This window comes from Polistes dominula, unplaced genomic scaffold (assembly GCF_049000335.1).
Source record: "Polistes dominula isolate Pdom_NZ unplaced genomic scaffold, Pdom_raw_medaka contig_12, whole genome shotgun sequence".
Taxonomy (NCBI): Eukaryota; Metazoa; Arthropoda; class Insecta; order Hymenoptera; family Vespidae; genus Polistes; species Polistes dominula.
The window spans coordinates 1,224,308-1,342,308 of NW_028301116.1; the positions used below are offsets into that span (position 1 = coordinate 1,224,308).

The window sequence follows — 118,001 nt, forward strand, 5'->3', positions numbered from 1 at the left end:
ACTATCCACGCTTCTCACAAGCAAAGCTGCTTTTTTTTATAATAAATAAATTGTAGAATTATCTTACTCTTTATACTTTGCATTCGTCTCATTCTCTCGAAATTTAGTTTTTTGAAGGTTTCACTTCTAACACATGTGATCTGCACACATGTTTTTTCTCTATGAACAATTTTACATAAAAAATAAATATTTGATATTTTTCAAATCCCTTAAATAAACTAACTATAAGTTAACTTATTCACGATCAAAATAATATAATTATCAAACTGATTTACATAAATTGTAGTATGATATAATACTATATGTTAAGCAACTAAAACAATTCTCAAAAAAAAAATAGAAAAAAAAACTGATTTTGTAAAGATACCCAGTTTCAAAAATATTTTATATTTCAATGTAAAAAAAAAAATAATAAAAAAAACAACAATGTAAAAACATCACGCGAATCTAACTCGTTCGAATATCGAGTTCCAAGATATAGTTACCAGCTCTATTTTTTATAGAGCAAATACCTATCCCTTTTTTTTATTCTTTTTTTATTTTATTTGCAATATAACAGCATATAATACATACATCCACCCATCAATACAAAACAAATAAAATAAACAAAGTATAATGAAAAGAAAACTATTAAAATGAAGAAAATAATTTGAATGAAAACCAATTAGATAGATCAGTCATTGATTTAAACAAATAAAAAAAAATTGAAATGCAGTCGTGCTTTAATTTGCATCATCATGGTCAATGAACATTACATTGAATATATATATATATATTGCATTCTATGCAACATATTCGCTTTGTTCATAGCTACGTCAAATATATTTGGGACAATACCGTAATTGCGATAAATCATTGACAGTTCAAAGAGTACCTCTTACGATTAGCAATCGGATTATATCGGGCATCCATTTAGATAAATCTTTTGAAACGATCGTAGGGATGAAAACGCGTTTCAAATTGAAAACGTTTTTTCTTTTTTTCGATGAATTTTAGTTCTTTTTTTTTTCAATGGCAACGATCGCGAGATAGCGTAAAATCTAGTTATATTGACGTTAACAAGAAATGGAATTCCAGAATAAAAAAAAAATAAAAAAGAGAGAGAGAAGCATTAATATTCACTCGCATCGACTGTCGATACAGTACCGAGTGCGATCTCGTTCGTTAAATTGGTCCTAGCAGTCATTTGGAAACAAAAAAAATAAAACTAGAAAGAAAAAAAACAATGAGAGGAAGAAAATTTCAAGTCGTTTTAAGGCTAAATCAATTTAAGCATCAAACAAGAATCTCGGCTTAACGATTCCGACACTTATGCAAATCGTACGATTTTTTTCTTGAACAAACCCCACCTTAAATCTTCCTAATCGCATCAGTTAGTAGTTTTAAATATCTGTTTGATAATACACTTATCTATAATCAATTATCTAAACAACACGAACACTAATGGAATCCAAACTTATACTCTATCCCATAAAACAGCAGTAAAACCAAGAATCAAATTAATTTATGATAACATTAGAAAGATGAAGTTAATTACCCTTAAAATTTACATTAACCCTTTGACTGATAAAGGCGCATATATACGCTCTCACAAATCCATCAATATATACGAAAGGCGTATATATACGCCCTCTGCATTTTTTTACTATAACACTTTTATTGCTGTTTTACCGATTAATTTAACATGGAATTTATTGTGATATGTAACATAGCAACTAAATAAGTACTGGCAATTATTTCAATATCGTTTAATCCATGGAGACTACACAAGGAGCACGAACTCAAACGTATTAATTGCCAAAATCTGTCCACTCAAATCGTATATTTAAGTTTTCTTGGTTCACCACTAGTGTCGCTAATGTTCCTTTTGTACTGTTTTGAATATAGTAACATATCGATGCGTGAAGTGAGTAAATAGTTCTTAACCCTAATACTTGTATGTAAACAAAAATAATAAAAATAAAATATTAAAAATAAGATTAATAAAAAATTATAATTATAAAAATGGGCAGGATGTGTGCAGTTAAAAATTGCAATAGTGGGAGTGCAACTGATCTCATACGAAGACGGGAATTAAATTTAAAATACCTATGTTTTTTAAAGTACCAAAGGTATTAGTTCGTGCTCCTTATGTAGTTTCCATGACTATTAGTATTAGTATTTTACTTATATTTTTAACTTTGTATTGTAAATAATTATTGAAAAAATACAATAACCATTACTTTTATCTGATTAAATTTTATTATCAATAAAATTTACATGTAATACCATTTTTTTCTAAATGATTAGGATTTAATCTAAATTTATTATTATTATTATTACTATTTACTCATTTTTTACGATTATTATATAATTATTTATTTAATTTCAATTTTTTATACTTGAACAACCTAAATGATTACCCTTTGTTTCGTATTATAATTTTTTTTTAAACTGCCGCCTTATTCCCCTTCCATTTTGGTAAAAAAAGAACACGGGCGTCCTCTTATTTTTATATCCGATTTGTATACATGGAGTTCGTGCTCCTTGTGTAGTCTCCATGGTTTAATCAATTGCTTTCATATTTGACTGCTCTTTTACATACGGTCTCGTATAATCGCTTCGTGCTTTGATTCCTGTAAACTGGTTCCTTTTCTGCATATGTAAGTATTTCTTTATTTCATTTTGTGATTAGTTGTTGAATTTATTCATTCGGATAAAAATAAATATTAAAATTGATATTTTTATTTTATTTGCCATTATTATCTGTTTTGGTCAGTAGTCAGCAGAAAAATAGTCGCAGCGACTGACATGCGAAACTCGCGCCATTCATATTAACGGATTCGTTCGAGAGCGCACCGCAGTCAAAGGGTTAATTGTTACGAAATAAGGGAAGTTTTTTAATAAAAAAAAAAAAATAAATAACGAATCATTTAATAATATACTAGGAGTGAAGGCAATAAAAAAATGAATAAAAAAAAAATAAAATAAATATCGAAGCCCCATTGGCCGCAATGAGACTTCTCAAGATAATTTAAATAAATATAAGAGTAAGGCCTCCTCCGAAGAAAATTGGAAATTCTCTTACATGTATATACAAATAACGTGTTATTCGAGGATGAAGGAAAAAAACATTCGAGAAGGGTTTCTAACACATAACTATGTTCGGATGTGTAGATGTATGCAGGACTGTGGGAAGGATTCACCTATTGGGCTGGTACTTCAAAATCAACGGCTTGTTTATCCCACGAGGGTTCGTAAAACTGATCCAATCATCGGACCTCGCGCCACCAGGATAAGAAGAACCAAGGATGAAGTGTCTGCAAATGGCTACCCAACGAATCCTTCGAACGTAAGGGTAGGAAAACGATGTATACGTGGTCGGTAAGATCGGTCAGTCGAAAGCCATAAGTCGAACCAACCCAATTTTACGAAAAGGAAAGGAAAAGAAAACTTTCTGTAAAGCCGATCTCAAGCAACCCTCCTAACGATCCCCTTCTTTTCAAGAACCATACACGAAGAATTTTTCTTTTTATTTTTTTTTTTTTTTTTTTACCAATGTAATATGTCATTTGTGTTACGAAGAAAAAGTTCTTTTTTAAAAATAATCTTATGTTTTCAAGTTACAATGGAATGAAAATTAAAGATTTCGTTAACTACACACATGCATACATACATATCTCGTTTTCATAATAGTCAAAGGAAACCTAATATAATTCTTTAAATCAATAAAGAAATTCTATCTCGAGATTAGATTACCTTAAAACGAAGAAACAGGTATTTTCTATCTCTGGATTTATAAAATTACAATATATGCAAGTATTGAAACGAAATCGATGAATATTTTGTTTATACTTCAGATCATATTTCAATCCCTTACTGCACGCTTCTTGTGAATTCATGTATAACCTCTAAAAGTAAGATTACTATTTTTTATTATATAATAAAATTCTTTTTATACATTTACCAAAAAACCTCCTAGTTAGTTCAGGTAAAATCAAGGATTTTCGTAGTAAAAGCTGTACTGCAGTTCAGGTATGGTAAATAAATAATAAATTAAACGTTTAATACGTAGGAAAATAAAAAGAGAGGTTAGGTTATTCGTGCGTGTCAATTAGGTGTAGAAAAATGTTTTAAAAATAATAATTTATTCGCGTATGTTGTAAAAAAAAAAAAAAAGAAAGTGACCAAAAATTGTGAAAATATTCACTAAAATACACAGGAAAGTGTAGGAATTATTATTTTGTTTTTGTTGCTGGGGATTGAGCTTCCAAAATCATCTCACCGAGGAATGGAATTTTACAATAATATTTCAGGAATTTATGTTTATGTATATTCATACTAAATATCAAATTTTATCAATTAAAATAAGCATGTTTATGGTATGATCATTAAAATTAAATTATGATAAAATATAAAATAAAATATAAAATTTACAGAGAATGGAACTTTAATATTTGAAATAAATATGTGTATATATGTTACACTTTTTTAACATATTGTATAAACAAATATTTTTTTTGAAAAAGAAATTCATAAAATCGGTTTGTTTGGTCCTGTCAAAAGATTTTACTATAACTTCACATCACATATTTGTAACCATTGGTATGGCATAATATTTAATTAAAGAAAATAAAGAATCGATAAACTCCGTTGAACTGTCGTTCTATAAAAAGATGGTTAACCTAAATTTTAAAATATTGCGACATATTTTGAATGTCTGGAAAAAGAACAAAAATATATTAAATGTTAATTTAATTTACTATATATTCGAAATAAATTGATAGATCAATAAAAAAAATATGTGTTGGGGAAAAAATAGCTTCTAAAAATAAAATATTAAAATATGAAAGAGATAGAAAAGATTTGAACTAGATCCCCTCTCGAAAAAATGTGTAATTCATTTTTTATACTAACAAAGAACCTTGAGAGAATTTTCAATGAAAATTTACGAATATTAAATAAATATCTGTGAAAAAAAATCTCAAATATAACAGGTGTTTAAAAAAAAAAAAAAAGAAAATACCCTCGTCAAAATTACTATCGACAAGACGTAAATTTTCATTAAATTTCATTCGTCTACTACCACCATCACCATGTACTAAAATACGAATGAACTTTTGGTCGAAGTCGTATGAAACGTTGTAGCGGTGAAAAATAAGAAGAGAAGTAATTTCTAAGCTTCGTTTCTACTCTTCTATCCCCCTCACCGTTTTACTAAAGAAGAGTACGAAGTAACTCAAGTAAACTACGCTTCATTTTGGCAGTAAAGCAAACGTAATCACGCTTCTTGCAGGGGTAGTTTCCACCTTTGCCAACGACAATAAATGATACAAAGTCTTATTTACCAAAAGATATGAAGGATTTACAAGAAGAAGAAGAAGAAGAAGATGATGCTTCTCTTACCTCTCAAACCCTCTCGTATTACCTAAGAAACCTCCGTTTCTAGCAGCCAGCACCCGTTTAAATATTTATGCTTCCGCGTAGCCACGTTCACGACGGCTCACTTCGAGCAACTACCTCTCGAAAAATGAGTTTTTTCATTAACCATACTAACTTCCTCCTCCTCCTCCTCTTCCTTTAGGTTATATATAGTGATATCGTATTTTTACCTCGATAATATCGTGCTGCTACTTTATCGAACGAGAACAAGTTCCACCATTGTTCAAGAATTTTTGTATCAAGTATTATTAACAATTTTTATTCGTGTTTTTATAAGATACAAATTGTTATTATTTCTTTTTACGATTATTATAAAATTCTAACAAAACTCGTTCCTCTGTTAATACGAAAATATAAAAAATATAATTTAGTTTTAAAAAAAAAATCTGTAAAAAGTACTATTTAGTTTTTAAAAAAATCTCTGAAAATATTATTTAATTTTTTTAAAGAAACTCTAGAAAAATACTATGTAGTTTTAAAAAAAATCTGTGAAAAATACTATTTAGTTTTAAAAAAAAAATCTGTAAAAAATACCATTTAGTTTTTAAAAAAATTTGTAAAAAATATTTAGTTTAGAAAATAATCTTTTAAAAATACTAATTAGTTTTTTTAAAAAATCTATAAAAAATACTATTTGGTTTAAAAAAAAAAAATCTGTAAAAAAATACTATTTAGTTCTAAAAAAAAATCTTTAAAAAATACTTTCGCAGTAAAAAAAAAATAATAAATTAATTTAATTATAATATAATCCGCGAATTATCTAATAAAAAAATTATGACTTTATCGGATTGAAATTCTATGAAACAAAAAAAAGGAAACGTCAAGAAAGTAATTGACTCAATTATAAATCTGATAAGTCATCACGATTAATAATGGTACCTTTTTTTAAATCAGAAAATATGCTTACGCGCAAAAATACTTACCTTTCAAATTAAATCGATAATTGGCTAATATGAAGTATAATAATAAAAGAAATGGACTAATTTTTTTTTTTATAAAATTGAATAGATCGTCTTGAATGATTAATCGACGCCTATTCGATCATGAAAATGATTGGACTCCAAAAGGTTTGGATCCCTTCCCTATGAGATAGGTGGATGAAAACGTTGGCTGTGTTCACCTTGCTCTTCGCGTGTTATCAGCACAGACAATGTAGATTAGCGGAATTGCTTTACCTTAATGCACCTAGCCTGTATTAGCAGATGCGGTTTGGCACGTTTACCACCCTCCTTTTGCCATCCACCACCCCCCTTTTCCTCCTTCATTCCTTGCCTATTTCACTTCTACCCACTTCTCTTTGCCATCTTGCATTCGTTCCTTATCAGAAAAGGTTTGAAAGCGAGAGACCTACAAAAGTTTACCTAATGAAAGATGAGAGAAAGAGAAAGAAAAGAAAAAAAAAAGAAAAAAAATTCAACCAGAGAACTTCTAAGTCGCACTTTACTCGAATCGACCCTGCTAGATCGTCGATTTACTTTATTACAAGGAAAGTAAAATAGAACGTAAAACGGGGGATGAAATGAGATAAAATTTTTTTTTGTGTCGACAATTTAACACGAGATAATCAAATCGTTTATCAAGGGTAATAATATAATCGTATTTGTTTTACAATAACATAGATTAATTTTTAATCGATTTCATTCGTTTAACAATCGACGATATTTATCCATCATTGATGAAAACCAATCTTATACGTAATAAACGTTTTTATACGATTTATGAATTTTTTAATAACACGAACATTTCATATGCCAATAATATAGATACAACAACGCAGTATATTATGAATCATGTTTTTCTTATAAAAGATGTAACCATTTTTTTTTTTTTTTTTGATGAAATTATTAAATATAGAAATGAATATGTTTTTTTCGTTCGGTTTACCAAAATATATTCTCCGGTAGAGTTACTTGACACTAGAACGAATCATGTTGTTTCTCGTAGCACCCAACAGTGTGACGTAAAATTTTTATATTGCTCTTACGCTTTATACAACGAACGTTCCCTTGATCAGGTATCCTCTGACGTTATTCTTTGTACCAGGTAGGATGCATATAAAACCACGCGATGTCGAAGCATCAATATCCAGATCATATATTTTACTTTCTTCCTTTCGTTACTTTCTCTCACTTATTCTCTTTTATCTTACTCCATGGTAAACTCGTGTTTCTTTATTCTTATTCGCTTTTCTAACAAAAATACAAATTGTTCTGTCATCGCGTATGTATATCCAATATACATGCATATACCTACATGAATATTATTTCTACAATTCTCTACGTTTCTCTACGTTTTAAAATGAGAAATAAAAATAAAAAGAAAAAGAAAAAGAAAACTAATCAAGAAATTAAATATTAACTCTGATAAGCATTGAAAAACAATATACGTACGTGTATTATACTACGTACGGTTTCTAATTAAGACAACTTCTCTTTCTACAAATGATGCCTCAATTATTAATTCCGATCAATCCCCGATCGTTGTGACTGTGTAATCGGAAATCGTATTACCAATTCCACCATTGATATAATACGTATTAATTATGAGTATCTGGGTACTAATTTTGCAATTAGCGCGAGATTAAGTCGTAGAAGAGCAATAGTATATCGATCGTTGGAAATTTATGTGTGTAAAGCGCAAGCGTGCATGATTCAAAGAATTAAATCAAAATGCATATTAGGTGGTTTGGAAAGTCGTTTCGTTTTTCTTTTGTAAAAATGAAGACAATTTTTGCCGCAATTTTGCAATTTTTATTCATAAATAGTTGAATTTGATAAATTTAACCTCTCATCGATCTCATGTGTTACTATTTGTCGGTTTGCATCAACTAATGCCATTATTGCGTCAGCAAAAAACGAAACGACTTTTCGAATCACCTAATATATATATACATCTTGTTGGAGAAAAATTTTAATAAAATCAAGAAAGATATACTTTTAACGTAAGTTGAAAAACGATGAAGAATATCAAATATTTTTTCCGTAGATTCGAATTCGCTCCAATAAATTTCTTCAACGAGTAGAAAACCGTTCGTTCGTTCGTTCGTTCGTTCGTTCGTTCGTTCGTTCGTTCGGCATCGAGAATTATTTGAGAGATGACCGCGCAAGCAGAAAATTGCAGTTACAAAATCGACCTTTTTAACGAACATTTAAAAAAGGAGAAAGTAAAGTCAGTATTTTATCCTCATTTCAATTGACTTCTCTTATTTTTATTTTATTTTATTTTTTCTTTGTTTTTTTTTTGTCAATGATAAAACGTTTGCCGGGAAATTTAAAACTTACGTTAAAAAACAAATGATTTTGATATTTAAACCCATAAGAAAAAAGTACTCGAAGTTTCGTTACGATGTTCTTCACCCTCTTTGACGCTTTTTAATATTATTTCGGTGAATATTTTCTTCTTCTTTTTTTTTAGTTTTTTTTTTTCAAAAACCTATCCAGAAGAGTTAAAAAGTTCATAAACACCGTTAAAGCAAAGAGAAGTTCGGGGGAACGGGTTCTAAAAGCTCGGTGATTCCCTGGCAACTATATGAACTCGCTTTGGTTTCGCGTATTTGGAAAAGTCACTTGACTTTGACGGTGAAAATCAGTTGTGGGTCAAACACGGCAAATATGGGAAGTGGCGAAACGAGGTACCATGCAAATACATTATCGCCAATTATCGCTAACTCCCGAGCTTTTGCTTATTTCACGAATATACCGTGTAAACGTGCTAAGCTTTTTACACTTCTATTACATACACACACATACACAAAACAACCCTACTTCACGAGACCATTGGATATCCCAAAAGGTGTTATATATACTTCGATATCTTTTTCTCTTTTCGAAATATTACCTTGTAACGATTTAAATTAAACGATTTTAAGTACCCTACTTACGATATGCACACAATTATGGTACATATATGTGTACAATATGTGTGTCTACATTGTTATACGTATTAACTCAATTTCTTCTCTCCCAAAAGTCATATCGCAAAAATAAAACAATCATAATTGTAAAGATTATCACTTTTGATTATATCTGTTAATGATAAAATGTACATCAACGATAATCATTTGTAATGATATATGTACCCATAATTATGAAAGTGGTCTAAGTCAAAATTAAAAAAAAATGAATTTATTAGTTATTACGCACCGCATTATTTTAAACTAAATAAATTCAATGTAATTTTCACGATATTGTCAAAAATGAATCGTTAAATAATGTTTATTTTTTCAATATTACATAGAATTCATATTGTGTTCAGATAAAAATCTTTAAATATCTCGAAACAAGAGATACATGACTTAGACCACTTTCATAATTATGGGCACATGTATATGTCTGTTGAAACTATTGAACCAAAAAAGAAAACGGAAAATATATTTAGAAACGTGAATCCGTATTATTATACACGAGATGGCCTTACATTGAAAAATTGATTACGCTTTAACTTGAAATGAAAGTACACACTGTCAAAGGACCTACGGAGTTTTATTAAAAATTTTCATAGGAAGAGAAAAAGATTTAAAAATATATTCTCTCATTTCTGTGAAAACACCCGAAAAGAAAAAAACAAAGAAAAAAAAATAGAAATAAAAGAAAGATACAAATTTAACATTTTGACGTAAATAGACAAGTAGGTACGTGAATATATTATTTACGGTAACGTCGCGTGCAATACTTGACACATAAAATGAACGCCTAGGAAGAGTAGAGATATTGTAGAAGATATAGTCTGTCTGTCTGTCTCTCTCTCTCTCTCTCTCTCTCTCTCTCTCTCTCTCTCTCTCTTACTCACTCTACGCCGATATTAACTTTTCTTTCGTCCATTAACATAATTCAGTAACGTCTCGCGTCAGTGTTGAACGAGCGGTTTTCTACGTGTAAAAAAAAAAAATTAAGAGGAGTGTGTGTGTCTGTGAGCGTGTGCGCACGCGTTCGCATAACGCACCTGTTGTGTGTAAAGAGACAAGGCGGATGTTCAATTTTTTGCACGAATGAAATTTCACCTTCGTTAGAAGCACCGTCATTTAACGAAAATTCTACTCTCCGGAGTCTTACACTGGAATGCACCATGTTGCAAAACGATAACGTGAGTCTTCTTCTTCTTCCTACTTTAATCAAAGGTAAAAAAAAAAAGCAATTATAGTTTGTATAGATGAAACAATATATATATATATATAGACAACAGTAACAGTAGTAGCAATAGCAGCTGGTTTGGTTAGAAGTTTGAGAATCATCATTTTCGTTAAATGCCAAACGTGTATCGGAGGGAACTTTTGCATATGGCATTTTCGAACGATTAAAATCGCTCTTCAACCGCTGTTTAAACACGAACGATCTCGCAATAATATTTTGGTGAAAAATAAAATAGCAAAAAAAACACCCCCTGCGGGGAGGATTCGATTCGGACCTTTCGATATAAAAAAAAAAGATTTTTTTTTTCGCCTGCAGTAGTAGTGGCGAATCTCGTAAATCTCGTCGAAATATATATATATATTTATTTATAAATAGAAAAGCAAGCCATGTATCGATATTTACGTAAAAGAATCAAAAGAAAAAATATTTAAAAAAAAATAAAAAAATCTTTCATCCTATTCTCAAATTTTTCGATAAATCGCTAAAATAGTTTTTTCTTTCTTTTTTTTTTTTTTTGTTGTCGAACTAATTTCTTTTAACAAAATTATTTCGAGAACGTTATCAATTTGTACTAGGTTTTTTATATTTCATTTTTATTATTATTATTCTCTCTTTTTTATTTTATTTTTTTTTTTTTTTGAAAGGAAGAAGAATTTACTTGTATTTTATTATTATTTATTATTTATTATTTATTATTTATTATTTATTATTTATTATTTATTATAAAATGCATCTTTGTTTATCTTCAATGAAATAATTTTTGACTCAATTATGATTTCGCGAAATAATCGAGGGAAAAAGGGGAGGATTGCAAGAGAAATAGGAATTGAAAATGGGGGGGGGGGGAGGTGGTAGGTTTATGCCACCGCAAGATTTGAATATCCGCAAGTTCGCGGTAAGCAAAAGCGGCAGTGATATCGATCGTAGAAAAGCTAAAGGGACGAACGAACGAACCTGACGATGCACGCGATCGAATTGCCCGTAACACCGTTCGTTCGTTCGTTCCTTCGTTCTTGTGTTCCCTTACCCTTAAAACCAAGTCATTCTTTTAAGTGAATTTTCTAACTAACTTGATCATTCTTCATCTTCAATTTTTCTTGTCTTTTTTGTCTATTTTTTTTTTTTTTTATAAAACAAAGATGATGATAACCCGTTGAATCTTATTATAACTGATGTAATAACACAACACATACTAGAAGAACGAACGAAATATGAGAAAATCTATTAAAACGCGGGGAAAAATAAAAAAGGAAAACTTTTTTACCACCAGAGTCCGAACTAAAAAGCTGAAGATTAACGAGATAAGAAAAAAAAGAAAAAAAAAGAAAAGAATCTCAAACGCGGCAACGGGATAAGCTTGCACCGGGAAAACACATTAACGAAAAAAATGAGGGACAGAAAGAAACAGACAGATGGATAGAAAGAGAGAGAGAGAGAGAGAGAGAGAGAGAGAGAGGGTTGTTTCAAGGTGATGTACTGCAAGATCCACGAAAATTCATTCGGAAGACTAACTTTAATCCCCGTTCACATTGAGCTTCTTCTCTCAAGCTCAAGATCTTTAGCCCTCTCCCCTACCACCCCTCCTCTTTATCGTAGATCTTTCACTTTTCTTTTCACTTTTTCACGTTTGTTTATTTTTTCTATTTATTTTAATTTTATTTATTCCATTTCATCAACAGTTATGCATTGTTGATATTTTTTTTTTTTAAATAAAACGAAAAAAAACATCATTTTCTATACACTTCGTTGTGTGCATCCACACTCATGGTTGTGATGCAATTTACAAAGACACATTGGGTACAAAAACAGTTGGAATGTCGGATTAACTAGTGTGAACGTGGCATTATCCATTTGTTCCTATACGTTCACGAATTCATTAAACTTGTAACATCAGCGTAAACTACCACTACTACTCTCGACGGGACAGAGATTGTTTCACTAATCTGTCCCGAATTATGCGTCATTTCTCGTAAACGTCTCTTAGAATCTTTTATGTATATTGTAGCCATTAAAATATCAGAATTAATCTAATAGGTTATTGCTCAAATCTATTATATTTATAGATACGAAAATTAATATATATATATATTATAGACGAAAAACCAGTACTCAATTCTTTTCTTTATATTTTATTTTCTCGAAAAGGAAAACTCTATTCAGAGACTAAAAGAAAAGATTAGGAATGCCATAAAACCATAAACAAACCTAAGAATTATCGAGATATATTGATGCGATGAAAACCCTTTGTGCAGTGTCGGGACCTTTGAAGAGTTTCACATTCCTATCTAAGCACGTACGATATCATAAAAATAAATAACATTCCGATATTCTAGATCAAGTTTCTTTATGCATAGTATCCACTACCAAAAACTATAGGCTGTACCCATTGGTGGACTATGGGGTGGATCCTTATGTTATTGGTCAATAAGATTCATAATCTCCTTCCCTCTCCAAAAGGGTGTAGCTCATTTCTAATATAAATATGTGGAAAGAAGTAAGAAAGTGTCCTTAGTTAGTCAGTCCTTAGTCAGTCATTAGTGCTCAGTCTGTATCTGTCTGTGTATTCTTTATTTTTGTAACCACACAACTTTGTGTAAGCTTATTTAAATACCGCTCGACATCATAATTAATTAAATAAACTATCATACACATATATTTCATCATCAGTTTATTATATTACTTCTTTCTGTCTGAACCCCACAATATATAGGCTTTTAATCAAACCTGCAGCACACGGTGGTGCAACAACGAACCTTCTCACATGTATTGACTATATATATGTATATATATTCACATATATATATATATATATGGGAACCTCTTCGAATAGGTTAATCAAGTCGAATAGCTCCTCGTGTCCGCGAAAATGCGCAGTTAATTGAATCGTTGTTCGAATCGTATATAGATAAGTTCGTAGGTCGGTTGATTAGAACGGTTTCTCTTAACTCGGACAACTTCCTTTCCATCTAAAATAACATTGAATTAATGAAGAACTCATTAATCACGAATGAATTTAAGAGTGTTACTTGCATTATACTTACAATTAGAATCGCTTAAGTATGAATACTCTTATCCGATGTTTACTCTCTATCTTTTTCTTCTTCTCTTTTAGTTTAAAATTGTATTATAATCGATAATGGTTATTGAATCGATCTTTAAAATATTCAAGTAGATCGATGTTTAGATAAATAAAAAGAAATAGATTAAGTATTCGTATGTATGTGTATATATATTCGTCTACGTTGTTGGAAAAATAAAAAAGAGAAAAAGAAACGAACAGACAAGACATGGAACGATTTTGTAACACAATTGCATCAATAGGGTTGAGACTTTTTCAATGCAACTTTAGTAAATGAAATGTCAGCAACAGCTGAGAGTAACTGAATTATTTAGTAGAGAAAACTCTTTCTTCGTAACTTCGTTGGTAACTAACCAAATTCTAGTAATAACTTTTGATATAGGTGAATATACTTACTTAAAACCATTTTGATTATTACATGTATAAACAATTTCTATCAAAAACTAATTAAAATATGAGATCAAATGTATTCTTCTGAATTTATATACAACGTGAAAGTAATAATACTCTTTACACGTATATTGTTAATCTCGTTATGTCACTTTTAACGAATGGAACGTTCAAATAATGTAATTATTTTACTTTTTTCCATTTCACTTTATTTTTGTTTTGTTTTGCTTTGTTTTGTTTTGTTTTTTTTTTCATCTTTTATTTGCCGATAAAATATAATGCTTATTTGCAGATAAATTATCAATATAAAAGCCGCAATATTATAGAATATTTAAAACTATGTTCAGTAAAAAAGAAGAATACAATTTTCAGAGAAATATTCATATTTATTATTACTCCTATACGAGATATTGTTTCGACAATTACTCGTACCAAAACAAAAAAAATATTCTCTCGTGTACTTTTTTTCTGTTTATTCAATTATTTCATTATATAACAAATCAAATTTGTGGGAATACTTTTTTTTCTTTTAATAAATAGAAAAATAAATTCGTACGATTCAATTGATCTGTGTTAAATAATTAAAATAGTCTATTATATATTCCCCTCACTACTTAACCTCAAAAAAAAAATAGAAGTTGATTTAAAAAATTTTCTAAGCGTTAAAATTTGCGCGAATACTTTGTTTTTCATTTAATAAATAAATAAAAAATTGTGTACGATTCAATTGATTCATGTTAAATAAATAAATTAGTCTATTATAGACTCCCTTCACTACCTAACCTCAAAAAAAAACTAGTAGTTGACTTAAAAAATGTTCTAAGCACTAAAGTAGTCTGCCCGATTGGAGTTTCTTTTTAAAGGATATCCAATTTAGGAGAAGACAAACGTCGCGACACTTTCAACGGTAATGAAAGTGGAAGAAGAAGTAAAAGTAGAAGTAGAAGAAGAAGAAGAAGTCTCGGCGCGCCCTTTTGTTTTCTTCTGGTGCTCCTCATACAAGGAATATACACATAGCAAGAGTACTCCCTCGGTCGTCCTAGAATTCAATCAAACCGTGTTTACAGCTCAGTACACTTAATCCTCTTTATTGGATTCAAAGCATTTGCTGGTTCCGTATCTCAGAATTTGATCAATTTTATGGCCGAAGGATTTGAACGATACTCGGTTGAAAGCCATCTGTCTACTTCCACTTCTAAACGAAATTATATCGTAGCACGTACCCAGATCATTTTCATCCAACGTTTAACCCGTTCTCCTTGGATCTCTTTCACAACCCTCACAACCCTCTCATCCTTCTTTTACGTTTATTCTTTTTCCTGTTAACTCATCAAGTTCCTATTTAGTTTATGCGCAAACCCATCATTATGAAATAGAAGAGGAAGAAACAAACGTTAAATACAAACTGGTTACATTCAAAGGGTTTCTTCATATTTCGAGTAATATAACATAGAATCTAGTTAGAACCCTTCTAACTATTTACTAATACTACTACTGATCGAATATTACCACGACAAATTACTCGACATTTTATTCTGATACTATCATTACATAATAATTACATCTGATTGATGTATATGTATTCTGTTCACGTTCAATATTTAACACAAATTGATATTTATTATAATATGACTTTTGTTCGTCATTATATTTGTATTATGAAGAAATATCGATGACTATGGAAAAATCATCCCCTTCTTGTTTTTTATTTCTCTTTTTGTCTACTACTATTGTAATTCCTCTTTCTAACAGTTCTTCTTCCTCGTTAGATTTGGTCGTTACGATTATTTTAAATATACCACGACACGCTATATGATTTATGATTTTACTAACAATATTTAGCATCACGTATCACGTTGCCAACATTATGGTCTATTAAGTTGACGCGTGAGAAGTGCGAAGAACTACGTTTCAAAACTAATGAACTTTATTGTAACGAAGATAATCATACCCACTCAATTTGAACTAACTTAAAAGAAAAAAAATGGATAAGTAAGCGTTGTTCTTTAAACAAAAAGTGTCAGTATAATATCTTTAGTTATCTTTTATCTATTTTAAAGATGTCTCAAATTATGTAACTTATATAATTATAGTCAAAATTAACGACTGAAACATGAGACCTTAACAATTAGATAATAAACTGAGACACACATATACACACACACATACATTATATTTTGGAAGAAACTTGAAATCTTCTTCTCATTATCGTAACATGAAGATATTACGAAAATGATAAAGATAATAAAGTATAGAAATTGATAAGGAAAGTTTGTAAGGTGATCCGGATCATCCATCGATCGACGTCTAAATGTAAAATAAGAAAATTTCACGTATGGGGAAATTGGATTTCTTTTACGGGTGGGAAAGGGGGTATCTAACTCTTCAGCCAGCAAACTTCACGGACCACTTGCTACCGCATGCTTTTAGAAAAGGATAACTTTATCGAGATGCGATCACACTGTCGTAAGAAAAACTAGAACGAATAACTATACTTCTGACATATTTTTAACAACAAATGAAATTACAAATAACTAACTGTGCATTAAAGAAAATATTTTGAAATATTTTAGTTGTTAAGATTGGTTGCGTTAGGTTTCATCTGTACAATGTTGTTTTTTATAAACGAACGAAATTACAAATGACTAACCGTGTATTATAGAAAATATTTTGAAATATTTTAGGATGAGTTGTTTGTGTAAAGAACAAAAAATTAATATTATTTAAATTATAAATTAAATAATTAAAAAAATTAATACTATTAATACTAATATTACTCATATAAATTAAAACTAGTAATACTATTATTAATACTATTATAAATTAATACTTATTATTAATATTAATACTATTAATACTATTTAATAAATTAAATAATTAATAATTTAAAATTATATTTAAATTATAAATTATAAATTTCATCGCTACGATTTTTTAATATTATACAAAAAAATTCTAAATGCAGCTAATATTTTGAAATATTTTAGTTGTAAAGACTAGTTGTATGCATAAAGAAAAACAAAATTAATATCAATATAAAAAATATTAAATTTCATCTCTACGATTTTTTAATATTATAAGAAAAAAAGAAAATTTCTAAATAAAGCTACGATAATTGGTGAGAAAGAAAAGATCGTGTACTCGTCGTTCACGGTCAATAAACAAAACGCTAAAAAGTTAATTACATGCTGGAAAAGCTTGACCATTTTCTTCTGAAAATGACCACCATGAATGAAGGAAGAAAGGAAAAGGGACGAGAAGGGTAATCGCACGTTTTAGACCATCCTGTTAATGCTTCTTTTTCTTTTAACTTTTACCAAGTTTTCTCTGAAGTTTTTTTTAACGATCCACCAAGTTTCTTAATACTTTACGTCTTACTCGTGTTCTGTGCAAACGTTTTCTCATAAATTCATGCTACTTCAATTCTTTCATATTCCCATTTAAATCTCTCCCCCCCCCACCCTCCTCTCCCCTCAACTACATAAAAAAATATTTTAACCATTAGAAAATATCTAATTCTCTAAATTAAACACGCAAATTGAAACACTATCAAAAATGGTATTAAAAAGCAACAATCTCTTTATTTTTTTTTTTTGTATCTCTGTTATATACAAAAGTTATATATGTGTACATGTGTGAAATATACAAAAATCCGATGAAAAGATCGGCAGACTTCACGGAACGAAGTCACGTGTTAGGATAACAAGGATTTTCCCGAAAATAACAAGCGCAAATCCGATAGGCCGGCAGCGGCGGCGGCTTGCAAACTTCGACTAAAAGTTAGTAGTATAAAAAAAAAAAATTAAAAAAACATAAAACGAATTGGTCGAAACAGAAGTATGGGGGTCCGATTATTATTGATGACTTAACAAAAAAAAAAACAACACTCCTTTTTATAGTAATAATCTTCCTTTTTGTTAATCTAATACACATCACGAGAGAGAGAGAGAGAGAGAGAGAGAAAGAAAGAAATAAAATACTGCAAAATACTTCAAAAATTTATTTATAAATATAAATGAAACACTAGAAAATGGATCGTATTAATCGATTGGGAACAAAAAAAAACATTAGTGTTGTTGTTTTTTTTTTTTAGGATAAGGATCAATTAATATAGCAACGTGTATATCGAACAACATCAAAAGTTTTTGCTATCTCTCTCTTTCTCGTTTAATATAAAAATTCGATTAGATCGCGGTAAATGTTTTATTTTATGCATATATATATAGAGCGTACTTTTACAATATAAAGAAAGTAAGTTTGCATTATCTTTCACATATATCAAGGACCGAAATACCTCGATACTTCGATCCCCATTCTCCTATCACAAGGTTTTCTAGTAACTAAAGGGGGAAGAAAGGATGGAAGGTAAGTAGGAAGAAACGTCGAACGTCGAAGGCGTCACTTTTCGCAGGATAACACACGATAATCCCTCTTGCACGGGCTTTCGATCCTAACTTACGCTTCGCGTCAATCACACGTGACACTTCACCGTAGTAAATGCGACCCATCCTCCGTCACGAAAATAAAAATCAAGTCAATCGTTTCATATTTTCTTTTTTTTTTCTTCAAATATAAAAATAGGAAATAGAAAAAATAAATAAAAATAAATAGAAGGTATGATGTGTGAAATAAAAAGGATGGTGTACACACGTATGTGTGTGTTTATGTGATTAATTATAAGATAAAAAAGGACAACAGGACCAAAACAATATTTTTACCTGTCAAACTTCCTTATGATACAAAGTTTTTTTTATAAAAAAAAATAACAATTAGTATAATGAAGTGTTATTATACTAAGAGAAGATGAACAACGCGTTTTTTTTTTTTGGCACATGTTTTTCCACACCAAAACTCACCGACAAGCTCCGTTCTTACGCCAACGAGAAAAGCAGCTAGTATCAGTAGAGGTTGCACCTGTCTATGTAGTAGTCGTTGTCGTCTTGGTTGTATGGTGCACGAACACATATCACGTTTTTCAAGCATGATAAATAATCACGCGTTAATACGAACGAAAAGCACCACGTCTCGTGTCGTATCGTTCTGTAGAAACCTACGACGAAGGGTAGCGCACGTCGCTTTCTAGACTGAAGTTCCGAGCTCGTGCGTCGGTTCGTATATCCTCGAGGCCAACACACGAGGAAACACCCTCCTCCTACCGTTCCACACGCCCCACTCCGTTCTCGTCAACTCCAAGGGGTTGCTCGAACGTGCTACACCATTGCTCCCCCACCACTTCGGGGTACTCGGCGCGAGCGCGAACCTTTACTGGCGCGCGTGCTATCCTTCCTGAAAAATCTTTTTTCCACCCTTCCCCCCGTTTTTTCTTTTCTTTTCTTTTCTTAATCCACCATTTAGTTCTTTTTATTAATTCTACTTAACAAAATAAAAAAATACAATTAATATGTAAAGTTTTAGGTGGATGATTATAATAATTAAAATTTTATATTTACGTACATTTTTTTCTATTTTTTGTTCTTAGTTCTTTTAGTTAATACCATTCAAAAAATAAAAAATACAATTATATGTAAAGTTTCAGGGAGGGGGATGATTGTAATAATTAAATTTATATATTTACTATTTTATTATTTTATTTATTATTTCAAGTTTTGTTTTTCTTCTCTTTCCCTTTTTTTCTTAGTTCTTTTCATTAATTTCATTTATTAAAATTATTTCAATATAAAAGTTGCAGGGAGAAAATTATAATAATTAAATTTATACATTCACTTAAATTTTGCTTTTATTTTTGTCCCCAAATATCAATTTTTTGCATCACATTCATTTGAACTACTACATTACTACGAATGTTAAATAATCCTTTGAATAAAATATCCGAGACAGAAATAAATATGTAATGGTACTTACCTATGTTAGATATCTACACGAGGTACCTAACGCTAAAAGGATTAAATATCTCCTGCAATTTCCGAATTGGTAAGGGTTGGTAAGTTACAAAATACTATTTTGGAAATGTAATTTATGGAAAAAATATAAAGTTAGCTGGTGATTGATTGGTCGATTGGTTGGAATTGGACACTCGCTAAAGTCTCTTTCGTTGAAAAGATACGCGAAGGTTGTTAGCAAACAGGGAAAGGGACTTTGTATACTTTTCAAATCGCTTACGTTCGAACGAACTTATCGAACAGGTACATACAAACATGTTTTGTACATATATTTGTTAGTGACGTGTTAAAACGTATTTTAGTGTTGGTAACATTGTTCAAAAAGGACAGAGAATGACAGAGAAATTTGTTTCTATGGGTGTTCATCGAATGTATCGAAACAAGATTTGTTTACGATTACTGGTTTAAATATGAGTAATTGCTAGTAATTGAGAAGTAATGGAATTACAATTTTATTCAACGTATATAACCGGTCATCCGAAAATTCTCCAATTTCGCGTGATGCGGTCTCGCGCAGATTTGTTGAAAGAGAAATAGATAGATAGACAGATATATATATATATATAGTTGAATAGAAAATGAAAGAGAAATAGAAAATGGTAGAAGAGTATAAATATGCTTCCCCTTTTTGTCTAATCCAAGTTAAATCTAAATACAATTTGTATGATCAAACGAAACAAGTTTGGGAACAATACAACGCAACGTCATATTTTTATTTGCCTAACTCGTAAATCATGTCACATATGAGGAACAAAAAATATCTAAAAGAATAAAAAGAAGACATAAAAAACACCCCTACCATTTATGGAAATCTTTTTAGTTTGTGAAATAAAAAATACTTTGTTTCTTAGGAAACATTTGTCGATTTGTGCAATATGAAAATTTACTTGTTTATTAATAGGTGCTAATTACAAAATAAAAATAAAAATATACGGGAACGAGGTATTTGATAAAAATAAAATTGTTGATTTAGTTCGAAATCGAAAATCCTATCTGATGTCTAACAACCAACCATGGGAGTTTTTGCAGAAAGCGAGCCGATTTATATTAATCTAGAAAAACGTTAATGAAAACAAAAAAATAAATAAATAAATAAAAAAAAAAGAAAAGAAAAGAAGGAAAAAAAAGAAACCTATTTAAAATATATATAACTTGGTAAAAAATAAAATGGACGAAACCGTTGTCCAATTCATTTAAATACCGCAATAAACGAACGAACGGAGCACGTTCTCTACGTCGCGAAATAGACAATATCGTCAGGATAAATTTATCGAATGTGACCGGCGCTCAATATTCTCACGCACACACATATATATATACACACACATATACAAATATACACAAATATACATAGTATGCTATACGAAATATACGATCGATATATTCCAAAAATTAATTTTCGCGGCGCGTGATTAAAGCCGTATATGTGTACATATTTACCACTTAATAATATCGAATTTCCGCCACGAAATGAATGAATGAATGAACGAAACGAAACGAAACGAAACGAATCAACGCTAAGAGAAAAAGGGATTCCCGAATTTAACGGTAGACTCGTTCAATGATTTTCACAATTACCGATAAAGATAAAAATAAATAGAGGGTGAAAATATTACGTGAAAGATACGAAAGATGATATATGGAACAAAAGTAAAACAAAACAAATAATAATAATAATGTAATTACGATTTATAATAATGTATGTATGTGTGTGGTATAAAATCAAATAGAATTTCTAATATAAAGTAGAAACGATTCGATATTTGATGGTGCCAGGTGTCGTTCCTGGTACCATAATGTCGTCAGTAGTGATGGTTGTGATGGTGGTGGTGGTGGTGGTGAGCAGCTTGCTAACGACAGGAATTCTTATAAGGCGTGCTCTTGCTCGTTTTATTTCACTCGTCTTACACACGGGGACTAATACTTGTAACCGACGGCCCGCACGCAATAATAAAACAAAAAAGAAGCCCCCCTACCCCATGAGAAATAAAAGGAAAGAGAAAGAAAAAGTAACGTCGTTAGAATTTCGCATTGTATGTTTGTGTTGAAACCTCTTCTTCTTGGTAAGGTAGAAACGAGTAATTTGTTTCAATGGGTACTAACACAATTAAGATTTTATTATGAATCTTCGTTCATGAAAAAGAAACATTAACGTTAGGTTCACGGTCAAAGTTAAAAGTGCTGGGAATGATCGATGATCTATGATTTTATGATCTACAATTCTTACTTATTATCCAAACACCTATCTTTTATTATTGGCGCTTGTATTATTAATTTTATTAATTTATTAGTTTATAATAAATTTTTTATATATTATATATTTATTATTATTAATTTATTTTTGTATTAAAGTTGTTTAGTTATTTTGTCGTTGAAATTGGCAAATATTTTCAATTGATAAAAATAAAGAAAGATACTCGAACAAATTATGTAATAAATTTTTTTTTTTAAGAATTTATACATTATTTAATATATAATTATATAAATTTTTAATTTATTATATAATTTATATATAAAACAAAATAACGATTTGTGATTTACAATTCTTGCTTATTATCCAAACACTTCTCTTCTATTATTGTTTTTTGTATTATTAATTTTATTAATTTAATAATAAAATTATTTATAATTAATTTATTACAAATTATATATTTATTATAATTAATTAATTTTTGTATTAAAGTTGTACAGTTATTTCGTCATTTAATAAATTAACAAATATTTTCAATCGAATAAATAAAGAAAGAAAGATACTCAAACAAATTATGTAATAAATTAAGAATTTAGTCAACAACAAAAAAATATACTATAAATTATTCTCTTTTTAATCTTTTAAACTATTGTCCAAGAAGTACATATATACTTACAGTAATTTCAACGTACATAGATATACCTAATGTCGTGTCCGAATGCATTAGAGTCGAAGAATTTTGTTGAAATGTATGCTCGAGTATGGTAGGTAGGTAGGTAGGTAGGTAAAAAAAAGAAAAAGAAAAAAAAAGTAGGTAATGCTTAAAGAGTGGAGAAGTAAAAAAAAAAAAAAAAGAAATCGAGAAAGTACAAAGGCGAAAACGACGAGGAAAATCGCAGCAGTAGCAGCAGCAGCAGAAACAGCAGCAGTAGCAGTAGCAGTAGCAGCGACTCTGGAAAAAGGGGGTGTCTTTTGTCGTCGCTTAAAAATGATCTTCGCGAAAGGAAAGAGTAGGAGGAAGAAGAAGATATATATATAGTATATACGGTAGTGAGAGTTTCTAGTTAGTCCACGGCAAGCCAGACAAATGGTTCCTTTCCCTTCACAAGAGTAGGAAGGGAAAAAGGGTAGTGGGGGAGAATACGACACGTGTGTGTCGTGTAAGTAAGAATAAGTGAAGCCACCCAAGTTGAGTACTGGCCGCATTCGGTTTAAATCCTTCCAAACAATACGACTGGGAAGACGTCGTCTTTACCTAAGTAGGATTCAACTGGGTCGTGGTAGCATTCGGCATTTCATGGACAACGCGAATAAGAAGAATTACTCTTTTACCTACGCGTATCTTCTCCCACCCCCTCCCTCCTATGTTAGTAGAGGGTGGTAGTCCCCCTTCTTTCACGAAAATGAAGAGAAACATCTCTACGAGAAGAAATCTCGAAAGAAAGAAATGCACACGATTGTACCCAAGATACTCGGAAAAACCTCCTCTCACTACCCACACCCCATTTTACAACTGTAAGATATCCATCCTGGGCCATTTCTAAGTTCGTTCTTCAAAGGTACCGATCGTCGTCGTCCTATGGAAATTTCTAACTGCTATTTCGATGTCAGCTAGAGCGAGCATCCGTGTGATTTGGAAAAAGCGATCTTATTGAATTCCTTTACCCTTCCATCTTCCCTTTTTTTTCTCCCCTTCCCCCTTTCTCTTTCTAACTTCTTACAGAACTCTTATTTTCTTCTTCCTCCTCCTCCTTCTCTTGCTTGCCTTATTGGCTCTCCATGAAACGAAGCTTCCTTCCATCCCTCGTAAACTGTATCGTTCCTTTGACAGAGAATCGCCATGTTAGACAAGAAACATACGTAGAAAATTCTTTTTCGATTGCAAAGTCATACACGAACTCTCTTTCTCTCTCTTTTTGCAATATGTGCAGCGACTATTACTATTTTCTTTATCGATGTTACTGTCATTCTCAATTTGTCATATAGAAAACGTTTATTCGAATTTATGTCAATTCTAACACATTCGAAAATATGGTAGAACGAAATCTCACACGAATTCAAAATTTCACAATTCCCTTCTTCTACCCTTATCTCTTCCCTATTCGTACCGCTATCATCAGAACTTAGGAAACGAATCAATTCAGGCAATGTCAATAAATTACTCAGTTCGTGGTTGCTGTTGAGGTGCTTCAAAATCAGGATATACATCACAATCATCCTACCTGTAGTCCTTTATGGTAGCAAAACATGGTCACTTACATTACGGGACGCGATGAGGAAACGGGTGAATGGAAAAAACACCATAACGTAGAAGTACACCGACTGTACAACTAAATCGGACATCTTTAACGTCGTAAAATCACGCCGATTAAAATGGACAGTTGACGTGGCGCGCATGGGGGTGGATCGAACGGTGCATAAAATACTGATCGGTATATCGAACGGGAAAAGACCACTGGGTAGACCAAGACGTAAATGGGAGGACAATATTATTTCGGGATCTTAAAGAAATGGGCTATGAAGACAGCGAATGGATGGGTCAAGCTCAGGGACAAGAACACTGACGGGATTTGGTATTTGTGACAATAAATTTTCCAGTTCCTAATGACAATTAATAATAATAATAATAATCATAATTATGGTGTTAGAGATTTTCAAGATTTTTATTGGGAAATGAAAGTTTAGGTTGAAAATATTTTACAACCATTGCTAATAAGAAAGTGGTCTACGCGTCTCCGATGATAGGTAGCTAGCAAACAAGCCCACTTCGTTACTGTAACTTCTTCTTTTTCTTCTTCTTCTTCTTCTTCTTCTTCTTCTTCTTTCGTGTTCTTCGGACAGTCGGTTAGAACGAGTACTAGAAATTCCAACAAAGTTTAATAACCTTGCATTTCGCCATTCGTGTTATCGAAGCAGTCGTTATATACTCCCCCCAACCCTACCTTCAACTTTACTTAACCTTCCCCCTACCCTTCCCTTCTACGACTATCGACTAGAGCTTCATTCGCAATTTCATCAACAGTTATTATCATGATCGATTATTTTACGTAAATTATTCTTTTGTTTGTTTGTATTCTCGTTTATTAACCCTAAATAAAAAACAGAAACTAAAGTAAATTCAATTTACAATTAGTCTACAACATATATGCCCATAATTATGAAAGTGGTCTAAGTCATATATCTCTTGTTTCGAGATATTTAAAGATTTATACTTGAACACTATATGAATTCTACACAATATTGAAATAACAAACATTATCTAACGATTCATGTTTGATAATATCGTAAAAATTACATTGAATTTATTTAGTTTATAATAATGTAGTGCGTAATAACTAATAAACTCATTTTTTATTAATTTTAACTTAAACCACTTTCATAATTATTGGCACATATCAAGCTATGACTTTACTTTTAATATGCATTTATCTTTTATTTTATAATATGTGAATATGATTTTTCAATTGAAATTGTTTTGTGAATTGTTAATAATATATGAAATGAAAAACAAAACTTTTTTAGTTCAAAGGGTTAATAATTTCTTTGTTCTTTTCGTTCTTCAATCCTATCTTAAAACATTTGTATACGAGTTTAACTACGATTAAATAATCCGAAATAGAGAGAATGAACATTCTCACATACATATATATGTTCTCATGTATACTTCTCTTAGTTAGTGCATTTAATTATACATATATACAGAGTGATCTGGAAAACAAAATTTCATAAAAAATTACATCACGAAAATATTTATTTATTTTATTCTTTTTTTCCATGACTTTATGAATTTTGAAATCAATAAAAGTGTGTTCATATCATTTAAAAAAAAAGTAAAAAAAATTATTTAAATAATTTCTTTCAACTGGTAACACCCTGTATACTCGAAACGTTATTCCTCACCAAAATTTTCTGGCTTGGCCAAGTAACTTCAGACGAATGCTGAGAGAAATATACGGAGGAAAACGACGACTCTTTTAGTTAACGAAAAAGTACCGCCTTTCTGTCGGCTTGTTTCACCGACTATAACCTCGAGCGTGCACGCACGCGTCCCGTATAAACGTGAAGAAAAAAAAGGAAAATTTAAAATAATTTGTCAGTAGACTATAACCAAAAGATAAATATCAAATTGTTAAGAATTATTTTATTTAAAAAAATATATATAAATATATATAACAGCACGTGTTGCATCGAGGGGGTGGGTGGAAACGTATTATTAAATAAAATAATAAATAAAAAATAAATTAATAATTAAATAAAAGAGAAATTTATTTTAATAGTAATAGAAAATTATTTTATTAAATAATTAAATAAAATAATTAAGGAAAGTCATTTAATAATGTAATATATAAAAAACTCAATATATGTATATATGTATGCACGCGCGCGTGTGTGTGTGTGTGTGTGTGTGTGTGTGTGTGTGTGTGTGTGTGTGTGTGTGTGTGTGTGTGTGTGTGTGTGTGTGTGTGTGTGTGTGTGTGCGTTCTTTTTTAAATAAAAATAATAATACAAAATATCGATATAGAAATGTTTCAGATTAAACTGAGGGAGAAACACCGTAAATACGCATTAATCTCTTTGACTTGCTAAACGGGTTAATTTAAATGTTTAAATTTTAGATCTGATGCAACTCAATTTACGAGTGAGCATTGGTGGTCCTTCTCTACGTTTAATTCCTTTCCTTCCTCGAGAATTTCACCAGGTTTCCTCCATGTCAGTACAGTTCTTCGCCGACATTCCCACCAGTAACAGCATCGTTGGCTACTTCTAATGCAAAACGAATGTCCGATTTACGGGAATATATGTGGGTGATTTCAACAAATTTTCATTTCGTTTTATTTCGTTACGTTATATTTGCAAAATAAAAAAAAATAATAATAATAATAAAAGTAGCTCTAACATTACGAAATTATTTGATTTCCAAGCATTAAAATCTTTTTTTCGCTCGTCTCTTTTGTAGTTGCAACCACAAAGAGAATTTTCTCTGCATTATTTTTATTTGGTATTTTTTTTTTTTTTTAATATTAACAAATATTATATGAGATTTCAATTGCGGTTTAAACAAGAAATACCCAATTTATTTCATAAATATAAATGTTCATAAAAAATATTGGTTAAAAGCGACAAAAATCAATTATTCCTTTTTAATATTTTTTTTTCCTTTTTTTTAATGGAAACAATCAAAAATGGCGATAAAAATTTATATTGACTTCATAATATATCTTTTAAATGTTTTACTATCCAAAATTTATATTTTATTTTTTGTAATTTTACCTAATGTATAAGTGAAAATATTACACACCTATTTCCCAATTGCACAAAATGCATTTTTCTAGCATGCAACATATAGTATTTAAAAGTCAAAAATTATTAGGTACAAATAAAAAAGAGTTGCTTCTTTTCTCCACCAATAATATTCAACAAGTAAAAAATACATTTTACAGTTAAAAATATTAATTAAAAAAACATAAAGATCAAAATTACATAGCAATATTTAAAAAATCATATTGAAATTTTACAACAACTTTTATAAAAACAAATTCGAATTCTAATTACAAACTAATATACAATTAAATTCTTTTTACATAACCAGGTGTGTTGCGTGGATGGGTTTATTTTACTGTATAGTTTGATCAAAAGGAGTTAGAGTTAATGTTTTATAAGGGAAAATACTTATTGAAGGGAAAAATTTAAGGGATTTATGATTAATTTAGTTTATCCGGGATAGCGCGAACGCAGTCCCGACTACCAAAAATTATACGCCCGAGATATCCACATTAGGGATATTCGCAAGGGTCAGCTCAACCGAAGTGCAATGGAAGAGCCTCGCCCTGGAGGAACCGCCTTCATGATCACGGTATCCCCTGCGCCAGGTAAGTATGCTTTCCCTCGTTCTTTCAGGGTATTTCAATACTCCCAGTCATTCTTTTACTTTCGAGAAAGGACCCTACTCATGCGCACCATAGCGACGAGTTCTCAAACTAAACCTGAACAACGTGTTCGATCCAGCCAACAACCCCTCTCTAAATTTTGGTAATATTCCAACTTAACCCTCCATGATCTATAAAAAAGACTAATTAAAGTCTTTTTCAATGAATTACAATATTGAACTCTTTATCGTTCATTTATTTTAGCTTCGTTTATTTCCAAATTCTTCACTTCCTATTTCTGTTAATAACTTATCCAATATTGATATGTTCAATGCTGTGAAAATTAACACAATTACCATTATAGTATTTATTCTTGTGTTTAAATCAAGGGTCAGGAATTTTTCAATAACAAAATAAACCATTTCAAAGAAAAAAAAAAATAAAACAAAATTTAAAAAAAGCCACAATTTTAATCCGATTTATTTTGTTCTACTTATTTCAGTAATTGCAAACATATATGCTATAGAAGTATTTGTTTTTTAGTATCATTTCTAACATTTTGAAAAGAAAACACATATACTTTTTTAATATATTTCAAATCTAATATAAAATATATAAAAATAATTTCTTTTTTTTTTTACTTTCATCTAAAAAAACATTTATATGTATTTATATTATATTAGATAAATACATTCGATTTGTATAAAACCGGTTCTAGCTTTTTCTGTGGGGCACACGGATATTCCCCTCTGGTCGGAATTATTTTCACTTGCACAACGGGTGACGTATGCTCAATCAATTATTGCTGGGAAACTCTAATCCAAAGGATTCAGGGTTTGAGCTCATCTTTTGTTTATATTTCATATTCACGGCATTATTATGGTATGAAAATATATATATATGATATGAATACAATATGATAAGATAAGCTGCATAAAGTTTCATTTCCTAAACAGTAATAATAAATAGTTAAAAGTACATATTGCAAGGAATAAATAAATTATTATCATTATTTTTATAAGATAAGTAAACTGTATTTTTCTATTTCTGTAAAAAGATTTTAATTTCATTTTTCAATGTTATTCCTTAAAATTTTACAATCATAAAAGTTTGTAATAGAAATACTTACACTATATATATTTCTCTTCTCTCTCTTGTACACTTAACACTTTGTTGACCGGTTCCGAGTTAACTCGTGTTTCTGTGTAGCCGAACGTTGCTGACCGGTCACGAGTTGACTCGTGATGCGCTTTTCTTTCGCATCACGCTATTTAAGGGGACGTTCCACCTGAAGCACCCAAAAAAAAGGCTATTTTCACGAATTTTTTCCAAGAAAACTATAAAAGATACAGATATAAAAGTTGTTGGGTTTGTTAAATTGAGTCTTAAATTACATAAATAAATTTTTGTTTTTTCATTTTAATTAATTTTTTATTGCAAAAACAGTAGTTTAAAAAAACACCTCAAAACTTTAGTGCTTTGGTAGCTCCATCAGAACTTGAGAATGGGCTACCTAAAACATAAAAGTAGGTTAAAAAATAGTAGCATAAAAAAAGGTTTTATATTCTGTATGACTTCAGCTACAAAGTGACAGTAATATATGAAATTTTATCAATAAATAAAAAAATGGTGGACAAATTACAAAAAAAAAACGTTAAAATGACCTTTTTTTCGTTGTTTTTGACTAAAAATAAATAGTAAAAATTAAAATTAAGAAAAGATTTAGTGTCACTTTGTTACAGCTCATGTGTAGAATATGTGGATTAAATTTTATAAGAATCGGCTTACTGGTTCGTGAGATACGATGGAGCTAGTATTTTAAAACGTAGTTTCGAGAAAAACGCGTTTAAAGTTTTTTTTACTTAAAATAGTGAAAATTCTTACCTAAACTTAATCTGCGATGCCTGGACTGTACAAAATACCTTCTTCTTGTTCATATTCTTCAATTTTTTCCAGTCTTGCCTTCTTCCACTTTGATCTGGCATCTTTTGAGCACTCAGAGCTTCGACGGTTCGCAGATTCGATACGTCGGTCGTCGCGTCTTTTAGCAAAGTCGATCGCTCCTGGCCCAAGTTTCATGCCCATCGTTTCCATTATCTTCATCACTGTTCGAAATTCTTCGTTGAAGATACATGCCGAAACTTTGCACGCAATTTCAACAACTTTTTTGCCGTTAAACATGTGTTTAGGTGCCATGTGCCTTAGATTTGAGGTACTTTCACCAGTCGATGGAACACTTAGAATGCTTCGGCTTGGCATCAGTCGAAATTTTGTGGTAGTATCCTGCCCAAATCTGGTTACGCATATCCTATGAAGAATTCAAATTTCTTCTGACTGCTAAACCGTAGATCTCTGAGAGTTCTTTCATCAATTTGATTGTAAATTTTTAGTTTTTACTTCAGGAACTTTTTTCACAACAGTCGCCTTTCTCTTCACTACTGTTTTTGCTACGGTTCTTTTTTTTTTTGCGGTTCGGCGTTTTTCTTTTAAATTTTCTTCTTTTGTATGAGAGCTTTTCTTGCCTTATTAGAGCGCTTAAAAATACATTTTGCCACATGCAAAATACACTTCAACTTTTTAACAATGAAATCTTCACCGTATGGATGATAATAAAGCAGCATTTTAAAAGTCTTGGAGTCTCCGTAGCCGATATAAGAACCGTGCGCGCCGAACGCTCAGGAGAGCGGTCCGAGATAGTAACGTTCAGGCAGCAAAAAAATGTAGTTAGAGACATCGGATCCTTTTGAAATTTTAACACAATATTTCTAAATATATATACATTCGAAATATGTAAAAAAAAAAAATTCAATTTTTTAAAAATTGCAAGATGGAACGTCCCCTTAAATGGAAAACGCAGCGAAAATAAATATGACAATAACAGATTTTTTTGCACTATTGTTATATTGTTTATCATACAAAGAAGAAATATTTAAAGTCTAATAATAAGTAAAATCTATTAAAAATTACTTAAATTGTTTTACTTTTCAATTCAATTACGAAGTAATAGCCGGTGACATGAAATAAATTCTTTAAAAAATAGCCGGTCAAAAAAGTGTTAAGAGAAAAATGTAAAATTGCAGTTAGGATTGCACTTGATCATTTGTTCATAAATTATGACACTTCAATGGTTATACTCGACGACATTTATTGTAAGTGTAAAAAAACGATATGCCCCTTCCTTTATTACGACGAACAAAGTAGTGTTAAATAGTGTTAGCAGGATTAAGGGGTTCTCGTTTAAGTAGTTACAATTAAAGGCATAGATAGAAAATTACTTAAATAAGTTTTCTTAGATAGAAAACTATGAAAATATCCTTACACAGTTCTTATATGACAATTCACGAGTAAGAAACTAAATTTATTTATAAAATTTAGGTACATAGAGAATTTAGTTAATGAAAAGGTTAGGTTTTGTTATGTACACATTAACTAAAATCAAAATTTTTCAGTAGAATCATAAAACTTCTACCAATTTTACTGAGTATCATAAAATTGCTAGGAGAAGAGAAGAGAGGGGGAAATTTTGTTTAATTTAGTTTATCCGGGATAGCGCGAACGCAGTCCCGACTACCAAAAATTATACGCCCGAGATATCCACATTAGGGATATTCGCAAGGGTCAGCTCAACCGAAGTGCAATGGAAGAGCCTCGCCCTGGAGGAACCGCCTTCATGATCACGGTATCCCCTGCGCCAGGTAAGTATGCTTTCCCTCGTTCTTTCAGGGTATTTCAATACTCCCAGTCATTCTTTTACTTTCGAGAAAGGACCCTACTCATGCGCATCATAGCGACGAGTTCTCAAACTAAACCTGAACAACGTGTTCGATCCAACCAACAACCCCTCTCTAAATTTTGGTAATATTCCAACTTAACCCTCCATGATCTATAAAAAAGACTAATTAAAGTCTTTTTCAATGAATTACAATATTGAACTCTTTATCGTTCATTTATTTTAGCTTCGTTTATTTCCAAATTCTTCACTTCCTATTTCTGTTAATAACTTATCCAATACTGATACGTTCAATGCTGTGAAAACTAACACAATTACCATTATAGTATTTATTCTTGTGTTTAAATCAAGGGTCAGGAATTTTTCAATAACGAAATAAACCATTTCAAAGAAAAAAAAAAAATAAAACAAAATTTAAAAAAAGCCACAATTTTAATCCGATTTATTTTGTTCTACTTATTTCAGTAATTGCAAACATATATGCTATAGAAGTATTTGTTTTTTAGTATCATTTCTAACATTTTGAAAAGAAAACACATATACTTTTTTAATATATTTCAAATCTAATATAAAATATATAAAAATAATTTCTTTTTTTTTTTACTTTCATCTAAAAAAACATTTATATGTATTTATATTATATTAGATAAATACATTCGATTTGTATAAAACCGGTTCTAGCTTTTTCTGTGGGGCACACGGATATTCCCCTCTGGTCGGAATTATTTTCACTTGCACAACGGGTGACGTATGCTCAATCAATTATTGCTGGGAAACTCTAATCCAAAGGATTCAGGGTTTGAGCTCATCTTTTGTTTATATTTCATATTCACGGCATTATTATGGTATGAAAATATATATATATGATATGAATACAATATGATAAGATAAGCTGCATAAAGTTTCATTTCCTAAACAGTAATAATAAATAGTTAAAAGTACATATTGCAAGGAATAAATAAATTATTATCATTATTTTTATAAGATAAGTAAACTGTATTTTTCTATTTCTGTAAAAAGATTTTAATTTCATTTTTCAATGTTATTCCTTAAAATTTTACAATCATAAAAGTTTGTAATAGAAATACTTACACTATATATATTTCTCTTCTCTCTCTTGTACACTTAACACTTTGTTGACCGGTTCCGAGTTAACTCGTGTTTCTGTGTAGCCGAACGTTGCTGACCGGTCACGAGTTGACTCGTGATGCGCTTTTCTTTCGCATCACGCTATTTAAGGGGACGTTCCACCTGAAGCACCCAAAAAAAAGGCTATTTTCACGAATTTTTTCCAAGAAAACTATAAAAGATACAGATATAAAAGTTGTTGGGTTTGTTAAATTGAGTCTTAAATTACATAAATAAATTTTTGTTTTTTCATTTTAATTAATTTTTTATTGCAAAAACAGTAGTTTAAAAAAACACCTCAAAACTTTAGTGCTTTGGTAGCTCCATCAGAACTTGAGAATGGGCTACCTAAAACATAAAAGTAGGTTAAAAAATAGTAGCATAAAAAAAGGTTTTATATTCTGTATGACTTCAGCTACAAAGTGACAGTAATATATGAAATTTTATCAATAAATAAAAAAATGGTGGACAAATTACAAAAAAAAAACGTTAAAATGACCTTTTTTTCGTTGTTTTTGACTAAAAATAAATAGTAAAAATTAAAATTAAGAAAAGATTTAGTGTCACTTTGTTACAGCTCATGTGTAGAATATGTGGATTAAATTTTATAAGAATCGGCTTACTGGTTCGTGAGATACGATGGAGCTAGTATTTTAAAACGTAGTTTCGAGAAAAACGCGTTTAAAGTTTTTTTTACTTAAAATAGTGAAAATTCTTACCTAAACTTAATCTGCGATGCCTGGACTGTACAAAATACCTTCTTCTTGTTCATATTCTTCAATTTTTTCCAGTCTTGCCTTCTTCCACTTTGATCTGGCATCTTTTGAGCACTCAGAGCTTCGACGGTTCGCAGATTCGATACGTCGGTCGTCGCGTCTTTTAGCAAAGTCGATCGCTCCTGGCCCAAGTTTCATGCCCATCGTTTCCATTATCTTCATCACTGTTCGAAATTCTTCGTTGAAGATACATGCCGAAACTTTGCACGCAATTTCAACAACTTTTTTGCCGTTAAACATGTGTTTAGGTGCCATGTGCCTTAGATTTGAGGTACTTTCACCAGTCGATGGAACACTTAGAATGCTTCGGCTTGGCATCAGTCGAAATTTTGTGGTAGTATCCTGCCCAAATCTGGTTACGCATATCCTATGAAGAATTCAAATTTCTTCTGACTGCTAAACCGTAGATCTCTGAGAGTTCTTTCATCAATTTGATTGTAAATTTTTAGTTTTTACTTCAGGAACTTTTTTCACAACAGTCGCCTTTCTCTTCACTACTGTTTTTGCTACGGTTCTTTTTTTTTTTGCGGTTCGGCGTTTTTCTTTTAAATTTTCTTCTTTTGTATGAGAGCTTTTCTTGCCTTATTAGAGCGCTTAAAAATACATTTTGCCACATGCAAAATACACTTCAACTTTTTAACAATGAAATCTTCACCGTATGGATGATAATAAAGCAGCATTTTAAAAGTCTTGGAGTCTCCGTAGCCGATATAAGAACCGTGCGCGCCGAACGCTCAGGAGAGCGGTCCGAGATAGTAACGTTCAGGCAGCAAAAAAATGTAGTTAGAGACATCGGATCCTTTTGAAATTTTAACACAATATTTCTAAATATATATACATTCGAAATATGTAAAAAAAAAAATTCAATTTTTTAAAAATTGCAAGATGGAACGTCCCCTTAAATGGAAAACGCAGCGAAAATAAATATGACAATAACAGATTTTTTTGCACTATTGTTATATTGTTTATCATACAAAGAAGAAATATTTAAAGTCTAATAATAAGTAAAATCTATTAAAAATTACTTAAATTGTTTTACTTTTCAATTCAATTACGAAGTAATAGCCGGTGACATGAAATAAATTCTTTAAAAAATAGCCGGTCAAAAAAGTGTTAAGAGAAAAATGTAAAATTGCAGTTAGGATTGCACTTGATCATTTGTTCATAAATTATGACACTTCAATGGTTATACTCGACGACATTTATTGTAAGTGTAAAAAAACGATATGCCCCTTCCTTTATTACGACGAACAAAGTAGTGTTAAATAGTGTTAGCAGGATTAAGGGGTTCTCGTTTAAGTAGTTACAATTAAAGGCATAGATAGAAAATTACTTAAATAAGTTTTCTTAGATAGAAAACTATGAAAATATCCTTACACAGTTCTTATATGACAATTCACGAGTAAGAAACTAAATTTATTTATAAAATTTAGGTACATAGAGAATTTAGTTAATGAAAAGGTTAGGTTTTGTTATGTACACATTAACTAAAATCAAAATTTTTCAGTAGAATCATAAAACTTCTACCAATTTTACTGAGTATCATAAAATTGCTAGGAGAAGAGAAGAGAGGGGGAAATTTTGTTTAATTTAGTTTATCCGGGATAGCGCGAACGCAGTCCCGACTACCAAAAATTATACGCCCGAGATATCCACATTAGGGATATTCGCAAGGGTCAGCTCAACCGAAGTGCAATGGAAGAGCCTCGCCCTGGAGGAACCGCCTTCATGATCACGGTATCCCCTGCGCCAGGTAAGTATGCTTTCCCTCGTTCTTTCAGGGTATTTCAATACTCCCAGTCATTCTTTTACTTTCGAGAAAGGACCCTACTCATGCGCATCATAGCGACGAGTTCTCAAACTAAACCTGAACAACGTGTTCGATCCAACCAACAACCCCTCTCTAAATTTTGGTAATATTCCAACTTAACCCTCCATGATCTATAAAAAAGACTAATTAAAGTCTTTTTCAATGAATTACAATATTGAACTCTTTATCGTTCATTTATTTTAGCTTCGTTTATTTCCAAATTCTTCACTTCCTATTTCTGTTAATAACTTATCCAATACTGATACGTTCAATGCTGTGAAAACTAACACAATTACCATTATAGTATTTATTCTTGTGTTTAAATCAAGGGTCAGGAATTTTTCAATAACGAAATAAACCATTTCAAAGAAAAAAAAAAATAAAACAAAATTTAAAAAAAGCCACAACTTTAATCCGATTTATTTTGTTCTACTTATTTCAGTAATTGCAAACATATATGCTATAGAAGTATATGTTTTTTAGTATTATTTCTAACATTTTGAAAAGAAAACACATATACTTTTTTAATATATTTCAAATCTAATATAAAATATATAAAAATAATTTCTTTTTTTTTTACTTTCATCTAAAAAAACATTTATATGTATTTATATTATATTAGATAAATACATTCGATTTGTATAAAACCGGTTCTAGCTTTTTCTGTGGGGCACACGGATATTCCCCTCTGGTCGGAATTATTTTCACTTGCACAACGGGTGACGTATGCTCAATCAATTATTGCTGGGAAACTCTAATCCAAAGGATTCAGGGTTTGAGCTCATCTTTTGTTTATATTTCATATTCACGGCATTATTATGGTATGAAAATATATATATATGATATGAATACAATATGATAAGATAAGCTGCATAAAGTTTCATTTCCTAAACAGTAATAATAAATAGTTAAAAGTACATATTGCAAGGAATAAATAAATTATTATCATTATTTTTATAAGATAAGTAAACTGTATTTTTCTATTTCTGTAAAAAGATTTTAATTTCATTTTTCAATGTTATTCCTTAAAATTTTACAATCATAAAAGTTTGTAATAGAAATACTTACACTATATATATTTCTCTTCTCTCTCTTGTACACTTAACACTTTGTTGACCGGTTCCGAGTTAACTCGTGTTTCTGTGTAGCCGAACGTTGCTGACCGGTCACGAGTTGACTCGTGATGCGCTTTTCTTTCGCATCACGCTATCTATATGGAAAACGCAGCGAAAATAAATATGTCAATAACAAATTTTTTTGCACTATTGTTATATTGTTTATCATACAAAAAAGAAATATTAAAAGTCTAATAATAAGTAAAATTTATTAAAAATTACTTAAATTGTTTTACTTTTCAATTCAATTACGAAGTAATAGCCGGTGACATGAGATAAATTCTTTAAAAAATAGCCGGTCAAAAAAGTGTTAAGAGAAAAATGTAAAATTACAGTTAGGATTGCACTTGATCATTTGTTCATAAATTATGACACTTCAATGGTTATACTCGACGACATTTATTGTAAGTGTAAAAAAACGATATGCCCCTTTCTTTATTACGACGAACAAAGTAGTGTTAAATAGTGTTTTAGCAGGATTAAGGGGTTCTCGTTTAAGTAGTTACAATTAAAGGCATAGATAGAAAAATACTTAAATAAGTTTTCTTAGATAGAAAACTAATGAAAATATCCTTACATAGTTCTTATATGACAACTCACGAGTAAGAAACTAAATTTATTTATAAAATTTAGGTACATAGAGAATTTTTAGTTTATGAAAAGCTTAGGGTTTGTTATATACACATTAACTAAAATTAAAATTTTTCAGTAGAATCATAAAACTTCTACCTATCTTACTGAGTATCATGAAATTGCTTGGAGAAGAGAAGAGAGGGAGGAATAATTTTGTTTAATTTAGTTTATCCGGGATAGCGCGAACGCAGTCCCGACTACCAAAAATTATACGCCCGAGATATCCACATTAGGGATATTCGCAAGGGTCAGCTCAACCGAAGTGCAATGGAAGAGCCTCGCCCTGGAGGAACCGCCTTCATGATCACGGTAACCTCTGCGCCAGGTAAGTATGCTTTCAAGTCGTTTTCAATGATACTTATACACAACGAACTTCGTTATAACTGCGAGTATATGTCCGACCATGCGCAACATAGCGGCAAGCTACAGAACTAAGAGTTGGTGAAGGAGTTGAGGTCACTAGCAGCAGCAGTAGTTCGATAGAGTGGGGATACCCGGAAAGTTACAACGTGACTACACGATTTCAAAGAGAGATATATAAAATGGAAATAATTCATGATACAAAGAAGAAAAAGAGATATATAAATAGAAGATATGTGTTTACTCGCTTATCAAAATCACACATTAACCCTTTGAGTGCTATGGACGTATATATACGTTTGGTAAAAATAACTAGCGTGGTCTATCGACGCATATGTGTCTCTTTGTTAACATTAATGTAAAATAATTTAATATTTATATTAATCAATTAAATAATATTCAGAAACAAAATCTTTAATTATTAAATATAATTTATTATTAAAATCTGGTTAATAATAAATTATTCTGTTCCTACAAAACATTTTAGGTAAAAGTATTCAGCACTCAAAGGGTTAAACCTGATTTTTATACATTCATTCGAATTTATTTTTAACATAATGACAAAAAGGCTTATCATTACACCTTATACTCTTATAGAAAATATAATTTTATTCAATCTTTATGAGATACATTTATATATATATATAGATAGATAGATATTAGATAAATGTTTGATATTTTTCCTTCCTTGATTGTTTTTTTCTCTTTAACAAGGACCATCCCACAATTTGTAGTAATCTATGCAAAGAAATTAATTAACTAATTACTACGCATATCAAATTATACAGACTTTTAATAACTGATAATTTAAAAAGCCAATGATAAGAAAAGAAAGATATTAAGATGTTAACGAAAAACGAAAAAAAAAACAAAAGTATATTTATATATGTATATATACTCTTAAAAAACATTAAAACTGTTCTTTTTTAACAGGAGACAGTATTTTAATCTTTAATTATTATATATTTTTTTTGTCTCAATTAAGATAAAATATAATTACTTACTCGTTCTATATATAGCATTAATAAATCTCGTAATATTCTTGTGTTTTTGCGTAGCAATACGAAAACGTGTACATTGGTTGTAACAAAGCATGTGACACATGCTCGGAAAGGTTTTATCTTCTAAGTCGCGATCTCTGGCACAAATTATTGTTCCATCATCGTTGATTTCTTTTTCATTCGTTTTTTTTTCATCTGTAATTATCGGAGTAGTAGTAGTCATTTCCTTTTCTTTAAGATCAATCGTATTCTTCATGTTCATCTCATCGCAATGATTACAGTCACAAGTCAAAATATTTTCCTGTATCGGTGAGGATACGCATAGGATGATGATCGCCATTACGACGAACGCTGTTTTAAAAACAAAACCCTTTCGTTTGTACACATTTCATACATCTTATTTGAAATAAAAAAAAAAACAAAAGGACAAAAAAACAAAAAAACAACAAACAAATTTTGTTTTTTCTAGTAACTTTATATTATTATTCATTTGCTTGGATAAATATTTGAATAAATATGCATTATATCTCAGTGCTTACTAAATATAATAACTGTCGCACGATTTAGAAACATATTTCAAGATTGAAAATGAATATCGAAAGTGCAATAAGATCGATATAGGGTGACGGACTCTTAAAAACTTTCCGTTCGATTATAAGTTAAGTCAGAACGTGACTGTATTGATATCAGAAACATTAACACATTGACCTCTGATCTTAAGTGAGAAGAAAAATTATTATGCGTGCGCATCCTCAATGATAACTCAAACATACAGAAATGGTATGAAATTGAATATTTTGATGAACAAAAAGAAGTGTGTGTATCGATGCCAATAATCAAACAATATTCCAATTAAGATTGCAAATCTTTCAATTTATTGAATCCAATCTGTTTATCAATGATATGAATCTTCTTCATCTATTGATGAACACTTGTATTTCTTACAATTTAATATTTAAAAAAAAAAAAAGAAAAAGTACAAGCAAATTCCATTTGAGAGAAATCTTATTCTACGCGATTGTATTCAAAAATTTTCCCGCCGTTCAATACTTCATGTTATGATTGACTGGTGTAACAAATTAAAGGTTGAATCTTTGTCAAGGAGAAAGGTAATTACATTTAAACAACATTCGATTTAGTTGATTTAATTAACACATTGTAGCGCTACATTAGACATATTTCTCGCTAGTGAATCATTACAAGATATTGTTGAAAAGGATGGAAATGAGTAATGGAAATTATTGGGAATTTTTTTCTGTACCTCTTGCTAGTTAGACGTGATCATGAAGGCGTCTAACCAGGGGGATGCTCTTTAAGAAGATAGACATTGCGTAAAAGAGCAAACCTCTGCGAATATCCTAAAGAAGAAGGATCATCCGGGCAAAAACTTTTGGTAGTTCGGGACTGCACAAGTGCAGTCTCGCAGAATATAATTTAAAAATAAATCAACTTATTTAGCTTTTAAATATCCCTCACCTCCCTACATATTTACACTTTATTTTTCGAGGTTTTTTCTTCTTTTGTTTTTTTTTCACCTAACTAAATTACGCCTAATGCAATAAAACCCTGGTGGTTTGCATAATAAGCTACTACTGGATACCTGTATATGATGGAGTGAGGTGAGGGACTTGGTAAATATTTCAAATGTTACAGAGAAGATTCTACGACGTCTGTGTAAGTCCCCTAACATCTTTCGATGTATAGTATGATGGGAAGGATGAGAGAGAGAGAAAGAGAGAGAGAGAGAGAGAGAGAGAGAGAGAGAGAGAGAGAGAGAGGTCATGAACTGTAAAGAAAAAGGAATTAAACAGAAAAGTAGTGCACTCAATTCACCTGCCGACCGATTCGGAATATAAACTTTCAAATTAACCTATTCGAGACGACAAAGAAGAACGCACGCATAATATTTGCATATCTTAATAATAAAGAACAAATCCCGATTAGATTCGTTATTATTATTACTACTATTATTATTACTACATGGTTAGAGATCGAAATTTATACAATGAAATTCTACGTAATAATAACACCAAAGTCCTCTCATCTTTATTTTAAAACGGTACTTATAGAATGTCATATTTTAAATATAATATCTTTGGTATAATAAAATATGCACCATTCAATTATTATATATATATATATATATATATATATATATATATATATATATATATAGGGAATTTTATTTAGGGTGAGAGGTGCAAGGTGAACATACATCCAGTTTAATCCTACTAATAAGATTTATTTAAAACAGGTATTAGAAAAGTACAATAATAGTTTCACAATCTTACGATTACAATTTAGATGAGCGACTGTATTCTTACAACTGATAACGACTTATAATACAACTGCGATTGTTACGACTGATGACTAACTAAGGCTAAAACTTCTTTCTACATATTTTATATCAGAAATGACCTACACCCCTTTGAAGAGGGAAGGAGCTTACGAATCTTATTGACCAATAGCATAAGGATCCACCCCATAATCCACCGACGGGTACAGCCTATGGTTTTTGGTAGTGATAAACTATGCATAACGAAACTTGATCTAGAATATCAGAATGTTACTTCTTTTATGGTATCGTACGTGCTTAGATAGAAATGTGAAACTCCTCAAAGGTCTCGACACTGCACAAAGGGTTTTCATCGCACCAATATATCTCGATAATTTTTAGGTTTGTTTATAGTTTTATAGCCCTCCTAATCTTTTCTTTTAGTCTCTGAATAGAGTTTTCCTTTCCAGAAAATAAAATATAAAGAAAAGAACTGAATACTAGTTTTTCGTCTACATCTTCGACACTTAAAACTCTCCTACATATATATACATATACTGTATATAGAAAAATAAAAGTACATATATATAAGGGGTGGGAGAATTAAAGTGATACGATTTATAATATTAAAATCAATGTTATTATTATATAATCTTTTAAGTTAATAATTTTCCTTTGCAAGGAAACAAAATCCTTCTTCTTTCATTTTCCAAGAGGATGTCGCTGCGCGATTTGTGTACATCTTTGAAATAATATCGCATGACAATAGACGTTTTCTAACAGCTGACAATCATTTAATGTTGCGACTTATGAACTAATTTGCATTTTATCCTGAGCATCCATTGTTTGAGGTTATTGTTGATGAGAGGGGCTTAACGTATCCGTTCGAAGTTACAAACTGGCACAAGAGAAAAAGAGAGAGAGAGAATGAGAGAGAAGGAAGGAAAAGCCCTCGTCAATTTCTAAAGCGCGTCTAGGTATTCTCAAAAGCGCTTAGTTCAAGAAGAAGAAAAAGAAGAAGAAAAAAAAAATCGCTATTTCTTTCATTGAGTTTAATTTTCAAAGAACACGAAAACCTTTATAAAATCTTAAAGATCAAATGATGATAACAGTTTACGAAATCAATGTAAAAGTTCCTGAATTCATTGATAATTGAATTTCACATATATATAAAATATATAAAAAAATTTTATATATAGTATAAATACTATTATATTACTAATATATTATATATTAATATTATATATAATAATATATATTATATATAGTAAAAATTTTATATAAATATAAATATATATATATATATATATATATATATATATATATATATATATATATATATATATATATATATATATATTATTTTTATTTTATTATATATTTTAATTTATATAAATATATTCACATTATCAAAATAACCAATATAAATAGATTTGGTTTTTGTTTTTATTATATATATTTACATATAGTATATTCAAAATATTTTCTAATACAAAATGTCTTTTTTTTTCTTTTTTTTTTTTAACGAATCATCTGACGAATAGCGAAGATCAACGTTTGAATCAAGTGGAATAGAGAGTACCATATTCCAATTTTTCGATGACATACTTCTCCTTCTACTATTCTACTACCACTTTCCATCTCTCGAACTTACTCACATTCTATCTTCCTTTCTCTCTCTCTCTCTCTCTCTCTCTCTCTCTCTCTTTTCAACCTTCCCCACCTCCCATTCACGACACTTGTTTCTATTATGCGCAATAGAAACGAAACGAAACGAAACGTGAAATTCGATGGAGTTTCCTGGCCAGTGAGGGATGAGGTGAGAAGAGGCTGGCAAGAGGTCACGGAAAATTGTCAATCAATGCGACCCATCTAGGCTTGATTACAACTTCACCATCGTGTTCCTAGTTTGTTTGAGCTCCGAGGATCGGTTGACCGAATTTTTCTACTGGACTCGTGAAATTTGGTTATCTTCGTACCCCCGAATATAAATATTCGCGGTTTTAGCTTTCTACCTTGTGTGCCAAGAAAATTTTTCCCTTCGTTTTGCATCACTATTCCATGTTATAAAATATTTTTACTCTTCGTATTCGGATGAATCTCTTTAGAAGATACATATATAACCTCGAATAAAAAAATAAAAAATAAAAAAAACATCTACATTTGTTCATAAAATATTAAAATTTTATCGATCTATACGTCCTTCCAAACTTTTGACTTTACTCATACCTTTCGTTTCCTTTTCAAATATTATTTTCAATATATATATATAGTAAGATATTTATGTCCGATAATAGTTCACTTTTGTATGTAGAGAGAAAAAGAAGAGTTTATGTCAAAGAACTTTCAATTTGATAAATTTAACTTCAATTACGTAGAGAAATAAAAAAAAAAATATCATGTGTGCAGATCACAAGTGTTAGAAATAAAACCTTCTTAAAAACCAAGCTTCGAGAGAATGAGTCAAATGCAGAGTATCAGAAATAAGATAATTGTAGGGTTTATTTATTATAAAAAAAAAAAACAGCTTGGATTGTCGTTAGCTTTTTTTTCAAATTACCCCCATTCTAAAGAAGTTTTCACTTAATAAAAGAATTTCATTCTAAAAGGATACCATTTAATTTTCTTCAACTTGTCACAAAGAACTCCTACGTTGTATATAAATTTAGAAAAAGAAGAAAAAGATGAAGTAGATGAAGAAGAAGAAGGAAACTGTCAACCTGAATCGTTTTAATCATGGTAGATTGATCCTTTTGTGACAACGATCGAAAAAAAAGAATGAAAAAAAGAAAGAGAGAGAGACAGAGAGAGAGAAACAAAAGATATTATTAACATCGTTGGAAAGACGTCATTAATGATGAGCTCAACAACTCTTTTGCTAAATCAATAATCTCTATAGATGTGCAACGAGTCACGACACGTGACGACCTACGTTCTCATCCCCTATTCAGAGAACGTTTTTCACTTACGAATTACTCTCTTCGATGATAATAATAGCGAACATCCCCTTTACGTTGAATGAACGTCCATCTAGTTTCTTTCTTCCTGAAGAAGCGTGTGTGTGTACATGTGCGTGTGCTGCGTACATGCACACGACACACAATGTCATGGATGTCCAGATGCGACTATTTGATTTTCGATCGAACGAATGCATCATCTTTGATACAATGGCTTACATACAGTGAGTTAAAAAAATATTCCAACTTTTTTTTTTTTTTATAAATTCAATATCGAGAAAAATGCATTGTGTGAGATATATGTATAGAAGTTTAGTAAAATTAATATATAGTAAAATTAATTTATTTTATGTTGTAGTTTTGATAAAGTTTTATTATGTTTCTTTATCTTATTTATAAAAAATAAATATATATTATTATATATATTTTTAATATAATATATTATATAATAAATATAAAATTATATTTATATACTATATTAATATAATATTAATATACTAAATATATATTAATATATATTAAGTAAATTAATTAAAATTATATTAAAATTATAAAAATTATATTTTAATAAAATTATATATGAAATTATAAATTATATTAATATATATCTGTTTTGTATATTTTTTTTTCTTAGGTAATTCCAATTTCGAATTATTTTCAAATAATTTTCAATAATAATAAGTTTTATGATATAATATTAATAAAACATATTTCCTAGGTTTCCATAGTATCAATTTTATATATATCATTAACATTTAATTTTAAGTATTAATAGGATTACCTATAAAAAAAAAGAAACTTAAAGGGGTTTGTATATCTTTAAACGAATACTTTGATTTTCTTCATTCTCATCTCTCTCTCTCTTTCTCTCTGTCTCTCTTTGTATGACGTATTAATTTCTTAACTTTGAAAATAGTAACCACCTATGCAAACGATGTTCCGTAATTACTCGTGCTTTGTGTGTAACAGAAGCAACAAGGTCGATACACGCGTTCGCGATTATGTATGTTGCAAGAAAAGCACTCGATCGTAGGATACGAGAATGAACGAGTCACGTGCATGCATAGAGTCTGTCACCCTTCTTTTCATTCATCGTCCTGACTTCGAGCATGACTTCATTACCTTTTAAAGATATTTTTATGACATACTACACGCTTCATACACGATCGTTAGCTCGACCTTATTTTACATACTTTTATAATTAGAAGAAATATTAAAAAACAGGAATAATTATATGATTATCGGCTAATATAAGCGATTTATTTTTAAACGTAAAAACAACTTTAATAAAAACGTCAAAAGACGTTTTCTTTCTTTTCTTCTTTTTTTTTACCAGTTTATTCCTATAATAATTACATCTAGGGTCAAAATAAATAATAAATGATATTTCAGTAAAGAGTGATTCAAAAAGATGATTTTCTTCTTTCTAATATGTGTGCTGCAGATCACACAAGTTAGAAGTAAAACCTTCAAAAAAACAAATTTCGAGAAAATGAAATGAGTGCATTAGTATTAGAAATAGGATAATTTATTATATAATATTATTATAATATTATTTTTACTTTTTTCTAATTAATTATTAATTAATTATAAAAATTCGCGCCTGTAGATATGCAACCCTCCATACACACTTTGAAAATATTACTTGCGAGCGTTATCTCGCAGGACAGAAATTTTGTTCAGCTTAAATTGTTTATACACGCTTGTATTACAAGTTACCTATCTTTCGGGCAAGAAAATTTCCGTCCCAATAGATAGCGTTCGCAAGCAACATTTTCAAAATGTGTCTGGAGGGTTGCATTCCTATAGGCGTTATGTTTTTATAAATAATGATAAAAATTGAACTTTAATTTTGTAATTAATACATTTCGTAGTATGCAGTCTCACACAAACGCACACATATACAACGCTTAGTAGCCAGGAGTGTGGATTACGAAGATTTCACTTAAAAAACAAAAAATTAATAAAATCTCGAAGAAAAAGAATATACTGGAATAATGATATAGCAAAATATATGTACGTCGAACAGTTTGCAGAAAACGACAAGGATAACCAAGCAAGTAATAACGAAAAAAGAAAGAAATACAGTAGTATTAGCAGACGTAAAAGAAAATACTATACGTGACGTGCTCATAAAACGGGTAAAGGGAGTTGAAGAGAAAGGGAAGGAAATTTAATCGGTCTCAGCGATAATGGGTGCGATGCTGAAGAAGAAAGAAGAGACGAAGAAATTTAATTAACCGACCACTTAAAGGAAAAAGGAAATTTTATCGCGTTTCCAAAGAATCATGAACGAACGAACGAAAGAAAGAACGAACGACTGCTGCCGCTACTGCTGCTGCTGCTGCTGTTCTGCTGCTGTTCTGCTACTTCTGCTGCTTCTGCTGTCGCTATTACTGAGAACATCCTAGCAACGACGTTTCTACTTTCTTCGAGACGAAAAAAAGGAAGAAAGAAAGAGAAAAAAAAAGAAAAAAAAAGAAGAAAAAGATAAAAAGTAAAAGAGACACGAGGATGTAAAAGATGACACCCCCTTTTAGAATTCTAGACTTCCATTGGAAATCTACATTTAAGAGGGAAACCCTTAGCTAACGTTAGATCGTAACCGTACCAGCTAGCGAGTAATTCTGCTGAGTATTTTCCTTCAATATCGTCATTCGTGTCGCGACAACGCGAATCTAACGTATGTAACTGTCTTTTATATATATATACGTAACTTTAGGAACCTTTACTTAAGTATATAGCGTAATTATAGTAACATCTAAAAGTTAAGAAATTGAATCAATTGTGAATTTATTCGACGAGCCTTCGATCCCATTATCGGATAACATTTTCTTTTTTCTTATTCTTTTTTTCAAAGACGACTTCCCTTAAGACAGGGATAACTTTCTTTTTATCTAGACACGCAACTTCTTGAAAAAAAAAAACCAATCGATAAAAATACTCGGGAAAAGAAAGAAATTTCATATTAATGAAGTAAGGTTTTTTTGTTCAATCTTTTTTTTTAAAACAATCGATAAGAAAAAAAAAAAAAGAAAGAAGGTATATTAATTTAAAAACAAAAAAAAAGTGTTCCACATTCACATTCAACTCATATCAACTCGTTTCTAATAAAATTTACCCATCCAGTGCCCTTTTTTTTTTCTATGTTTTTTTTTTCTCTTTTATTCTTTTTCCTTTTTATGACACATTTTCCATGACGCATATCACCTATCCATTATGCAAATTCGTTTTAATAGTTAACTCATATAATCCACGTATCGGGAAGCAGATATTAATGGGCCACGATATTCGTACCGGGATAATGCCGTTGCATGCTGATGAGTAACGTTCATTACGGGAGCATTAGTTGGGATAACGTGTGTGCAAGGATGCGAACTAATCCTGGATTGATAAGTAGAATTCTCTACGTGCTAACAAACGTTCATAACGATTCGGAATCTTGCCGAGTTGGCAACACTTTGCGTTTGTAAAGATCCTTTGCGTTTGAATTGAAGGAACTGCGATATCCTCTTGGGGGGCCCCGTTTTCTGTCTGTTTGCATCTTCAAATTATATTCATGATGAGAGGGAGGAAAGAAAACTAATAGAAATAGAAAGAGAGATAGATAGATAGATAGATAGATAGATAGATAGAGAGAGAGAGAGAGAGAGAGAGAGAGAGAGAGAGTGATCGATTCGTAGCCAATTATTTGAACAAATTCAAATGCACAATTCTCTAACATAATCGTAAGAACTTTCAAAGTACTTCAATACAGAATAATAATAATAATAATATTAATAATAATAATAATAATAGGAATCACGTCGAGTATAACCAAAATATCAGTTATCTTTTAGTAGTATTAATCTGATATCGAGATATAAACTAAAAGTGTACGATATACTATACTACCAAACACTGACAAACTTTAAAGCCATATAATACTAACTTTACGAGTCTCCTTCGTGTCACCGTCACAGAGAAATTCGTAGTGGTATTGATTTTACAGAGTCGTGAGACAAACGATGTCAGGTATACGAGTCTTTTGCGGATTAGCACAGGGTGGGGAGGTATGAGCAAATTATTTTGAGAGCATTTGGTCATTTAGTCACTTGAAATTGACACAACACACGTTAAATAACTTTTTGAGAAGTGTCCCATTTATTTCTTTCTTTCTTTTTTCGTGTCTATACATTTGACAAAAATAATAATTTTGTGAATAAAATATTAATAATAAGATGAAAAGGTATTTCTCATTTTCTCTCTGAAAGTTATAATATAAACTATAAGTACCGATTTAAAAAGGAATAAATGTAGGTAGGATGGTTTTAAAACATATAACGGTGAGAAAGCCGAGGAGGGATGTATCGCAAGAACTTTGCTTTCTGGCTCTCAGAGCCCTCCTGCACGGATGCACCTGCTGGTTCATCAACCAGTCGGAGTCTGCGGTGAATGCGAGGTTACTTTCATCCCTTCCACAGTCTAGTGGCCCCTCACAACGTTCATCCGTACTTTATCCCAAAGCACAGTAACCCACCTCTCTACTCTTCTTCTTCTTCTTCTTCTGCTGCTGCTACTGCTGCTGCTAGTCGAAAACCCCGTTGACAAGGCTGCCCTTTTACTCGTTTGACCAGAAAAGAGAGATAGAGACAGAGAGATGACCCCCAGATCCGATTACGCGGATACGAATTTGAGATTCTGTAAATCTACCAAAACTTTAACCTACGTCGCAAAACTTTCTCAGTTACATACATACATACACATATATATATATATATATATATATATATATATATATATATGTGTGTGTGTGTGTGTGTGTGTGTGTGTGTGTGTGTGTGTGTGTGTGTGTGTGTGTGTGTGTGTGTGTGTGTGTGTATGTGTGTATATATATGTATATATCAAACAAGATTCACGGAAGATAGATTATACGGATATACCGAACACGAGGATGAGCAGAAATTTCAGTGCGATATAGAAGGAAAAGGGGTAAGGGAAGGGTGTAGGGGAAAACCCTAAATCTAACTTGCCACGTTGCGAATAACGTCGACTGAATACCGCGGCAACGTATTTCTGTGAAACATTTCGTAAGCAGAGAGAACGCCTAATGGATCCCAAGTTTATGTCTCTACCGCGACATTTTCGTCTAAGGGGGTAGAAGGAGGGGTTGTTGAACGATATGGGGGTGTTCGGTTGGAAGGAACCCGATATAGATTCAACGATTTCCTCGTCGAATGCTCTTTGGCCAAACCGAAACACCGATCCTTCGTCGTTTCAATTACATTGAACACAACGCGTTACTACCCCACGAGCTTTAGGGAAACTTTCTTCTTATTATTATTCGAACGGTGTATCTCTATTTACTTGCAGTTATAGTAAAAGCTTAAAGAAAGGAGTACTCGCTACTTTCTTTACATTTATTTCGATTTATTGTAGAAGATAATATCTATAGAACTTTTTAATTCTTTTTTTCTTTTTTTTTTTTTTTTGAAATAAATTGGAAAAGAAAAATCGTTAAATACAAGGGTATACAAGAAATATTGTATTAAAGAGTAACTTGGCAAATATTTATCTGACATCAGTAATCATACGAACGAGTGCAATTTTCTCCTTACTGCAGCAATGTCACCTGGAAACTCTCTCTCTCTTTCTCTTTCTATTTCTCTTTCTCTTTCTATTCCTTTCTCCCTTTCTCTCTCTCATTCGCTTTCACGAATTGATCTCATTTCCAAGATTCGAATCTTCCATTACCGTGTACCGTTTCGCGTTTTCCATTAACTTTTTGCATCTCGATCTCGACGACTATTTTACAGTACTCCGAAGAACTTTACGCGGGGATCGATGACACGAACAACAGTTGCTATTTACCATTTTACGAATCATGTTCGTTTCATCTTTTTTTTTAATCGAAGGATAAAGGAATGTTGAAAAGTACATTATTAAATTATAAGAAAAAAAAAATAGAGAATCGACAAAATCGAATATTTCATTGACAATCTCTAATTGATAATAGACAAAACTATGCAAAAACTGTTAAATAAAACTAGTGACTTTATACATAAGAAAAGTAATAAATTCACCGCCCTAATCATTTTCATGCATATGTATTTTTACATAAATACATATATATATAAATGTAGGTATACTCGATACCACTAAGTAAAGCGAACTTCGACACGCAAAGTCAGTATGAAGTATCACGCGAGCTTAGTCTTCAAAGATCAAATTCTTCATTACCTTCTTTTTACTTTTACCCACGTATTGTCGTAACATTAATGTCAACCTACCATTTTAGGATTTACTGCTGCACTAACATCTAACTTGATTAGCCTAATTTTATAATCTCTGATTATAAATTATATATATGTTATATATGTAATATATATAATTACATATATAAATATATTTCAGTATTTTTTTATAAAAGAAACTGTTGCTAGTCAACATCTCGTTCTACTTGAAGGGTTTTCAAAAAGTCAGCACGATAGAGAAAAAAGGAATATGCCGCCTCCTTACGATCGGCGTCAAAGATAAAAATCAAAGTGCAGCGTCGTCGGTATCAGAAAGTCGTTCAATTTTTGATACAAGTAATAAGAATTTCGCCATATGTATATAAGAAAACTATATGCATTTTTATCCATTATTCTTTTTCACATTACACATATTTTTTTTTTTTGAAGATATGTTGTATAACATCTATGTTTTAAAGTCATACACAAAACAAGAAATTTTATATACCTGTGCATTTATGAAATGCATTAATATATTATAATTCCAATTAAAAAGGTAATAAATATTTTAAAAACTAAAAAGACGACTTTCCTTATAAAATTCTGGCATGCTTTCGAAATTTAAAACTGAGCCTGCGTGGAACTATTTTCGCGCGCTTAACTGACCAATCAGGTACGCATAGTATATTTAGCGCGCGTATTTTGAAACTTGAAGTTAAAGGAAAAATATCGATTTTTCGTTGAATCAAAATAATAAATGCATGAGATAAATTACGAGAATTATAATAAATAATTAATAATGTTAAATAACTACGAATTTTTATTCTATTTATTTATAAATTGATCATTTTTTTAGCACTAATTATAATCTTGTTTATATCATTTAATTATAATTAAACTATCTAAACTATAAGCTAATAAACATATGTTACACGATACTAATCAAACACCTTAAATAATTTTCGTATTTCCTTAATAAATAATTGATAAAATCAATGCAAATCAATTTAATTATTATAATAATGTCATCGCGAATTTTTTTTGCAAAGCGAACGCAGCGTCAAACATCACTACAGTGAATTAAAGTTAGTTCCATTTGATAACGATAGAGGCGCTGATAGTCAACTTACGAACGAGAAGGAAGAATTTAGTCGCGGTGTCCAAAATTTATATGGCGGGTGTGTCGTTTGGAGGATGTAGTATATTTTAATCATTATTACTTCATTTTCCTTGGTTTCGTATCTAGTTCCGTGATAAAGGTGAAAATAATGTATTTCTTATGTTAACATCACGATGCTGAATGCATTCACTTTGCAAGATTGTTGCATTGACAAATGCAACCTTCGAATAAGCCCATCGTTCGATACTTTATCTCGTTTGAATACTAATTAATTATTTCCATTTATGGAAGCACACATATATATATTTCTATTGATGAATAAAGAGTCCCATTTATAGTTGATAACTACGTGAAATTATTTTTTTCTTCTTTAGTCATTTAACATTATGTTTCAAAGCCTTGGCAGAAAGTGACGTCATTCAAGATAAATCAATAACGCGTGTACCATTATTTTGAATAGATACTCGATATTTCGTTATATATATATATATATAGATATATAGATGTACTTTTATTTAAAGTTTCAATACTTACTTTATAACATATGTTTTAATAGTATTGTCATATGTATTCAAATAATTGATACTCATTCTTATTTTTTTAGTGCAATTCCCAACAATCAAAATGATGTCAGATAGAAAAGCTGAACTAGAGAGGAAAAAGGCGAAGCTTCAAGCTATCAGAGAAGAAAAAGAAAGGCGAAGAAGAGAAAAAGAACAGAAAGATGTAAGGTTATATTTGTTAATGATAAATATTTCAATTGAAAGATATTTGGATATTGTTATCATAAACTTTTAATGACAGGTCGAAGAAGCAACGGTACGTGCAGCAGGTGCTGACAAGGATCATCGTAAAGAAATTGATGCTATGCTTTCATCTTTGGGAATGGCACCAGTTTCAGGTACATTGAATGATCTTTTAGAAATTGAATATTGAAACATATAAATTTGTAAAACTAGAAGTTATTGTAATATATATTCGACAGTGCAATTGAATTCTAAAGATGCACAATATTTGCAGATGTACTGTCAAGTTTATCTAGTATGAATTCTTTGACACCGGAGCAAAGTGCTAATGCTACACCAGATGCAAGTTTACAACCTTCTAGCATAAATTCAACGCAGAGGTAATTATGTTAATGTATACATAAACTTATAATGGATGCTATAAAAGAAGTGTTTTGTATTAAATTCATTTTTTACCATATGTAGTACTGGACGAAGGAAACCAAGAGAACTGACCATCGTTTCTGTTGCTAATACCAATATTCCACCAAAAGAGCCTGTTGTTTATAGTAAACAAACGCAAACAGTTCAAACTACGCATACATCTCACGACGGTGAGTCCAGGTTTTATAATCTATTACTTTCATGCACTTTGTTTCATGTTTCACTCATACTTTACGAAAGATATTAGTTCATAAACAACACAAAAACATTTTCTAAGAATGGTAATATTATCATACGGTAAGATTAAAATATATCGTTCTTTTGTTAGGGTGCAAAAGACAGATTTAATTTAAAAATTGTCTTTCTTTTAAAAGTTCATTTTGCAACTTGTTTAAAAGTAAAATCATTGAAAAGTAATTACTATTTATTAAATATTTATATAATACTGGCTACTTGATGAAATATATGTGTGATTTTAGTATTTGATTAAATATATTCATATTTAAATTTTTATAATATGGTAAAGTGGGTGGTGTATGAAGATATGTTATGTCCAAAATAACTACCTTTGGAATAAATTTCCTAACAAATTCAAGCATATTAGCATTAACAGATTTTCAAAAGTTAATGGAATATATAATTTCAATGTGATTAATCGTGTTGTTTAAATTTGCCTTTTTATTTTATTTTCATTGTGATAATATTAAGGTTTATTTTACTTATTTTATATTATGTTTATTTAATTATCTTTAACTTGCGAGGAAACTTACATATTCATTAAATGTGTTTTTATGTATAACATAAAACTAATCTATTAAAAAAAAAAAATAGAACATGATAAATTTTTACCTTACTTTAACAAATTTTTATGCATTATTTTTAATCATTTTTTTTTTTTGTAGAGAGATCAAAAAATTTTACAACGGTTTCTGTAAGATAATACCAATGAAAAAACAAATGTTATATATAAATAACATTAAACTTCGTATATAATTGAATTATTGATTAATAAATAAAAATTAAGTGATTTATTTGCATTTAAGCTTATTGCAATAATACAGGATTGAAATAATTTGTACAGACCATTAGGTTATACGTTTAACAAATAATTGGTGAACATAATGGGTATAATAGTTTAGCTAACAATAGATCAGGGTATATATATATAACTGATATGGTTCTTCTGGTGGTGGAGATCCTCTTTCCTAATTTTGTTTTATTTGTTGTACCGCAAATTCAGTTAGTTCGCACATTTGTTATATGTTATAAATATTCATTATTATTATTATTAATTTATTACATTGCGAATATAAATACTTATTTTAATTGTAAATAGTTTCAATACTTTATACTTTTATACCACCTACTTTACTGTGATGGTACAAGTTACATCGATAAATCATTTTTGAAGGATATTATAAATTATTATTTATAGATATAAAAGAAAAAGAAAAATAACTTATAATTTTGGGCATCATTTTTGAACAAAAAAAAAATGTCTATTCAAATTCCTCATCTCTCTCTCTCTCTCTCTCTCTCTCTCTCTCTCTCTCTCTCTCTCTCTCTCATGTGCGTTTATTAATCTAACTGATCTTGCGGCATTATTAAACGCGCATTCCCATTGTCTTTGCGATATAATCGGTCAAATCAACCCATATTGGACACAAGGACTGTCCAAATCTTCTTCCGAATACACCATCTACTCCTCCTGTTCAACAACAACACCAACTCACTCTTGCTCCGCAGGCTACTTTGAGACTGACTGGTGGCGTCCCAGGAAAGGTGGGTCTGCACCAAACTACCTATGTATGTTCTGTCTACTTTTTTAATACCCTTCCATAATTGTTGTACAACGATATACTATATAGAGGTAGATATGTCGCTGTCCGCGTTTATAAGAGAAGGGATGTAGAGTCAAGTTTTTTATATGTGTGCTTTGTGCTTTGAACACTGCTCTGCTGATTATCACGATTACATATTATCATTTATTTTATTTATATACTCGAGCATACTTTTATTCAATCTATTTTGTTATAGACACAAAGAACATATACATTTTCTAAATCCTATATCGATTCTACAACCCTAAATAGAAATATTTGCCAAAACTGTACATGGGAATTCGATACGAGATGATTTTCAATCCTTTTGCTCTCTCTCTCTTCTTTTTTTTCTTTTTTTTTTCTATTGTGATACATAGCTTTATGATAGATAGTTTAGATTAAATAATAATATTAATGTTATTTATTAGAAACAATATTTCCACGTACAGATAAAGAGTCGCTTGCATACAAAAAACAAAGCTTCTATCACATGCTTGAAATAGTTTAGTTTAATATACTAACAGATATATTATAGTTTTACATGATTCATTAACTTTTAAAACTACCTGTTTGTTGTGAAAAAAAAAAACATTATACGTCACTATAATAATATTAATTATTTCAATACAAACGTATCGGTTTTAATAATCAGCTCGGTGATGATTACATGCATTTATTTTTTTTTTTTGAATTAACATGAAAAAAAAAACTTAAATGACTTTTCAAAGCACGAAACATTAATTTTATACATATTCCGAGTAATTTACAAGATCTCTTTTTTTATTCGGATTATAATTAATAATAATTATTAAAAATTGCCGTGCTATTATAATGTTCACCATTTTAATTCGTAATTAAAATCGAAACAATTAAAAAAAAAAAAATATGTTTAATAAATTTGTATGTCGGAGAAACTTGAGAAGGGGGTAAGCGCAAGTGTGACAAGGGATGTAAGTGAGATATTAAAAAGGCCAATTCATATTTGTAAAAACGGCGGAAAGAATTTTATAAACAAAATTAATTATTATACTATTTCTATTGTATATATTTTTTCTCTCTCTTTCTCTATTTTTTTTGCCCATTTTCTTTCTTTAATTTTTAATTGCAGTATTTACGCATGAGGACGTATATAAAAATTTGTATTATTTTATTCTCTATACGGCATTTATCTATTCAAAAAATGGTGATCACTTGTGCTTGCGCTATATGCAAATATGAATTTGGCTTTAGACGCTTATTAATAATAATAGATACGGTTATTGAGTCGTGCTTGAACGCGAAATTATTTTTTTTTCTTTTTTTTTTTTTTAATTCAGGAACTCGTGAAAAGTTTTGTTTAATTTTTTAAAACAAAAACAAAAAATTGTAGCGGGTCTAAAAGGAATGCTTCGACTACGATGAAAGAATTAAATCATTTTTTTTTTTTTGGTTAAAAAGATAATAAGTAGTTATGCATTCGGATATATTGAATATGTACGTTTCCTCCTCTAATCGTAGGAATCTAAAAAAAAAATACAGCACAGTAAAAAAGTATACAAATTATAATCACCTAACTACATTCAGCATTATTTAGGATGTCCTTTTGAACGTTTCGTTATTACCTTTTTTTCTTTCTAAACATTTCACTTGACAAGTAGCAGCTGTAACGATAATTGTTGTCTATTCTTTCTTTACATCTAAAAAAACAAAACAAAAAATTGTTTATTTTATCACAATTTATCTTTTACAATTTATCTTTTACAATTACATATGAAAAATATGATTTAACCAGTTAAGTGTGGCGATCTGTGCGCAGAGTGCGCTCTGGTGTATGTCGCGATAATCAAGCGATGACGGATATAGTCGTCAAACACAGAGTAAGTGGCGCTGTTAAAATATTGGATAGTCAAAAAGACGACTTTATTTTAGAAAATGAACAATTTTGTTAGTAATGTACACACAGTTTTTTAATATGAACATACATTTATACATAAATAAACGGAAAAATTATAGAAAAAATCGAATATTTATAGAAGTTAAAAATTTATTCTTGACTTTTTTTTTGACCTCTAAACATTTTAAACATATTAAAATTTACGAATATAATTTAGTTTTACGCCAAAATTACAATTTAAACATCAAATTGTAACAAACTTTTACGCATGACGGATATAGAGACGTCATAACATAAAATTTTGCCACATCTCCATGACGTATATAGTCGTCAAACACGCTTAACTGGTTAATAATACGCTTATAATAAATAGAATTTGATTAATTTGACACAATAGCGTTACAGCATAAAAAACAAGCACATTGCAAGCAACATTTTTCTAGCTTTGAAAGAGAAAAATATCCTCTATTCCAAATCTAGGAATTTCAATTACAAAATATTCCAACTTTGATTTCACAAGATATTATTTGTGAATTTTTTCATTTTTGAAAAGCTATAATTGGTCTGAGTGTAGAGAGGTATTTAATTAGCATAGTGCATTCTTAAGAAACCGTTTACTAAGTACTATTTTTTTACCTTCCCTTCTCAGCTCATGCATTCGACTATTACGGTAAGTTATGATTTCTCTTGGTTTTCAGTGAGATTAGGTTCAATCTTAGGTTTAGCTTCACTCAGTTTAATTCATTATTTGGAACGATTATAATATACATACATACATACAATTATTAATTGGCATAAATAAATAGAAAATTTTGAGTTATAGTTAGATAATAGTTATAAATAAATATATATAGTTCGGGTTTTAAAAATATTTAATAAATTAGAGTATATCAATTAATTAGTTCATATTAAAGATCATATCACTTTTCAATATAAGGTAAGATTTGATTTTAAATGAAAGTATATACAATTTATTATTAAATATAATAATATAAGATACAATAATAATAATAATAATAATAATAATAATAATAATAAAAAGATAAAATATGGAGAATACGCTCTCTTTTCCGTTTCTCTGTTATCTCTTCTCTTTCTCTATATTTCTATCTCTCTCTCTCTCTCTCTCTCTCTCTCTCTCTCTCTTTCTCTCTCTCTCTCTCTCTTTTTCTATGATTTTTTTTCTATCTTATATTTCCTTTCTTATTTATCTTTTTCAATCAAGGATTTAATATATTAAAAATGATACAATTATTTATATCGTGCCTTGAACAAAATGAAAATTGAGTTTAGATTAGCAAAAAGAAACTCTCCACCCAGACCCACAAAGATTTCCGCTGTTTTTTATGACCCTTTTTGTTTAGTCTTTTCTACCCTATTAGTTTATTTCTTTTTTAAATTTATATATTTATTTATTTATTTATTTATTATTATTTAATTGGATGCGTATATTTTTGATTAAATATATTTCCAAGTATTCATTTTTTCGATAATTATCTGACATCCCGACTCTCAAATAATTCAAGATTAGATTTATATATATATATATATATATATACACAACCTTTTAGACCAAATTTTCAATCGAATTTCATTCAGATTTTATACATATATATATGTAATATTTGCAGGTATAACGAGATCAAAAAAAATTTAAATATATCAATCATTAATTAATTGTATTTTTTAATTTATAGAAAATGATGGTTTTTGTTATTTATGATTTTATTGTTTAAAAGAAGAAACCGTGTTTCGATATATGTGTGCAATTTTGTCAGAGATTTTGATTCGTAGAAAATTTTGTGTACAAAGTTAATAATAATAATAATAATAATATCCATTTGGCAAATCTTGTCACAACTTAACGCACCTTCCAGAGTTCTCGGCGTGTTATTTATTTACCTCGGTCGGATTTGAATAAAAAGCTTTCAACTAAAATAACTAACACGGGAATGGATTATTATAGTATGTGATAATGATGGTTAAGGTTTCGTTAATTCAACGTTATACGATTAACTTTTACTTTTTCATCGGCCATAAAAAAAAAAAATAATATGTGCGTACAGAGACAGACCCATTTTTATAACGAAACGATTAACACAAATACACTGGACATTTTTTTTTTTATATCCACTCGATACAATTCTGTGGCTTTGAAGCTTTTTAGCGATGCAGCAGTCTAATTAAATGTCGCTTTTAAAAAGATATAGATTAAGAAATATAATATATATATTTATATTTTAATGTTATAATGAAAAATACCGCTTTGTTCTTTGAAATTTTTGCGAAGATGACGTAGCAACAAAATTAATGAGTAAATCAATTTTTTTTTATTGCGTCAAATTAAATTAGGGAGTAACTTGATCGAGGTATTTCTTTTTTATTTTTTTTAATTTTTTTTTGTGTTTGTTTTTTTTATATTTTTTTTTTCTTCAAACCATTTTCGAACGAACTTAATTCAAAACAGAAAAAAATATTCCACGATAATTCGAGAGATTATCATCCAACATTATTTCAATCAACAGTCGGAGATGTCAGTATTTTTACATTTAAATGTTATTTAACATTTTATAAATCCTCGCTTGCCTTTAATTTTTGTTGCTATGAAAGCTTCTTGCAGTCCTTTTCCATTAAAAATTTTGCAGATAATGAGTTTTATATATATGATATATTCATTTATTTAATAGTAAATCCCATATTTTTCCTCGTTTCGATTGAAAAAAACAAAACAAAACAAAATTATAAACGTGTTCAGCGGATTCTCTGCATAATGCAAAAGCCTTTAGAACATTTATAATTATTTATATAAACATATATATTTTACACACAAACATACATACATACAAACATACATACATACATACATACATACATACATACATACATACATACATACATACATACATACATACATACATACATACATACATACATACATATATATAATAAAAAGCGGTATAAGGATATTAAGTGTTTAACATTTTGTACAGCAGCTTTAGTAACTTTTCGATTAATTTTAAAAATTCTAACGTTATTTTTTATTTGGAGTGAGATAACTAAGAAATATTTGTTTAATATTTGAAAATAGAAAAATTATGCAGAAGAAATAATAATAATAATAATAATAATAATAATAATAATAATAATAATAGTTTGATAACAGAGAGCAGTATGTGCATGTGATAGATATGTTAATGCTGACTCATCAAATTCGATCGTTTTTATTTTTCTAGATAAATCATTGATGAATTTTTAATGATTATGAATTATGAAAGATTTCTTTAAAATAATAAATGTTAAATCTTTTTTTTTTTTTTTGAAAAATATCCATCAATGATTTTTCCTATGAAAAATATGAAATTATAAAAATAACTACAAACAATATTGAAAATAAGATACAAAATTGATTGACGTTTTCTTTTCCCTCCTTCAAGACGAGTACAATCTAAATCCAGGTTTAGAATGGGAGGACGAATTTACAGGTAGGTAATCCTCTCTAAAGACGAATATATAACACTATCTTATTTAATCACCAATTAAATGTCTCGATTACTTTTATTTAACTTCATGAAATATAAATAGAACAATTATTCTTCACGTAATATATATAACATATTTATACATTTTTTTTTTTTCATTTTGACATAAACGTAAACAAACAAAAATTTATCATATTTGCCTTTATTATATATGCACCAACAGAACAAAAAAAATAATAAAGGAGGGAATCGCTGCTAGTACTTTAATCAAAAATGCTTGATGAGTTGTATTATTATTAAATCAATGTCGTTGTTGATTTTTATAATTTAAACAGCCAAATATGCTTTTTATGTATCACGCATGCACATATATATATATAAATAGTGGTTATATCAGTTTCGATATTAATTCAATTTAACATTTAATTTTGTTAGATTGATTCTTCTTTTTTCTTTTGTTGCTAGTACATTTAGGATTCGTACATTTGTTTATTTAAAACTGTGGTTTATTCATCTTAGAATTCATTTGAATATAATAAGTAAATACATTATCGTTAATATTATTTTAATTAATATAAAATTATTAATTAATCAGACATATAAAACCACCGTTTTAAATGAAGTATTATTCCAATTAGTATTTAATTGCATTTACTAATATTTGTTTGATTATCGTCGAAGATTATAATTTTTATTTATTTATTTATTTTTTTTTTTAAATTAGAAAATATATATATAATATTTCATTAATGCTGCATGAGGCTTAGGAAGTTGCGTTAATACATACGTTAGACACTCATGTTTGTATCTTATGATACGTTCAAAATCCATTCCGGCATTTAACATTATCAATTTTAAAAATAAACTGTGAATTTTGCATTCTCCATCTTCTTTCTTCAAATATTTTTTTTTTCGATAGAAAACAATATTGTTTATTGCCTAAAAAAGAAAAAAAAGAAAAAACATATAATTAATTATAATAAAATATATCATTTAACGTTACATATACGTTTTAACATTTTCGTCTCGTAACTTCATTTTGATGACGTTTTTGCATGTCGCGACGAAAGGGTGGAGAGACATTTGTGACAAGAAAGTTACGACGAAGAAAAACTGGGAATAATATTATATTTATTTATTTATTATTTTTTTTTTTTTTTTGAATTAGCAAACAATCGACAAAAACGATTTACGTTCGAAGAAGGAAGGATGTCTTTCAATAAAAACGTTCTAACTTTTTGTTCTCTCTCTTTCTCCACAAACATACTTGATTTCTTTGCATGCCATTTTTTTTTGTTTTTTGTTTTTGGATTTTACTTTTCATTTATTATTATGCTCCTCTATTTATTTTATCTCTTTCATTGAATTATATCTTGCAACGTATAACCAAATATTATTTTTGTTAGTCCAGCAATTCACTTTAATGCTTCGAATATTTATTTTGAAAATACATATTGTAAAAAAGAAAAAAAAAGAGAAGCGATCCTTCCGACGATTTGCAAATATCGAATAGCCTTTTTTTTTTTTAAAAAAGGGTATACTATTTATCATGAAATAAATAGAATACTTGCATGATATAAATATATACTACAAGCATACAAAGAGAAAAACATTTTCTAAATACAAAACTTAGTTTTGCGTTGAAAATCGTGTTCGATCTTTCCTTGAGTTACATGTTCGCGCATGTAAGTTATTACAGTAGAATGTTCGTACTGTAGAAATGATAGATTTGCACATAAAGTTCAAGTATACTTTCATCTTATCTTTTTTAAAGTTTGTTCTTACGTAATAACACATTGTAAAGGATAGACAAAATGTTATAGTTTGAAAAAGTAAATAAGACCGGAGCAAATTGATACAATGTACAGTTATCTAGAACATTATGTGTATATATATAGCTTGATCAGTGATAGATGTTTTTGTAAAGATGATTTTATATAATAATACCTTTCTAGAGAGTATAAGTTTAATGATGAATTAATTAAATGTAAAAATTGTTATTTGAATCAATTTTTGATTATTCACACACACTCTATCAATTTTATTAAAATACAAATGTTTCATTTATTTATCAGATATTTTACACATGTATCAACTTGCTCGGTAATGTAAGAAAGTATATTAATATATTTTGATTTCGTTGCATGAATATTTTCTCAAAAAGTTTCATTTAAGATACATAATAAAGAAAAAAGGCCAACGTATATTTTAGTGAATGTTTTATTTCGTAAAATAATAATTAAAATCAAAATAGTAAAAAGAAACTGAGAAATGTATCAACTTGCTTCGGTTCCAAGCAATTGTGTTAGTTGGTAGCTAGATAGAAACCATCGAAATTAGGATATACGTGGCAGAATCAGCTTATTCACCACAGTTTTGACATTTGATGATTCCCAAGCCGAAGATGAAGAGAACAGCTTGCCACACTTGGACAGCTTCCAAAGCAAGCTTCCACCTGGAATTCTACCACATGGTTTGCCACAGGTTAAAGAAGTTCAACCTGCTGTTACACAGGTAGAACAAGAAAAGGAGAAAGAAAAACCTAAGAAAGAAGGTACATTCAGATACATAATTTCTTAATATAAATGATACCCATATCTTTTTCACTTGTTGATTATCAATTTGAAAACAGTACGCGAGTTCAGTGAGGAAGAAAAACAGATGATCATACTTTCGGAGGACTTTAAACGATTTCTCGATAGTACCAGTAGGATTGTAGAAAGAGCATTAGGTGAATCAATCGACATTTACACCGATTATACCGGCACAATGGACGGCGAGGATGGATTGTAAGAAAATAAATGATAGATAATGTTCTTACCATACTTTAACTTTCTATACATCAATCAAAATTTTGTTTGTTTCTTTACAGAGACGAAAAAAGTCATCAACAATTATGGTTGAACCGTTCGTTTTTTTGCGAACGGTGGTCGCGTAATCGCTGTGTCACTTCGATGGATTGGTCTCCACAATTTCCAGAACTTCTTGCTGCCTCGTACAACAACAACGATGATACTCCGAATGATCCCGACGGTGTATGTTTAGTTTGGAACACTAAATTCAAGAAATCCACTCCTGAATTTATTTTCCATTGTCAATCACCGGTGATGTCGACAACTTTTGCAAAATTTCATCCAAATTTGATTTTGGGCGGTACTTATTCTGGTCAAATAGTACTCTGGGATAATCGTGTACAGAAAAGAACGCCTGTACAAAGAACACCTTTGTCAGCTTCAGCTCATACGGTAAGTTTTTTATTTACCGTTCATTGTTCAATCGAATTCAAAAGTTGTAAGAACAATCAGGATGATTACGGAGTAATTTTCGATCGTAAATGATAGCTTGTCCTTGATTAGATTCCGTTACAGATAGTCAAGAATCCCGTTATACGTTCCTATCGTGAAAAAACATTGTGGTTGTTTGTCCTATAATTTCATTCTATTACAGTCACATGTTCTTCTCTTTTCTTATCTGTTCTTTTATACTTCTCTATTACAAGAACTATTTCTTTCAGCATCCTGTGTATTGCTTAACTGTTGTTGGAACACAAAACGCACATAATTTGATCAGCATCTCGACTGATGGTAAATTATGCTCTTGGAGTTTGGATATGTTGTCTCAACCACAGGAAACATTGAATCTATTATTAAAACAATCTAAAACAATAGCGGCTACTTGTTTAGCTTTTCCTCATGGAGATGTGAATAATTTTGTTGTTGGTAGCGAAGATGGAACTGTATATGGCGGTATGTTTTCTCAATAGGTTTTTACGTTTAACAATAAATTCTCGATGAAATTGAGTTTTTCTTTTTTTATATAGATTGCAGGCATGGCAGAAAATCTGCCGTGGTTGAAGTACTTTACGAGGGTCATCAGGGACCAGTGACCGGTATTAGTACACATGCTGTTCAAGGAGGAATTGACTTCTCTCATTTGTTCTTAACATCTTCTATCGATTGGACCATCAAATTGTGGAGTCTTAAAGAAATGAAACCTCTTTACTCGTTCGAGCATAACGGAGATTATGTATACGATGTTGCATGGTCACCAACTCATCCAGCATTATTTGCAGCTGTTGACGATTCAGGCAGATTAGATCTTTGGAATTTAAATCAGGACACCGAAGTACCCGTTGCTAGTGTCATAGTTGATGGAAATCCTGCATTGAATAGAGTTTCTTGGACACCGAGTGGTTTACACGTCACGGTCGGAGATGACACTGGTAAAATTTGGGTCTACGATGTTGCAGAGGTAAGAATCAGTTTTTATATAATTGTAAAAAGTTCAGATAAATATATTTTCATTACCGTAACATTTTATTTACAGCACTTGGCATATCCAAGAAGCGATGAATGGAATAAGTTCTTATATACACAACAAGATTTAAAGAATAACAAAGCGGATGAAGAATTAGACAGGCTCAATCTTAATTCCGGACCTTCTTCGTTAACTTCTTTAACATCCATGTCATCGTGTCCGCTTAGATAAAAATTTTGTGCTACTTAGAGAGAATCACGATTATAAAATGTGGGTTTAGCTTACTTTAAAGCCAAAATAATATAGAATACTTATTAAAAAGCTGGTATAAAATTTGATCAAGGATATACATATTGTTGAAAAAAACAAAAAACAAAGGATACTCATTACGCTATTACTCTTATTGATAAACAAAAACCGTTCTTTTAAAAACAAATCTTTTTTCCACAATGATATCTTGTACACTAATAACATAATTTTCACGATTATATGTATTCATTTATTTAACGATATCGAATTAATTCTATTATTTAAATTAAAATTAAATTATTTCATCCTAATAATAGTAAATGGTCATATCATTAATCTAGATTTAAGATTGATTCTTATTCGCATAATATTATAATAGAAGAATTTGCAATTTTAACGTTTGTGTCGAAAAATTTTTGTTCATTTATTTTATTTGCTGCCCAATATTATATTAGATTATTACAGGATAGTTTTCCAATGATACCTCGATTACTTACAATTAGTTAAATTTAATTCCTGTTTTTTTTATAAGGCATATGTAATTTAATCTTATAGTAAGTAACATTATTTATATTGTTAGAAATTTTTTTTTTTATAGATTTTTCACACACTATCCGCTTTACCACGCCCATGTTATATCTCTCTTATAATCTTCCCTTATTATAATATTAATTTATATGTATAAATTTTGTACATTGCTCGAAGATGCAAAATACAAGGTTAAGGCGTTAGCTATATAAATGCTCTATATAAAAATTAGAATTATGTTTATTCACTTTCAAATGGACTCTGTACTTATACTCGATAATTTATAATTAATATATATATATTTTTTTTCAGGATAAGTGGATTATATTTCTATCACGTCATTCTATTGTTATTTCTTTAGATTCAAATTAATAATACAGAATAATTAAATGTTAATTAGTAACAGGTGATCTTACACAATGAATTAATATCAAATTTACTTGTAAATAATATGAGCTGTATAATTGATCATATTTTAAATAAGCATTCAATATGCTTTTAACACGAATTCTATTATATTGTATAATTGTAAAATAATGTTTTATTAATGATTGTCAATATTTTTAGATTTGCATAATAATTTTGAAATTTTTTTCAAATCACGTGCTTAAAACAATTAATGAAATCTATGCGGTAATACATATAATAAGCACAATAAATAATTAAGAATACGTTCATTTTTTTTTTTAAATATATTAATTTTTATATCATACTCGTTGAGATTGCTTCATTTTATTTTTATTAAATAAATAAAATAATCACAAATGTATTTATCTTACTGTCAAAGACAGTATCTCATATGTATGAAATATAATAACTGTAATAACTTTTGCGAATGTTTATATGATCAATTTATATTTACAATCCTTCAAAATAATTTTAATTTTCTATTATAGAATCGCTATTTATTCTTTGTTCGATATTATTAGTATAATGAAAAAATTGATGACGAACGTATATTATATTACTATGAAACGACAGTTCTATGTATCACACGTGTCGTATCTGTCGATGACGTCATAACAATTCACCATTGTGCTGCATTTAAGAAATGACGTAAGTAGGGCACCATGAGCAAATGTCAGATTTAAATAAAAATATGGCGTTGGTCATGTGTCATTATTTAGATCAGTAGTTCTTTAAAACAGGAGTTTGATACAAACGATGTTTAATTTATTGAAATGTTATTATAAAAAGATCAATAATTTAATTATTTTCCATTTAAAAAAAAACTCAGTCTATAAAGTGTGTAAGAACGTTGACATAAATTATAAAAATCGATAAAATACCAATACAGTCTAATTTTACACACTGTATGACATATTTTTAATATAAGAATATTGTACTTCCATAATAAGTGTGATACTTAAAAGAATTTTGTTTATATAATTATTTATACATTAAAGTGAACGATTGTAGATGAGATAAGAAACAAGAAATAGAGAGAGGTTATGTGTCAAAGTTTCGTCTTGACAGGCGCAAGTGCTTTCAACTGCATTAAATAGTAGAATATAAAAAAGTTGCGAAAGGCTAGTGAGTAGTCAGTAACCATTCTGCTCTCGACCGAGCAGGTAGTATTTAGGAGAAGTCCTCCTTATCTATTGTTTCGCAGTTAATGCATTTCTATTTTATTATCTTTTGAAAATCTTGACAATTTTTTTGGAAATTCACAAAGGATATACAAAAGAAGAAAAAGCAAAAATGAGCGACAAAAGAATTGGTGAGTATAAGACAACAAAAAAAGGTGAATGCACTTTTCGAGTTTTTCAAATCTGCAGATTGCACACTAAGTAGGAAGCTGAATAAAAGCAGGCCAACCTGCTCCATTTTTTATCAAGAACACAGTAAAAAATCGATGATACACATTTTGAAAAAAAGCTTTGACTACGATTCAATTTTTTTCTTCTTTATCTTCTTTTATCTGTCATTTTCTTTTATTTGTATTAGACGTAAATAGAATCTTTTTATTTCTTTATATATATATATATATATATATATATATATATATATATATATTTTTTTTTTTTTTTTTGTTTAATAAAAGATAAAATAAATTCTAATCTATCTTTATTTTGTTTTAACAGAGCATATTGTAATGACACCAAAATGCAAAACTGGGAATTCAACAACTTTGATAATAGAAAGACAAGCTTTGGAACCTCCCACAGAAAACGGAAATGATAATGTACATGTGGCTGGTGGTGACCACAAAGGAATTGTTATTAACAAACAAGCTATTAATGGTAGTTACACGATCTTTTTAAAATAAATTATTTGACTATCAAATGGATCCCATAATAGTTTTGTTTGTTTTAATTTCAGTTACAAATGGCGATGTATCAGCACCACCACATCTGTGTCTACAATTTAGAGTATTTTTAGTAAGTACACAAACTGGGAAGCATACACAAGAGTCCAGGACACTTGAATTTTGGTTTAGCGATACCTGTTCAGAAACAGAACAACCAACTGTCGCACAAGAATTTTTCAGAGAATTGGTTGCACCACAAGAATTTCCAAGAGGTAAATAATTATTTAAAAAATATATGATTTATATATATATTTATTTTTATATATTTAATTGTATTAACATAAATATTTATTTATAAACTTTACAGATTATGTGGGATTTATAAAGAAAATAATGAAGCTGATGCAACACAAGTATTCCAGTATTAAAAAATTAGAAGTAGAATTGAAACAACTTGAAGAACCAGTTTCACTTCCAACTAGACCATGTAAGTTAAACCTTATAAAGCATAACTACTTGCATATGCAAGTAGAACAAATGTGTAAATATAAATGTTGATTTGTCTTACAATTAGACCTTTAACTAACATTTTAAAACCATTTATTTTACCTTGACAAAAAAAAATCACTTATACATGGGTGAAGGTTCATCTCTCATTTGATTAACCTCATTGAACTTGATAGTTCCTTATTGAACGATATTGGAGCAGCTGTCTCAAGTGCACATTAAAGCAGAAACCAGAGGAAATACGTACTTGACTTGAAACTTACTATGTTTTGTTCCATTGATTTAAGGGAGACATTATTTATGTTTATAGCTTGTCATTATTGTTATTATTATTATTGTTATTACATTTTCTACTTCATCTCTTATTATTCACAGCCCGCACCGGTTATATACTCATCACACTTCCTCCATCTAAGAAAATTATTTGGAAAACAGGTTCGAGAAGAAGAAAAAAGTTCTGCATTTTTGTCATGTTTTGTTGTTGTGTTTCATTTCTTATCCACAGGCCTCTAGTTAAAACACAAGTTAATACACGTAATAACGTAGATGAAAATAATGATTTAATATCTTCTGGTCAATACTGTTTACATAATCTATTTTTCATAGTTATTGATAAAACTAGAAACAAATTTGTTTGTTCATTAAAATAGTTCTTTTATATATATATTTGACCAGTAGATACATATTTCTCTACTTAGCACAACAGACTGGTAACCATAACAACATTGGCTTAACACTTATTACTCTCTATAATTTGCATTATGCTCTTTTCTAGATTGAATACGTATAACTAAACAAAAAAAAAAATAAAAAAAAAACAACAACAACATTCATTTTTTATCACTTTATGTAACAATTGATTATTTCGATCACGAATAAGAATTTTCTAGTATTCATATTCTAAAATACCAGTAAATGTCTCTAGATGCACTTCGTTTATTTTCTGTAGATTGTGTATCAATTGAAATATAGAAAATGCTGGTATTTCATTATTCTATTTAACATAGATGTTATATTCTATATATGGAGAACACACAAAAATATAAATGATATATATACACAAAAAAAATATATATTCATAATAACGAAGCATGATTCTCAATATATACACAAATAGTATGTTATCATTATGCTGCAAGAACTATGTGTGTATCTAACAAACATTATAAATAACAATAAAATTAAACAATTTATGCAAACTAATTTTTCATTTCAGAGTCACTTTGTTTTTGTGTAATAATTTTTATATGCAGATATGCACAGCTTTAGTATTTCATAAGTTTTATAGTAAAATTCATTGTATTATATATAATTACATTATTTATTATTTTTGTTAATAGTATCTACAGATGAAGCTGTTATGGATCAAGTAATAGAACTCACTATAGAAAAGGTGTTGGAACTTATTGAATCTGCTTATCCAAATCCAGTTACTGTGATTGATATAGCAAAGTAAGTTGCAACAAATTTAATATTAATCAATAATGAATATTTAATTATTAATCTCATAAAATATTTTCTATTACAGAGAATATGGTTGGGAAGTATCTGCAGTCGAAGCAAAGATGAAAGAATTACAAGAAAAAGGTGTTGTAAAAGCCATGGATCATGGAGCTTTTACCAGAGTTGTACATCAAGATACTCAAGTTCAGGTAAAATAAATCAAATTTATATACGTTTATCTAAAAATTAATAAATATTTTAATATATTTCACAGGTCGTCAAACAAATGCCTACCATGGCCAGTTCTAAACAGCCAACAATAGCAATTATCACCGCACAGTATTGCGAGAAGCTTGCAGTTGATTCCATGATTGAAAATAAAGAAACGTTTGTTCGATATACGACTGTAGGTAAGCTCTTATATATTTTATAATTATTTATTCTCGGGAGTACTATAATTGATGTCTGTTCGGAATTGTCATTTTATGGCTTTCCCAAACCATCATCTGACCTATGTAGAATACTTTATTAATTACATTTACAATACTAATAATGAAATAGTGATTCATTTTAGTATTAATAGAAAATAGCAAAATTCAATAGTCTTTCATTATGTGTGATTTACAATTAGAGTATAATAAGTAATATATTATCAATGGTAATTCTATTCTAATCTATTCTTTATGCATACACGTATATTACGTTAAACAATTACCGATATCTAGACAAAAGATCGTTAATCAGTAATATATGTATGCATAAGGAGAACTTATTGAATATAAGATTTAAAAACATGCCGCATAACTATATATATATATATATATCTATTTCACCATGCATGAAACTTTAGGTACACCAACATCACCAGATACAACAGACGGAGTTCCGCGCGTGTCTTGCCGTTTTGGTAAAGTAGTTTGTAACATAGCTAGTTTTTTGTTGTCAACGTTACTTGTAATGTCACTTCATAGCTTGCCATCTGCTTGTATCCAAGGAACGCTGCAGGATCACCATACTACAATCTTACATAAGACACACTGTCATTAATTATCTTCATTCAATAGAACAATATTCGTGCCACGTTAACAAAATTTTAATGTCATTTACACTCACATATATTTTTATATTTATTTAATTATTACAGTAAAATACTTTAGATAAATTATATCCAGTTATACCACTTCTCATATTAGCATGGCACATGTTACATATCACTTTGTCAAATGTTTAATTTTATGGAGTTTCATTTTATGTTGTATGCGTTTATATTATCATATAGTTCGAATTTTATCTTGTGTGCATTACTCAACAATAGAGAAATGCAATTATCTAATTACGTATGGAATTAAAAAAAGGATTTCTTTATTTTATAATCATTAAGTATAATATATTATAATGAATTACAAGTATTGAACTTGACCTTATATATCAAGATTAAAGTGTCGAGTGTTGTAATAGATACCATTTTTAAAGATATATCTTTACGGTTACGGTTGCATTACAGATATGGTTACAGTCGAATAACCGGTTATTAGTTTTTTCTGTCATGAGTAATATTCCTTTATATATTGCATGTAGGATTATTCTCGTCCGACCTATAACTGCATTCAAGTTTTTAGATTAGACCAATTCAATTTCATTTTAATTCGTAATATTTTGAATAAATTTGATTTATATATAATAGCACATAATAATTATATCTTTTTTATTTTTAATATTTAACAAAGTCCATTTATTTGTAACTATTTGTTATTGATCTACAAAAAATTGTGTAAATCTACTAATAAAAAAAAATATTCTATCAATTGTAACAACAACTCAAATATGATGAATGCATAATTTTAGAATGAATAATTTTGAAATTCATTTTTGATCTATAATTATTTGATTCTTACACTGTACACAGGTCCAATGTCGATCTTTTTATAGCGGCACGATGCACCTGTATAATACACAAGTTGAAAATCGAACATGTTATATTATACACAGTCTAAAGCGTAAATATTATTTGTTTCAGGAGAATCAAACGTGTATACATTGGGTAATATCGGTGCTCATAGAATCGTTTGCACAAAATTGCCAACAGTGGGTCATACTCGAGAAGCTATGACTGCAGCAGGAAATACTACGACTAGACTATTAGGTAAGAATGAACGAACATTTGAATATCATTGTTTTATTTCTATTTTTAATCAGTATATTATTAAGAATAGTTTTTCAATATTTATACTTATCTAATACATATATTCTCCTCTCATGAACTAATTATAAATTTTCTTGTGAAAGATAAACATTTTCTATAACGCAAATTTTCATAAAATGTTATACGGAAGTCTACTGTATACAAGTTCGTATATTGTTCTAGATAGTTAGTAGTTCGATCAGTATAATAGCGGAAAAGTTGGCGATAAGATTATGCGAATGGTAAATAAAATTCTTATCGCGTATGCATTGATTCTTCCTCTCTTTGGATCTATTATTAATTTAAATATACACATCACACGTAGAGAATGATTATTCTGTGTGAACAGTAAATTTATTTAACCCTTTGCACTCCGCACGACTTTTGACGCTGGGTAGCAGCAGCAACTCCGCGCGACTTCGCGGCAGAAACGGCACATTTACAGACCCTCGTATTATTTAGTATAACTTTGGAACCAAATAACGGATTCTAATGATATTGGACTTATATTAATCTGTAGACATCAAGGAACATATTTATCTAAAGAACTTTTACCAAAAGAACTTATTTACCAAGAGAATGTATGTGTGTAATAACGTTGCAATTGAAAAAAAGCGAGCGCGTTCTATTGTATATGAAATGTGACACTATTTGATAATATTTCTTTGTACATTATAAATCGCACTATAAAATGTGAGATATGCTCCTATAAAAATCTTTCCTTTACAAATTCTTCTTAACGCTCTTCTCAAGTTTCACTAAAAAGTTCTCAGACGCGTCTCGCATTCTCTTAGAACACAAAACCCGTTAACATTTTTTTTATATATCTTTGTTATTTTACAATATTTTGATTCGATGTCTTGTGCTATTTTAAGAAAAAACATCAGGGAAACATGCATGTCTCAAAAAATTGTGCTGAAATAACTTAATTCTCCGTAATCACTAATAAACTTTAATGTCTTATACGTTGAGACATCGGAGTGATAGGCTAGAATCACGATGTCTCATACGATGAGACAGCAGAGTGCAAAAGGTTAATACATACGATATCAATATAATATTTTCTTCATAGAAATATATTTTGTTTGCACGCAGGTACTTTCCAAAAAGTTGATTTCGTATTCCTGGTTGGCGTTGGTGGAGGTGTACCACATTACACAGATTACAACAAACATGTGAGACTTGGCGATGTGGTTGTTTCACATCCAACTCCGATCAATAAGAAATATGTATACGTATATTGTGAAAGTGCGAAGATAAACGAGAAAGATAATTATCATTTCGAGACCAAAGAATATTGTCCACCTAATCTAGGTCTTCAAGAAATAGCTGTTAATTTGAAACAACAGGTAAGTTAATTAGCACTTATTTCTCATATTAACAACGTGCTATTTAAACTTTAAACTTTATTATGTATTTCAAGTCGGAAAATGAGATAAATCCTCCTTGGCAAGAGTATTTAAAAGAAGGTATAGAAAATTTAGGTAATCAAGCGGAACACGACTTCAAAGCACCACCCGCTGAATCCGATAAATTGTACATGGCTATTGGAGACAGAGACGTCATCGAAGTTGCTCATCCCATTGCTCCTCAGGATTCAACGAACAAGAGGTATATTTATAAAATTGATTTCTATTGTTTTTTTTCTTTTTTATACTGACTCTTTAATTATTCAATCAGAATGGAGGGTTGTCCTAGAATCCATTTGGCACCAATTGCTTCGGGTCGGCAAATTGCAAGAGACGATCAACTCAGACAAAAATTTGCCACTCGTTTTGGTGCACTTGCTTTCGATGCCGAAATGGATGCCGTAGTTGAAAGTATCCTTGGAAATTGTAGAGAGAGTTTTGCAGTGATACGAGGTATCTCAGATTACAAGGACGGCTCTCGTATCAAAGAATGGCAACCTTACGCCTCATTGGCAGCTGCGAGCGTTATGAAGGCCATTATTTGCGCTATGGATCCACCAACCAATGTCTAATTCGTATTACTTTTCTATATTTCTTTAGAGTGGATCGGTAGCTAAATTTTAATTCGATATATGTCACGTAGCATCAAAATGCAATATGGACCAAATCATTTTCTTCGTGATTCTAACTCGTATTCGTACGTCAAATAATTTATTTGACGATAATAATGATCAGCACAAAGTGCATAATTAATAGTGATCGACGAATACTTTTGTTCGTCATTTTTCACAAATATATATATATATACGTAGAAATCGTTATAAACGGGCCACCGGCAATCAATTCCATTTTCTACTTTAACTTCCGTTTCTATTCGTCAAATTTGTACGATTTAATAGTTTAACACAAGGTGATCTCTGATATAAATGAATATATGAACAGAAGATAGAAATGTTCGATAGGTAAAATACGATCATAAAAACCATCTATTGGTTGCTGGTCAACCGTGCAATAAGACGAATGAAAAGATACGTGTAATTATCGCCTTCCGAAATGATTTTTTTATGTACTTTACAAAATGGTAATGTTTCTATATACTGGAATGTGCCATTCTTTCAGATATCATTTTTTTTCTTAACCGGATATCAAGTTCCATTTGAATTTTATATCGTAACTTTTTCTCTACAAATATTACAAATATTATGACGATTATAACATTGACAATAACGGGTTGATCTTCTATAAATGAGATCATTCCTGTAATATTCCAATTAAGTTTTTTTTTTCTATTTACAATTTAGCATCTCGTTGTTCTTCGTTATTACCCCCGTGCACAAATGCAATCAAATAATAACACATATACATTTTAGTTATTTGATAGAAATGGTGCCATTGCTATTGTCCGACATTGTAGAATGCTTCTTATCTAATGCGATTATCTCGCAATCAGTTAGACAAGCATATAAGTTGTTCCTTCCATAAGTATTTCTTCAAGAGTAAAATTTTAATAGACTCATTTCACTGATTAATTAACAGAAATTAGAATTAAAAAAAGAAGGTATTAAATATTAGGACTGAAAGAGGAACCGAGTTATAAAACTCGACTTATTCACAGAGTTATTTCCGCTGTCGTAATTTCCATCTTAAATATAGTTATAGATAAATGAATCAATCTCAACTCGAATTTACTCGATGAACGTAGCTAGGTTTAGATGTGATAATAGTCATCGCTATAAAAAAAATAAAAAGAAAAATGTATTGCCATCGTTTGGCAATATTTCTCAAAATCCAATCAAATTAATCGTTGCAATATTAGGTACGTCTACGATCATTACATATTTACCAGAGTATATCAATGTTTTAAAAAGATCACATTTTATCCAGGAAGCTGCAAGAGTGTTAAAGATTACCTAACGTATATGAATACTTTTGTATTGGTTTATCATTGTCGAGAATATGATAGATCGAGAATAAAATCTCGATGTATTCACTAATAATTACAGAATTTCGATAATATTGATAAGTGTGCCAATGTGTTCATACGTAAGTAAAATTCGCTATCCTTGAAGAAATAATCAAATTCGATTTACATGAACATATCGGTTATATATATATTTTTTTTCTTTCTGAGAACGTATACGTTTTATTTAACATTTCAATAATTATTCTGATCATAAGTCTTATCGAATCCTTCCATTAAAAACACTTCCTAGCATTATTAATGCTTTATATATTCTAAAGCACAGGGTAGTAAGTAAGAACTAAATTATAAATCTAATACAAAGATTGCATTCAAATATAAATCGAAATAACGTAGGAAAGTACTAGATATATATAACGTCTATTGTGTTAATAATGAAAGTCAAAAATTTTAATAGACAGATACATGTGATTTATTATCGAGAGTAAAAGTATTTATCATTTATAAAGTCTTTTAACTTATATAAGTGATAATTATAATTTATTTATTTATTTATTAACACGAAATAATAATTATTGATTATATTCAAAGTTATTTTCTTTCTCTTTAAATTATATTGAAAAAAAAAAAAAAATACGAAGCGGCATCTATTATATCTGTCGTTTTGGCATAATATCAAAATAATGGAAACAATATTTCTAAAGATAGGAAAAAGTGGACCGAAGAGACGATTTAAAATGTCACTTGTTGTGTAGAAGCACAATATTCAAATTCTATGAGCTATAGAGAGAGACTATCAACTTACACATATTATAATGATATAAAATTTAATATATTTATCTATATATATAAATATATATATACACCCGCTGAACTAATAAAGATTATCACTTTAAATAATTCGGTATATCTATTTGAACTTTATTTAAAAATGTTTACAATTAAATTTATGAATTCGATCAAGCGATTATTTGATGTCTTATATTCAATGAAGTGTTAAAATATTCTTTCATTTTTTTTTTAAATACAGTTGCATATTGTTTTACTACTCTATTAGAATTAACAATTTTATAAGATATAATTAAAAATGGTATTTAAATTACGAGTTATTTCATGTGATAATATTTATTGATTGATTTCGGTATATGTATATGTATATGTATATATATATCCTAGAGTAATGAATTCGATTTACCTGATAAAAGATTCCTATGTATGGCCTAATTTTAATTTTATGATTAAAATATTCCTTTTTTTGTTTGTTTTTATTATTGCGTTAATAGAAAGTCTGATAATATACATTTATTTGTGTAAGAATCAATTATGGCGGTACAACAATGGTATATTACGAAATATGATAAGGTTCTCGTTAAACATTTTTTGCGTTTTTCATTTGCTTTCAAATAAAAGTTACTTTTTTTATGCATTTATTATTGCATATATAGTATAAGTAAAGAATAAAAAAAATATAAAAAGCTTTGCGCGTTTCTTAGCTGTCCAATTTATTCGCAATTTGTTTTTTCTAACGCGCTTTTCCACGCTAGTCGCAATTATTTATTGTGTTTATTATTCGTTTATAATAATAAATGAATATTTTTTAATTATATTAGGTCGAGTCATAAATAACTTCCGTTTTTTATGAGACAAAGAATGGCGTTTCTGCGACTGATAAGTGCAAGACACCTTTCATGGAGTTTTATATATATTATATATAAATATAATATATATTTTTTCATATGCCACCGTAGTGCTATTGCCTTGTTTCAATTCTTAAAGCATTACATGTCGAATATGCACTTTTTACTATCCATTTCAGTGGTTAAGAAAAACGGTTAAATGTAACATTGACTGCATAAAAAAGTTAACAGAAGACTAACTGAATCCTCATCTATATAGTGATATCGAAAATCCGTTTGTTTCGGTGACTTACAGTAGGTAAATACGAAAAATAGATTTTACATAGTCGCATCGGAAGTTACTTATGACTCGACCTAATACAAAGTAATAAAAAAATTCCTGTGGGTTGAGAGGTTTAGTTAATAAGATTTTTATCATATATATAAAAAATAATTTTTTTTTCTATTATTATTTATTTAATAATATTTTATAATTTTGTTTTGTAGACATTTGTACTTTACAAAATGATACGTTTATTATTTCGAAAATTTTAGTCAGTATTTTTGTAATAAAAAGAAGTTTTATTAAAAATGTTTAATTAATGAATTTTTATTTTTTTTTGTATTATTTAAGAAAATATCGTTATCAAATATTTGTCAAGCTTGAAAATATTCATATACGTTCGAAAACGATGAAATTTCTATACGCATTTATGCGTATAAAGATATCGTTATCAAGGACAGTTATATTCAACCAGTTCTTTATATATATATATAATTATATTATACAGTATTTTAATTATCGATATGCCTTCGATAATCATATGTATCGCCTTTTTGATAAAAATTATTACAGATCGATAATTAAACAAATATTCAATAGATATTAATCGCAGTATGAACACCGGTGTATATTCACGAATACACCGTAAAAAAAAACAACAAAAAAACATACCAAAATTTGGATTAATACATTTTTCTTGATGTAAAACCACACATTCGTATTTATTAATCATTCCTGTTTTGTGAAATAAACTGTTTTACGAGTCAAAAATGACACTTATTTAATTAATTGTCCTAGATTTTAATCTCCTTTTCAATTCTATATCTTTAATTATATTATTTATACTTTGTACGTGTTTAATATTTACAAGACTTACCAATTTGATATGAAAAATGATAAAGAAACGGTTGCTACTATCTTGTAAAGAAAATTTAGATAAGGAAAATGAATATTTGTCCAATGTCGTCACTTATCAACGGACAATTTTTCTTCTAGTTTATTAATTTTTCCTAAACCTTCTTCTTCTTTCAACATCTCATTTTTTGTTTGCAAACTTAACATTTCACAATCATTTTGTTCACTTGGTTTTCCATATTGATTCCATGGTTGTTCCTTGGATGTACCACCGAATAAATAAATTAAACAACCAGCTATCGCATTTGCACCGGCAATGAGGAATACGATAAACCATTGACCAACTGTTTGCTAAAAAGATAATATTAATTTTTTTTTAATAAATCATAAATCAAATAGTACAAAATAAGATTAATCTTAAAGATATATTTTAAACAAATAAAATAGAAATAATTGTATATGAACGAATTTAATAAAGTTGTCTATTTAAAAAGAAATAAAATAAAAGGATTCAAATTGTAATACCAATTGAAATAATTGACATTTAACTTACATTATTGTTAGTAAGTAAACCAACAATCACAGGTGAAATAAATCCAGCCCAAATTACAACCATTCCACAAAAACCAAGTAATATACTTGCATAATTGGGACTTAAATCAACAAAGCTTGCTAAAGTTGATGCTGAAACTGCCCCATTTACTGCTGTACCAGCCATCATAAAAATGACAGCTAAATATGGTTGACAACCGCTGTAGCCTAATGCGATTATGAATATACCTTGTAAACCATTACACACAAATGTTGCTAATTTTCTTACGTTGGTTAAACTCATTCTTTCAGTTCGTAGAAGCCAATCACTCATGATTGAATAGAAATAAGAAAAGATCATTCTTAGAATGTGAGGTGCACCAGATATAATACCCGTCTGAAAATAATATATACAGATACAGTAGGACCTCGATTAACCGGTTCACATTTATCCGATATTTCAATTAACTCTTTGGGGCACGGTGGGATTAAAAGTGTCCCACCTTTTTGATACACCGTAATGCACGGTGGGACATTTTTAGTCCCACCTTGAAATATTATTGCAATAGCTACACATGCTTATAAGTTTATATTTCGTCTTATTTACGCAAAACAATTGGTTATTAACTCTTTTTTTTATGTTTTTACATTATTACATTATGCAATACCTTCATTAAGAAATATACCAATTAAGTTTCATTTAAAACGTAATCAAATTTCTCTATGCAACATAGGGCTATTTTATTATCTGAAATTTTATGCCGCAAAGAATTAATTCGAGATCTTGTTTACTAGAATTACGATTATCTTATTTGTTAAATATTTTTTAATCGATCATTTCTTTTGTCTTCTGTTTGTTAACAATGTTATGAATTGATAAGTATAATAACACCTTGATATTTTATCCGTGTCATTTATTTTGCGATCATGTTGATTAATAAAATTCCTAGATTGTATATTATATAATTGGTAGAAAATAAATTAAAGAAAATACGATCATTCAAATTTGTCACAACATCAATATCAAGGAAATTGATTTTATCAGATTAAATTTACATGAAAAATATGTACATTAGTATTAGTATTGCATAAGATTGTAAGACCGTATTTCAATAGAACGTCATAGTACAGATAACGGATATGTAAAATGATAGTTACTTTTTTTTTTTACATATGTAAATAGACTTAATGATAAGTCTAATATGTCATTTGATTAAATACAGTTAAAAGGTTCTAACAATTTGATTGACATTTTGATTTCAATGAAACTTTGCAATGATATAAAATTACTAGTGAAATTCATACCCCGTTTAATTATTTTGATAAGTAATTTCATCCCTTAATAATATAATTCATTAATAACAAGTAAAATATTTTCCTTTGTATGAAATTCAGATTCGAAAAGTAATAAAACGTTGTAATATTATTAAAAAATATTTCTAAAGTTAATAGAAGGATAATTAAGTTATTTTACTTACTGCATGAATATTCCATCCATGAATAAAATTAAAGTACGTAGGAGCTTGTGTCATTAAAGTTAGGAAACCCCAAGCACCACCCCATTGAGCCAAAACTGTAATCCATACAGGTCCCGAAGTGAAAATTTCTTTCCAAGGTACTTTCGTTTCTTTGTCATCGACAGATCCCGAAATATTTTCGAGTATGTAATTTTTTTCATCTTCGGATATACGTGGATGTATTTGGGGTGAATCGTATACGAAGAAAAACCAAAAACAGTACCTTCATGCAAAATAAAATATTATTATAAATGAACATATTTATGAACATATACATATGTATAACTAAATAAATAAACGTATGTATATTTATATAAATATAAATATAAATTATATAAATATATAAATATAAATAATAAAATTAAATAAATTATTTATTATTTATATAATATATTTTAATTAATATTATATATTAATTATATTATATTAAAATAATATTATATTAATTATATTAATATAAATATATTATATATTAATTAATTAATTATTAATAATTTATAAATATAAATATTAATAAATTATAAATATAAATTTATTAATTTATATATTATAAAATTTATATATTAAAATTATTTATAATTTATATGTATATAAATTAAATTAGTAATATTAAAAAAATAAATATAAATAATAGTACTAATAAATAACTAGTTATACATATGTATTTGAAGATTTCGTAAAAAATTTCTATTAAAAAATATTTGTAAATTTGTTAAAATGTTCATACATATTTGTTGTTGTGTGTGTGTATTATAATAATTTATTATGAAACCATATTGTGTGTGTGTTTTTAATGTACAAAATATTTTAACAAAAATCTAATCAATCTTTCTTACGTAATTTATATCTTTAACTTTTCATATTTTTTTATTTTGGTAGTGTGAGAAAGATTACGAGACTACCTGTTATTTTATTTTGATATACGGTTCTTTCTACATAGTTAATAAAACGATAAGTATATGATTAATTTATTCTTATGTATATTTACCAAATTACACCGAGAATAGAAGTGACATGAAATGCAGCTTCCCATCCAAATGCATTGCAAACTGTTGCACAAAGTGGATAAGTGATAGCAGCACCTACAGAACTACCTTTGAAAAAATGAAATATAAATGATTTTTAGAAAATGTTCCAAATAAAACAAATTTATATAATTTTATAATCAATTTTACCTAAATATGCACTGACGAATCTACTTCTTTCTGTTGACGGTATCCATTTGGCTGTCATGTCATGCATACTGGGCCAAACAACACCCTAAATCAAATTTTCATTCTAATTGAGTCACTTCTTTGATAGATCAATTTTCTTTATGAAATTCAACCTACCGCAACGAATCCTTGAAGAACTCGAATAAATACGAGAGCGTTTAGGTGATATCTTGTAGCAAAGGGTATGAGAAAACCTAAAAGGGCTGTCAAAAAATTGGCAAATCCAAAAACAAATTTTGTACCGTAACGTCTTGCTAAAATACCACCAGGTAATTGAGAGATCCAATGAAGCCAATAATAAGCACCTAATGCAAGTCCTTGATCATATTCGCTCCAAGTAAACCGATCATTATACTGGTAAATATAGAATGATTCAAAAATTATAAACAAAAAAATGTTTAACTTTGTATCGAGGTGTTGAAATTCGATCTTGAATGTTTTATAGTATATTAATTATATTATATTATTTTTATTATTTTATATACAATATAATATAATATATAATATATATTATATATTATATATGAATTAATTAATTATTTTATAATTATAATATAAATTAAATTAATTTAAATTAATTATATAATTTAATTATTATTTTAGATATATAATAGAATATAATATATATATTATATTATATATAAATTAATTAAAATTATTTTATAATTATAATATACATTAATTTTATAATAATATAGATAAATAATTACCGTAATATTTTCAAAAATTAATCCACGTTCAGTGACATCTAAAGAATTATGGATACTTTCATTAAATGTTGTATTCTTCCATAAATTATTAGTAGAATTATCTACCTCGCATTCTACGGAAGAGGCTGCTTGCGGTCTTGGTACAACCATAGCCACTATAGTTAGATTTAAATTGATCCTTAGCATATAATTAATTGCAAATCCGCAGAAAACAAAGTACCATAGAACATCTCGGCACGTAATGAATTCCTTTTCTTAAATAAAAAATAAAACAATATTTATTTTAATTTTTTTTTTACACCATTAACACAACTTAAATAAAATATTTTCTTATGTATTATTTAAAAGGTTAGTATAAATTTTTTAATATTTATTAAGGTATTACGAATATAATTATTATTATATTAAATTATATTAAAAATTATAAAAATAATTTATAAAACTAATAATAGGATAATATGCATTTGCTACTAATTTTATATTATTATAAATGTTATATTATATTAAATCATATTAAATTATTTTTTTATTATTTTAGATTTATTATATTAAATTTATATATTATTTATTATATTAAATTCTAAAAATAATTAAACAAAATTAATAATATGACAATGCATATGCTACTAATGTTATATTATATTAAATTATTTTTTTATTATATTAAATTTATTATATTAAATTTATCATTATATTAACTTTTCTATTATATTAAATGTATATATTATTTATTATATCAAATTATAAAAATAATTTATAAAACTAAAAATACGATAATATGCATATGCTACTAATGTTATATTTATTATTTTTGAAACATAATTTTAGTAGTAGTAATAGTAAAAAGAACTAGTCGTAGGTCATTCTCCTCAGGGTATGACAATGGAATTTTTCAATTTTGATATATATAGTATGATTCGCCCCCAAGGTAGCGGATAATGCGTATAATCAAGGATGAATGTCAATGATTCCATTGACGGAATTAAACTGAAAGAGGCTGACGCGATATATCAAGCAAGTACCCTAATCTACAACAGAGGTGGCCAACATCTTGATTGTTAATTTTGTTATTAATTTTTCATTTAAATTAACTAAAACTTAACTAAAGATTTTTTAAATTATGTTAATTAATAAAAATGCAATATCAATATCATCAAATTATAATAAATATATCTAATCTTGTTTGAAATTTACATAAACTTATTTCAATCGGCTGTTTAATATTTAAAGTTTATATTTAAGCAACGTTTCTTATTCAATGATTCCCATATTTAAAAAAAATTAATAAACATACGTTAAATTATTAACACTTGATTGGAAATACGCAGATGCGAACTTTCCACTAATTATATTATTACCAAAAAAAAAATAAAATCTAATCTGTATTTTTACTACGATTATTTCTTAATTTCAAAATTCTAATCAAATATCATGTTCTCATTTAAATATTCTCATTCTTTTAATATCACTTGTTGGTACACAAGACAGATGTTTTAATTATGTTAATTTGTAAAATTTGAATATAGTTAGATAAAGTAAATCATCAAATATTTTTAAAATAAGAATTCAATCAAATATAAAATAAAGTTGGCCACCCCTGATCTAAAGTACATACATAAATCGGATGAGTCTAACATTTCTCGTAATGCTTCATGAAATTTATAGTTGCATTTGAAAAATATAATAACTACTATATTTATAAACCCTTTAGTAGAAAATCAATCTGACGTTTTTCGATATCCACATTTATATTTATTGAAATGGAAAATATAAAACAAAATAAAAATAGTTGAATACTTAGAAATTTGTTCATAATGAATTTAAATTATCTCGAAGTAACTAGGATCTGTATTTTTCAATATATATATATATTGTTTTTTTAGATTTTTTTTTTATATCAAATAAAATATTTATAATTAATGAAATTAATTATTCTGAGAATTTGACAGAAAAATAAAATTACTTAACAATTTTATAATCCGTCATTGCATAAATTCTGCGAAATATTAAGTCGTACGTAAATAATAATATTAATATGTATTATAATAATTATTATAAAATATTTGAAAGTTTTCATTTGTTAAAAAATAATTGTTATAAAAATATCTTGATTATTTTTGTTACGATGATAAATATACAAACGCTTCTTTTTTTTTACTTACTTCCACTCATTTTTAAATCGAATATTGATTATATGGTTACGTCGTAATTGACGCAAAAAACGTTGATTATACAATTATACGTGAAGGATTGCTTTTCTTGATATACGATGTAATTCACTTTAAATGTTGAAATTAATTAAAACTCTGAAAACAGTGCCTTCTTTGCTTCACTATTTCCTTATGAACAAATTACATATATATATGCTTTTGTATTTATTTTTGTTGCTTTTTCTTATTTAAAACATAATGCATTCACGTAGTCATCTTTTAAAAAAAGAAAATTATAATCTTTCAGCTATTAATATATTTTTTTTATTATTAAAATCCTTTAAATTGATCTCGATTGAAAAAATTAAATATTCCTTTTAATTTTTAGTCTTCTTATTCGTGAATGAATGTTAATCAGACAGTATCACGACTAACACTGCCCGACTGTTCTTCTCAAATACGAGCATGAGCAGACCTTAGAAATCCTTCATGCGATTCTCCTGCCACCAAGAAATCACCAGTGATAAGGCTAATTAAAGTACTAACACTCGCATTTCTTCCATCATTGAATTAATTTCTTAATCACAGTAATCATTTTTTTATTTTTATCTTACGATGATTTATCTCTTTCAAGATGTTCTTTCCAACAATTTCTATTGTTTAGAAATGGAAATGAGATTGGTGAAAGTACTCTACAAATAAAACAATATAATTACACTTTTTATCAAAGTTGATAAGTTTTAAATAAATAATGGATAAGTAGATAGATGCATTTAAAATTTTAAGTATAATGATTTATAAGATTTTAAATAAACATAATTTATGGTAAAAATATTAGAAAATATAATGGAAGTATAAACCATATAGTTTGTGATATATTTTTGTCTTATTAACATTTTACATGGTGTTTTTTAATTGAAGAAATATTATGATGTATTTAGTAAGGTTAGGATTCTTACGCAGGATATTTTGTTCTCAAATATAATATTGTTAATATCTTTAGAATGATAGTTTTATTTTAACTTTTACAATTATATTAAAATAATTTATTTAATTTCTAATAAACATTTAATTCTAAATTGAATCTTATTGAAAGATAGATTTAAAGTCACGTGATTAGTGAATAACCAATCAAATTGTAGTCTGCCATTTTACCTCTTTCTGCGCAGTATCAAAAAAAATAAACATATTTCATTTTTCTGTAATTTTAATTTATACATAAATTAAAGTCGTGTATAATAATTTTTTATTTTTATATTACTTCTTAAATAATTATATTAATCAAAACAAAAAATCATCAATAACCATAAATGTAGATAAAATAAATTTTCAAATGTAGTAATTGATTACCGATCAATGATATATTATTTAATTCGTAAAAAATCTTGGGGCACATTACTTTTATATTAATTTATTATTTATTATTAAAACAAAAGTTTCTGTATGTAGCAATGTTCATGCAAATAAGAGTTGGGTCATAAATATCTTTTGCAATATAATTTATTAAATAATAATAATTCAAAATGTAAATTAAATACCTACTGTTGAACATGTCAATAAGCTGTCGGTAATATAGCATCCATCTTAAAAATGATAAACAGGAATCTTTTACATTTTTAAATAAAATACAATGAAGTTTCATGTACAAGATTAACAAATATAGTTTTATTAATATAAACATATTATTTAAAAATCATAATTCTTTCCAATCAACTTAAAATCATTTTTATTGTATGCACTAAAAGAGTTGCAATTTCATTTTAGTTTATTCATGATATACTTACCATACATACATAATATCACATACACTTATTATTAATTAAGATTGCCGACAAAAATATATTATAATAAAAAGATTCCTTCGAATAACATCTTTCTAAGTTAATATGTACACTTTGATAAAGATATATTATGCAAATGAAAGATACAAGTAAGAAACAAAATAATAATACGTCAGGAACATTGCTTATCATTGACTTTAATAAAAAAATTCATACTTACAAACCCGTAGAATTTATAGAATATTTAATAACATCATCATCAAAGAAATCTTTTCTTTTAACTTAAATTCGTTTTATTGATTGTGTTTAAACTTATTCATACAAATATTACTAATACTACTCAATTATATTGTGTAATAGTAGATAAGCATGTTGCGAAGTGTTTTACAATAATTTAATATTCCAAAAATTTTAATAGAATTTTTGTTTAAAGAAATAATTTTAATATCAAAAATTGTCACAGGTTTAATTATACCTTCTCTTACATTATCTAATTAATTAAAAAATATATTTACAATACATAAAAAATTTATTTCGTTTACTTATGGTTAAGTTATAAATATCGTTTGGTCAAAAGTGATAAACACAAAAGTTTGTTTCTTTTTTTATTTTTTTTTTCGCGATACCCCTGAACGCATATCTCAATTTGTATACCAACGAATCGTACATATATTGTGCATGACTTTATAATGGAATTATAAATCATTTTGAAAGTAAGATAATAAGGTGAATGAGGAGGACTATTGAAATCCACGAATAAAGATATTTATGGTTTACAGGTCACTATATATTTCTTGTTTTTTTTTCTAATGATTTCATATTTATATTTCCAAATACTATTTGATAAAGTTTTATACGAACATAATAACTTCTATATTATTTTACGTCATTTGAGAAAAGGGTAATGAACAAACAACAAATCGAATAAGAATCATGTGAAAAACAATAAAAATCAAATAGAATAAGATTTACAAAATAGATGACGTAATAGAACGATTTGAAATGAAAATTTGTAAGATAGAAAATGATGAAAACACGTCGTCATTAATAAGATAATAATTATTGTATTGTTTTGTCGAACTTTGAATAATCAATGTTATAAATATATGTTTCAAAATTTATTGAGTAAAATTACAAATTAATATTTAACATTTCCTTTTCTTAAACAATAATATTATTCTTAATAGATTATATATATATATGTTTGTATATTATCGCTGTTTAACAATTTACGGTATTATCATCTAACATGTGATTAATATGAAGAAACACGTGTGACAAATAACTAACAGTATTATTTTAATGGAAAGACAAAATATGGGTATACGTTCTGAAGTTTACAAAGGACACTTCTAAAAACAGTAATATGAAATTAAAAAAAAAAAAGGAAAGGATAGATAAACGCAAACCTTGCAATGGACTTATTCGTTTCGTCACCTTGGAATGTAAATTTCTTCCAGTAATTCTAAGGTTAACGATAAAAATGTACGATTTTTGAATATGATCAAGAATGAAGAAAAAAAGATTAATAAAATTAAATAAAGATGACTACAAAAAAAAAAAAAAAAAGAAAAGAAAGAGACATATGTTTATAGTTCATAGTCAGAGAGTTTGTGTTAGGTATATAATCAGTATGAGTATAAATCACTCGTACAACGAATTTCCATGATGATGATGATGATAATGATGATAATGATGATGATAATGATGATGATAATGATGATGATGATGATGATGATGATGTAATCCTGCGTACGACAAACGGAACAGTGAGTTCAAACAAATCGAAGTTTGTTTACCCACGCAAAATAAAAAAGAATCGATCGTGAAACTCTCATTTATAATCGACATCGTTTCATCGGTTCATATAACTTTTAACCAGGAAGTAATTAACATAATCAAAGTCTCTCGATTAAATTGAACAAAAAATATGTTATCCCGTAGTAATTTTCTTTTCTCTGTCGTAACTCGTTGAAAGGAAATGTTGCTGTACAGTTTTCTCTTGCAGCATTAGAAAATGTTGGTCAATGTAAATTATTACCTTCTTTGGAATATCAAAAATGTTCCTATGTGTATGTGTATATATGTTTAAAAATTACATGTTATTTATAATTAATTATAAATATATTATTAAATATAATTTCATTAATATAATTAAGTATAAATCTAATTAATGTAATAATTTTATTATTAAATATATTATTAGTTATAGTTATTAATAATTATTATATATATATGTATATGTATATAATACATAATATATATAAAATATATAATATATAATATATAATATAAATATGTGTCTTTATATGTCATTGATAATTACAATATATTATATATTATAATTATTATAATAAATTATATGCTTATTTATAAAAAATTTCCTCTCATACTACTGGTGAGAATTAATTTAATTCTTATCTTTTCTCAATTAGTCAATAAAAATAAGATAAGTAAGAAAAAGAAGTGTACCAACCGAAAAAATATGTGTAACATTATCAAAGATTACAATGTATCTTTAAAAAAATACGCATAAATTTATTATAAATAACTAACAAATTAATTTCATTCATAATTATATATATTTTACTTAACTCTAAACAAATATTCATTTAATTTATATTTACTAACGAGTTATAGAATCTTTTTGTGCTTATTATTACACGAGTTTGAATATTTCGTCAGAATAAAATGTTCAACGATGATTATTTGTGTGTGAGTATTTCTATAAAGAAATCTTTTCCATATTTACATAAGCCTTTGATCGGAGGGGCAAGTAGAGAGGCGAGTGAGAGACATTTATTGCAATACGCGTTTGGATTTCGTGTGAAACAGTCTTAACACAGCCTCTGCTTGAAACAGTTCGAAACTAAATCGTCGTCAGTGGGTACCATACACTCTTAGCTTGAAAGATATTATAAGATTCCTTCGTAGATCTTATTCGTGGTCGGCGCATACTTATGAACTATTTTGTTTTATAAAAACAACGTTTAAACGATAACATTATCTATTAATATTTAAAACGTCGTTATTTTACAATTAAATTGAATTTAACATTTTATTTTAATCGATCTCTTTGATCATCGTCATTTTCAAAAATATCATCACGTTTAGTAGGTAAAAATATCAACGAGTTAATTAAGTGTACGTGAAATTATTCAATTTTTTATTATAATATTATTATCATTTAAATATCTTTTGAATAATTGATAATAAATAAAATGTATATATAATACAATAGGAGAAAATATGCCGAGCAGTAAAACAAGAGTCGCAATCATCGGTGGTGGTGTTGCCGGTTTGGTCGTAGCTCGTCATTTATCATCAAAACCTGATAATTATAGTTTAACCCTTTTTGAGCAAACTGATCAAGTGGGTGGAACATGGGTTTATACAGATGAAACTGATCTCGATAAACATGGATTACCAGTGCATAGCAGCATGTACAAGAATCTTAGGTTTGATTTATAAATAATATTTTATTAATCATTGTATATTATAAAATTATATATTTTTTTATTTATATTTATATATTTTTAACTTTGTATTTTATATGAAAGTATTTTATATTTTGCGAGTCTTGAAATTTTTCGTCTTTAAAAAAATTATTTTATTTTCTTGTAAAGAGTTTGTCCTTTTCAAAATGCCAGTAAAGACGACTATCTTACTTGATAGTAACTGTTCGTTCAATTATCATCATTTTTTTTTCTTAATTTAAAAAGATCATTTGATAAGTTCCCGCTTTCTTACATTAACAGATATATAGGCATCTTGAGACGGTTGTTCAAAGATTACGAGGAAAGTGTGATAAACTTCATTGACATATGATACACTTCTCGACTCATTAACGAGATCATTATAATATATTATTCCGGAAAATAGAAGATACATGACTATATGTGATAAGGATTATTACCGTTATCGATTTAATTATAAAAGCACGCGCTTCCTTTTGAAAGATAAGCAGTTATAACGATAGGGATTTTAGTTCTTAGAGTAGAATTGAAGATATATAAAATAAAGGAATGGAAAAGAAAAAGAAAAAAATGGGATCGATAAGAAAATTTGAAATATTTTTGTCATAGGACAAACCTTCCTAAGGAGATTATGCAGATACCAGATTTTCCAATGAAAGATCTGAACGGTCCGTCATACGCTCATCATGAAATGATACGTCAATATTTATGGGATTACGCAGAACATTTTAATCTCTATTCCCACATAAAGGTACTTGTGAGAATAGGAATGTTAAATGAAAAAAGAAAAAAACCATCTCAAGTTAATAAATAATTCAAAAGATTCAATGAACAAAAAACAAAAAATGCATTTAATCTAATTTATATATAATTATTTTTTTTTAGTGCCGAGTAATTGGTTTTTCATTTTAGTTAAATACCGTGGTTAAACACGTAGAACCGGAAACGTTAAAGAATGGTCAAACGATCTGGGTCATCAAGTATGAAGATTTGGAAAACAAAGTCGAGAGCGTTAAGACGTTTGACGTCGTTTTTTTATGCAACGGTCATTATACGGTCGGCCATGTTCCGTATATTCCCGGAATCGAAAGTTTTCACGGTTCGTGTATTCACAGTCATCAATATCGTGTACCTGAAGTCTATACCGGGAAAAAGGTATGCATCTTAGGTGCATCATGGTCAGGAATTGATATTGCTCTTGAAATATCGCAATATGCTGAACAGGTAGAAAATTGATTTTTATTTTTCATATTAGATTAATTTCATATTTATAAAAATATTATTTATTATTTTTCATTGTAATTAGATTTATTTAAGCCACAACTTACCGAAACCGATAGAATCAAAATTAGCAAAAATTGTTACTCAAAAACCAGGAATTCAATCAATTCAAGGAAATACTTTTACTTTTCTCGATGGAACTACTGCCAAAATAGACATGTTCATATATTGCACTGGTAATAATAAATTTTAAATGATTACAATTACATTTCTTATCGAATATTTCTATTTTGTTTATATGAATTTTTATTGTTTCAGGTTATAAGTTTACGTATCCCTTTATGTCATCTAAAGTTGAGTTACGTACTGACGATAATCATGTTGAACCTATTTATAAACATTTGGTACACATTACCATGCCTAATTTATTTTTCATGGGGATTCCTTCATTAGTCATTCCCTTTCCAATGTTTCACATCCAAGCTCAATATATTGTTGGAATTTTGGAGGGTCGTGTAAAGTTACCATCTTCCAAAGAAATGTTGGAAGATTTCGAAAGAGAAAAGAATGCTTTATTGCAAGAAGGAGTTCCTGTAAGATTATTTATCTTATTAATTATTCAATCTAACATTTGTTTTAAACTAGTGCAAATATTTTCTTTTTTTCTTAACAGTTAAGATATATCACAAAACTCAAGGAAAAACAATGGGCATATTATGACGAAATAGCAGCCGCTGCAAATGTACCAAGTTTTCCTCCGGTTGTTAAGAAGATTTACGATCACGCGGCTGAGATGCGTGACATCGATTTTACCAGTTATAAAAATTATCAATATCGCATAATCGATGATGAAAATTTTACTGTTTGTTGTTGTAAGCCTTGTTAGGGTTTACGCGAAAAGATAAATGATACGTGAAATTTTATTTTTTTAATAGTGAAACTGGGCCATAACGTACTTTGGTACTAGTTCACTGCTCGTACGTTTGTCGACCAATGGTCAGAATTGTATTTCTTTTAATTTCTAAGACCTTGACGACTTATGTTTCATTACTATCGATCGTACTTCGTTCGAAAAACGGATTACAAAATATTACGTTAAATGTATTAAATCACAACAAATTATGGCATTTATCAACTTGCTTTATTATTTAGTTCGTAAGGGTTCAATGCATTGACGTAATATGATTCAAGATATAAGATTAAGAAGATACTTTCTTGATGTAAAAAGGATTGTAGAAAGAGAAAGTAAATGTTATAGTGACTGTATATTTTTGCTGATAATATGTTACTACTACAATTAACGACGAGAGATATATACTCGGAATAAAGAACTATTATCATGCTATACTAAATTAAATTTTTGACATTCCAATTATCTATTATCAAATAAAAAACGTCTATTCTCGTAATTTATATTACTTCATCGTTTATATTTAAAGCCAATAAGATTAACTTGACTTTTGGAAATTGTTATTATCAGAATCACTTGATTAATGCTTAACTTTTTACATTTAAAATAAATTTCTTTAATAATTAGATTTGGCATATATAAATGAGAAGAATTTTTATGAGTGTTCAATAATAAATATTATCAATTTTATTTATTTTTAGTTTTGCGAATTCAATCGCTCATCGTTCCATTTGAAATTACGCGCGCAGCGATCGCAGCGCCACCATCGTCGTCATAACAACACACCGTGCTTACAAACAATTTGCAGTGTTACGTTTTTCCGTAAGTAGTGATAAAAGAAGTGATTTTATTTTGTTAATATTAATTAATTATTGCAAATGGAAAAAACCAATGTTTTGGAAAATCATGAAAATAACCAATTAGCTGACAATGCAGAATATCGCAGGAATTTGAATTTGGAAGTATTAGATGGTGATAATGACTCGTCGGAACCAGTATATCGAATTCGTCCCCATCTTTATGATAAGTAATATATATTCTTAAAAGTATTTTTCTATTTTTTATAAGATGTCATAAAAAATACTTTTCTTCATAATCTTACTCGAATGTTAATTTTCCAAATTAGGTTATGTCATCCTAAGCAAATTTATTTGACATTGCATATTATAACCTACGTAAACAATTTCTATTCACAGGTAATATGTATATTATATTTGTGTTATTTTCTGTTATTTGTTGCCTGTCAAGGTTTAAGCCTTTAAGTGCTAAAGAAGTGATACATAATGTATTGTTTGATCAACTATCAACAAAGACATACAATGCACAGGATGCAGTTCAATGGACTAAAAACATAGCGGATATACTTAAAGTAAAAATTAAAGGTGTGAGATAGGTTTCCTATGAATTTTATTAGTCTTTATACAAATTTGATAGAAAATAGGTATCTGTTTTTTGTTTTTGTTTATTTTATTATAGAATTACAATTTAAGCGTTATAAGTATGTCGTAAATGTGGTCTTGGGGGAACAACATGGGGCTGGTATTAAAATGGGAACGAGATGTATATGGGACACTGAAGCAGATGCATATGCTTTCGACAGTTTTGTAAATGTAAGAATTGCCAAAATCTTGTTAGATATTTATTAAACATTCAAGAAAATTTATACGACATTTTTGCAGGATACAATATTCTGCGTAGCTACCGTTTACGCTGTATATTTTTATTAAAATGAATATAAAATATTATGAAATGGATTATGAGAATTATCAATATAAGCTTATACAATTACAATATAAAAGGAAAAATGATTATATGATATTTTAGAAACAACATGTAATTTATTAAAGTGCAATTTATTATTACTATACACAGAACGCATGCAAAACATGGCACAGTTTTATTTTTATATACAATAATGAGTTGCGATTATATTTATTATTTTGCACTGTTTATCAATATTTTATCTATAGACGTAATGTGTAATAACATTACGTAAAATAAAATTATTATAGCACCATAATTCACGGCATTGCACTATGGTTAAAATGTTTCTTACGTATTAATTGTTAAAAATATAGAATGAGATTCTACAAATCTAAATTATATGAATTATAAAAATTAGTTAAGCCCACAAAATTGATTTTATGATATGATTTCCTTACGTATACGTCAACCCATATATTTTATTTGTCCTTTGTGATGATTGCTTTACAGTAGTACAAATCATATGTATGTGCGTGTTTTTTAAGATCATAATCATAGATTCAAATCTAATTTCTTTATATATAGATAATATTATATGTTACTTTTTTGAAGTAACACAAAGAGAGCGTATTAAACTTGTTTTAAGCAAACAATTTGTACAAAGATTAAAATCAATGAACATATGTAGTCAATAATCAGCTATATACTAAAGTCAATATTTTATATTTTATATATTATTATATCAAATATGATATTGTGTAAGAAAGTATAAGAGACTTATAATTATTAATGACAGTATATCTATATAATGGAAATAGAAATAAATAATTTATGATTATCTAATGACGGATGAAAATATACTTGTATATTAACACTTTGACCAAGTTTCATTCGTCTAACACCGACATTTGTCTAATAGTTTTCATATGACATCAATGTAGTGTCTTCGGACGGTATAGTGTTAAGAGAGAGAATCAGATATCATTTCTCAATACAAATATAATCATAGAATCTATTAATTAACTATTGAATTGCCAATGTATATTATTCCTATTAATATTATTAGATATTAAAAATATTGGCAAGAAGAACAAAATATAATCTACTTAATTATATACCATAAAGCCTTGACTTGATATTTGGACATATAGTGGAAGACGTAGATAATGATATTTTATCTCTTTTGTTTTGTTAACATATCTTACCAATACAGTTATTTTTCAACTAAATTACATAATCACACATGGTAAGGCACAACAGAGTGGTAAGCAAACTGGTACAACTGCTGCCCCACTGGAAGATTTACTTTTACTTTTGCTAGATGCTTCATATTCGTATTTTGCACTTCCTTTTTGCCATCCTCCCTAAGAAATTAAAAAAAAATAAAGTTAAAAAGTATTGTAATATAATTGTATTACGAAATTCATCAGGAGAATGATACTTACACTAGATTGTGACATAGCTGCACCATATTCTTCTTTCTTAGTAAACTCAGCTGAACCAGGAGGGTAGTATACTGGAGGTCCAGCAACATTCTTGCTCTTCACCTTAGGAGGAGTATGAGGCAGAAAATCAACTTCCTTCTTTACGGCCGGTGAGTCTTTCTTTTGTTGTTCTTTTTCTTTCTTTTCGATGTTTTCCAATACCTCATGCTATATAGTATCAAATTAATAATAATAAATATCAATCAATTTCCTATTAATTCGTATAACGTATTTGATTTAATACGTTACCTCAGAATCAGAAAACGATGCCATAAGATCTTCGAGTCTTGCTGGTGGTCCCTGCTGATCGGTGCTAGGTCCTGAAGGTTTAGCATTAACAGGATAAACTTGTACACCTCCTGTTGGGAAAGGCTTAGGCAGAAGTACCTCGTGATCTTCGGGATTTTTATTTGGAGGTATTGTCGTTGTAGTATTGGAAAATTTATAAACTGTAGTGCTACCAGGTGGAGTTCCTTGAGATTGTACCGGATAATAGTTCGTTCTTGTTGGAGTTCCTGGTTTATCTGGCGTTGGATGTCGTCCAGCGGAAGGTGGTCTGCTCGGATAGTGTTCCTCGATTCGATTTATCGTTGTCATGTGAGTTTCATTTATTACAGGCGGTTGATTTTGATAAACAATAGTAGTATTGCCAGGATAATCTGGTCTATCAGACGATGGGGGGCCTTGTCCATTAGGAAAATTACCATCCACGTGATAATATTTCTCATTTCTAGTAACAGTCGTTCTAGAATCGATATTTGTCTGAGGTAGTGGTACTGGTGGTGAACCTGGATGATAATTCTGTGGAGGTGTACCACCTGAAGAAGGTGGCAAACCATGATGATCTTCACGATAAAATTTAGTTTCCTTATGAAGTGCTGTTGACTTTTTGGTCACTTCTATAGGCGGTGGGCTACTGTATTTAATCGGACTACCCGAATCACCCGGTATATTCTCGGTTACAGTCTGATAGGTGACCGTTTTGTCTGTGGTTGAAGTACCAGTTCTGGGCAGAGTATAGGTAATAGTCTGATCTCCTGGAAGTACTGCCCCTCCTGGCAAAGTGCCACCCGGTAGATACGTCTCTGGTGCTCCTGGCAACTCGTAGGTGTACGTTTTTATGGTTGTCGTTACTTTCGTATTGGGACCGGGTGCCAAGTTGATCGGTATCGCTGGTGTTGGCGACGGTACTGGGACGTATTCCACGTTTCCGTATTCTTGGCCGGTATTCGCGTGCACGGTAGTTACCGTACTTTGAATGGGACGTGGTTCGGTCTGATAACCTAAGATATTAAACGATTATTACCTCAAATTTGCGCCAAGATTATTAAAGAATGAATGAAGAATGAACCTCATCTAACATTAAGCTTTTAATTTACTTTTTTTCTTTCTTGTCTTTTTTTGAATCGTTTGACTTAATTGCCAATTGAGTTTTTATATCTTTTAGATCGTTATAGTTGATCTTTTTTTTTGTACTTTAGTAATAAAGAAAGGTCTCAGATGTTAATCATCACTTTTCTCAATTGTTGGAACGTTTCTAATCATTTTTATTATTAGTATTATTAACTATGAGAATAAATTGTATTTTTTAAGATTTACATACTAGATGAATCGTGTATATATTTTACATCTCGATATTGAGTTCCAGGAGGAGGTGATGTTTGCATAGTACGAGATGCCGAAGTATCGGAAAATACCTAGAATATTAAAAATGTAAAATATTGTGAACAAATTGTTTACTTTTATATGATTACAATACTTACTAGCTCTCTGTTAACCGTAGATTTTTTAACTACAGGTTCAGGACTACGATGTCGCGTTTGAGTTTTGTTCTCTTCGTATGTAGTCTCATGAATATTATCACTGTAAATATTTTGATGTATATTTTGTATTTTTATGGAATATTATTCTCCTTATGTCATATAATGATTAAACTTACATCATCGGTGTAACGTTGTTCATTATCGCGTTATCTGCCATTGCCCATGAGTCTGAAAATTGAAATTACATGAACGTTTCTCAAAATCGAGACATTAAAAATTTATAAAATGCTTATTTGGTAAGCATAACCTTCCATAACTCAACAGGCCACTTCTCTCTCACGGTCATCATTTTCTCTTTCTTTCTTTCTGTCTTTCTTTCTTTCTTTCAAACGAGGAGGAGGTGGAGGAGGAGGAGGTGGAGAAGGAGCCATGGAAAAATTGGGTCAGCGTTCAGCTATACGCGATCCTAATATGGATAGGCTTGGGTATCGTATACATGTAAGCGTTATTGCAAGGGAAACGCCAAGTGATCTCCAGTTATCTCGATTCAACCGAATCACTTCGTGAAAAATGTCATTCTACTTTAACAACACGTTTTTATTTTTATCGTTTATTTGCGATCTTGTGTTTTATGCAAAAAAAAAAATATAAAAAAATATATAAATAACACTGTGTTATTGAGACGTTAGATATCACACGTGTTTATTTCAATTTATATTGCAGTTAATTATTTATTGTTTCAGTACTATTTATTAGTACAAATTTATTATATTTACTATTTTAATTTATTATTTGAAAGTTTTACTCGTTACAAATTGTAGAAATTAAATATTATTATTTTAATTTATAATTTATTATAATATTGAATAATATAAATTATTAATAATTTATTTAGTTTATTTATTAATATAAGTTATTAATATTTTATTTCGTAGCACGATACAACATTACATTTGTACACTTAATTTTTATTTTATTTTATTTTATTTCTTTTTATTATAAATTATTTAACAAAATATTAACGAAAATAAAAAAACGGAAGGAAGAAAGTTTTTCCAAATGAGATTTATATATATATGTGTACATTATCAAATATTTTCCTTATCTTATATCGCGTTAAATCGTAATCGTAGAATCTTTTTTTTCATTTTATCGTATTCATTGTCAATTAACCGTATACCTGCAAGGCCGTTGCACACCTTAAAAGGAGCGACACGAGAGACAACCAGGTCCCCCTTTCTTCCCTCCTTCTTTCCTTCCTTCATTCTACATCGTTTAAAACGCGCTCGCGAGCACACACATATATACACACATGTATGGTCAGTTTCTACCAAGAATCTTAAGTCTTAACACTAATCATACCAAGACTTAATATATACCTATTTCTACCATAGCGGGTCAAATGACCCGATTTTATGTTTCATGCTTGAATGTATGAAATATGGATGTTAGGAAGGAAATAAAAATATAAATTAAATTTATTATAATTAAACAAAATAGTATGTTGAGCATTTCTATTACAAAAGCAAAAAATAAAAATTTTTAATTCATAGTTCATCGCATTTTTTACATATAAGTGTGTCCATTGTACATTTTCCGCAAACATATTTTTTACATTTAGAGCAAATTTTGTTGGTTTTATTTTCTTTACAGTATCCTATTTGACATCTCATACGTTTATAAGCATCTGTAGTAGACTTAGGCAACGATCCTTTCGTATTTGTTTCTTGTTTTGGTTGTTCACGGGCTTCTCGAAAATCGGCGCCAAGTTCTTCTGCTAGCTTGAGTAAAAAATCTTGTCTCGAGATATTTTCTCCTGTCGTTTGCTTGTACAAAATCCAGGCATTTATGCCAGCTAAATCAAGGATATTGAAAAAAACTTGGAGAGGCCATCTGCAAGACTTAGATTTTGTAGTAAATTTCCTCGCCATTTGATCGGTCATGTCTACACCAAATTTGGTTTTATTGTAATATGAAACAGTTTCAGGTAAACGTTTATCACTGTTTTCTGCTTTAACGAATTTATGTTTAGAACTAAGTAAAAGTACTTTTTTTGTTGGCTTACTTTTATAGATTGTAAGAGTACAATTATCTGTTGTAAACATTTTCGATGAAAATCGTTCCATATCATCTTTCTTTTGCTTCGCAATTAGTGGTAATTCTCTTTTATTTGACCGAATAGTTCCAACTAACGTAGTTTTTTTGGCTAGGAGTTGTGTTGCTAGGGATTTGCTTGTAAAGAAGTTGTCTGTGGTCACAGTTCTTCCGCAACCCGTAAATGGCTCAATGAGTTTGAGTACAACATATTCAGAGAGTGGTACTGAAGGGGGCCTATATTCATCTTTTCCAAGATATGGAAGTGCATTTATGACGTATTTGCTATCGACGTCCGATGCTAACCAAAATTTGATTCCAAATTTATCCGGCTTGTTAGGCATGTATTGCTATTTTCAATAAGCTATTTTCAATCTAAAATTTGATATTTTCTTGAAATTATTCTGAGCTATTTTCGTTGAACTACTTTACGCAACAGTCTTTGGAAGAATGTGCAACTTACTGACTACAAATATGACTCGATAATCTCATAAAACAAAAAAATTCTCTCCGGGTCAAATGACCCGTTGTGGTAGATATCGGTATACAACAAGGATTACTCAGAATAAACAAAACAAAACAAAACAAAAAAATTTTTATAACTGTACATTAATTACTTAGAAAAAGTCATGAAGTCAAATGTGCAAACGCAATAAAATTATACGTGCATTTTCAATGCAAAAGTTCAAAATGGGTCATTTGACCCGTTATGGTATGTTTAGTGTTAACTGAAACCCAGAAGTTTCGTTTGCAATTAAACACTTGAGTCTAATCAATTTGGTCTATTGGTATTATCTTCTTAAATATTTATATTATTATAAATTTTATTAATTATTTATATTAATAATAAAATTATATTTTAATATTTTATGTTAATGATATATTATAATTTAATATTTATTTTATATTTAAATATAAAATATAACATTTTTTATTAATTATTTAAATATATTTATTAATTATATATTAATTATATTATTAATTGAATATATATATATATTTTATTATTATTATTATTATTATTATTATTATTATTATTATTATTATTAATTAAATATATTTATTAATTATATATTATATACAGGGTGATTCTTGGAACGGAGGCGGGTAATAACTTTTTTTTAAGTATCAATAGAAAAAAATCATAAAGGAAAAAGTTATATGGCACAACAAATGTCAACTTTCTATGACTTTACTTTTTTTGAAAATGCATAGATGCACCCGCTAGATACAGTCGCCCTTTTTTTTTTAAATGGAACCTTATATTTTTTTTTACACTATTCGATTCCTTTTTTTATTCTGCGTTAAAAAGTATTGAGTGAAGTCGAAATGTCAATAGTTTACGAGATAGAATAAATTGTTAATACGATGCGTAGTAATAGTTATGATGCAATTTTACAAATAATACGTGTATAACTTACCAACTGGTTTTCCATCGATGCTTTTGTTATATTGGTAGGATACCTGTTTATAAGCAACGGTTTTACTTTGTCCCGGTTGAACCTAAAAAAAAATACAAAAAAAAACACAATGAATAATTACTAACTTTTTAATTTTAGTTATCATTCGAATTTAATTTAATCATTGAATGCTCAGACACATTTTTATTTACGTATAGAATTATAATAATTTAAATATTATTCTTTTGTCTGTATATAACATTGAAGTTTATTATGTGTAAATTCATCTAATTAAAAGTTTTATGAGTTATAAATAAAAATGATTTGATTTTTTGTTGTTGTGCGTTAAATGATTCATAATATTTAAATTATTTATTCGAAGGATGATGAACATATGAATTTTTCATTCATTTTGTTCGAGTAATAGTTTAAGAATGTATATATATGTATAAAATTGTGTTAATTTTTTTTTCTTGTTAGATTCTACGAACGTGAAATTAGATTGAATTAATGCCAACACGTGGGTTGTACTTTGAATACATCGACTTTCCTTATATGACTCTGATTAAGAGTATCTATCGTAATTGACGTTGGCGTATCGATATCACGTTATTTAAAAAGTATATTATGGAATTTGATTTAACGAATCGATGGGGTACGTTTTATACGAGTACGGGGGTACACATTAACGTGAAACTTTTTTGTAATATCATTTTGTAATTCATTCTTCGTATAATCTTATAACATATTATTCCGATCGTTTAAATATACTCGCGAATCATTTCCAATTGCTCAATCATCAATGATTTCTATTCAAGCTTATATAGGTACAATTATAATAAAACGTTACGCAAATCGAGTAAAACTGTATCATGCATGTTTCAGTTATTCGTAGTGTATATTTTAATATTGTATTCGTGGAAATCGTATTTGCGATTGGCAAATTAAAAAAATAAAATAAAATAAAAATTATTAAAAAAAGAAAAGTAAATTAGTAACATGAGATAAGAAACGAATGGAGTTAAAACAATCATCGTGGGTTTATATCTTATAAAGATAAAATAATTTTTGATATTTTTATATTTTACAAAATATTTAATTTTTAAATAAGTAAATTAATAGTTTTAAAAATAAATTAAAATTTTTTTATATATTTTTATATTACAAAATATTTTTGTTTCGCGTGATAAAAGATATACCAAATTTCTGGTATATTATTTTCCCCTTAGGCTTGTTTTTTATTTTTTTATTTTTTTTATTTTTTTTTTTTTTTGAAAGGAAGAAGAAATCGTGTCTCGCTCATGGCTGTGTTAGAACGTAACGTTCGCGCGAGCAAATTACACGTAAGGTTGATTTATTTTAGTTGAAAGTTAGATCGGAGGCCGCAGGAGCTGAGATTATCTTTTAGTTTCAAGTATAGGCGTGATATCACTCTAGTATAACGTTTTCTAACCAAGGAAATCGCATTAAAGTACATGTCGATGTACTTATATACATATACATACACTAGTATATATAAGTACTTATTCACGTAGAGATTTCATCGACATGTTGCTCGAAGGCAAACGCACCGAGATCGGCAAACGTAATCTTCCGTGTCTATTATCCGTAACATAAAATCATAAAGTGACGCGTTTCCAAGTGGTAATCGTTGATTAAAAGATTCAAAAGAGAATATTCTTTTGCATAAGAGAAATCGAACAACAACATAGATTATATTCTCACCGTTTTAGGTGTTGCGAAAATGGGGCACATTTTTCTTTTATTTCATTTACGATGTAATTCTGAATTTCCTTTTTTTTTTTTAAGATTTTTTTATTTAAATTATTTATTAATTATTTTATTAAAATTATTTCTAAAATTCCTTTCCTTTTATTAAAATTATTTATTTCAATATTTAAACGTTACTTTAACATATCTGAAATGTATTAATAATAATTTTGTTATATATAAATTTTAAAATTTAAAATTTAAAATTTATAAAATAATATATATAAATATATATAAAATATATTATATTATTATATATATTATATATATTTATATAATTTTATAATATAAATAATATATTAACATATTAATTTAATATATTAATATAAATAATAAAATAATAAATAAAATAATAAAATAATATATTAATATAAATTTATATATATTTTATATTTTAAATATATTATAAAATATAATTAATAATTAATTATAAATTTGATATTATATAAAATAATTTCTTTTAAATACCATAATCAATATTGTCGTAACACACTTTTAAGTGTTGTTGAAAGAATGGGTGCAGTTTAGATTTAAAGTACCATTTTTATTGCAATAAAATAATTAACTTATTTGCTTTTAGCGATGTTGTTTTCTTTCTTTTCTTTTTTATTAGCATATGCATAAACGGTAAAAAAAAATACCACGAAGATGAAAAATATTATCTTCGCGAAAATACGTCGATGATCGTATCATTTGTTTTCTTTATTTAATTATAGGTTGTCACGTTTTAATATATATATGTATATATAGATTCAATAATTTTCGATTTGCTTTATCTCACGCTATTGCGATTAGGTTTTTTTTTTAATGGAAATGAAAAATAATATTCATATACTCGTGCGTTAACTTGTAATTACAGTACGCGATAAATATTTTCTGCTATCTGTTCTTTCATGATTTTTTTTTTCTTATTTGCTGCCAACATTACAGACTTTGAATATAATTTCGTAATAATGAGATGTTTCAGTTCTAGAATGAATTATCATTACACGAGAATTTCTTGAAGAAGGCTAAGGATTATATTTTTTTGTGTGATAATTTAACACCTAATCGATCTTACAAACGTGATAAACACTATTATTGATTGTAATGTATTACATGTTCTTACATTTTGAAGTTCTGCATCGAGAAGTTCTAAACCTGGTATACCACTTGGTGCACCACTAGGACCCGTACTCACATATTTTTCCGTGGTTGTTGTAGTAGTTCGTGTTGGTGATACAGTTCTGAAAATTATTTTGGTTTATTCGATTAAAAGAATCCGTTATATTATTTTTTATTATTTATTATACAAAATTCTATATGTTTATTATAAATATTTTTTATTTTTCACTTTTACATCGTTCAATGCGTTTCATGTTTTTAAAAATGGTACAAATTTTACATTTGAAACGTATATATATATAATTGTAAATATGAACTACAAGATGGACATGCATTAAATGTATAGAAATAATTTTTAATTGAATTTAATTTATTGAACAAATGTGTTATTTTATTTTTCAAAAGTTATTTAGAATTTTTTGAGATGTGAATATTTTTGTTATCGTCGATATCAAATTCCAATGCATTTTGTGGGTGAAGGGGGTGAGAAGTGGAAGAAAGACGTTAGTATAATTATTTAATGTGAATATAATTCTCACCTGCCTTCGGTGACCACTCTAGTTGGATTTGCAGCCACACGATATTCGACTTGAGGCGAGAGTGCTCTTCCACTTCGACTTGGAGTGGCACTTCTCGAGACGCTAGTTTGAAGATCCTCGAGAAGTGCATCTGAAATTGTTCGAAAAGTGTCACATTAATATGCAACGAAAGACAGACAGAGAGAGAGAGAGAGAGAGAGAGAGAGAGAGACAGAGAGACAGAGATAGAGAAATTGGATTAATTTACGAGAAACGTATGAAAACTTTTTCGAACTTGATATTAAATTCATTAAAATAATATTTCGTTACAAGAAGAAAAATTAAATATTAAACCTTTGCACTCCGCTGTCTTAACGTATGAGACATCGTGATTCTAGCCTATCACTCCGATGTCTCAATGTATGAGATATTAAAGTTTATTAGTGATTACGGGGAATTAAGTTATTTCAGCACAGCTTTTTGAAACATGCATGTTTCCCTGATGTTTTTTCTTAAAATAGCACAAGACATCGAATCAAAATATTGTAAAATAACAAAGATATATAAAAAAAATGTTAGCGGGTTTTGTGTTCTAAGAGAATGCGAGACGCGTGCTAACGACGGTCCGAGAACTTTTTAGCGAAACTTGAGAAGAGCGATAAGAAGAATTTGTAAAAGAAAGGTTTTTATAGGAGCATATCTCGCATTTTATAGTGCGATTTATAATGTACAAAGAAATATTATCAAATAGTGTCACATTTCAAATACAATAGAACGCGCTCGCTTTTTTTCAATTGCAACGTTATTACACACATACATTCTCTTGGTAAATAAGTTCTTTTGGTAAAAGTTCTTTAAGTAAATATGTTCCTTGATGTCTACAGATTAATATAAGTCCGATATCATTAAAATCCGTTATTTGGTTCCAAAGTTATACTAAATAATACGAGGGTCTGTAAATGTGCCGTTTCTGCCGCGAAGTCACGCGGAGTTGCTGCTGCTACCCAGCGTCGAAAGTCGTGCGGAGTGTAAAGGGTTAATCTACAGTTAATTTTTATTTAAAACAAATATAAATATATTCATGTAAAAAGAATGGGTTAACAATTATTTAAATTTGTTTTATAGATAGAAATATTAACTCCTTAAGCAGCACGTTCGAGTTAACTCGAGCGCACTAAAACGGCCGATTTCCGCACGCTCGAGTTAACTCGAGCGGCGTATTATTTTATATTTCTATGATTTTTTACACCTAAATATAATAGAAAATGGAAAATAATAATGTGAAAGCAAAGAAAAAGAATCGTCTTTTTTTTTCGAAAAATGTTTTTTTCCGAAATAGTAATTCGAAAAGCAAGATTAAAAAGTCGATGTACGTGTAACATTGCAATATTCGGCTCTTCTCTGTAATGTGGAATAAAATCCAAAATTAACATAGAAATATTGATTATTTCTGTATTTTAAAAAAATTTTTTTTTTGTCAAAACAATGTTCTAAACTATGTCTTTATGCAAAAAAAAAAGATTTTTTCTGGCCGTTTTTTTTTTTCAAAATCATTGCTACTTAAGGGGTTAATGTTCTTCGTATAATTTTTATAAAAATAAAAAATATAAATGATACTATTCTTTGTTTTGTTTCAAATGACTAATATTGTATACATATATTTATTAACATTAATGAAAAGATTATTGCTTGTGAAACGAAGAAGTGCATTAGGATTGATTAAATATTATTTTCTAAGGAATTAAAACGAAGAAGAAAGGAAAAATCATGTGGGATGACAAAAGTAAACGAGACGAGAATAAAATGTCGAGCGTTGCTATTATTGGGTACCCAACACTAATGCTACGAGATTAGAAAGGCGGATGACGACGATGACAAAGATGACGATGACGATGATGATGATGATGGTGGTAGTATATAGTGGTGGTTTAAATAAGAGTAAAACATCAAGACAGACAATAAAGATCTTAATGCTATATATCAAAAATCTTATAAATAAAATTATATTGATAGGTGTGTATGTGTGTGTGTACATATACGTTGAAAATATATTTACCTAAATTATTTTCGAGGCTACCGGCCGTGACTGAGCTGTGGCTTTGGTTAGATATAGGACCACCATGACTCACAATTTTTCTGCTGGTGTGAGTGCTAGTTCTCTCCCTTACAGCCGTTGACATTGCGTTCCTCGTAGCCCTACCTCACGATACCTAAATAATTAATATTTTATTCATTTATTTTTCATTCATTTTATATCCATTTAAATTAAAAATATTAATTAATGCTTATAAATATATATATTAAAAATATATTTATTAAATATTATATATTATTATTTAATAAATATATTTTCCAATAATTTAATACATATTAATTAATATATTATTATATCGTTTATATACAATATACATTATATTATATATTATTATATAAATATATTATAAAAATATATTTATTAAAAAAATTTTAAATATAAATATAATTTAATAAATATATATTTTAATATATATATATATATATATATTAATTTAAATTTTTATTATATATATATATATATATATATATATATATATATATATATAATAAAAATTTAAATTAATAAATTTTTAAATCTAATAAAATATATAAAAATATATTTAAAATATATATTTATTAAATATTATATATTATATATTATTATTTAATATTTAATAAATATATTTTCCATTAATTTAATATATATTAATTAATATATTATTATATCGTATATATATTTAATACACATTATATTATATATTATTATAATATTATATAATATAATTACGTTTATTCAAATAATCGTTATAATAATAATAATAATAATCATAATAATAATAATAATCCATTGGATTTTAATATATTATCATATTTATTGTAATAATATTAGTAACAATTTGAATGAATGTTTCATTAAAAATTGATATACTTTTAATTGATGATCAATGATTGAAATGATCTTAGTTAGATAATATACCATTTTGATATTTTATAGTTTGATATTATGTTCTCGGCCATAGAAAGGGCCACTATCTATTTATAGAAGTTTGCATTTATTCAAAACACGATAAATGCATAGGAATTGGATCTACGGGTGTGGTACTGCAGAAACTTTTGAGTTCAGAGCCGGTTTATCGATAACACGTCGTAGTCGTCGTCGTGCTCCTTGGTGCAGGACATCGACGTTCGCGTGGGTTGTGATAACATTTTTTTTTCCTTTCTTTTTCTTTTCTCTTCTTTTCTTTTATCTTTAAATAAATTTGCAAGTATTCGTATATAATTATTTATGGTGTAACTGAGAGAATTGGACTTTTTATTTCATATTTTCATTATTAAAGTATTCAAATATTCAACATACAATCTAATGTTAGTTACACTTCGTGACACGAACTATTTTTTTAAATAATTGTCAATTAAATTTTTGAAAACAAAAAAAAACATTTTTACATTAGTCAAAGATCGAGTTTTTAAATTAATATTATTATTATTACAGTTGTTTTATTTAATTAATAGTTGCATTTACATAGAAATACGTGATTCGAATAACTATATTAAAATTCTTATTATTTTTCTATTAATTTTCCTATATTTTATATTAACCCTAATATAAATTATTATTTATACTAATTTGTAATATATAATAAATATAAAAAATATAATATAATGTAAAATAATAATATAATATAATATAATAAATTATAATTTATAATGATAACCCTAAAAAATAAATTATTTATATTAGGGATAATCAAAAGTTCGTGCATATTTATTGTGTTATAAATTGTGTTATAAATTGCATAATATTTTTAATTGCATAATTGTTTTTGTAAAATTTATTTGTTGGTTCACCCCAATACATCTTATATAAAGTATATATATTTATTTAATATGATATAAAAATACTTATAATATATAATATATATAATACTTTTATATATAGTTTCGAAGCACATTAATAGTAATGAACTTATTAGTTTAAATTTAAACATGTAATTCGAGTAATCGATCTTCCCCACATAAAAATAAAATATATCGGTGCAACGATGTGTGTAAGAGAATTTAGTTGACTGGAAATGATTTCTTTGAGAGAAACACGCCAAACGTCTTGTTTATTCCAACCGAGGCACCACCACCATCACCACCACTACCACCACAAATGCGAATGGGGCCAAGGGGCCAAGGAGCCTTTCCGAGAATCGGCCACTAATGTAAGAATCGTTTTCGTTTGAACGAGTTCCTACGATCTCACCACTCAAATGATTTCTTTTTTATTTTTTATGTTTTTGTTACACAAATCATTTTATACAAAAAAACACACACACCCTCCCCCTCACCTGGAATTTGCAATAATCATCGATCGAACCTCGTTATCGAAATTCCTTCACGTGATTTTATCGTTTTTTTTTATTTCTTTTTTTTTTTTTTTTGGTTAATCACCTATACCACTTCGTAGTTTCTTTTCCTATTTCGTTGTTATCCCATAAAAATCACATAAGTTCTCCTCGCACACCTTTCAACTCTTTTTTTGGGTGTTACCCAATTGGGTAATTGGGTGGTGTTGATATTACGAATGGCATAGTAATAACGAATTTTAAATGTCTATTGTGTGTTTTTTTTTCTTTTTTCAATCTCGCAATCCTACACATACGATGTACACTTTTATTCATCTTGATTGTCATTAAGATTCTTAATTTAAAAATAGAAATCTAGAGAGAGAGAGAGAGAGAGATATGTAGAGGTAATTTGGCATTCTCGTTTATACCGAAACTAATCATAAATCTTATGAATTATTATACTTTTCCACGAAAAACAAAAAGTACGTTGTATAAATTAATTTTAGAATAAAATTATTAAATGCACACATCGGGAATAAAAAGAAAAAACAATTATAATAACAAATACGTCAAAGAAAATAAAAAAAAATAAAATAAAAAAAATAAAACAGAATCTCAGTCATCGTCATTTCGATCATCATACAAGATATGCATAGTCCTTGAATTCGCGATGCACAATGTCATCAACATTGTAACTCGTTGCTAACGATGTGCTTATTAAATGCGGTTACATCGTACAGTTGACATTGGCGTATAAATCCAAGAGACATCATCTGCTTACCATATTTGTTAAAACGTTTGTTTCAATTTAACATTGTTAGAAAATAATTCGTTAAAAATATTCTAATCTTATCATTTGCCAATATATTATTATTATTATTATTATATATTTTTTTGGTATCAGTGGGTGCATCGATGCAGTTTCAAGAAAAGTAAGGTCATAGAAGGTTGACATTTGTTGTGCCATATAACTTTTTTCTTTATGTTTTTTTTCTATTGTTGCTTAAAAAAAAGTTATCACCCGCCTCCGTTCTAAGAATCACATTATATAGAGTATTAAAATATATTTAAAAAAATTCATATGTAATACATACGTACAATATACGTCATTGGAACAATTTGAAATTGGAATTTCATCTAAAGTGATGATGATTCACAAAAAAAAAGAAAAATTTTCAACGATAACCTTTTGCAACATATCGTACTTTCAAATGATCACAAAATGACGAAGTATATTTACTAAGTCTAGATTTTCTACTCTCTTTTTATTAACGGTACTTTATAAGACGATTAAAATGTTTTTAACGATCTACTGTGAACACGCACTCATGCACGTACTCTTGTTAACTACTCGTTAACTACTCGTAAATCTTCGTCAAAAGAAAAATACTTATGGTTAGAATAAAACCAAAATACTTTCGGTGCAACACCAAAAAAAATATTACGATTCCATAACGATCTTTAAAATTAGGGGGTATTTATCTATATTACATAATTTTTATTCTAATTTATTATCTTCATTTATACCATCTCTTAGTATTGGGTTGTTTAGAAAGTAATTTTGTTTTTGTCAACAAAATCTACGATGTTCTAGCATATTATAATACCAACATTACCATTTTTGCAATTATTATTTGCAATTTTTATTTAAGATTTTTTTTTCTTTTTTTAACCAATGTTTTTGTCATCAATAAGATCTAAGATGTTCTATCGTATTATTTTTTTAACTTTACGATTGATTTTCTGGCAACACACATCGTTTGTTAATTTTAAAATGACATATAATGACTCATATATGTGTATACATAACTAAAAATACTACCAATATTTTTCTTTTTACGAAAAAACTTAAAAGTTTAAACATTACCTTGAAAATTTGTAAACAACTAAAACGTAAATAAATTTCGCGATATCGATAATTTATGCACAGATCAAATAATATTTTATAACATCGATCATGCAATTTGTTATTTGTGTATTTCATAATAATTTTACTTCGTGAAATAATTTAATGAATTTATAAATAAATGTGATATAATAATAATAATAATAATAATAATAATAATAATAATAATAATAATAATTACATTTTGTGAAATAATTTAGATCATAAATAACGTGTGATATCTTTCTATTAAAATTAAAAAACAAAATTATGTAACGTTGGTTAGTTAATTGGTTTTTTCCTCAGTTGAAAGGTTTTATTTACAGGAAACGATTATCCAATAAGGAAATGTAAATAATAGCAACACGAAGAAGAATTGCATGGAATGCGAACGATCTTATAGTCATGTGATCATCAAGCTTATTGAATTTCGGTTGACGTTCGAGTGAACACGTGTACGATCATGAGAGACTACGTAACAGGAATTTTACATTGATAATTAACACCGTTACATTCGTTTAGTCTAATTTAATACTTTTTATATTGTAACTGACACAACTGATAATCGTCTCGATTGGTATTACATTCTTTAACGTAAATATATCTTTGATAAAATATTTCAATTGTTAATCATTCAAAAATTGAAATTCATTCATTAACAAGTATCGTAAAATTTATCTACGTTTTGCAATAATACAGTAAATGTAACTAATACCCTAATGGTTTGTTAGATATTTGTTTATTAGATACAATTTAATTATCTATCTTTTTATATCCCTTTAATAATTATAATTATTATACGAGTTTAAATGGGTTTGTTAAATAGTTTTAATTAGATAAATGTTTTTAAAATTTTTTTTCTATAAATAAATAAATAAATTTAATTATATATAATATAATATGTTAAAATTTAGTATTAAAATTTATAGATAATTATTTAATATATTTCCTAACTAATTAAATCAATATATAATATTACATTCATTTTAAATCTAATAATTATTTAAATATATCACGATTGTGTTATGAATCATATTAATATTTTTAATTATATTACTTCTTAAATGAAAATAGAATTAATTATACTACTTATATTAAATATTTACTAAACATTTAAACAATCAAAGTATAACCATATTTTTTTTATTGTTTCCTTTTTTTCTTTTAAAATGCACTAAAATTAGTAAAATAAACTTGAAATTGCGAATAATTTTTCATGCAAATTGTTATCGATATTGAAATTGTACTAAGATCAAGCAAGAAATAAAAGGCTTTTTTATTTTTATTTTTTTAATTTTTTTTGTTTATTTAATATATTTAATTATATATTTATTTAATAAATATAATTATTATACGATTCATTTAAGTTATTATTTTACACATGTAATTTGAACTTAATTTTCGAAATACGAGTTTGTATTTGGTTACCGACACAAACCGAATTTCACTCTTCTCTCAGTTTAAAACAAGGTATTCGCTCTTATATCGAATTTCTTCGATGCCCTAAGGGAAAAAACCTAGAAGATTCCAAGGTTAGTTTGTCGACCTCTGTCAAAACACGATTTCGGTTCCCCCTCCTAAATACGCAACAAACTCGGTCCGAAAAGAAATATTCTAAGTGAATAAATACTTCATTAAATGACTAGATGACATGGTATGATTTTTGTTCTTTTTTCATTTATGCTCATTCTCATTTGATAGGATAATAATAGTTAGATATATATTTTATCCTAACGTTGTGATGTAGATTCAAAGTAATTTTAACACGTTCTTTTCTTTTGCATATTAACAAATAGTTTTTGTTTAGAATTAAAAGATCAATCAAAAATTATTGAATATTAGTATTAAAATTTAAAGATAATTCTTAAGTGTATTAGTTTAATTTATTTTATATTTTTTCTTTCTCATAAAATAGAAAATTCACATTTCTCTTAGACCCCAATATAATAACCCCATGATTTGTGTTTGGTATAATTAATATTTTTTTTTGAATTTAATAACATTATAATATTATGTCAAATAAAAAGAATTCTTGAAACCGGTAATTTGTAAATTGAGTATTACCTGTATAAACATATATATAAGGTCGGACACATGACATTACGTGGGTGACGAGGTTTGCTGACCAACCGACGTCCGGAATCTTATCTCATCTCCTTTTTATTTCTTTCTTCTCTCGCGCCGCCATTTTACCCTCCTCCACACACAACTGTTAGCCACCGATCTTAGCTTTTTGTTTGATCCGCGTAAATATAACACTCCCACTTAACACTAATTTCAAATTTTCTCTATTTTAAATAGTTGTGTTAAGTTGTGTTGTTCGTTGGATTATCGAATAAAAATGGTCGTAAAATTTGTTTAATCTTTAAAAATGCTACTTGTCATATATCATTATTATTATTATTATTATTTTTGTTTGTTCGTAAATAAAATATTAAATGTGTGCAATTTTCATAACAAAGTTTCGTGTAATATTTTTCGAATGCAATTTTATTCGAATTAATTCGAATATTTACAGTGATTAACATTTAATTATTATTCGTTTGTATATTGCAAAAAAAATATATAAAATATAGAATAATATTATTATTATTATTATTATAATTTTTGTTTGTTCGTTATATATATATTCAAAATAAAATATAAGTTTGTGCAATTTTTCTGATAAACTTTCGTGTAGTATTTTTCAAAAACAATTTAATTCGAATGTTTATGGTAATTAATATTGAATTATTATTCGTTCGTATATTGCGAAGAAAAAAAAACATAAAAAAAATCTAGGATTTGGTAAAGTCGTATAATAAAATTACTAAGAAGATGAGATACAAATCGGCGAATCTGAGTTCTATTCTTGGGTTCCTACGTAGTATTAGTAGTCGCACAAAGCTTCTCGTACCAAACTGCTTTTTGGCGTTACGCCTATTTTTGCTCTTGGTTTCGTCCTTCAACCAAACGTCCCATTTATCCCGCTCTTTTAAATTAAAGTTCACATTTATTCATTTCCGTTCCAGTATTCCAATCAAATAAACTTTCATTTTCTATTACTTTCATATTATATATTCATGTTCGTGGTGATTTGCATATTTGATATTTGTATGAATAAAAAAAAAAATTAATGACAATAAAAAAAAATGCAGATAGTTCAGTGTTTAGACGAAGAGTATACTTTCATAATTGCGAAAACTTTATGAAGAACGTGTCCGTACATAGGTGAAACGTCCATAAAATCGTGAAGAGTGAGATTTGACCTTCCACCTATTCAAGAAAAAGGATCGTCGTTCTGGTGGTCATTGGATTACGTATGCCAACAAGAATGTTTGATACTTATCGTCGTCATGTTGAAATTGCCATATATGTGATACTTTTTTTTTCTATTTTATTATATTATTTTGTAACATTTATTTTAATGAAGTAAAAATTTGAACAAAAAGATTTATACTAGTAGTATATCAACAGATGTATAGACACCGGTTATATGCTTCGTTGAATTTAAATATAAAAAAACAAGTAAAAGAAAAAAAATTAAAAGAAGACCATAACGCGTTAAATAACGACACATGCGGTATAATGGTATCTACTGTTTATGAGTACTTGCAGCAACTGCTAAGATGCACTTTTTTGGTTGTGAAGAGACTAATCATTATACAGTGTGCATTGACAAACCAAAGTCGACATACATTGAATAAAGATATTGAAATTTTAATTGAAATTATTAGAAAATATTTTCTAAGGGTATAATTAATATTAATTAATAATTGTTGTAATAATAGGGTGGGGGTAATATTAGTTAATATAGAAATTGGGTTGTATGGACAAATTTGCCAATCTTAAAATTATATGAATATAATAATTTAATTAAAATAAAATAAAAAATAATTTAAAAAAATTATTATTAATTTGCATGAATAAAAAAGAAAAATAAATAAAATCAAATAAAAAATAATTTAGAAATTATTATTAATTTGCATTAATAAAGAAGAAACATAAATAAAATAAATATATATATCAATAAAATAAAATAAAAAATAATTTAGGAATTATTATTAATTAGCATAATTAAAAAATAAAAAACAATAAAAAGAAAAAATAATTAAAAGTAATTAATAACAGAGTTCTTTTTTTTCTACCGTGTTGTTTCGTGTTAGATAGAAGTCACTTAAATGTAAAACAATAAACAATTCTAAACAATTACGAATTTATAATAATAACCACTAATAAAAAATGATGTACCAATAATATGATCTTGTTGCAGATGATTAATTATAGATCCGTGAATCGTAGAAAATGTTCTCACCTCGCGAGAAAGGAACTAAAAATCCCAATTGGATATCGTTGAAAATGGCGCACAAAACACCGATGTGATTCGTCAATATTCGTTCGTTTTCGTTTAGTTTAATCTATTTTTTTTTCTTTTGTTTTTCGTTATTCCTCTTGATCGTTTGTAAAATAAATTAAAGATCGCGCGGGGATCGATGGACGGATCGATGGATCACGGATCAAGAAGAAGACGTTTTGCCGAGAGAGAGACACCACTAGTAGTGGCCGTTCGTCTAAAACTGGTTGGTTGTATCCACTTGAACCAACGTCGTTCGCGGGAGTTCGCCGATACACGGCCACGAATCTCACGCACGCACGCATGCGCGAACGCTAACGCAAAAGCGTGAGCGTGAGCGTGAGCGTATTTAACGAAACGCACTCGTTTTGTTTGTTGTCTTCTTCTTCTTCTTCTTCTTCTTCTTCTTCTTCTTCGTCTCAGGTGTTTCGTTCATAGCCATTTTTTGATTTCATCTTTCTCATTTGATCTTAGAAATTTAGTTGAAACTTTAGTTATTTTTTTCCCCCCCTTATTTTTGTCAGGTACCTTTGGAAGTGTTAGGGTGAATCTAAAAGGTTTGTGAGTTTAAAAATAGTTGTAGTGTAAAACAGTGTAGTTAAATTTATGATTTTTATGATATTTTTTTATTACAGGTGATTGATAATTATTACATTTTTTTTTTTTACTAATTTTTAGATTATTGTGTAAATATTTTATAGTGTAATATAAAAATTTTATGTTATACTATATTATATTATATTTTTTATTTTATATTTATATTATATTTTTTATATATAATAAATATTATAATAAAAATTTTACATTATTTTTTTATAGTATATAATTGTAGTATATATATATTATATATTACAATTAATTTATAGTATATAATATTATTATAGTACAGTATAATATTTTTTAAATATTATAATTGTTATATTTATTTATATTTAATTAAATATTATATTATTATAATATAGTATAATATTTTTTAAATATATAATATAATTTATAGTATAAACATTATTATAGTGTAGTATAATATTTTTATATTACATAGAATTTAATATAAATATTTCTAAAATTAATTAACAACAACGTAACCTTTCTTATATCAAAAAATGTCTCACACAATTCTCTCATTAACTAAATTAATATTTATATTTTCAATCCTTCAAAAATTTCCATAAACATTTAAAAAGTTTATTATGAGAACCTACGTTTAGTATAAAATTATTAGAAATTTAATACACAATTTAAATACATTCCACCACTTGGAAATGCAACTTTCAATTTACTTTGACGCGTGTTATAAAATGACTCGGTAGTCACGTAGGTAGATTTGTGATTTTTTTTCTTCTTCATCTTCTTCATCTTCTTCTTTTTTCTTTTCTTTTTTTTCTGATAAAAATATTCTGTCGCGTAAACGCAGGTGCGCTTAAAGAACCCGTCAGGAAAAGCGCGGGCACGCACTGCAGCTTGCCGTCTGGTCAGTGCATTCGCGGAAGTCGTACTTCTATGTGCAGGGACGCATCCGTTTGCAATTCGTCTTGCACATATAATTAAAATATACAGATACTGTGATACCAATGTGACACACATACACTTCTTCCTATTCCATTCCAATCAAGGACGTTTATTTAAAAACACTTCTTACAAATATTATCCAAATATTTTCTTATTTTTTCATATCACCGAAATTAAATTATAAAAACGTTTCTTTCTATACATTAGTGAGATTTTATTTTTATTTATTAAAAATATATCAGAAAGATTAATTTAAGTTGTAAATTACCCACACGTAATAAAATTTCGTAGAATATTCTCATCATCAATGAAAATCTTCTCGTACCGGGTCCGTACCTCTTTCATTTTTCTTTTCTGTCGCCCACGTTACCGCAGCAGTGACTGGTTGCAGCTACACCGCAAGAATCGTTGTTTATGGTAATAACTTATGTTAGTATGGCTGCATACATATCGATGACGACGACTACGTTCTATATGTTGCTTTTATGTGTATTAGAGAAATAGTTTAATCTTTGATCATTTCCGTTCAATCAATCTTTTACTTCAAAGACCACCCCCTCTCTTCCCTCTCTTCGTTTAATGTGTTCGATTAACCTACATATCGAGAAATAATGAAGTACTATAAGGAAAAAAAGATCACATTCCATAGATTGAAAAAAAATAAATTATCATTTGTTTACGTATTCTTATGTCGTTGAAATTCCATTTTGTTTGGCTCTAAAGAAGAAAAAAAAAGAAAAAGGAAGAGAAAGAGAGAGAGAAAGAGAGAGAGAGAGAGAGAGAGAGAGAGAGAGAGAGAAAGCATGGTTACTCCTAATGCACGGTGCATACGAATAATCAACCGTTTGGACGATGACGTCACCGTAAATAAAACGGAAGAAGAAAAAAAAGCCCCCAGTATCCTTACTTTTATCGCTGACATCATTTTGCTGATCGTTCGAGACGCCACTAGCCTCCATGTTTTTTTCTTTTTTCTTATTTTTAACTAACGACTATCTTCAATGTCACGAGATTCAAACTAAATGTAATTATTTTTGTTCATTATCTTTCCTCGTACGAGTTAGAAATATTAAAATTATAATGCAACGTAAATATTTCTATGTTTCATTTTAAATAAACAAATTCTTTTGATAATTATTTATAATTACTTAAATAAAAAATCATTCATATCGTTTGATTTCTTCTTTAGTCTCCATTGTACGAATTTAAATAATTTTTTTATAAACATCTTTTTCATGCTAATTTAATATTATCAAAATGGCGCCAATTTACCGCTTTTTAGACTTTTTAGTCAACAGCACATGGCTTTTGTTTTTACGAATTGGTCATCCATCCGTTTTACTAATTCCTGTTCACGTTACTTGAATTTTAATGATCTGAACATGGAACGTAGCTTGACAATAAAATCATTTCAAAAATAATTTACATGTTTTTTTTCTATTGTTATTCGAATATTTGAAATTGGTATAAAAAGATGGCGCCAAAAGTTCAGCCATGATTTTTTTTAAGCAAATGGTACGCGTTAATTGGTTAGAAAATGTTTTGGCAGAGGTCGTTGCCGATTGCAGACAATGGCGGTTTTCTTCTCTCCTTTGCCTTTTCAGAACAGATGTAGTCTGTGTACTAACTGTCGTTGTAACAGAAAATTTTTTTATCGACGATTCATACCATCGGAGAAAAATAGAAAACAAAGGTAGAAATTTAAAAATATATATACGAGGTATTTTATCGTATTGCATTATTGAAATATTATGCCGAGTAATTCAAATGATTTTGTGTTATCTTTCGATTTTATAGGTTCATTGACACTGGGAGTTTTGAAATAGGAATTTTTTTTAATAATGCGAGTAGAATATTTATTGGTACGAATGTTGTATTATATTTGAAAAAATGATTATTAATTTATCCTTTTTTTATTATGAATTTAAAAGATGAATAGCAAAACTGTATAATTTTTTGTAAAACTAAAGTATATTACATTTATGCTTTTAAGAACAGGTATAATAAATATAATTGTTTTCTACAATATAATTTGAAAATGAAATTGTATAACTAACGTCCTATTTAAAAGGTGAATAGCAAAACTGTATAATTTTTTGTAAAACTAAAGTAAGTTGCATTTATGCTTTTAACAACAGGTATAATAAATATAATTGTTTTTTACAATATATAATTTGAAAATGAAATTGTATAACTATCGCTCTATTTAAAAGATGAATAGCAAAACTGTATAATTTTTTTTAAAACTAAAGTAAATTACATTTATTTTTTTACCAACAGGTATAATAAATATTATTGCTTTTTTACAATATAATTTGAAAATGAAATTGCATAACTAACGTCCTTTTTTTTAAATCAAATTTGATGTTGAAATAATTATGCAGTTTTGTTGATTTTAGTAATGATAGTTTTTCGAACAATTTTTCTACAAACTTCGAGAAACTCTACACAAAGAGAAACAGAAAAATTAACATAAAACGCGTGACGTAATCTCATTTATATTTCACGTCGGCAATTTTCAAAGCACTATCCCGAGCAAACCTACCTATTGTCCAATATCTCGGACTTTCTTCGCACCGTTATTCGAAAGAACATGCGCAGGACGTTCGAAACAGGAACGTGTTGTTATAATCGAGTGCCCTGCATAAAAAAATATCTTTTTGTCGTATAAATTCGTGAACAGTTAAAATGATATCTTCAAAAAGTAAAATTCAAAAAAATGAATAAGTATAATATTAGTAGACAAACAATGTCATTAAAAGTAATAATTAACATTTTGTAGACTAAGGAAGTTGAAAACTCTAGCACGCGTGGTATTTTAATAGTTTTAATTATAAATAAATAATTAGGAAAAGATCGTATCATTAACAATGAATACATAGAGAATACTTTTGTATAAAGCAGATAATCAGCGTTGAACAGCACGAAAATAACATTGTAATGAATGATGCAGCAATACTTTATAAGTTAACGTCATTAGGGTATTCAATTTGGAATTAACGTACGGTGCTGATAATTATCGCCACGGGCGTCAAGTTTATAAATGCGATTCACGGCAAACGAGTTAGCAAAAGGGTGATCACCAGCATGGTGCGGATAATTTGAGTAACGAAGTAGGGTGACAAAATAGAAGAAGGGTGGTGAACTGATTATAAATCTTCAAATATACCTGTAGAATGTTTCTAATAAAATATAATTTATATCTGTTTACAAAAATCTGCTATCTGTAAAAAAAAAATAATAAATTAACAAAAAGAGTACAGTTATTTAAAATATATGTTTGATTTGTTTCAGAGAATGGGATTAAGAAAAAAACAAACAAAACCAAGCAGGAGAGAAAGTGAGATCTTGTTTGGAGAGCGTCGAAAGTGGTGCAGTGCGTTGTGTGTCTCTCCTCTCGTCCGACGAGAATTTATTTTTGATCGCTAGAAAGTGTCGTATCGTCCCAGGCTTATACGCTACTGGTAGAAACGCGCATGCGTTATGTACTTGCGCATTTGTGTGTACGCATTAAGAATACTCTCGCTTACGAGCCCACCAGTGGGCGGAAAGACAAGTAGTGGGGCAAAGAACGTGCCGGTGAAGACAAGCAAATAGGAGCGTACATCAGCGTACCTCAAATTTTAGGATTGGTTTATA

General features: G+C 28.5%; 10 protein-coding genes and 4 non-coding genes across 47 annotated transcripts in view; 4 read left to right on the forward strand and 10 right to left on the reverse strand.

Moving 5' to 3' along the window:
- The window catches only part of LOC107070169 (opioid-binding protein/cell adhesion molecule homolog), a 209,122-nt gene extending 189,945 nt beyond the window's left edge, over positions 1-19,177 (reverse strand). For both annotated transcript variants that reach the window (XM_015328105.2, XM_015328104.2), the window contains exon 1: positions 18,876-19,177. In XM_015328105.2, the coding sequence (XP_015183591.1) occupies positions 18,876-19,002 (127 nt within the window). In that variant the 5' untranslated portion in view covers positions 19,003-19,177. The remainder of the gene's footprint in view (positions 1-18,875) is intronic.
- Positions 19,178-27,826: 8,649 nt separating this feature from the next.
- On the reverse strand, positions 27,827-27,988 carry LOC149031044 (U1 spliceosomal RNA). Its single transcript, XR_016178121.1, has one exon. It is a non-coding gene; the product is annotated as a U1 spliceosomal RNA (small nuclear RNA).
- A 1,392-nt stretch (positions 27,989-29,380) lies between these two features.
- LOC149031045 (uncharacterized) lies at positions 29,381-30,396 on the reverse strand. Its single transcript, XM_089176845.1, has 2 exons — positions 29,862-30,396; positions 29,381-29,490 (listed from the first exon to the last, which is right to left on the reverse strand). Exon 1 carries the CDS (start codon positions 30,234-30,236, stop codon positions 29,868-29,870), a length of 369 nt encoding a protein of 122 aa, XP_089032971.1. The 5' UTR covers positions 30,237-30,396; the 3' UTR covers positions 29,381-29,490; positions 29,862-29,867.
- A 1,122-nt stretch (positions 30,397-31,518) lies between these two features.
- LOC149031046 (U1 spliceosomal RNA) lies at positions 31,519-31,680 on the reverse strand. Its single transcript, XR_016178123.1, has one exon. It is a non-coding gene; the product is annotated as a U1 spliceosomal RNA (small nuclear RNA).
- A 1,393-nt stretch (positions 31,681-33,073) lies between these two features.
- LOC149031047 (uncharacterized) lies at positions 33,074-34,089 on the reverse strand. Its single transcript, XM_089176842.1, has 2 exons — positions 33,555-34,089; positions 33,074-33,183 (listed from the first exon to the last, which is right to left on the reverse strand). The coding sequence occupies exon 1, from the start codon at positions 33,927-33,929 to the stop codon at positions 33,561-33,563; it is 369 nt and encodes a 122-aa protein (XP_089032968.1). The 5' UTR covers positions 33,930-34,089; the 3' UTR covers positions 33,074-33,183; positions 33,555-33,560.
- Positions 34,090-35,210: 1,121 nt separating this feature from the next.
- On the reverse strand, positions 35,211-35,372 carry LOC149031048 (U1 spliceosomal RNA). The gene has a single exon (XR_016178124.1). It is a non-coding gene; the product is annotated as a U1 spliceosomal RNA (small nuclear RNA).
- Positions 35,373-37,340: 1,968 nt separating this feature from the next.
- LOC149031049 (U1 spliceosomal RNA) lies at positions 37,341-37,502 on the reverse strand. Its single transcript, XR_016178125.1, has one exon. It is a non-coding gene; the product is annotated as a U1 spliceosomal RNA (small nuclear RNA).
- A 610-nt stretch (positions 37,503-38,112) lies between these two features.
- LOC107070146 (uncharacterized) lies at positions 38,113-39,210 on the reverse strand. The gene is made up of 3 exons (XM_015328054.2): positions 39,070-39,210; positions 38,534-38,881; positions 38,113-38,267 (listed from the first exon to the last, which is right to left on the reverse strand). Exons 1-3 carry the CDS (start codon positions 39,101-39,103, stop codon positions 38,236-38,238), a joined length of 414 nt encoding a protein of 137 aa, XP_015183540.1. The 5' UTR covers positions 39,104-39,210; the 3' UTR covers positions 38,113-38,235.
- An 11,862-nt stretch (positions 39,211-51,072) lies between these two features.
- On the forward strand, positions 51,073-65,308 carry sw (cytoplasmic dynein 1 intermediate chain short wing). 26 transcript variants are annotated; one of them, XM_089176978.1, is made up of 14 exons: positions 51,073-51,233; positions 51,699-51,820; positions 51,899-51,995; positions 52,115-52,220; positions 52,306-52,433; positions 53,932-54,069; positions 56,609-56,629; positions 59,394-59,441; positions 61,813-61,992; positions 62,071-62,227; positions 62,311-62,683; positions 62,953-63,184; positions 63,259-63,689; positions 63,765-65,308. In XM_089176978.1, the coding sequence occupies exons 2-14, from the start codon at positions 51,719-51,721 to the stop codon at positions 63,924-63,926; spliced, it is 2,175 nt and encodes a 724-aa protein (XP_089033104.1). In that variant the 5' UTR covers positions 51,073-51,233; positions 51,699-51,718; the 3' UTR covers positions 63,927-65,308. The 26 variants fall into 26 exon arrangements, with proteins under 26 accessions (XP_089033104.1, XP_089033101.1, XP_015183555.1 ...); XM_089176975.1 differs by having other exon boundaries at positions 51,085-51,152; XM_015328069.2 differs by having other exon boundaries at positions 51,086-51,152; positions 61,837-61,992.
- A 137-nt stretch (positions 65,309-65,445) lies between these two features.
- Positions 65,446-76,855, forward strand: LOC107070155 (uncharacterized). 4 transcript variants are annotated; one of them, XM_089177000.1, is made up of 13 exons: positions 65,446-66,192; positions 66,557-66,715; positions 66,795-66,995; positions 67,091-67,210; positions 67,606-67,665; positions 68,571-68,682; positions 68,759-68,882; positions 68,948-69,083; positions 69,524-69,580; positions 70,691-70,816; positions 71,951-72,204; positions 72,279-72,466; positions 72,536-76,855. In XM_089177000.1, the coding sequence occupies exons 1-13, from the start codon at positions 66,174-66,176 to the stop codon at positions 72,834-72,836; spliced, it is 1,857 nt and encodes a 618-aa protein (XP_089033126.1). In that variant the 5' UTR covers positions 65,446-66,173; the 3' UTR covers positions 72,837-76,855. The 4 variants fall into 4 exon arrangements, with proteins under 4 accessions (XP_089033126.1, XP_089033127.1, XP_015183569.2 ...); XM_089177001.1 differs by lacking the exon at positions 69,524-69,580; XM_015328083.2 differs by lacking the exon at positions 67,606-67,665.
- NaPi-T (Na[+]-dependent inorganic phosphate cotransporter) lies at positions 72,847-83,519 on the reverse strand. Of its 2 annotated transcripts, none has more exons than XM_015328098.2 (8): positions 83,074-83,519; positions 80,912-81,165; positions 80,319-80,555; positions 80,163-80,247; positions 79,976-80,081; positions 78,949-79,210; positions 77,493-77,867; positions 72,847-77,290 (listed from the first exon to the last, which is right to left on the reverse strand). In XM_015328098.2, the coding sequence occupies exons 1-8, from the start codon at positions 83,081-83,083 to the stop codon at positions 77,051-77,053; spliced, it is 1,569 nt and encodes a 522-aa protein (XP_015183584.1). In that variant the 5' UTR covers positions 83,084-83,519; the 3' UTR covers positions 72,847-77,050. The 2 variants fall into 2 exon arrangements, with proteins under 2 accessions (XP_015183584.1, XP_015183585.1); XM_015328099.2 differs by lacking the exon at positions 83,074-83,519 and having other exon boundaries at positions 80,912-80,949; positions 81,017-81,158.
- A 3,821-nt stretch (positions 83,520-87,340) lies between these two features.
- Positions 87,341-90,896, forward strand: LOC107070151 (uncharacterized). 2 transcript variants are annotated; one of them, XM_089176953.1, is made up of 7 exons: positions 87,341-87,959; positions 88,084-88,300; positions 88,928-89,069; positions 89,231-89,542; positions 89,625-89,775; positions 89,858-90,132; positions 90,213-90,896. In XM_089176953.1, exons 2-7 carry the CDS (start codon positions 88,092-88,094, stop codon positions 90,423-90,425), a joined length of 1,302 nt encoding a protein of 433 aa, XP_089033079.1. In that variant the 5' UTR covers positions 87,341-87,959; positions 88,084-88,091; the 3' UTR covers positions 90,426-90,896. The 2 variants fall into 2 exon arrangements, with proteins under 2 accessions (XP_089033079.1, XP_015183551.2); XM_015328065.2 differs by having other exon boundaries at positions 87,359-87,986.
- A 208-nt stretch (positions 90,897-91,104) lies between these two features.
- On the forward strand, positions 91,105-92,281 carry LOC107070152 (dynein light chain Tctex-type protein 2B). The gene is made up of 4 exons (XM_015328067.2): positions 91,105-91,476; positions 91,698-91,831; positions 91,926-92,059; positions 92,129-92,281. The coding sequence occupies exons 1-4, from the start codon at positions 91,328-91,330 to the stop codon at positions 92,174-92,176; spliced, it is 465 nt and encodes a 154-aa protein (XP_015183553.1). The 5' UTR covers positions 91,105-91,327; the 3' UTR covers positions 92,177-92,281.
- Positions 92,282-92,612: 331 nt separating this feature from the next.
- Positions 92,613-113,093, reverse strand: LOC107070150 (uncharacterized). Of its 3 annotated transcripts, none has more exons than XM_015328064.2 (11): positions 112,751-113,093; positions 104,343-104,496; positions 102,308-102,437; positions 101,773-101,890; positions 98,916-98,997; positions 95,577-95,628; positions 95,401-95,500; positions 95,241-95,334; positions 93,887-94,920; positions 93,599-93,805; positions 92,613-93,517 (listed from the first exon to the last, which is right to left on the reverse strand). In XM_015328064.2, the coding sequence occupies exons 2-11, from the start codon at positions 104,464-104,466 to the stop codon at positions 93,383-93,385; spliced, it is 2,076 nt and encodes a 691-aa protein (XP_015183550.2). In that variant the 5' UTR covers positions 104,467-104,496; positions 112,751-113,093; the 3' UTR covers positions 92,613-93,382. The 3 variants fall into 3 exon arrangements, with proteins under 3 accessions (XP_015183550.2, XP_015183549.2, XP_089033078.1); XM_015328063.2 differs by having other exon boundaries at positions 112,815-113,092; XM_089176952.1 differs by lacking the exon at positions 112,751-113,093 and adding an exon at positions 110,585-110,706.
- Between the last annotated feature and the right edge of the window lie 4,908 nt (positions 113,094-118,001).

Excerpts from the sequence above, each read along its gene's own strand:
- LOC149031045 (XM_089176845.1), bottom strand. The coding sequence starts at position 30,236 with ATGCCAAGCCGAAGCATTCTAAGTGTTCCATCGACTGGTGAAAGTACC.
- LOC149031047 (XM_089176842.1), bottom strand. The coding sequence starts at position 33,929 with ATGCCAAGCCGAAGCATTCTAAGTGTTCCATCGACTGGTGAAAGTACC.
- LOC107070146 (XM_015328054.2), bottom strand. The coding sequence starts at position 39,103 with ATGTTTCTAAATCGTGCGACAGTTATTATATTTA. Across the intron at positions 38,882-39,069 it reads TGCGACAGTTATTATATTTA|CGTTCGTCGTAATGGCGATC; the intron begins GTAAGCACTGAG and ends TTTTTAAAACAG. Across the intron at positions 38,268-38,533 it reads TAATGCTATATATAGAACGA|ATTACTACAAATTGTGGGAT; the intron begins GTAAGTAATTAT and ends TTCTTTGCATAG.
- sw (XM_089176975.1), top strand. Across the intron at positions 51,996-52,114 it reads GGGAATGGCACCAGTTTCAG|ATGTACTGTCAAGTTTATCT; the intron begins GTACATTGAATG and ends CAATATTTGCAG. Across the intron at positions 63,690-63,764 it reads GGGTCTACGATGTTGCAGAG|CACTTGGCATATCCAAGAAG; the intron begins GTAAGAATCAGT and ends TTTTATTTACAG.
- LOC107070155 (XM_089177000.1), top strand. Across the intron at positions 67,666-68,570 it reads GAAAATTATTTGGAAAACAG|TATCTACAGATGAAGCTGTT; the intron begins GTTCGAGAAGAA and ends TTTTGTTAATAG. Across the intron at positions 69,581-70,690 it reads GCGCGTGTCTTGCCGTTTTG|GAGAATCAAACGTGTATACA; the intron begins GTAAAGTAGTTT and ends TATTTGTTTCAG.
- NaPi-T (XM_015328098.2), bottom strand. Across the intron at positions 77,868-78,948 it reads ATGGATGGAATATTCATGCA|ACGGGTATTATATCTGGTGC; the intron begins GTAAGTAAAATA and ends TATTATTTTCAG. Across the intron at positions 77,291-77,492 it reads GTTTACTTACTAACAATAAT|CAAACAGTTGGTCAATGGTT; the intron begins GTAAGTTAAATG and ends TTATCTTTTTAG.
- LOC107070151 (XM_089176953.1), top strand. The coding sequence starts at position 88,092 with ATGCCGAGCAGTAAAACAAGAGTCGCAATCATCGGTGGTGGTGTTGCC. Across the intron at positions 88,301-88,927 it reads AGCATGTACAAGAATCTTAG|GACAAACCTTCCTAAGGAGA; the intron begins GTTTGATTTATA and ends TTTTTGTCATAG. Across the intron at positions 89,543-89,624 it reads TATCGCAATATGCTGAACAG|ATTTATTTAAGCCACAACTT; the intron begins GTAGAAAATTGA and ends CATTGTAATTAG.
- LOC107070152 (XM_015328067.2), top strand. The coding sequence starts at position 91,328 with ATGGAAAAAACCAATGTTTTGGAAAATCATGAAAATAACCAATTAGCT. Across the intron at positions 91,832-91,925 it reads ACTTAAAGTAAAAATTAAAG|AATTACAATTTAAGCGTTAT; the intron begins GTGTGAGATAGG and ends ATTTTATTATAG. Across the intron at positions 92,060-92,128 it reads CTTTCGACAGTTTTGTAAAT|GATACAATATTCTGCGTAGC; the intron begins GTAAGAATTGCC and ends ACATTTTTGCAG.
- LOC107070150 (XM_015328064.2), bottom strand. The coding sequence starts at position 104,466 with ATGTCAACGGCTGTAAGGGAGAGAACTAGCACTCACACCAGCAGAAAA. Across the intron at positions 102,438-104,342 it reads TAGCCTCGAAAATAATTTAG|ATGCACTTCTCGAGGATCTT; the intron begins GTAAATATATTT and ends GAACAATTTCAG. Across the intron at positions 95,335-95,400 it reads CTACGGTTAACAGAGAGCTA|GTATTTTCCGATACTTCGGC; the intron begins GTAAGTATTGTA and ends TTAATATTCTAG.